Genomic DNA, 144,179 nt, shown 5'->3' with positions numbered 1-144,179 from the left:
TGGTGTAGTTTGACACTAGCCTAACGCAGTTCTTTTTAGAGCTGTCAATACTGGTGATTAGCTGCATCGAGGAGTGTATCAAGACTATGGTGGATCGAAGAGGATTCATCACTCCGGTAGAGAGAAGTTATCTCACGGCGCAATTCAGTATTGGCAATACATTAAAACTGTGGCTAAGTGGGATTGAGTTGTTGCTCTATCTAGTTATAATACGGGTCATTGGTCAGAAACTGAATACATAATATCGAGAGTAACCGAGGTTGACACTATTTCTATGCTTCGTCTCGTGAGATAACGTATGATGAAAGATCGAATTGTACGGTAACCATATCTGACAGGTAGCTATTGCTAAATCCAATCTATCGGTGGCATGATCCTTGCTAGGGGCCAATCTTGGTTGTGTATAGTGAGACGATTATTGGTGTTAATGCGATACTGTACACTGCCAGTATGATGAAGGCATGGGTCACACACTAAGAAGATAATTTAGATCCAAGAAGAAGGAAGGGGTTTTCGTCTTTTTAAGGTGAAAGAGTATTTGGTAATTCACAGTGAATTAATTGCTAAGGTCGTAGCCTTTATTAATTTATTAGAAAAATAAATAAGTGAAATTACGTTTAAATATGTGTTCGCATATATTTAATTAAATCATCATTATTGTTAAATGTTAATATATAGATAATATTTATTAATTGAGTTTAATTGAGATAATGATGAAATAAATAAAATATCTAATTGGGAGTGTTGGTAAATGGGGTGTTTGGGTTGGAGCAGGCACAATATGTTGGCGGCAACAATTCTATTTTTGGGCTGCTGTAGTTGTTGCAGCGATATTTGGCACAGTCAGTTGATTTTTTGTTTGACATGTTTAGTTGAGACTACGACATGTTGGTATATGTATTTGCTGTAAATTCAAATATATTATTTTTTAATCCACTACAGTAGCTGCTTTAGGTAAAACAGTGGAGTTGCCTGTGTAGATGTTGTTGTTTTCATGAATGAATACATAGAAAAACTTTCAGCCTTGCCATCCCTTTTTACAAATCACTCTCTTTTACTCTCATCCTCTCTCCAACTGAACCAACAATTGGTATTAGAGCCCCACTGATCTTAAGGGCCCGATAAACCACTCTTCTCACCCATTTTCTCAGCCCTATTCTGGCAAAACCTCATGTCAAACTCCCACCCGAATTCAATGGCACAACACAACCTTTCTCTCTTAACCTTTAACGGTGACCAATACCACATATGGGCTGTCAAATGAAACCTTTATGAGGGGACAAGGTTTTAAGCAGTTGGAAGAAAATGACAGCCACCAGCATTGGGCCAAACCCCAGTCTGAATTAGATTAGCTGCATGATGAGGAAGCACCAAGTCACCTAGAGCCTTGTCACTATCCATGCAGCAGTGACTAAAAAGTGTTTACAAGGATCATGGCATATGAGTAACCAAGGAAGATGGGATAATTAAACTCAAGGAGGGGTTTTGGTGGCAGTGATACCATAAAAAACATGCAGGTGTTGAACTTAAGAAGAGAGTTTGAAATGCTAAAGATGTAGGAGTCAAATCAGTGAGGAATATATAGATAGGTTGATGAATATGGTGAATAAATCAGGTTAATGGAGAGGAAATGACAGATAAAAAGGATAGTGGAGAAAGTCCTAGTTAGTCTACCGAGAGGTTGAATCCAAGATATCCTCACTTGAGGATTCTGAGGACTTATCACAAATCACTCTCACTGAATGGTGTATGCCTTGCAAGCTCAAGAGCAAAGGAGATTGTTTGAGGCAAGGGACTTGAGTGAGGGTGCAATGGTGGCAGGACTCAAAAGCAAACCTGGTCAGGGAGGAAGCAAAGGTCTGCTAGAGATAAGAAAGGGAAGGAGAAGATGGCCAACCAGTGGAGCAAACCAGTGGAATGAGAGAGTTTCCACCGTGTACTCACGCAAGAAGAAGGGTCATGCTGAAAAAGGTGCTGGTTCAAACCTAACATCCAATGTAGAGCATGCAACAATATTGACATATTGAAAAGGTGTGCAAGAACAAACCAAACCACTAACACAGCAAGCACAGATTGGTGAGGATCAACAGCCAAATTCAAGTTTGAGCAAATGTTGTGGCTTCATGCTGTGCAGTTCAAGCCTACAATGATGCATGGTTGATAGATAGTGGCTACACTAATCATATGACAACAAACCTGGGGACTTTGTCACTTGGAAAGTCATACCATTCCCAAGTTAAAGTTGGAATGGGGAGTTTGTGGCTGTCAAATGGAGAAAAGACATTGCGTGCAAACAAGTCAGGTATCAAACTAATCCTTAATGTTTTGTATGTGCCTAATATAAGCCATAATTTGCTTAGTGTAGACAAATGTTAGAAGAAAGTATGCCCTGCACTTCCAGGATCAGTTTTGCACAATCCTGGACAGTGAACGCAATGAGTTAATGAGGGTTAGAATGATGGGAAAAAGCTTCCCTATTAGTAAAAACCAGATCTTGTAGCTTGTGTTACTGATGTGAGTGAGTCAGAATTATGGCACAAAAGATTAGGCCATTTCAACTGTCATGGACTTAGGAAATTTAGACCAAAGAATTGGTCTTACCAGAATTTGTGGAAACCAAAGCTGTATATGCTACCTGTCTGTTAGTAAACGGTCCCGTATACGCAGCGGAAACGAAAAATAAAATAACAGATCGTTTAAAGACCAAGATCAAGGGTATGATTTTAACAATTTATATTAATAAATCTGCATAATTACAACATGAGTTAAGAGAAACAAACGCACGTTGAAGGCTCCTCCAAATTTGAAGTCGAACGTTTTGCTACCGACCAAGTGTAGGATCGAACGCGGTAGTTCACACGAAGACAATCTTAAAAGAACCAAAGAGGGATTTGCTAGATCCTCTTTGGCTTCAAGATTAAGATGAAAAAGAGAATCAATGAAATTGATTCCAAAACAAATCAATCTGCCGTGGGAGTGTATTCAAAAGGGGGCTGCTGTGTGTTTTGTGTTTTACAAGAAAAATCATTAATTAAAAATCACACACTTTTCCTTTTATCTTAAAAACAATTTGCCCTAATCCCATACGGAATAGGCTTGGGCTCCAACCCAAACGCCCCATGTTGCCAAACACTCATACTGATTTATTTTAATTTCCATCATTATCTCAATTAAATCAATTAATATATACATATAAAATTAACAATAATGATAGATATTTAAATAGTGTGAATACATATTTAAACGTAATTTCACTTATTTAATTTTTCTTTACAAATTAATAAAGGCTACGACCTCAGCAAATTTAATTGCACTGTGAAATTACCAAAATACCCTTTTGCCTTAAAAGACGAAAACGACCTTCTTTCTTCTTACATCCTAAATTGTCTTCTATGTGTGTGACCCTTAGGCTCCTCATCATATCGGCAGTGTACAGTATTGCGATAACACTAATTAATCGTCTCACTAATACACAGACCAAGATTGGCCCCTAGCAAGCTCCATGGCCACCCGATAGATTCGGATTCAGCAAGTAGCTACCTGTCACGATATGGTTACCGTGCACATCGATCTTCATCATACGTATCTCGACGAGACAAGGCATAGAAATAGTGTCAACCTTCGGTCTCTCGATATTATTTATTCAGTTTCTGACCAATGACCCGATTATAAACGATAGAGCAACAACTCAATCCCACTGTGGCCCGTTTTAGTGTCATTGCCAATATGAATTGCTCCGTGAGATAACTTTCTCCCGTACCCAGGAGTGATAAATCCTCTGTCAATCCACCATAGTTTGATACACCCTTGATGCAGCCAATCACCACCGTCATTGACAGCTCTGAAAAGAACTGCGTTAGGCTATGTCAAGACTACAACCAAGATATTCTGAGGGCACAAATCGAAATGTGCCATAGACTCCGCGAATAGAATATCAGGTGTCCCCGTTTCGCCTGTGCTGATCCCCTTCGTTGGTTGCGTTTTTTCTGCTCCCCTTTCACCAGTTCTTCTCCATATCGTCCTATTCACTCTAGCGCCTACCACCCATTTTTGCTCATCCTACCCGTAGAGGATTGTTCATAGACACTGGTGGTTACCATCATAGGAATCCTATGGTGGTCAGTCCAGTTGAACTGATGTGGTGTAACGCGCTACAACAAACCCATGTGTGCACAGGTTGTCATCAAACAATGACAGTGATGATTCAGTCATGCCTTGTACAGGGGCGTCACACTATGATAGCCTTACGTTATTGTGCCCTTAGTCGACATACTGGGGCTACGGACGTTTCTAGACATGGCACAATGTGCTCATAGGTTCCACTATCAAGATTTGAAACACTTGATACCTCGTCACGGTTTACATTCTAAGGACATATATCATACATATTGCAATAAAAGATTTCGCGATATAGAATAAATGCCTTTATGATCAATGAACATTTTACAAAGAGTCATTCACAATAATTGATTGGCTCTAGGGATCTACTCTCACATCGTCAACTTGGTAAGATGAGTAGATTCCATTCCCTGCAAACAAAGTCTGAAGAGCTGCTGAAAGCCCAGCTTATCCACACAGATGTGTGGACCTATGCAGACCCTCCCTAAATGGAAGCAAATACTTGTTTTATTCATTGATGACTGGTCGGATGTGTGGGTTTCCTTTTTAAAACAAAAAAAATGAAGTTGTAGCTATGTTTTAAAGGTTTAAGTGCAGGTTGACAAACAAACTGGACTTAGCATCAAAACTATAAGGAGTGATAAGGGAGTGAGTACACCTTAGTGAGTTTGAAACAATGCAGGAAGTTGGAAGGGCACCAATTAGCAATCCTACACTCCACAGCAGAATGAAGTTAGTAAGAGGAAGATAGACTGTTATGGAGATGACCAAGTGCATGTGCAAAAAGAAGTTGCCCAAGTCCTTTTGGGCAGAAGCTGTAAACCTAGGGGTCTATTTGCTTAATAGACTCCCTACTAAGGCCTAACTAATCAAAACACCTATGAGGCCTGGTATGGAGTGAAGCCTCAGTTAGAAACTGAAAATCTTTGGGAGTGTATGCTATGCACTCATTCTAGCAATTAAAGAAGCAAGCTAGATGAGAAGGCTATGAACAGGATTTATAGGATACAATGAGCAGTCTAAGGCCTATAGAGTCTATGTTCCAGCAAGTAAGAAAGATGTGAAGGTGATGAAAGAGGGTTCTGGAAATGAAGACGAATGAGGTTGAAGGAGACTCAAGAGGGTAGATACAGATATGTAGTAGGGAGATTTGATGATCCAAAGAGGCAGATCAATGTGATTTCCAGTTTAGGGTACCAAGGCCTCTGGTAGAGGTTTATGAGAGATGCAATGCAGCCTTGCTTGAATCTGCAAATTTCAAGGAGGTTGCTAAGTCAAAGGTCTAAAGGAATGCAATGGAGGAGGAGAAAAATGATTGAAAAGAATGGCACATGGGAATTAGTTAACAGACCAGCAACTAGGAGAGTAATTAAAGTTAAATGGATCTAAAAAAGAAGCTGAGCTGATGGATCAGTGTGTACAAACATAAAGCAAGATAGGTTGTCAAGGGGTTTGCTCAACAATTGGAATAGACTTCTCGGATACATTTGCACGTGGCTAGGCATGACACAATTAGGATTCTCTTGCCTTGGCAACCCAATTGAGTGGAGAATCTATCAATTAGATGTCAAAGCGCCTTCCTAAAGGTGGGCTCAATGGGAAATTTATGTGGGAGCAACCAAAAGGGTATGAAATGGAAGGGAGAGCAAAAAGTCATTTGCTGAGGAAGGCTCTATATGGCTTGAAACAGGCCCTAGACCTGGTATAGTAGAATCAATGAGCATTTGGTCAGCTTGGGATATGCAAGGAGCCCAATGAACATACACTATAGTGAGAAGGCTGGAAGGGGAAGGTGTGTGTGTGTGTGTGTGTGTGTGTGTGTGTGTGAACCCTAACCCGGCCCACAATAAAGAGGGTTCAACCCAGACCGCCAAATAGGCAAGCCGGGTTGATATATGGCAACCTGACAACCCGCGGGTTGCTATTTTGTTTTTTTTTAGATAGACCCGCCAACCCGTCGAGTTGACCCGCGGGTTAGCTTAAAAAAAAAAATTAATTTTTTTTTCAAATTTCCCTTTTACCCTTGAAATATAGCCGTTTTATAGTAGTTGGAGCGGTCTTTTTCGTCATTTTCTTTTCTCTTTTTTTTTTCTATAAATTGGCCATAAACTCTCATATTTTCTCACAACTCAAATTCTCTCATTCTCTCATTTTCTCTGATCTCTAATCTTTATTGAAGTCTCTCAATTATTCTCTTAATCTCTTATTCTCTTTGTTATCAATTTACTCTTATTTTAATTTTTATTAGTTTTTCAATTTTCAATTCATATTTTCAATTCTCCTTTTTTAATTTTTTATTTCTTCTATATCAATTTTTTATTTCAACTACAATGGATAGATATTTCTCTCCCATCAATTTCAATGATGAAGGAAACTACTATCCTAGTCCTAGTCCTGCTGAATTTACTAACATAAATGCAGGAGGAGATACAAATAGTATCGCTTTCCCAGTCTCAGAATCTGATACACCTCAAAATATGCCCCCGATTCCTCCCCATGCTGCTACACCTACAACTTCCGGTGGTTCTAGAAGTCGTCTTCGTAATCGTTATCCTCGTCCAACTTCATCTCAAGCTAAAGCGGGTTCATCAACTATTGTCAAAAGCGACGATAGACACACATCAGACGCTTGGATGCATTTTGATAAGTTTTACGAGGTAGAAAATGAAGTTCAAGTGAAGAAAGCAAGATGCAAGTATTGCGGAAATGTTTATAAAGCTGATTCAAGTAATGATACTAATACTTTAAAAAGGCATGCTAATAAACATATTGTTCAACATGGAAATAGAGAAACTAATCAAACTCAAATAACTATTATGGGTACTACTTAGCATTATAATTCTGATGTATATAGGGAACAATTAGCTTTATATATTATTATAACTGATCAACTTATTAATATGGCTGAAGATAAATATTTTGAAAGATTTATTAAAAATTTATTTTTTCCAGGATTTAAAAGTTATTCTAAAACTGCAACTAGAAATGATTTAATAAAATTGTTTGGGAAAATGAAATTAGAATTAAAAAATAAAATACATAGTTGTCATATTAGTGTGGCTCTAACTGCCGATATTTGGAGTGGTAGAGCTAAATAAGATTATATTTGTGTAACTAGTCATTATTTTGATAACGAATGTAAATTAAATAAATCTTTATTAAGATTTAGATTAATGGATGTGGATCATAGTGGTCAACAAATTTATAATAAAATTGTTGAAGTTTTAGAATATTATGATATTATTAATAAAGTGGTAAGTTTAACTTTAAATAATGCAAGTTCTAATAGTAAAGCTATAGATTTTTTTCAAATTAATTATCCTTTATATAACAATTTGAAGTTTTTTCACCAACGTTGTGCATGTCATGTTATTAATTTAATTATGAAAAGTGGTAAGAAAATAATTAAAGAAAATATTGATAAAATTAGAAAATCTTTAGCTTGGATTACTAGTAGTAATAAAAGAAATGCTGAATTTCAAGATGCTTGTATAAAATCAAATATGTCTCCTTGAACTTTTGCATTAGACATGCCTGTTAGATAGAATAGTACTTATTTAATGCTTGATTCATGTTTACCTTATGCAAATATAATTAGTTATTTTATAGCAAACAATAGAGGTCCTCATTATTTGGTAGAAAATGATTGGCATGTAGCTAAAATATTTCATTTTTTTCTTAAAATTTTTTACCAATCCACTTTACAATTTTCTGGTGTGTATTATCCTACTAGTCCATTGGTAATATGTACAATTATAAAAATTTAAGAGTTATTTATAAAAAAACAAAAATAATGAAATTTTAAAGGCACCAATAAAGGCAATGTATTTTTTTTTTTTTTTTTAAATATTGGGAACCACTTCCTTTTCTTTATTGTTTAGGTGCTATATTTGATCCTAGAATTAAATTAGCAAGTTTAGAAAATGGTTTTGACAATTTATGTGAAAATTTACAAACCGAAGCATATGCCAATCAAATAGGAGAGGTAAAAAATTCTCTTGCAGATGTATATTTCCAATATGAAAACAGGCATGGGAACTCGCAAAGAAGCGAAATATCCAGAGAAGTTGCATCAAAAGAAACAAATGAAGACTTCTACTCTTGGAATGCACTGAATAAGCCGAAAAGGACTCGAATCCGAAGCACAGCCTCCTCTTTAGAAGCACCATCACCAACAACAATAACTAATATACTGTCCTCCATGCAATCAGAGAGTAATGAGCTTCATCAATATTTGGCAACCCCCGAAATGTTACCAGCAGATCCACAACAGAGAGCCAACTTTGATGTCTTAGAATATTGGAAAGCCAGAAAATGTATTTTTCCGGTATTAACAAAACTTGCCTTGGATGTTTTCGCTGTTCCTATCTGAACCGTCTCATCTGAATAAACATTTAGTGCAAGTGGAAGAATTTTAAATGAAAGGAGGACTAAACTTTCTCAAAAAATGATTGAAGTCCTCACATGTCTTCGAGATTGGGAACGATCGCGTCATCAAGATCAATACGAGGTTGTCGACGATACTTTAATAGAATCATTTCAATTTTGTAATGTAGATGATACGAATGAGGGAGGTCCTAGTCAACCACCCCCAAATTAGTTATTTTGTAAATTGTAAATTGTAACTTGTAAATTAATTGTCAATATTGCACTCTTTTTTCTTTACTAAGTTTTTGTCCCATTGAGTTTTTCTTGGTGAGGTTTTTAACGAGGCAATAATTGTTGTAATTTCTTATTTTATTTTTTGATAAATGAATAAATCTATTTTTTCTTATATTACAATTTTATTGTATTAAAATTGAATTAATATTTGAAATGTTAACAAAAAAAAAAAATTAATTTAATTTAATTATTGATATTTGAAAAGTTAACTAAAAAGAATTACATTTATTCATTTATAAATTGTTAATTATTCATTTGAAAAGTTAACTAAACAAACAAAACAAAATTAAATAAAATAAAAAAAAGGGGCTAACCCCGATTAGGGTTGGCAGGCCGGGCTAGGCCAGCCAATCCCCAAGAAATGGCAGGCCTAACCCGACCTGCCTTTGTTGGCGGGCGGGTTAGGACCGACCCGCCAAATTCAGTAACCTGCCGCGGGTCGGGTCGGGTCACTTTTCCACCATTATGTGTGTGTGTGTGTGTGTTCTCCCTAGATTGTAATTCAGCTCACTGTACGAGACCTAACTATAACCATCTATCAATACAACCACAGTGGACGTAGGATTCACTTTTGAGCATCCAAACCACTTTAAAAACCGCTTCTTATTCATTCTCTCATTGCATATTTTCATATCATGTGTAATTTCTAAGTCCGCTTAGCACTTTGCATGTGTGAGTCATTGGTATCAAAATCAAGTATCAACAGTTTGGCGCTAGAAGGAGGACGCTGATTTAGTATTCGCTTTTCATCAGAAACCTTCGACCGATCGGTCATATCCATTAGCAAATGGCTCGCAGTTTCGAAATGAGTGAACTGACCTCGACAATGAGGAAATCCCCCCGGTACAGTATGACACTTCTCCTGAAGTGTCACCAGTCCAGCAAAGTACCATGGCGGATATTCCTTCAAGCTCATAACTCAACCTAGCCGTGATAAATTACCTAGAGAGGTTCAACAATACTTTCCAAACGGTTAGCCAAAGGTTGGACCGTTTGGATCGAGTCATATCACCAGAGTCCAACGAGGCGGTGCCACTGCCAAAGATGCCTACAAGTTGTGCAAAAGCACGAAAAAGGGCAAAAGCCCATACCATGTGCACTACAGCGCGTAAAAGTAAGGGAAAGCAAGTGGCGAGCAGTGGACCGAAGGGCTCCGAAGGACTAGCGAACATTGGTTGTGCAACGGGTAGAATATTTGTAATTGGGTTACAATTATGTATAACTGGGTTACAATTACAAAGTATCATCTAAATTAGTTTATTCTTACCGCCTACCGAAATGTTGAAATTTAGTTTTTTGCATGCTCTTTATCAATGCAGTGTGACTGCAGATTATCTATAATTGTTTTTTGGGGAAAGTTTCTATGTGACAGAGTAACGGGATCTTGCATTTTAGTTTAACCTTGTCAAGTGTTCTCTTGCGATTGCTGATTATACATGTAAGACTGTAACCCTGTGATGTGCTGAAGTTTTGATTTGGTTTTGTTTTTGGTGTTTTTTCAATGTAATTTTTTGTGAAGCAGTTGCTATATATGGTGTTATTGTTGCAATTATTTTACAAACAAAGTTAGAAAGTGTTCCAACTTCAAAAATATATGCACCAAAGTCACTTAGAGCTGGATACGCCATCTTTGCCTCTAGGATCATTGTTGGCTTTGCTAACCTTGTTTGCGGGTTTGTTCTCTTCATCTTTTGTCTTGCATCTTTCAGTGAAGTTCTCCTAGTAATTTTTCTTTCTGTTTCGTGAAACATAATGGTTTATGATGATTATTATTTTTCCAATAGGTTGTGTCTAGGAATAATTGGAAGCAGCTATGCATTGTCTGATGCTCAAAACTCCTCACTTTTTGTGAAGATTATAGTGATTGAGATCTTCGATAGTGCCCTTGGGTTGTTTGGAGTAATCGTGGGAATAATTATGTCAACTCAAGCATCATGGCCTTCAAAATGAGTCTAATTTCTTGTTTTGTTTGTATTGTGATAGTTGAACCATATGAGCATGCACTCCATTTTGTGTACTTTCAAACAAACTTTTATATGTTGTAGCTTTCTTGTTACTAGTAGAAATGGAAAAACCCATGTGGGAATGCTATGTTCTTTGTTTTCTTGGTTTGTGTTATATGAATATTACGTTTATAAATAAGAATTTCATACTTTGGCGAATCAAAAGTGGTACCCATCAGCTGCAACGAGCACTTTTACTATTTGATGATCTCATTAATTATATACATGAAGAGTATGAAGATGGAGTTTGTTAGGCTCTGAACTATATTCTTGTTAGAGTAGATGCCCGAGAGCCAATCAATTATTGTAGAATTGACTCTTTGTTATAATGTTTATTAATCAATAATAAAAGACATTTTATTCTATATCACATAAATCATATTATTGCAAATGTATGATATATGTCCTTAGAATGGTAGAACCATGACGAGGGTATCAAGTGTTTAAATCTTGATAGTAGAACCCTATGAGCACATATGGTAGCCATTCTAGAAATGTCAGTAGCCCAGTATTATCTGAATAAGGGCACAGATAATACGGTAAGGCTATCATAGTGTTGAACGACCCTGTCGAAAGGCAGTGACTGATCTCATTGTCAAGGTGTTTTTGGTGACACCTGGTGCAACAATGAGTGCTTGCTGTAGGCAAACACCGCAACAAGTTCACTGGACTGACCCACCAGAGGATTCCATATGGATGGTAACCCTAGTATCTGATAGACAATCATCTAACGAATGGTGGTGCGTGATCCTTAGACTTGAGATCACCGAGGACCTTGTGCACCGATTGGTGTAGTTTGACACTAGCCTAACGAGTGCTTTAGCAGCAGTCAATACGGTGGTGATTGGCTGCATCAAGGAGTGTATCAAGACTATGGTGGATTGACAGAGGATTTATCACTCCTGGGTACGGGAGAAAGTTATCTCACGGAGCAATTCAGTATATGGCAATGACACTAAAACTGTGGCCACAGTGGGATTGAGTTGTTGCTCTATCCAGTTTATAATACGGGTCATTGGTCCAGAAACTGAATAAATAATATCGAGAGTAACCGAAGGTTGACACTATTTCTATGCCTTCGTCTCGTCGAGATAACGTATGATGAAAGGATCGAATTGTACGGTAACCATATCATTGACAGGTAGCTACTTTGCTAAATCCGAATCTATCGGGTGGCCATGATGCCTTGCTAGGGGCCAATCTTGGTCTGTGTATAGTGAGACGATTAATTGGTGTTAATCGCGATACTGTACACTGCCAGTATGATGAAGAGCCTATGGGTCACACACATAAAAGATAATTTATGATCCAAGAAGAAGGAAGGGTGTTTTCGTCTTTTTAAGGTGAAAGGGTATTTTGGTAATTTCACAGTGCAATTACATTTGCTAAGGTCGTAGCCTTTATTTAATTTATTAGAAAAATTAAATAAGTGAAATTACGTTTAAATATGTGTTCGCATATATTTAATTAAATCATCATTATTGTTAAATGTTAATATATAGATTAAATATATATTAATTGAGTTTAATTGAGATAATGATGAAATAAATAAAATATCTAATTTGGGAGTGTTTGGTAATATGGGGTGTTTGGGTTGGAGCCCAGGCACAATATTTTGGCGGCAACAATTCTATTTTGATTGGGCTGCTGTAGTTGTTGCAGCAGATATTTGGCACAGTCAAGTTGATTTTTTGTTTGACATGTTTAGTTGAGACTACGACATGTTTTGGTATATGTATTTGCTTAAATTCAAATATATTATTTTTTAATCCACTACAGTAGGCTGCTTTAGGTAAAACAGTGGAGTTGCCTTGTGTAGATGTTTGTTGTTCAGTGAATGAAATACATAGAAAAACTTTCAGCCTTTGCCATCCCTTTCTTTTACAAATCACTCTCTCTTTACTCTCATCCTCTCTCCAACTGAACCAACAATTGGTATTAGAGCCCCACTGATCTTAAGGGCCCGATAAACTCACCTCTTCTCACCCATTTTCTCAGCCTCTATTCTGGCAAAACCTCATGTCAAACTCCACACAGTCTAATTCAATGGCACAACACACAACCTTTCTTACTCTTTCAACCTTTAACGGTGACCAATACCACATATGGGCTGTCAAAATGAAAACCTTTATGAGGGGACAAGGTTTATAGCAGTATGTTGAAGAAAATAGACAGCCACCAGCATTGGAGCCAAACCCCAGTCTGAATTAGATTAGGCTGCATGATGAGGAAGCCACCAAGTCACCTAGAGCCTTGTCACATATCCATGCAGCAGTGACTAAACAAGTGTTTACAAGGATCATGGCATATGAGATAACCAAGGAAGCATGGGATAATTAAACTCAAGGAGGGGTTTGGTGGCAGTGATACAATAAAAAACATGCAGGTGTTGAACTTAAGAAGAGAGTTTGAAATGCTAAAGATGTAGGAGTCAGAATCAGTGAAGGAATATATAGATAGGTTGATGAATATGGTGAATAAAATCAGGTTAATGGGAGAGGAAATGACAGATAAAAGGATAGTGGAGAAAGTCCTAGTTAGTCTACCCGAGAGGTTTGAATCCAAGATATCCTCACTTGAGGATTCTGAGGACTTATCACAAATCACTCTCACTGAATTGGTGTATGCCTTGCAAGCTCAAGAGCAAAGGAGATTGTTGAGGCAAGAGGACTTGAGTGAGGGTGCAATGGTGGCAGGACTCAAAAGCAAACCTGGTCAGGGAGGAAGCAAAAGGTCTGCTAGAGATAAGAAAGGGAAGGAGAAGATGGCCAACCAGTGGAGCAAACCAAGTGGAATGAGAGAGTTTCCACCGTGTACTCACTGCAAGAAGAAGGGTCATGCTGAAAAAAGGTGCTGGTTCAAACCTAACATCCAATGTAGAGCATGCAAACAATATTGACATATTGAAAAGGTGTGCAAGAACAAACCAAACCACTCAACACAGCAAGCACAGATTGTTGAGGATCAACAGCCAAATTCAGAGTTTGAGCAAATGTTTGTGGCTTCATGCTGTGCAGTTCAAGCCTACAATGATGCATGGTTGATAGATAGTGGCTACACTAATCATATGACAACAAACCTGGAGGACTTTGTCAACTTGGACAAGTCATACCATTCCCAAGTTAAAGTTGGAAATGGGGAGTTTGTGGCTGTCAAATGGAGAAAAGACATTGCTGTGCAAACAAGTTCAGGTATCAAACTAATCCTTAATGTTTTGTATGTGCCTAATATAAGCCATAATTTGCTTAGTGTAGGACAAATGTTAGAAAGAAAGTATGCCCTGCACTTCCAGGATCAGTTTTGCACAATCCTGGACAGTGAACNCTTCTCCACACATATTCGTAAGACTGCTGCATCTAATATTGACATGTTTGTGCTTCTCAGTCCATGAGGTGTTTTCCGGTGAGCAGCATTTGGTTTCTTTCATCACTTTCCCCAACTCCAGAGCCCAAACCTTCTCTGCCTCTTGGTGCTTATTTTTTATAATGTCATCTCTTACTTTCAAAGTGACTGAATTTCCCTGCAGACATTTTCCAATAAATAAACGTAAAAATCATTTGATTTAGCATACAAGACTCTTATTGTAATATGTATTACAGTCTACTTTATTTTCTCTGATCTTCTTAACTCAAAGGCTAACTCATTATATAAATCTGTGTTCTATTTACCAAATTCCAATTGTTCTTAGCATTCTATACCTGAAACTTTGGGGCACTAAAAGTAGGATTAATTTTAATCCCATGGCTATTATATAGAAAGTTAATCTGCACGGTATATGGATATGGAATAAGCAATTATCTTCAGATCAGGCTCAGGTTGATTGACATAGCAAATCCAATTAAGCCTTTTGTTGAGAAGCTCATAAAACCCACTCTGAGTTCCTGAACCCAGCTCAGAGTACAAGCATTTCCCAAGCTCAGGGTACACCCTCCGCATCTTTGGATGGTTTCAGAATTCTCATTCCCTGAGTAATCGAGAACCCCAAGCCATGCATAGTAACCTGAATACCTGTAGAAGAATGCAATCATGACACACTATGCCATTGCAGTAAGTTTACTTTTGGGTAAGGCAGTGGGACACCGATAAGAGATCTATTATCAATAACTTTAAGGGGAAAAAAAAAAAAGCTATCAATAAATTACAGACCTCAATTTAAGGTCTGGAAGAAAACTTTGGCGAATTAAAGAGCGATACCCATCTGCAGCAACAAGAAGATCAGCCTCTATCTCAATGATCTCATTGGTTTGAAAAACTTTAGCCTTAACAGTAACAAAGGTTTTATATTCAGAAATGTCCGGTTCAAAAAACCGGTTTCGGTTAACCGCTTTTTATTTTTTCTCGAACCGTTAACCGAACCGAAAATTCGGTTTTTTGAATTTTTCGAACCGTAACCGAACCGTTTTTTTGGTTAACCGGTTTTCCGGTTCGGTTATCGGTTCAGTTACCGGTTCGGTTCGGTTTTTGCATTTTTTTTAACACCCCTAGTATTCAGTTTCTGGACCAATGACCTGTATTATAATCCGGATAGAGCAACAACTCAATCCCACTATGGCCACAGTTTTAGTGTCATTGCCATTTACTGAATTGCGCCGTGAGATAACTTATCCCGTACCCAGGAGTGATCAATCCTCTGTCTATCCACCATAGTCTTGATACACTCCTTGATGCAGCCAATCACCACCGTATTGACAGCTCTGAATAGAACTGCGTTAGGCTAGTGTCAAACTGCACCAATCGGTGCACAAGGCGCTCCGGTGATCTTAAGTCTAAGGATCACATGCACCACCATTCGTTAGAGGATTTGTTCCATAGACACTAGGGTTACCATCCATATGGAATCCTCTGGTGGGTCAGTTCAGTGAACTTGCCGCGGTGTATCCGCCTATAGCAAGCACCCATGTGTTGCACCAGGTTGTCACCAAACAACCTTGACAAGTGAGATCAGTCACTGCCTTTCGACAGGGTCGTTCAACACTATGATAGCCTTACCGTATTATATGTGCCCTTACTTCAGAATAATACTAGGGCTACAGACGTTTCTAGAATGGCCACCATATGTACTCATAGGGTTCTCACTATCAAGATTTGAAACACTTGATACCCTCGTCATGGTTCTACCATTCTAAGGACATATATCAATACATATTGCAATAATAATGATTTATGCGATATAGAATAAAATGCCTTTTATTATTGATTAATGAACATTATTACAAAGAGTCAATTCTACAATAATTGATTGACTCTAGGGCATCTACTCTAACAGTGAGAACCCTATAAGCACATATGGTGGCCATTCTAGAAATATCCGTAGCCCCAGTATTATTCTGAAGTAAGGGCACAGATAATACGGTAAGGCTATCATAGTGTCGAACACCCCTGTCGAAAGTCAGTGAATGATCTCACTTGTCAAGATTGTTTGGTGGCAACTTGGTGCAACACATGGGTGTTTGCTATAGGCGATTACACCGCAGCAAGTCACTGGACTGACCCACTAGAGGATTCCATATGAATGGTAACCCCAGTGTCTATGGAACAAATCCTCTAACGAATGGTGGTGCATATGATACTTAGACTTGAGATCACTGGAGTGCCTTGTGCACCAATTGGTGTAGTTTGACACTAGCCTAACGCAGTTCTATTCAGAGCTGTCAATACGGTGGAGATTGGCCACATCAAGGAGTGTATCAAGACTATGGTGGATTGACAGAGGATTCATTACCCCCGGGTACAGGAGAAGTTATCTCACTGCGCAATTCAGTATATGGCAATGACATTAAAACGGTGGCCACAGTGGGATTGAGTTGTTGCTCTATCCATTTTATAATACAGGTCATTGGTCCAGAAATTGAATACATAATATCGAGAATAACCGAAGGTTGACACTATTTCTATGCCTTCGTCTCGTTGAGATAATTGATGATGAAAGGATCGAATTGCACGGTAACCATATCGTTGACAGGTATCTATTTTGCTGAATCTGAATCTATCGGGTGGCCATGATGCCTTGCTAGAGGCTAATCTTGGTTTGTGTTTAGTGAGACGATTAATTGGTGTTAATCATAATACTATACACTGTCGATATGATGAGGAGCCTATGGGTCACACACATAGAAGATAATTTAAGATCCAAGAAGAAAGAATGACGTTTTCATCTTTTTAAGGCGAAAGGGTATTTTGGTAATTTCATAGTGCAATTAAATTTGCTGAGGTCGTAGCCTTTATTTAATTTGTTGGAAAAAATTAAATAAGTGAAATTACGTTTAAATATGTGTTCACATATATTTAATTAAATCATCATTATTGTTAAATGTTAATATATAGATTAAATATATATTAATTGATTTTAATTGAGATAATGATGAAATAAAATAAAATAAAATATCTAATTGGGAGTGTTTGATAACATGGGGTGTTTGGGTTGGAGCCCAAGCCTATTCCATATGGGAATAGGTCAACTAAGATTTCTATATAAAAGAAAAGTTAAATGTAAAAGGGAATTAATTTCATTCGAGAATTTTCTCTTTGAAAAACACACACAGAGCAGCCCTTTTTTACTCTCCCACGGCAGAAACATTTTTTTGCCCAAATCAAATCAATTTGATTTACTTCTTCTTTAATCTTAAAGCCAAAAAGGATCTAGCAAATCCCTCTTTGGTTCTTTGTGATTGTCTTCATGTGGACTACGTCGGTTCGATCCTACGCTTGGGTCGGTAGCAAAACGTTCAAAGACAAACGCGGTGGAGCCTCCAAATGTGCATTTGGTTTCTAAACTCATGATTAACCTTTTGTGCAGATTTTACTTTAATATAAATTATAAAATTATACCCTTGATCTTGGATCATGTAAACGATCCTTATATTTTTTATTTTTGTTTCCGTTTCGTATATGGGACCGTTTACTAACATTCACATCACTAGAGATGTGAAGGTAGATGAAAGGGGATCTGAAACTAGAAGAAAAATGAAGTTGAAGAAGATACAAGAGAGCAGATTGTAGACACAACAACAGGCATATTTGATGATCTAGAAGAGGCAGATTTGGATGATGATTTTCCAGTCAGGGGTACGAGGTCTCTAGTAGAGGTTTATGAGAGATGCAACACAACCTTGTTTGATTGCTAATTTCAAGGAGGCTGCTAAGTCAGAGGTCTAGAGGAATGCAATAGAGGAGGAGATAAAAATGATTGAAAAGAATGGCACATGGGAATTAGTTGACAGACCAACAACTAGAAGAGTAATCCAAGTAAGGTGAATTTATAAAAAGAAGCTGAGGCTTGATGGATCAGTGTACAAACACAAAGCAAGATTAGTTGTCAAGGGGTTTGGTCAACAATTTGGAGTGGACTTCTCGGATACATTTGCACCCGTGGCTAGGCATGACACAATCAGACTTCTCCTTGCCTTGGCAGCCCAATTTGAGTGGAGAATATATCAATTAGATGTCAAATATGCCTTCCTAAATGGTTGGCTCAATGAGGAAATTTATGTGGAGCAACCGGAGGGATATGAAGTGGAAGGGCAGAAGCATAAGTTGTATTTGCTGGGAAAGGCTCTATATGACTGAAACAAGCCCCTAGAACCTGGTATAGTAGAATTAATGAGTATTTGATCAGCTTGGGATATGTAAGGAGTGCTAATGAACATACACTATATGTGAGAAGGCTGGAAAGTGAATTAACCATTGTGTCATTGTACGTTGATGCTTACTCATCATGGGAAGCAGCTCAACTCAACTTGAGGAGTTTAAAATGGCCATGCACAATGAATTTAAGATGACTGACCTTGGGGAAATATCCAATTTTCTTGGGATGGAGATCCACCAAAGTCACCATGGCATATTTGTTAATCAAAGGAGGTTTGCCAATGAAATTCTGCATAAGTTTAACATAGACAGATGCAAACCAGTGGACACTCCACTGGTTGTAAATTTAAAGCTGAGCAAGGATGATAGGGCTGAGAAGGTTGATGAGAAAATGTATAGAAGTATGATTGGTTGTCTACTGTACTTGACTGCCACCAGACTAGATTTAATGTTTGCAACCAGTGTTCTTTCTAGGTTCATGACCAGCCCAAGTGAAATCCATCTCAAGGTAGCCAAGAGGATGCTGAGGTATGTTAAGGGAAGTGCTGAGCTTGGAATATGGTTCAAGAAGACTGAAAACCTACAACTTATTGGGTACTTAGATAATGATTGCGTTGGATGCATTAATGATATGAGGAATACATCAGGTTATGTTTTCTTCTTAAATTCAAGAGATATATGCTGGCATTCCAAGAAGCAAGACACCACTGCTCAGTCCACGGCAGAAGCAGAATACATTTATGCTACTGCCACGGTGAACCAGGCTATATGGCTGAGGAAGATTATGCAGGATTTGAGGCAAATTCAAGAAGAACCAACTGTGATTTTTTGTGACAATCAATCAGCTGTTGCAATGGCAAAGAATCCAATCTTACATGGCATAACAAAGCACATCAAAATCAAATTCCATGCTGTGAGAGAAGCAGAGAGTAATGCTAAAGTGAAATTAGTCCACTACAAGGGTGAAGAACAAATTGCATATATTATGACCAAGGGTCTACCTAAAACCAAGTTTGAGAGTTTGAGACTTAGACCTGGTGTTTCCAGCAAGATTATCAAGGATGAGTGATGAAGTTGGTGATAACCTGCTAGAAATGGGACAAAATCCGACAGAAGGTTTAAGTTGCATTTTGGAGCCAAAGTTTCAGTTTTTGTTTTATTAGGCTGCAGTAGTTGTTGCAACAAATTTCAATGCAATCAAGTTCAGCTTATTTAACATGTTTTGTTGAGGTTAAGACTTGATTTGGTGTGTGCATTGGTTGAAATTCAAATGTAATATCTTTATTGCAAAGCAGTAGGTAAAACAGTAGAACTTTCTTGTATAAAAACTTTTGTTCAGTGAATGAAAATAGAGAGTGAAAACTTTCAATTGTTGCTGTCTCTCTCCATTTCAAATTCTCACATTTTACTCTAATTATCTTTTCATTTGAACTAACAATTACCTGGGACACCATTCTTTTCTTCGGTTCCAAGAATTGCAGCAACTTGCTCACTCCTCCAAGATTACTCAAAGATTCAAAGTTCTTCTCTTTCACCATGGTAGTGAGTATTTTCTAATCAATGTCGAGACAATTAACTCCAACGTCTACCGATAACAATGGCAACATAAGAGAGGGACCGCAAGATTTGTTTATCGCTATCTTTGACAAAGAAGCAAGAGCCGTAGTGAAGCGAATGACATCAAAATCCAATTGCCGCCTTCTTTTTTAGAGTTTTACTGAAGCCAAAAGACTATGTTCTTGGTCACATATTTCTGGTTCGTTTGGTTTTCAAAGCTTCAAAGACATGGTAATGGAGGGTTGAAAATGAATACCCTTGACCCAAAAAAAGAAAAAAAGAAAAAAACCGAAAAGCCAGGAAAATGCAAAACCAAGAACAAAGCAAGAAAGAAGATGAATTCAAGAAAAAAAGAAAGCGAGTAGCTTTCAACAGAAATAAATCAAATTTAATTAGTTGGCTAGAAGCCAACAGAGGGGAGAAATAACAATCAACACAAGAGGAATAGAGATTGCAATGATAAGCAGCCATGGGTAAGGGGAGACTGGGAGTCAGTGAGGTGGTAACCCGTTTGTGAAAAGTAATTTTTCTTGTTTTGTTTGATTTCTCTCGTACTTATAATTCTCAACTTTGATGGTATATAAACATTGTGAGGTGGTAAAGGGATGCTGATTATAGACATATTTATATTGATTATTATGCATAAGAGAAGTAACTAAAATATAGTTGAAATTAGTAAATCGTAAACATGTTATTAGAAGTTATATCTAAAGAGCACTGCTTCATTTTAACACTTAATTATTTTTTTCACATTTGGCCTATTCTATTTCTATACTTAAAACATGCTTCATTTTAGTTTAATTTTAGGTGTGAAAATCAGTATGTAGTTTCATGTCGAATTAATAATTTGTGCTATTGTGTTTTCTCGGCTTGCTATTTTGATCAAGTGACTTCTGTCTGAATTATATAGTATGTTTAATGGTTATCATCAATAGAATTGAATGAGATGGGAACTTCAACCTTTTCTAGCATAGAAAATTTGGTATATTATTAATTGCTAATGACAGGTTGGTGGTTTTTGGATAAGATAGATGTAAGACCCCATTTTCAATCCTAATATATATTACATATTCTTTCTGATTTTTGTTTTTATAGAAAGGCATTTCTGTTAGTTTTTAAAAGTTTTATTGGGAGTGAATTTGAAATAAATGGAAGCTGCTGGGTTTGCATGTAAAAAAGGGGCAAAATATAGAGTTTTTTAATGGAAAGTTGATGTGGCATGGGTTTAAGGAGATTATGTGTAATTTAGGGGCAAAAACATAATTCTAAAAAGATTAAAAATATAAAAAGGGACAAAAGATGGATTTTTTTTAATGGAAAGCTGATGTGGCATGGGTTTAACGAGATTATGTGTAATTTAGGGGTAGAAACATAATTCTAAACAGATTACAAATATAAAAAGGGGGAAAATTTCTTCAAATGAAGGGGAAGAGAAGAAACATAGAGAGGAAGAAGAGACAAAAGAAAAAGGGAGAAGAGAGTGTGAGGTCCGACCAAGAGGTAAAGTGAGAGTGATTTGGAATCAGTGGAGGAGAGCAAAAGCCGAGCAAGATTAACCCAGATCTAGGCTCGAGATTAGAGGAGAAAAGTGTTTGAAGCTTGCTTAAAGTTTGGCTGACCTGAATGGTTAGTGGATCTAAACTGTTTTCCTTAAAAACTTAAACTTATGCCTTTGCATGTTGATGTTTTTGACTACCATTCATTTGTTCTTGTAAAAAATCTTTACCATGCATGTTTGGGAAATATTGATTCTAGGTTGCCTTCGGCTAGGTGAGTTGAGATATGTTGGTTGTGTTGGTTGCTAAAATCTTACTGTAAATATGAAAGTTCGCTGGTTTGTGTTGCTACATTTGCTTCGGCTAAATGCATAATAAGGTTTTGGTTGAAAATAGTTTGCTAGAAATTGATTAGGTATGAAGCTTGCTGAAACTTTACCTTTTCATGTCTCGGTTGAGCCAATTTTTGAGTGAAACTGTCTCAGATCTGATTTCAACAAAGCTTATTTGTGTTGCATGTCACAAGATCTTTCCTAAAAACATAGTGTTGGGGATTGGTTAACACACTTCGGTGTTTAAGTACCCATTTTAATGTGTAACAGAATATTACCAAGTTGATTAAGAGATTTTCAGTTTTTAACCACAACAAACATAAGTGCAGAAAGTAAAGAACACAACCATATACATGGTTTGGCTAAATCCAAATTGAGCCTACATCCATGGGACTTTGTCTAGATTGAAGCAATCCACTAAGTCAAAAACACATTACAAGATATAGTTCAAAGTTGATCTAAGTTACAGTAAAAAGAACTCCCTATTTAACTTTACACTTAGCACCACACTCTGAATCCTTAACGTGTAGCAACTCCTTGGAGTTTATTCTCATCGGGAACACACCTAAGAACAGCTTCTAAACCACCAAGCTTCAAGCACCGACGGCACGCACCAACATCATCAAAGGAACCACTTTCCAATAGTCATCAAGTCTATCTTTGATATGGTGGGTTTTTGGCACAACAATGGAAAAGGAATCTTGAACCTTAAGAGAAAGAATACTCTAATAGTTTTAGAGTACAATGAAACAAAAGATCAAAAGGTTAGATTCATTTATGAAAGAAAGAGTATTATATAATGAAGGATTTCTTGCTCAACAACATAGTGCCACATCAGCCAACAAGGGGCTGACCCATGTCTGTCCAAACAAGGAAAGTATTCCTTCTTTTAGTTTAGACCACAGAACAAATCGGGACAGATAACTTTATTCCCTAGGAGCACTTAAGGATATGACACATGTAAAAGGTCCTAAATATCAAGAGACAAAGATAAACAATATCTTTTTCACTTTATCAAACATGCAACTTGTGTTAGATTGTGAAAAAATGTAGATATGAAGAGAATAATTGAGAAAGAAAGTGCAGAAAAACAGCGCAAAAACATGTGACTTTTGGAAAAATGAGAATCTGTTATTTTTTTCTAACTAACTAAACTAACAAAGAGAAGAAAGGCTGACTTTATATAGACAACCATCAATTAAAAAACGTAGTGTTTTATAACATTTGTATATAGAAACGTTGCGTATTAGTTATACTTAAAGCATTACAAGTATTAAACTAAACTTCTTATTAATTTGCATAAGCTGAGACCAAGTCCTACAATCTTCTTCTTCTTCTTTTATCAACATCTTCCTTTAATTCAAACCTCTTTAGTATTTCCATTCTTCTTAACGTCACCCCTTAAACTAAACACCTTTTGATTCTCCATTCTCCTTAACATCATCTCTTAAACTAAACACATTTTGATTCTCCATTCTTCTCAATATCACCCCGTGAGCTAGACTTCTGTTGTTGACTTTCATCCTTTATGCTGAGAATGATGTTTTTGCTCTGTCATCAAATGTAAATCGTTCAGGGAAGAGACTACATTTAGCTTGCTTCTAAGTAGCTCAAATTGTGACCCAAAAAAAGTCTTTGTAAGAACATCAGCAATATGATACTCATATGCCACATATTGTACACACAACTTTCTCTTAGCTTCTAGTTCTCGTATGTAATGAACATCTATCTCGATGTGTTTGGTTCTAGCATGGAAGACAGGGTTTGAAGATAGAGCTTCTGCACTCATATTGTCACACCAGAGTACAAAAGTTCTATTTATTTGTAAACCAAAGAGATTCTGAACCCACACCAACTCTGTAGCAGCCTGACTCAGAGCTCTATACTCTACTTTTGTGGAGGACAAGGCCACTACTCTTTGCTTCCTAGAGCTCCATTGCACTAGGTTACCACAAAAAATTCTATAACCAAAAGTTGATCTTCGGTCACGTATGTCACTTGCCGACTTAGCATCTACATATCCTTCTAACAGAAAATTTTGATTTTTCCAAAAGATCAATCCATGCTTACTTGTGCCTTTGATATACCTTAGAAACCTTTTGCATGCTGTCCAATGAGCCATGGTAGGATACTGTAAAAACTAACTCAATCTATTCACGACAAAAGCCAAGTCAGGTATTGAGTGAGTAAGGTACTACAAACCCTTACAATGCTCCTGTATAATGTTGGTTGATCAAACAAGGTGATGTCTTCTTTACTTAACTTGGTATTTAAGGACATCGGAGTCTGACATGGTTTACAATCTTCCATTCCAGCCTTGACTAACAAATCATGAGCATATTTTGACTAAGTAAGAAATAGACCTGAATGATCTCTTTGTACTTCAAAGCCAAGCAAGTAATTCAAGGCACCAAGAGTTTTTAAAGCGAACTTTTGGTTTAAATCTTCCACAATCTGAGTGATTAGTGAACAGTCTGTCCCCGTAATTAGTATATCATCTACATATACTAAAAGGTAGATGATTTGAGACCTTTGTTTCCAGTAAAATAAGCTCGTATCTGATATAGAGCTGACAAAACCCCATTCAAGTAAAAAGTGCTTCAGTTTGTCAAACCATTCCCCAGGGGCTTGTTTTAAACCATACAAAGCTTTGTTAAGCTTACAAACATAATGAGGAAACTTGCAATCAGTAAAGCCTATAAGCTGCTTCATAAAGACGGATTCTATCAATTCACCATTGAGAAAGGCATTAGTAATGTCAATATGTTGAATATTCCATTGATTATGCACCATAAGAGACAAAATAATCCTTACGGTGGCAGGCTTGATAACAGGGGAAAAAGTATCAAAATAGTCAAGCCTAGGAGTTTGTTAGAACCCTTTAGCCACTAATCTAGCCTTGTATTTTTGTAAGGTTCCATCAGGTTTCAATTTTGTCTTAAACACCCATTTACATCCTACTATATTCATATCTGGTGTATAAGGTACTAAAGACCATGTTTCATTTCTTATCAAAGCTTTGAACTCATCTTCCATTTCAACTTTCCATTCGGGTATAATCAGTGCTTTAGAAGTAGTTGTTGGCTCATTAAGGATATTTTGAGTGGCTATGAAGGCATGTCCTACACAGGTTAAGTGATAATCCGTGGATTATACTGTTTTTATTAGACTTTTTTGTCGGATTTTAGGTACTTTCTAGTTCATTTTGACCTGAATTGTTGCTTAATTCTTTACATTTCATGTTTCAGGTTAAAATGGACATTTTGAGTAAATAAAGACAGAATTAGAAATTCTGGACTCAGAAGTAAGCGGATCTCAGAAGTTGGGAGAGTTCTGAAGCAGGGTAAAGCACTATGAAGCGTGTTCCTAAGGGAAAGCACCGAAGATCGAAGAATCAAACGAAGATGCAAGCAAATGAGCAATTCTATAATTTCAGAATTTTTCAGGAAGCTTCGCCACAGCGAAGTGCGCCAGTCACGCACCAATTCTGCTTCTTTCTTCGCCGCGGCGAGATTTCTTCTTAGCCGCGGCGACGACTGTAATTTCCAGTTTTGTAAAACGTACAGTTTTAATTTTGCATTTTTTTCTTAGGAATTTGGGCGAGGTATAAATGAAACACTTGGCCTTTTTGCAAGAGAGTCGTGTGGGAGGAGTGTTAGCAGCTTTTACATTTTCTTAGATTGATTCTTGAGCGATTTCAAGATTAACAAGGGGGAAGATTCGATTTTGAACTAGAGGATTCATCATTTGGGGAGATTTCTTGTCTTTTCTCTTGTTTTCATTATGTTGAACTTTAGTATTTTCGTTTCTTTTGTTTGTAGTGTTGATTTAGCCATGAACTAACCCATTTTGGGTTAGGGTTTTGATTGTAATTCGGATTTTCATGGGTTAAATAATTGATTGTTTTATTTTTCATATGATTGTGCTTTGATTGTGTGTTTACTCTGATTTTACTGTTTATATCTGATGAACATGATGAGATTGAGAAATGAATCATGTTAGGCTTCTTGGGTAATCACCATTGTAGTATTGGATGCTAGAGATAGATTCAAGAATTAGTGAAATCATTATAGGATTCTGTGCTTAAAGAACTTAGATTTATTAACTTTCAATTTGTTGGGTGCGGAAGGTTAATAGAGAAGAGTAGGAAAATATAGCCTGAGAAGGTATGTTTGACACGTTAGAGAGTTTAATTTACAATCAATGCATGTGAATATGAAGTTAGTTTAATTCTTTAGGTTTAACCCATAGAGTCCGAATGAAGTTAAAACCCTACCCTTTTGTTTGAATTGATTGTTATCCGTGTTTTTCATTTCGCATTTATAGTTAAATTTTAGTTTAGTAAATTCGGATTTAGTTTTTATTTTAATTTGCTCCCATTAATCCAAAAGAAGTCGATTGCTCCAACTTGAGAACAGTGGGAAACTTAGTGCTTAGCTAACAATCCTCGTGGGAACGACACTCACTCATCACTCTATTACTTGAGCGACTAGTATACTTGCTACATATTGCATGTTGTAGGAAACACGCATCATTAAGTGTGAGCTTTTTGATCTTGTAATCATAAGGTGTTGGTTTAATATTGGTTGAGGTTGAGAGATAGGTAAGACTACCTCCAATTGTATATCAGGATAAGTTTTTGAATTATCAACCCCCTTAAGCTCTTTATATGGCACCGTAGTGTGACTAGTGCTCAGTGGAGTTAGAATAGTAATTTTTATACTAGCATCAGGTTCTTTGTTGGCTGTGCTATGTACAGTTGAGGCATCCCTAGATTGAACATGTAGATTATCACTAAGTACATGTACTAAGCTAGGAGGAGTTAGAGAACTCACATTAACAGGTTCATCAAGGACCTTATGAGCAGCTGGAGCTAGAACATTAGCATCTAGAGCTAGAACATTGGTATGTGTCCCCACTGTGTTTGTCATAAAATCTATACCAACAATCCCATCAAGATTCTTAGGAACAGAGTCTGACATCTGAACTTTATGTTGAACCTGTTTGGAGTGTAAATCATCATCTCTTAACACATTTCTAGAACTAGAGTCTGATGTGAAAGTATCACCAGGAATATAGCTGGTCTTATCCGAGCTGGGAATAATGCAGTGAGCAAGATTCCAAGACGTGGCAGTACATGCATTCTCTTTTGAGGTTGAATCTACAGTATCAGTATCTTTGAACAAGAAACATTTAAAACCTTCTTTGAAGGGAAACACAATCTCATTAAACTTAGCTTGTCTAACAATGTAAACTTTACCTAAGGAAGATAAACATTTCGAACCTTTATAAGAATTGCTATATCTTATGAAGACACATTTTTCAGTGTGAGAGGAGAACTTGTGCTTCTGGTATGGGCGAATGAAAGAATAACAACAACATCCAAAAACCTTTAACTCAACGTATAAACGTTCTTAGTGTAGTAATTTCTGGAATGGGGACATGTGTGCAAGAGGAGCTGACGGCAGCCTGTTAATCAAGGTTGCTGTTATGAAAGCTTGCCGCCAAGACAAAAGGGCATACCTGCAAGTGCTAACAAGGTTAAACCAAATTTTGTGATGGTTCTATGCCTTCTTTCTATTCTCCCATTTTGTTGATGTAGATAGGGGCATGGATGTCTAAAAACTATACCATGTGTCTGTAGATATTGAGTAAAAAGCCTGAATTCACCTCCCCAATTGGTTTGTAAGCACCTTAGTTTAGCACCTAATTGTTTCTCAATAAAGACATGGAACTGAGTAAAAATTTTAAGAGCTTCAGATTTAACTTTGAGAGGATAAATCCACATATAATAGCTATAGTCATCTACAAACAACATGTAATATCTAAATCCCTCAGATGAACATACTGGAGTAGGCCCCCACAGATCTGAATATACTAGTTCAAGACCAAAATGAATTTGAAAATCAGAAATAGGAAAAGTAGCTTGATGCATCTTTCCAAATTAACAGGCCTCACAAAATGTTTTATTAGCAATGGAGTCATTTACATGGACTTTATTCAATACAAATTGCAAGGTTTTCTCTTGTGGATGTCCTAGCCTAGCATGCCAAAGATTTGCAAGAGTTCTAGATTGAGTAGCATTGCTAATATTGGTGCTACTGAACCTGCTAAGATTTCTAGGTTGAACAGTGCTACTAACCTTACTATTGTAGGACATGCCAGAGCTAGGATTAATCTCTCCTACTGAACCATTATTAGAAACATCAAAGGACAACTTACTACTATTCGTGGAGTGATTATTACTACTAGTAGATTCAACAACATGATAGATTGTATGCGGCACTTTATTTCCAGATGTGAGAGTAGGTGACTTTGCAAATGGTAGAGAGGTTTGAAGCTAATAGAGCCCATCTTTCAGAGTTCCTTCTAGCACTATCTCCTTGGTAAATTTATCCTTAACAAGACACTTGTCATAATAGAACTCCACTATAACTCCATTATCCCTAGTTATTTGAGAGATACTCAATAAATTCTTGGCAATATGCGGCACACATAGCATGTTTTTAAGATACAAAACTCTATGTGAAGAGTTTGAAGTTAACAAGGACTTACTGGTATGTGTGATAGGGATATTCTGACCATTTCCTACTTTGACTGCTAAGCCTCCTAGATAGTTAGTCTTGAGGATCAGATTGCTTGGATCACAAGTGATGTGATTTGTGGCTCCTAAGTCCACATACCAAGTCTGATCAACAACTATTTGAGGAGTAGCAACGGGACCAGTTGAGACTACATGAGTTCCCTCTGCAGGTGTGCTGGCTAAAGGCATTCCAACTGTGCTGCATTGATTTTGATTAGTATTAAAAGCATATTGTTGATTACCACCATTAGAAGGAGAGCCACTAGAGTAAGTAGCTTGAGCAAATTGCTGTTGTGTAGGATTGACAATAAACCGTTGATTTCCACCACTAGGACCTGAGCCATTTGGGTTAGAGGAATGAATCCAACCAGGAGTAGTCTGCTACATAAATTGTCCTGGTATCATTTGAGCTGCCAGCATAGCCTGTGCTACTTCATTTGTCTGGTCAGGATTATGTGTTTGTGATGTAACAGAGGTAGAGGATCCTTGAGGAGAAAAATTAAAGCCATTAAAGCCTTGGAAACCTTGAACGTGGTCAAATCTATGATAGCAATTGACTGTAGAGTGTCCTCCTTTGCCACAAACTTGGCAAATCAGTTTACGCCTAAACTGACCCCGTCCTCTGCCTCGGCTATGCATCACATAAGGATTGAACATGTACATTCCAGGAGAGTTTTGAGCAGCAAATGAACCATGAGAGTTATTTGAAAAATATTGTGAATGATAGCCAAAAGGAAAAACTTGTCTAGAATTATTCCCAGAATTTACTAAACTACCAGTAGGCTGAGATAATTGAGGTATCAAATAACTCCCTAAAGAGTCCAAATTGCACCTAGCCTAACTCATTTGTTCTTGAGGCAGCATTAACATCTGTATAACTATGATCTGTAGTTTGTTTAGAAACCAGAAGAGCCAAAGTTAGTTGATCATGTAAGTGATTATAAGCACTATGTTGCCTCTCCAATCTTATTTCATGTTTGTGTAACAAGAATTGAGCCTCTTGTAGAGTGATAATGCTACTATTAGAGGTGAGATTTGCGTCAACATCATCATACTTCGGTCATAAACGATCTAATATATATAGCAACAGTTCCTCATCACTTAGACTTACACCACTAGCATTCAACTCATCTCCTAGTTATTTCATCTTAAGCACATATTCACTAATACTACATGAATCCTTCAGTGTAGTGTTCTAGCCTTAGAAACTGATTGGAAATGCAATTCTAAAACGTTCCAAATTTCATAGGCTGTACTAAACTTAGCAACATGTCTAAACATAGATTCAAAAACAGTTGAGAGAAGCCAGCTTACTAAAAACTTATCAACCTTTTTCCAATCAAAATAGTTAGGGTTTGGTTTCTTTACCTTCTCTCTTGATTCTTCAGATGTAACAATTAACATTGATGGACATACTTTCTCTCTAGTGATGAAGACATCCAATCCGTGTGAGCTCAAAGCTGGCAAGATCTGAGATTTCCAGAAAGTGTAGTTTCTTTCTTGAAGTTTCACGGAGATCGAAGGTAAGGTAGGCAATGTGATTGGACTTGTAACAGTAGCTAGTCCAGTTTCCATATTTTTCCTTCGTTTGAAGAGAAAAATTTGTAGAAAAATTTGAGCTGAGATCAACCTTAGACGTTAATCTAGGGCTCTGATACCATCAAAAGATGCAGATATGAAGAGCATAATCTAGAAGATAGTGCAGAAAAACAGAGCAAAAACATGTGAATTCTAGAAAAATGAGAATTTGTTATTTTTTTCTAACTAACTGAATAACAAAGAGAAGAAAGGCTGACTTTATATAGACAGCCATCAGTTATAAAATACAGCGTTTTATAACATTTGTATATAGAAACGCTGCATATTAGTTACACTTAAAGCATTACAAGTATTAAACTAAACTTCTTCTTAATTTGCATAAGCCGAGACCAAGTCCTACAGTCTTCTTCTTCTTCTTCTTCTTCTTCTTCTTCTTTTATCAACATCTTCCCTTAATTCAAACCTCTTTAGTATTTCCATTCTTCTCAATGTCACCCCTTAAACTAAACACCTTTTGATTCTCCATTCTCCTCAACAGGTTGCAAAATATCTGAAGCAAGAGTGTAAGCATAGATTGCTGTGCACACACACTCGAAACAAAACAAGCCAAGACACAAGTCTGGCAAATAGTGTGCATTGAGAACTGATGTGCACACACACAATAGATGAAACAAGCCAAATAAAAGGATTGGTAGCCAGTGTGCACATACACAGCTCATAAGTTTGACAAAAATGAATATTCTCTACACAGGACTCATGTTTGCATATTAATATCTTGTTGAGAGTCTTGTTATTCTGTGAATCTATTTAAAATTCTCCCTTTCATGCTTCGGCTAGGTTGTTACCAGTGTTGGTGTAAGTAAATAAATGGTAGTTGTGTTGCTGGATAATATACTTGGGTGTTTTTGGCTGGGCAGTAGACTTGATGGTACTGGAAGCATGCTTTAAATAACAAATAAATGGGTGTGCTATGGTTCTTATTTGTCTTATTTATATACATATAACTTGGCTGAATATTGCACTAGTTTTGGTCTGAAAATGTGAGACTTCATGCAGCATATTCTTTGGTATGAAAAGGGATGGTTTTGTGGAATTTTATAATGAAATATATGTGCTTACAATGAGATGGAAATGGCATTGTAAAGAGCAATTAAAATTTGGTTGGTTAACATGCTTGGAAAGGCTAAAATTTTGCTTTGGAATAGAATAAATTACAGATGTTTTTCTGCTTGTTCTCGGCTGTTACATGTAGCAATATGGGGAAGTTTTTAATTGTAAATGAAGTGCTGGAATTGAGGTGTTTGGCTTGGAGTAATATAGGTGATTAAAAGGCAGGTCAAGGGGAGTTATATAATGTCCAAGAAGATTTTATTTTGTTTAGAATTTCAAGTACTTTGTTTATTCATGCTTATTTCATTATAGTATGAAATATTCTTATATATTATTTTTTAGCTCTTTGGTTTAACTATAATTATAATGTGTTATATGAGTTTTGGCTTTTAAAAGTGATATTTGCTTATGATTAGTGTTGGACATTTGCTATGGTAATGTGACGTTGAAGTACTTTTTAATCTGGGTTAAACTATCAGATTTGAAACAGGTTCAATTTCACCAGTGAATGTGATTTTTGAATACTGTGTCATATATGCATGATTTATAAGCACATATGTGATATGTTCTTGACTTTTATGTTACTTGAGATTAACATGAGATGCATGATTAAATGAGAGTTTAGTGCTTTTGATAAATATACTAAATGGGAAACGAAAAAGGGTTGATTTTTCAGTTTGGAGACATGTTTATAAATCTTTATTGTCACCCCTGTGGCATAAAATATCATATTTTTCAAGCAAAATATACATTTTTCATGAAGAAAAATATGTTAGACTATGTATAAGAATAAAAGTGGTTTTCAAACCACCCTATGAAGTACTCGTCCCCTAATGATACAGATGTTGGCTCTGCGCATGCTGTGATATATTTTCACTGTTATACCTGGTGAGGGGTCCATCGGGTATAACAGTTTTAGATTTTGGCTCTACGCATGCGTGTGATAGATTTTTTCCTCTACCTGGGCATTGAGTTTTTTACCAGGTATGATAGTTTCAAAGGTTTTGCCCGTGCGATGATAGATCTTGTCGGGTATGACAAGTACATCCCTTGCTTTGCCTGTGTGCAGGATGCCCACCAGGTATGACAAATTTCCCCCAAGATACTAGCTGTGGTGAGAGTTTTCAGTCATTAGTATCACAATTAGTTTTAGAATGTTCGGAATCAAATTCAATTTATAGTATCAACTATGAGCGACAGTCTCAATATGAATTTTCAGAATATTAAGAGAGGTTTCAATATTAGCCACAGTTCTAAAATAAGATATCAGCTTATAGTTTTCTATATCAATAATAGCTATAGTATTTAGTTTAAAGTTTTGTTATCAACATAATGTTTATAGTGATCAAAAATTATTTTACAGTATTCAGAAATCAATTATTAGTGCATAATTTCAGAAAATCAGCTTTCAGTTTTATATCATCACAGTAGTTATTAATTCAGTTACCCGATGTTGATTTCAAATTTTGTAGCATAGTAAATATGAATTATTATCATTTTTTGTGAATCATAAGCATTAATTGAATGATGGTTTGGATGTTTGCAGCATGACTTGTAGAGTTATTATTTTCAGAATCATTAGCATTCTTGAGAGATGATATAGATGGCTACAACACAACGTTTTAGAAAACATTGTTTTCAGAAGCATAAGCATTTCTAGTTATATTTAAAGTTTCCAGAAAAGAGTTTTAAGCATTCAATGGATACGATTTAGAATTTGCTTTTAGCTTGAATGTTGAGATTACAATACTTAGAACACTTAGAAACGAGTTATACACGCATACATGAATGATTTAGTTGCTTCCATAACATGTTCATAGAATCATTTTGTTTTCAAGATTTCATAAGAACTATTGCATGTCATAACTATTGTTTGAAGAATGTTTTGCAAACTCTCCCTTTTCCCCCACTCACTGACTATTTCAGCTCACCCCTTTTTAGAAAATTTTCTCCCAGCTTCTAAGGAAAAATTGTGCCAAAGAATGATTCCTCTCGAGGTTGGGCCCACAAGTCATCAACTCATCATGTGTATAAAAGAAATATCATATTTTGTTTCTGCTGCAGAAAATATGTTTCATTTCCTATGTTTATCTCATGCTTGATTGAAAAATATATGAGAATCTAATACCTTACATTTTCGCTTTGTATAAAACATGCGATATGCTTTTCAGATTTTCAATTATGTATAGTGTTTATGTCTTTTATCATGATGAAACCAAGATATTGTTTTACGAAAACTATATTTAGAAAATACCACTCATGTTGCATCTATTCTTTGGATTATGAAAGGTGGTCAGAGGATGAAGAGTGAAGGGTGTTGAAACCGAAGGGTTTCAATCTAAATTGTTATCTTGTATTGCATGCCATGAAAGGGATAGTGTATTGGATATCTTTTATACATGGGGATCATAATTATATATGATGCAGCTTTTATTATACAACCTTTGGAAATTGCCTCAGAAAAGTTCCTAGGAATCATATAACTTCCATGCCAACCATACCAATTTCCGCCACCTCTGAATTTCAACTTGTTGGAGATGAATCAATCAGTTTGTCTCGTGAGTCCAGCTCCGATATTGAGTTAGATATATGGGTTCTGAAAGATTCAATTAAAAGCAATTGGATTAAGCAACATACTATCTCTTTTTTTTACCATGGTTGATAGTCGATGGCTGGTTTTGGAGAGTTGCAACAACAAACTTACATGCATGCATCCTCGTTAATTCCTTTTCTTAGCTCTACTGGTACACCGTTGGTAATCAGAAGTTAAGGCACATCAGATTTCGATTTTTCCCAATAGCAATTTCTGTCCTACATTAACCAAAGGAGAATAGCTAACTATATTAAAAGATGAGTAATATATATAACACATGTTAAGTTTAGTTCATTTAAAATTTATCATCTTAATAATATCATTAATTACCACGTAGAAAACTAAAGAAGACAATTGCAATTAGGATTAGTACTTCTTACACATATTTTGACCTTCTTTTTTATTACTTTGACTCGTTTTTATTTATTGTTTTCTTATTTGTTTGTATCTCTTTAGAAGAGAAATAAGAATATGAATTAATAGAAGTACTTGTCCTGCCTATAGTACTTACAAATATCTGTACTATATATATATTATCTTGTATTGCCGTGAAAGGGATATAGTATTGGATATCTTTTAGGGATGACGATTATTAATATGATGCAGGTTTTATTATACAACCTTTAGAATTGCCTCAGAAAAGTTCTCGGGAATTATACTACTTCCATGCTGATCGCCTTATAAATTGTTGGAGATGAAAGGATTACTTTGTCTCGTGAATCCAGGCTCAGCTGATTAGGGGTGTTCAGAAGCAATTAACCAAACTGTTTTTCAGTTTAGGAAAATTCCTAAACCAAAACCGAACCCGCTTGGGGGGAAAACAGGTTTTTTGGTTTACCAAAAAACTGGTTAACCGCTTTGAACAACTGGTTAACTGGTTTTGAACAGGTTTTCCCCTTTTTATTGGATAAAACTTTTTTTTTCCTAAATTAAATTGTAAACATGAACAATACATATCCAAATAAAAATTAAATATTCATACATATCCATTGATCACAATTAACAATACATTAAAAATTGATACAAATAAAAGTCTGAAATCAAACAAAAATAAAATTCTGTAATGAAACGTCCATACTAAAACAACAAAATAACTAAATAAGTTCCAGTGGAAAACAACAAAAGAAATTGTACAAATTTGGGGATTAAGATTATTATTATTATTATTTATTTAATATGTATATGTATATTAGAAAACCGGTTCAAAAAACATGTTTCGGTTAACCGGTTTTCTTTTTTACCCGAATCGAAAACCGAACCCAAAATCAGGTTTTTTTAATTCTTTGAACCGAAATCAAACCATTTTTTCGCTTAGCTGGTTTTTCAATTCGATTAACGGTTCAGTTCGGTTTTTGTATTTTTTTTAAACACCCCTATGCGGATATAATCTCTGTTTTGATCATGGTTGATAGCTAGACTGACTTCTTTGGGAAGTTTGTATTGGGATACGTTTACTCCATGCCTGGTTTTGGAGAGTTACAACAACAAATCTACATACATCCTCTTCAATTCATTATCTAAGTTATACTAGTACACCATTGATAATCAAAAGGTAAGGAAGATTGACTTTGGACATAGTTCTGTCACATTACCAGTTTCTGTATAAGATTAACCAAAGAAGACGAGTTAGGGTACGAATATGTACATTAGTTCAATTCAAATGTTAATTTTATATTTATAGGAATATACCTATTGATGCCAACTACATGTTAGGCTAGCTGTTATTGGAGTTAACGACTTATATTTATTGATGCACACTACAAGAAATTTAACATTTAGGGACAAAAATTTTCGTCATATAAAGTGCAAAATTCGTCCTTAAAAGTAATTTGAGACGACAGATCAAATCGTCCCCAAAGCCGCGTCGCCAAAGGGTAATGCCCACGGAAAAATATCTCGTCCCCAAAGCCATGCCATTGGGGACGAAATATGGTTTCGTCGTTAAAAATTATTTATTTTGTGACGAAATTTTTTGTCCACAAAAGAATAATTATTCATCTCAAATGAGACTGTTTCGTCCCCAAAAAAGCACAATTAGGGACAAAAAAATTTCGTCCCTAACTGGATCAATCATTGGGGACAAAAATTTTCGTCCTTAATTATGTGATGAATTGGGGACAAAATTTTCCATTCCCGATGTTGTGGTGAATTGGGGACGAAAAATTTCGTCCCTCATGGTGTGGTGAATTAGTGACGAAGAATTTCGTCCCTCATGGTGTGGTGAATTGGGGACAAAAAATTTTGTCCTTGATTGGGTTGATAATATGGTGATTAACCGTAATCCCAATTTATGAATCAACCCTACTAATTTTCCTTCATGATAAAACCCAGATTCATTTTCACTTCACTATATAAACAAACAAAACAACAAAAGCTGAGTTTCCCAAATCAAATTGCACTTCTTTATTAACAAAAACTGTCAACATTACAATTCCTACTTACCCACTACCACAGAATCTTCTAAGTAAGTTTCAGGATTCCAATCCCAAAAGAGTGAAACAAGAAACAAAATTGCAAACATCTTTGTTCTTTCCTATAGCCCAAAATCTTCAACACTGTCATAGTTTCTTATTTGCTTCCATCCCTACTACTTCGAGCTCAAGTTTATCCACCCTAAATGCAATCTCTTTGTCTTCAATAACATTTTGTTTACAATTCAGATTTTCTTGATTAGCTTCAAAGAATGATTTACCAGTTATTCCTCATAAAGTTGTTGTCGTTGCGACGTTAGTTGCTCTACTAATCTATCCAATGCTTCCTTCAACCACCCATATTAACTTTGACCAGCTTTTCTGGCTCCTGCCACACTCATCTGCACAAAAAAAGTGACATAATTATCAAAAAAATTTCTTTATAAGATATCTAACCAGAAACAGCTTTCTGAATGCCTTTGAAAAATAACATCATTCACAATAATTTTTCCTCCATTTTGCCGTCCGTTCAATTACCCACTGTTAACAGAGTGTTCTATATAAAATTTACCATGTATATTAGACACATTTATGTCAACGATGCCATTACTCAGACTGATCAACACAACCAAAACTCAGAAGAACACAGAAGAAGAGTTTTGATTGTAAAGGCAATAATTAATTGCAGTAGAGCCTGCCAATTTCAAGAATATACAGCAACAGAAATCAAAATAAATAATGGTCATTACTGCTTCCAATATATTGTCAAGCACATGAACAAGAAAAGTTTCCCAGAAAGTTGAAGAGGGATTACATACCTGAGATCAATGCCCATAAACTGAGGATTTAGCTGTATTCCAACCACCTAAAGAATTATATACAAGGTAAAAATATCAAGAATTTAAATATAGACTGTTAAAAATGACCAAACAGACAGAAAGAAAGTATTTGACAGACACTAACTTTTCCATTTTCAGTTACACAAATTGATAATTTAGCTCTTCAGTTATATAATTGTAATGCAATTACAAAAAAAGAGTTCGTATAGTAAATTATTAGTAGTTAAGAAGAGGACAGAGTTTGCGCTTACAGGAATGCTAATTCAGAAAGCATCCCAAGCTCTTTTGGAAGCTACCCAGATAATCTATTAACGCCAAACGCCGAAGTCCCTAACCAAAATGAGAACTAGTTGGCATAAAAAAAAAAAAAAAAAAAAAAGGAAAATAGTATGAGTTTCAAAATTAAAATTTTTTTTTCAACTGCTTACAGGTTTATTAATGCAGTTAGATTGCCGATAGATGGAGAAAGTGAACCTGACAAGCTGTTAAGATTCAACCTCCTATTAAAAACAGAACAACTAATAAGATTAATATTTAAGAACACAAAGTTCAAATCATTTTATGATGTTGATACTGTATGGTGTCAAGAGATTTAAGCATAATTCATTAAAATGAAGTAAAATATTTTAATAACCACCAACCTTCATCTAATGATCTAAAAATAATAATATATGAAATAGTAAACGACATGTTCCCACCCAAGGTTTAGCGTGGTAATTTTCCAGGTTTCATAAATTCCGCAGTCCCACCCATAAATTAACACCACTTCTTGTCTTTTAACATTTAAAGGCTAAAATGTTAATTTACTACATTTTAATATTTTCATTTTTGCAAAAACATTCTCTCACCCACTACCTAACTGATGCCAGCAGACCCTCTTGTTCATAACAAGCCAACAGTAGCGCCACCACTTAGCCACCACACCCTCCAGCCGAAGCTCCGACAAGTTAAGCTTACAATTACTACAATCGAAAATGAAATGCAACCCGAATGGCTACGAAACGGAGCTCACACTCATTTACCAACAATTCAATTTGGCTCTCGATCTCTTCCAGCAGCAAGCAAGCAAGCACCTGGACCTGCACCAACTTGAAACCCTCTAAAAGCGATGGCCACCGTTGCCGTCGCCACTACCATCCCAAAACTTATCCCAATTCTTCTCATAATCCTCCTCTCCTCCACCCTAACCTCTGCAAAATCCAATCACTTCATTACAATTATTTAAACATTTACAATCTACACATTGAGGTTGTGGCTCTATGGAGACACCTCAAATTCATAATTAAATGATTTGAGTCAGAATGCAAATTCAACCTTCAACAATGTCAATAAAATATAATGCTGTAAGTTATGATAAGTTAACTTGAAGAAAGATGCTGACACATAAGAGCATGCATGTACTCAAGAATGATGTTTACCAATTAAATGAATAAGTATTGAACAACCGCATACCAAACTTTCCAGGCACCAAAGAAGAAACTACATCACTTACAAGAAAACAAAACATTAAAGTTTCTGATAGCAGCTCAAGTTCACATAAATGTCAAATAACACACTAAACCTAATTTAATTAGAAAAAAGACAAAAATACACACCATCAAAAGTCAATTCGAATGAGGGTTGTCCAAACATTTCATATATACTTACAATTTGAACCTATAGTCTTAAGTTTATCACTTTGAAACTTTCATCATTTCACGCGACAATGCCTACTCTGAGTTTCAAAATACTCATGACATAGCATAAAACATTAAAAAATCTGCATTTCAAGCCAGATATACTACCTGAATGTTTATTCAACATCATACCATCCTATTTACAAATTATAACATAATAAAAGTCACAAAGCCCCAAGTAATTTTAGGAATTGAAGATGATTATATAATTACAAGCCAGTGGAAAAACACGGAGTAGCGAGTACTTATAGTAGGTGATATGAAATCCATCTGGGTACCAATTCCAAGTAGCGCAACCAACAATACAAGCATATAAAACAGTTAACCCATTTGAAACATTAAAAAAATACAAAATATAACACATCAAAATTCTAAAGAACTTGAGCAAATGAGTAAGCAAACAGCTAATTAAAACAAAACATTGCATCGATAATGAAGTCGAGTGCAAAGGCTCTATGGTGGAGTCGGAAGAAGTGGAAAGGTCAGAGAGGTCGGTTTGGTTGGATTGAGCGCAGAGAGATACGAGGCGAGACGATGGGCTGAGGGGAAGGAGGTGACGCTTATGGCGGGGGTGGAGATGGACGGTGGAGATGGATTTGTTTAGAGAGAGAAAGAGGGAGCTAGCCATCGGTTTTGGAGGAAATTTGAGTGAAGATTGCGAAAATCTTAATTGAGAGAAGAAGATGACATTTTGGGGCAAAAATTTCGGGTTAATGGATATTAGGTTTCTGGGGACGAAAACTTTGGGACATTTTGGGACGAAAATTTTGGGTTAATGGGTATTAGGTTTTTGGAGACAACAATTCGTCCCAGAAGAAAAAGGTTTTTAGCTACAAAATGTTTGTCCAAAAACAATACATTTCGTCCCTAAAAATGTATTTTTACAATCAAGAATAAAATCATATTTCATCTCTAATAAGTTTTCCAAATTTTGCACAATTACAGACAAAAAATTTCGTTCTAGAAAAAGAAGGTTTTTAGCTACAAAACTTTTCGTCCAAAAATAATAAATTTCGTCCCAGAATGATTTCCCTCCGTACTATTTCATCCTTCCCTCCAAATGGCATTGTTGGCGCGGGGCAAAAGTTTAGTGCTAATCATTTTGTGACGAAATTACAATTTCATCCCCTAAAATGACAATTCTGGGATAAAATTAAATCTGTCCCTAAATGTTAAATTTCTTATAGTGAGATGACCTTATGATAGGTCATATAAATTATTTACATCAATAAGTTTTATTTAACCTATAGCATATTTTGACATGAAACTCGGAAAGTAAAGTTTGAATTAATAAACTTTTCTTCCAACATATTGGAAAAACTAAGCCAAGTGGAAAAAGATATCAGCCTATTGTGTTTCAAAAACTCTACTACCTATGGTTTAAATGTGATTGCTTCATATATGCCACAATTTCATCAGAGTATCAGTAACTCTAAAATTTGAAGTTAAAAAAATAAACTTCATGGATTTTCAACTAGCATGATCCCCAGAGATACTGTCATATATCATTTACGTATGATTTGGAAAAATTATTCAAAATGACATATTAAACCATTGTGATTTTGGTGCCCGAGTAACAGGTTGACCTATTGCAAGGCTACTCTCTAAAAATATTCTCAGCTGTAGAGCATGATTCTATGTTAAGAGTTCAAAAGATCTCCATAAATTGCCCTCGTTGATAAACAACATTTTAACAACCTTGACTTAAGCCATTTGCCTGGTTTCAACTTCCATCAGCAACAAAAAGAGAACAAAGATAGAAATGTTTGCATTGCAGATGACAAATATCAATTGATTATATAAAGTTGCATCATATACTACTAAAAGCAACAATTTTCCAAAAAAAAAAAANTATATATATATATATATACACACATGACTATTATATTGGGATAATATCTTTCATAATTAGCATGCTAGAACATTTTCTTTATCTATGAAGCACCTTCTGTATCAAAGTATGTAGAGATTCTTCAAATTTGGTATTATCATATACATGATATTATAAGTTCTTCGCCTAAGCGTTAATCAAGTTGACGTTGAAATTAGATTTCGTGGACTATATTTCTATTAGTGAGTAGAAAATGTAACACCGTGAAATTTGAAGTTTTAAATTTGATTTAGGAGGTGATCTTAATTGTTTTATTATTATTATTATTTTTTTAAAGTGAATTGAATTTAAAGTTTAAAAACATTTTAAATGAATGTTTACTTAGTAAAATCTCGGTGCTTGAAAAGATAAAATCTAGTTGAATGAATGGACTATCATAGCTGTCGGTAGTGTTAGGAGATCACACAGCCAAAAACATACTTTCGAGATAAATAACATAGGAATAAAATCACATCAGACAAAGAAACACAATACTTATGTGGTTCGGCATAACCTGCCTATATCCACGGATGAGAGAAATCCACTATAGCTTCATGAACACGATATAGAAGAGTACACAATACCATAAACCCGATACATAAAACAGAGTAGAAACATTTTAGTTTCTAACCACCCTCAACCTAGTACTTAGAGTGGAAACAATCCTAGTTTCTAAGGCACTCTCCCTATGGTGTTTAATAACTCTTACATCAAATACCCTGTGTTTTCACATTCTCTTATAACCATGAATTGGTTCTCACCTCGATATTTATGGGTATTATATGAGATATTCTATTTTGAATAGGATTTATATTTCAATTTCTATTAGGACTCCTAAATTCTATTCCTATTTACAATTGTATTCTTTACTAAATTAGTTTTCCTAAAGACATACAATTTCATATAGGAATAAATAGGAAAACGAGCCACAATATCCCAACAATCTCCACCTTGACGAGTTTTCCATCACAACAATGAACGTGAGAGTTTTCCATCATAGCAATGAACATGATGAAGTTAACATTCACCATCACAACATCCAGGTCACAAAGTAACCATGTCAAATTCTGCTAGCATCTGGGTCGCACAGTAACCATGCCAAATTTTCCTGTCAAGATTTGACAACCACTCCACCTACAACTTAAACTTGTTCTAGTCCGTCTCTTATGTGCATCCACCATCTTGAAAGAACTCATCTCCTAGGTTGCAACTTGGAGCTCTAATACCACTTGTTAGGAGATCGCGTAGCGAAAAACATACTTTCGAGATAAATAACATAGGAATAAAATCACATCAGACAAAGAGACACAATATTTCTGTGGGTTGGCATAACCTACCTACATTCATGGATGAGAGAAATCCATTATAGTTTCATGAACACGATATACAAGAGTATACAACACCATAAACCTGAAACAAAGTGTGGTTAGAAACATTCTAGTTTCTAACCACACTTAACCTAGTACCTAGAGTGGAAACAATCTCAATTTCTAGGACACTCTCCCCGCGATGTTTAATAACCCTTACATCAAATACCCTATGTTCTTACATTCTTTCATAACCTTGAATTGGTTCTCACCCTTATATTTATAGGCAATATATGAGATATTCTATTTTGAATAGGATTCATATTTCAATTCCTATTAGGACTTCTAAATTCTATTCCTATTTACAATTGTATTTTTTACCAAATAGTTTTCCTAAAGACATATAATTTCACATGGGAACAAATAGGAAAGCAAGCCACAATATCCTAACAGGTAGCAGAAACATGGTGGATTGTAACAACCCAATTGCGTCCCAGATTACTAAGCTAAAGCTTGGTAATTGGGCTAAGCTTATAGAAAGTTGGGCATGTTTCCTTTCAAATCAAAGAATATACATAAAAGAAGCTTCAATAACTCACACTTCAAGTAAGCAAAAAATATTAATTTTTTATCTACCCTTTCCAATAATGTCATGGAGAAGTCCTTCATTTCAATTTCTTGGTGAAGCTTTAGCCCCTGTGCTTATTGAAGAGGAAGTAATTCAAAATAAATTTCCATTTCTCGGTGAAGATTCAGTACTGTGCTTGTTGAACAAGAAGTAGTTCAAAATCTATTATGTATATTTTTTTATTACTAGAGTTTGCCAGTCTTAGATTTTTTAACATTATGAAACAAAACTGGAATCTAAAGTAAAAGCCAATCCATGGAGTCTGGTTTCAGCAACATTTATTTTTGGAGTTTTATTCGTTGTACTTAACCTTGTTGAGGAGATGTAATGGCTAGTCTCTTCACATTCTTCATTTATATCTTCACTAACAAAGGTCATCACATCATCAAATGCCCATTCAGTCAAGTATCCAGGCTTAGAATTTACTGTACTTACTTCCATATCTCCATAAAGCATAGCAATCATGCAGGACATTGATGGCCTCGAGGAGGGCAATGTCTGAGTACACAAAAGAGCCACTCCTATTAGACCTTTTACATTTCCCTTACAGAAGTCAGACAATTTTGAGTCCACTAGTTCTAGTTGGCGGTTGTTCTTGTATAGATGCCAAGCCTGGGAATTAAGTAGGAAAGATAGAAGTTGTGATATGTGAGTGATTGGATCGGGAGAAGTAGAAAATAAAAGCAGAAATGGTATATAAATATAAATAAATAAATATATATATATATGTGTGTGTGTGTGTGTGTGTGTAGATCAAATTTGGGCTCGTTTGGTTCTTTCAAAATTGTTTATCAAGTACTATAAAATAGTAAAAGGAGAAAAAAATGGTACATCAATGTCATTACCCAATCAAGAAGATACATCTTCTCTTCTTCCAAGCTTGAATCCATGTTTGGCCTCCCACTAACAACCTCTAGAATCACAACGGCAAAGGCAAACACATCAGTCTTCTCTGTAAGATATCCATGCATGGCATACTCCAATATAAGATATCCACTAAATTAGCACAATAGAGAGAAAATTCATTTAAGTAATCTAATGAATGTAAAAACATAATATTTTAATAAATTTCAGGCATAAATTAAAAGTCTTACATTGTCCCTGCAACACGAGTGCTTATGTGAGTCTTCTTATCATCATAAAGTTTCGCCAAACCAAAATCTGATATTTTGGGGATGAGATCACCATCAAGTAGAATATTACTGGCTTTCATGTCTCTATGTATAACTCGAAGCCTCGATTCCTCATGAAGATAAGCTAGACCTCTTGCTACTCCCAAATATTATAATGCATTGACCAAGCAAGGTGAAACTTCCTTTTCCGCTTCGCAAAGTCCCAAAAATTTAAACTGTTATTGACATACATATATGCTAGACTCCTAAGAACTTAGTACAACATATATGCTATTCGCAACAAATAATGCTTTATCAAGACTGTTGTTTTCTAGATATTCATAAACAAGGATTTGTTGTGCTCTCTCAAAACAACATCCATGAAGTTTTACTAGGTTACAGTGCTGCACGGCATATATAGCAATTTCTCTGCAACAAGCTGCTCTTCCCGTGGTGAGATGCTACAGATAATTGCTTCACAGCAATTACTCTTCCATCACTAAGTATTCCCTATTGAGAAAAATGTTTAACTTGAAATGGTGAGAAAAATCATTAACAATTGACCAATTTTATATGCTTATTATTGACCAAATACCACATCCTGTCTTTATTTAATAGATGGCCCCTATTTACTGATATGAAGCCAAAAATATTATTTCAAGTCAATCTAGGACAAAAAGTAATGCTGAAACCTGTATTTAGTTCTTGAAAAATATTAATCTTAAGGCACCAATATGCCCACCGCTCATTTGGCACTTACTAGAACAATGACTTACCTTACAAACTGGTCCATATCCCTCCTCTCCAAGCTTATTTACAGAACTAAGTCTTCTGTAGCAGTCTTTAGTTCCATAACTGAAAGTGTATGGTCTACCATCCATGTCGAGAAGCTTTGAAATTCAACAACAAACTTAGCTTACTATCAGGAACTTGTTTGTCTAATCAAATACTTTAGTGGGTTTGTCAAGTCAAACATGTGAAATGCTAGAATAACAAATGCAATCGTCTAATCGTGGCATTGTACACCATTTTTGTGCCTGAAGGTAAGCAATTTGGTAAAAAACTAAAATGACCAGAGTTCCATATGTTTCAAAAAGATGGCATAGTTATGTTCCTTTTAATTAACCTAGAATCCAAGTTCTTATCTTGTAATGCACTAAGAAACTTACTAATGAACTCTGCTTTATGAATTGAATAAGCATTAATAAACACATTGTTCTTTTCTATGTACAATAGCTTTCTGTACATGAGCCCGAGTTTACTTGTAAATTATGTAACCATCCTTCTTATTCAAACATTTTAAAGGATTAAGTCAGCATATGGCTGAGATGCTAACAAAAATAAAGTAGAAACCAGATGTAAACTAACAACAGTATTTTCATAGCTAGTAAATATGAGAGATAGACGTCAGTGATAGCGAAGATCTTTTGATTTACCATCATCAATAATCTGTGGCCTTTTTCTTCTTCGGACACAGAAAATTGCAAGTAATAGAATTACAACCCCAAGAACAACACATCCCCACAATTAGGCTTGTTTTATTCTTCTCAGTGATTTGACTTGGTTCAAAATCCAATCAAAGCTCGGTAATTGATTCAATATCTTATATAATGCAAGAAAATCAGTTGAAAAGTGGAAAAAGGACAAAAAAGAAGTTGCTATTTATTGAACCTGGGGTAGCACTGATGGCCAAATGATGGTCCATATCTACCAATGTCAGAATCAACAAGTCCCCCCTTCCTAGCCCAAAACAGGGGATTTCCATATGTTTTCAACCAATATTCTCTTGAACTGCTCTTCCAAGGACTCCACCCGCTACCTTTGTTTGTCAAAGTCTTTTTCAACAAGATTTTCCTACAAAAAAAAATTTAAATGTTGAAACAAAACCATAAAAATTGAAAGGAAAGATATTGGAAACGTATTACTTTAGGTCATTCATCATGCTTTAACCTCAACATAAACCTATGTGATGGATAGGTGGAAGAATTTGGCTAAATTATCTAAATATTTAACCATACCTGAAGATATATATAAAAACACGCCTCCCCCATCCGGTAGTTAAATTAGCTAATTTTGCAAATTGGAGGTCACAATGTACTTTCCATTTTGAAGGCCCAAACCATAGTATCTAAAGATGAAGCCAAAGATTCGAGCACTTGGAAAGTCTCTACTCTTGAGTATTTGTGACTATAGACGCAGAATTAATCTTATACTGTAAATTATTGCTCCCAATAAGTATCCAACATTACTAACTCCCCATTTATTTGTGTCTATCAATAGTATTGTAGCAGGACCCAGAGTCTCAATGTCATTCTCATACAAATATCGTGAGATGTATTGTTTTGATCGACACATTATTGCAAAGCTCGAATCTGCATAAAATGTAACCTCTTATCAAGGTAAAAATTAAGAATATGTATGTCAAAAGTTTGAATTATATATCTAGCCACTTATTATTTTACTTTTATTTAATCAGTTGTGATTATATATTTTATATTATCATTTTTCTTTTTCACAATGAGAAAAAGGGTATTAGAAGGGTATATTAAGAAAAATATATCTTTTTAAGTGAATTAAAAATTTGAATGAGGGTGACTAAGGAAATATGAAGACAGGTAATTTATAGGAGGGTTTAATTGCAAAGAAAAATGAAAAATCTCGGTGTCTTATATCTTAGCCAAATAGATAGGAAAAGAAAAGAAAAGAAGATAATGTTAGAATTGAGAGGGTAAGAGGCAATTTGAAAAAAGCCGTAGTAGGCCCGAAGATATCTTTAGAAGAATTCAATTGTATTGTATTGAATTATTTTTGACTAGTGAATACATCACCTATTTATACAGAAGTTTAGCTGTTGAAACAGTCCCATATACGCAGCAGAAACAAACAAATATATTCAAGATCGTTTACATGAGCCAAGATCAGGGTATAATTTTTACATCATATTAAATAAAATCTGCAGAAAATAAATCTGAGTTTAAAGAAAACAAACGCACGTTGGAGGCTCCTCCAAATTTGCGACGAATGTTTTCTACCGATCCAAGTGTAGATTTGACCCACATAGTCTACACAAAGACAATCTCAAAGAACCAAAGAGGGATTTGCTAGATCCTCTTTGGCTTCAAGATTCGAAAAAAAAAATTCAAATAAAATTGATTTAGGCTAAAAAGTGTTACTCGCCGTGGGAGTGAAAAGAGAGGGCCTGTGTGTTTTTCAAAGAAAAATCTATCTCATTTAATTACACATTTTTTTCTTTATAGTTAATTAAGTTGCCCTAATCCCTATGGAATAGGCTTGGGCTCCAACCCAAATGCCCCATGTTGCTAAACACTCCCAATTTGATTTATTTTATTTTCCATCATTATCTCAATTAAAATCAATTAATATATATCATTATTTTTTTTTTAAATATATATTAACATTTAACAAAATGATATATTTAAATATGTGCAACACACATTTAACGTAATTTCACTTATTTAATTTTTCTAACAATTAAATAAGGCTACGACGTCGCCAATTTAATTGCACTGTGAAATTACCAAAATACCCTTTCGCTTTAAAAAGAAAAACGCCATTCTTTCTTCTTGGATCTTAAATTATCTTCTATGTGTGTGACCCATAGGCTCCTCATCAATCGGCATGTATAGTATCGTGATTAACACCAATTAATCGTCTCACTAATACACAGACCAAGATTGGCCCCTAGCAAGGTATTATGGCCACCCGATAGATTCGATTCAGCAAGTAGCTACCTGTCAACGATATGGTTACCGTGTAATTCGATCATTTCATTATACGTTATCTCGACGAGACAAAGGCATAGAAATAGTGTCAACCTTCGGTTACTCTCGATATTATTTTTTAGTTCTGGACCAATGACCCGTATTATAAACGGATAGAGCAACAACTCAATCCCACTGTCCACAGTTTTAGTGTCATTGCCATATACTGAATTGTGCGTGAGATAACTTTCTCTCCCATACCGTGAGTGATGAATCCTCTGTCAATCCATCCTAGTCTTGATACACTCCTTGATGCAGCCAATCACCACCGTATTGATAGCTCCGAAAAGAACTGCTTTAGGCTAGTGTAAACTAAACCAATCGATGCACAAGCGCCTCTGGTGATCTCAAGTCTAAGGATCACATGCACCACCATTCGTTAGGGATTTGTTCCGTAATACTAGGTTACATCCTATGGAATCCTCTGGTAGGTCAGTCCATGAACTTGCTGCGGTGTAATCGCCTAGCAAGCACCCATGTGTTGCACCAGTTTGTCACCAAACAACCTTGACAAGTGAGATTGTCACTGCCTTTCGACAGGGTCGTTCAACACTATGATAGCCTTACCGTATTATCTGTGCCCTTACTTCAGAATAATACTGGGGGCTACGAACGTTTCTAGAATGGCCACCATATGTGCTCATAGGGTTCTCACTATCAAGATTTGAAACACTTGATACCCTCGTCACGGTTCTACCATTCTAAGGACATATATCAATACATATTGCAATAATGATTTTTACGCGATATAAATAAAATGCATTTTATTGATTAATGAACATTATTACAAGTCAATTCTACAATAATTGATTGGCTCATGGGCATCTACTCTAACATTAGCTATACAATAAGGAAACAAAATTATGTAATTACACTCAATCAAGGATTGATTGATTGAGTGATTTTTGGGTGATTGTCATCACAATAATGTAATTTCATTATCAAGGAATTGATTGATTAATTGATTTATTTGGGGTGATTGGCATCATCTAAGTGATTAGCCACAATCATGGCATTCATATTTCATCATATAAGCTTTCCCTCGTTATTACAAAGAGTTAGCTATGAGTGAGAAGAAAATAAGGACAAGAAGAGAATGAGGAGAAGGAAAGAAAAAGAGAAATAGTAAAAAATTGGGGTTAAAATAGAGAGTCACACAAGAATTTACTAGAGCTGGAAAATATTTAATTGGCTGGATTTTGGATTGACAATTATATCAAAGTCGGTTCGCGATTCAACAATGTAGTGTGACGACCTCACGAGGATGTGAGGTCCATAAGGTAAAGAGTTTGTTAATCTCACATTGCTAGCAAATGAGTTTAGGATTCAATTTATAAGGCTTAGGTCCTTATAACTAAGTAGATGCATTTTGGGTGTTTGACGATTGTGTGAAGCCCGAAAGCAAACACATGCAAGCCTACATCCAAATGATTAAATCTAGAGGATAATATCTACTTAGTTGGACCCTATTCAAAGCCATGAGCATAGATATATTATGAAAATATATAATCCTTAATTTGAAGTTGTATGAATTGATGTATTTAATAAAATATTGGTGTGGCCAGAGATAACATGTTTGTTATGTATGTTGTCGGTTGATGAATGGCTATTAGAAGTGTTTTTAATAAAATATTTAAATCTGGGATGAGCGTTAAAATAGGCGTTCCTCTACCTAAATTTTAGCCCTAAACTCTCGAAATCATGAAATGGAGAAGTTGTACTTACAGATTCCAAAACCTCGATTGCAAGGAAAATTGCGTTGGAGACAGTTCAGCCCATACGGGAGAACACTAAAGGAAGGGGAAGAACAGAGAAATCATGTTAGACAGTGAAAACTAGCAACTAAAGAACCCATTTCCATAAGTTATCCATTATTATTCATTTTCTATATTGTTATAGAGAGTTAAAGCATTTTAACAAAACATAGAACAAGAGAATTACCTGCTGGAATTAGAACTTTCTAGGTTGAAGTTGTTGGCCACTAAGTTACTGCACATTGCACCAATAACATTTTGAATGTTAGTTTCATCATTGTGTAAATACTATACTGGAAAGTAAAAACTTATCTACTAAAGTGTGAAATGTATAGTAAAGATGTTAAAAAAATTACATGATTAAAAAAATTAAGGACATACAATGGTAAATTTTGTTGTTGAATCCAAGAAGGCAGGCTGCTAGATAGATTATTGTAAGATACATCTCTGCCAACATCAGGTGAGGAGAATGTTAACTACATAATGCAGCTGCTTGCGAGTATAAAATTTAGACATTATTGAAATAACACAATTTTTATTTTTTTTTTTATAAGCTTTTGAAACCATCTAAAATCTCAACTTCCCAATTTTTTTTTCCTAGGAACCCCACAAGTCTAAGTAATTTACTTTAATCCAAAAGAAGCTATGCACTTGAAAGTCTAGATTGAGAATGCAAGTTTAGCCGTTCGCTAGACTGACTTTGGCTACAAACTAGGGTTCTTGGAAAAACTTGACCTATAACTATACCTTTTCAGTCGGTACAGCTAGTTGAGCATTCTATTTTGGGAATGCTGTAAAGAGGTCAACACAAATATGTCAAAAGTACTTACATATTGAGAAGTCTTGGACCTTTCTCTGCAAGGAGGGTACCATTTAACTTATTATTTCCAAGAAACCTGAGTACAAAACTAGCAATTCATGCTTCACTATAATGAGTACATATGGATTATGGGAAGTAAAAGCTACAACAAATAAAAAATGATAGGTTACAGGTAAGCCAGCGAACTCAAATTGAAAAGTGAGATAGGAATCTGTCCACTTATATTGTTGAAGCTCAAATCTCTGAAGAAAAAATATTAGAATTTACAATTAAAAGATGAAGAAACTTGCTAACAACCAAAAAGAAATGGAGGTAAAAATAAAAGAGAGAAAGGGAATAAATAACTTACAGATGCTGCAAACTCTTGTAGTAAATAATGTTAGATGGAATTGAAACAGAACTTAGTACTCTATAGTATATGGAGCCAACAGTCTTGAACACATGATATTACAACTTTGACAATGTTGCCTTACAAGGTAGTTAAAGATTTCAGATTCCTTATAAATGCCAATGACGATGAGCTCCCACTTGATAAATCGCTTATTATCCTACATTTTTATTTTTCATGGGATGAAGATTGTTAGTTGATTATTTCAATAGTAAAACATGATCAATGAAATATTGTTGGTGAACACTAACAACTTGGAAACNGTGGCCATTCTAAAAATGTCCGTAGCCTCAGTATTGTTCTGAAGTAAGGGCACAAACAATATGGTAAGGCTATCATAGTGTTGAATGACCCTGTCGAAAGATAGTGACTGATCTCACTTGTCAAGATTATTTGGTAACAACCTGGTGCAACACATGGGTGCTTGTTGTAGGCAAGTTCACTGGACTGACCCACCAGAGGATTCCATATGGATGGTAACCCTAGTGTCTATAGAACAAATCCTCTAACGAATGGTGGTGCATGTGATCCTTAGACTTGAGATCACCGGAGTGCCTTGTGTACCGATTGGTGTAGTTTAACACTAGCCTAATGCAGTTCTATTTAGAGCTGTCAATACGATAGTGATTGGCTACATCAAGGAGTGTATCAAGACTATGGTGGATAGACAAAAGATTCATCCCGGGTACGGGAGAAGCTATCTCATGACGCAATTCAGTAAATGGAAATGACACTAAAATTGTGGTCATAGTGGGATTGAGTTGTTGCTCTATCCAGTTTATAATTCAGGTCATTGGTCTAGTAAATGAATACATAATATTGAGAGTAACCGAGGTTGACACTATTTATATGCATTGGTCTCATCGAGATAATGTTTGATGAAAGGATTTGATTGTACGGTAACCATATCGTTGACAGGTAGCTGCTTCGCTGAATCCGAATCTATCGAGTGGCCACGATGCCTTGCTAGAGGCAAATCTTGGTCTATGTGTAGTGAGACAATTAATTGGTGTTAATCACGATACTATACACTGCTGGTATGATAAGGAGCCTATGGATCACACACATGGAAGATAATTTAAGAACCAGCTCGTAAGAAGGGCATTTTCGTCTTTTTAGGCGAAAGGGTATTTTGGTAATTTCACATTGTAATTAAATTTGCTGAGGTCGTAGCCTTTATTTAATTTGTTAATTATATTAAATAAGTGAAATTATATTTAAACATGTGCTCACATATATTTAAATGAATTATTGTTATTGTTAAATGTTAATATATGAAATATATGAAATATATATTAATTGAATTTAATTGAAATAACAATAATAATTATAATTAAAATATCTTAAAGGGGTTGTTTGGATACAAGGGGTGTTTGGGTTGGAGCCCAAGCCTATTCCATGATGGAATAGGGCAAAGTGTGCACTATATAAGTGCAACACTTTGTGAATTATTTAATTAGTTCATTTTCAATCATTGAAAGCAAAATATTCCAACCCCTTTTTCTTCTCTCCCATGCCAGATTTCTTTTGCTTGAATCAAATATTTCATTTCATTTTTCATCTTGGTTCTTAAAGGCTAAAGAGGATCTAGCGAATCCCTTTTTAGTTCCTTGAGGTTGTCTTCGTATGGACTACATTGGTTTGATCTTACAACTGGGTCGGTAGCGAAACCCATTCTGAGACAAGTTGGAGGAGCCACCAAACGTGGGTATGGTTTCTTAACTTTAAACTGGTTTTCTGTAGATTTTGTTATAATGTATAAACTGTAATTTTTGTGCCTTGATCTTGGTTCTATGAAACGATCTCGAATGTAAATTATTTTGTTTTCTGCTGCCATAGATGATCGGTTCCTAATAGTAAACACCACCCTTTGAATCTTTAATGCTTCGTCTCTTCTAGGATCACTCCACACCAGGAACACTCGCGGATAATGCTTGAGCTCCACCCAAGCTTCACTCGTCGAAGAACACCTCTAGCTTCCACGGCTTGAACTCCTTTCAAGCTCTAGGCGTAGGAACCAAGTTCTAGCAACAACAAGCAATAAACAAAGATGAAAAAAAATGATTTAAGCATTAAACCATACATGGAACCTGTCAAGGAATAAACTCTCTAAAAATTTTAGAGCACAAACAAGGAAGAAGATGAACTTCCTTTTAGCTCACAGTAAAGGAACCATGTTCCAAGTAAACACTCATCAACAAGCTAAAATATGATCAGCAAAGAATGAACAAAACCCCATAAACAAAGAAGGGAACTTGATTGAAATGATCTTTAAAATTTCAGAGAATTAAACAATGAAAAACCAGGTTCAAAGATGCAAGGAAGAAGAAGATGGGTTTAAATAATCCTTGTTTGACCAATCTCTTTAAGGCAAGTGGCAGACAATCTCTTTTATCTTTTGTTGGGACCACCCAAAAAAGGTCACCAACTTTGTAGGACAAGAGGAGAGGTAGAACTCACACAAAAACCATGAAAGGGATAAAACTTGATGGGCAAGATAATGTAAGAAAGTTGCCACATGTGCCAAAAGAATCAGAGTACGAACAAGTTCAATATCAAAGGTTGGCTTTACAAATAAGCAAGAATGATAAAAGGCCAATTTCGTGTACTCCAATTCTAGCCAGGTCAACAGACAAACGCTAACATGTGTTGGTCCAAAAATAGAAATGTTTTTAGCTTTAGTTTAGGACCACAACCGAAAGGGGAAAAAAGCTGATTTTCCCTGGACCACTAAAGGATATTGGGACACTTGTAAGTGGTCCAAATGATAGTACCAAAGATGCAAAGAAAAAATCTTAGCTGTTAAGTAAAAAACACAACTTGTAAAAAATGAGTCAGACATGTGATGTTAGCAAAACAGAAATGTGTGCGTACACAAGAAGTAAAATGCGAAATGAAATGCAACATGCATATGTGTAACTTTACTGTGCACACACACACAGCAACTGTGCGCATAAACAACATAAGTTTGACAAAAATATTCAAGAATCTCCCCCTTTGTCAAACTTATGAGCAAAGAAACAAATTGATCATAAGATCAATGTAAACCTATCTCATAAAAACAACCAATCAAATAAACTGAGACAAGAAATAAACACAAACACAAAGGCGACCAATAAAAAAAAAATGTTAGCCAACACAATATGAATCAAGGCAAATATGAAATAGAAAACATCAAAGAAATTCAACAAGTAATCAAGCTAAAACAAACTCCCCCTCAGCAAAAGTTCATCAAAGTCAATCAGTTCTAAACATATAAAGAGAGTTAGGAAAAAAAAAAACTTAAAAATAACATATCCAACTTCCAACTCCACTCCCTTTCAATTCAATATCCTCTCCTCCTCTTTCTTCATAAGGTTTGAACCAAACCTCAATGGCAACTTGATCAACGAGTGGGAAGAATTCCTCAGCTTGCTTTCTTGACAGAGATGACTTCTGAAGATCCATGAAGCAAATGGAGAGATAATCCTAAAGAAACAAACAAGATTAGAGCAAAGAGTTGAAAAAAAATCAAGGGCGGCGCAAAAGGGTTTGATTGCAAACAAGAGGTGTGATAGCACAATAAAATCAAAAAACCTAAAAACAAGATTCACTTAAATAAGGACTCTACTCAACCATATGTGTGCACCATGTGATAGTGTGGGCACACAACAAGCAAACTTAGCAAAGCGTAAGAGCATTCAACATATGTGAGCACGCAAGGAGTAGTCATGAAGAAAACAAGTCTTTTAAACAAGTTGTAGGCACAACATCCCAATTTGACAACAAATTCCAAAAGCATCAGACTTTATTTATTCAAATTTAAAAAGATGAATCAATGAGAAGTTTCACTTGATTTTTAAGGATCAAGACATATCAATCTGTGCCAATCAACCTAAGTGTCTGATTCTCAATCTTGAAATGCACATAAGTCATAAGGAAGATACCAACATTAAGAACAATCTAGACAACCATTCCTTAATCACAAGCAAGAGAAGAATAGTCATAAGATTTCATCTAAGTGTGTGATAGTGTCCTCAAGGGGGGTAAAATGACACATTGGTCAAGAATATTTGCAAAAGAAACTCCCCCTTCCCTCATGCCCTATAAGATTTGCATTTTTTTCTTTTTCATCTTTTCAAGAAATTTAATTTGTCTTTTTCATTTTTCTATAATTTTTAGAAACNCCACAAGTCTAAGTAATTCACTTTAACCCATGAGAAGCTATAATAATCACATTCAGAAATATGGTAGGGATTGTTTTATAGTCATAGTGAATATATTTAACTAGATTTATATAGGAATTCCATAAAAGTTTCAATAGGGGCAAAATGGTCATTTCACATAGAATCATGTGTTCAAGTGAAAAGTGAGTATGATAAATATAATGTATTAAGTGTGCTAGCCATGAGAATATAGTGGTAGAAAGGTTATGGACAATACACATGATGTGATGCCAAGATAAATACGTGTTTGTGAAGTAATAGAAAGAAATTAAAGAATAAGGGTAAAATGGTCTTTTCACTCACAACTAGATGAAAAATGGGGAGTGAAGATGACCAAGAAAATGTGTTAAATCCATTGAAAGTGAGGGTATATCAGTAAATGCACGTATGACATAATTGGAATTATCATAAAAGTGCAAGGGCAAAATGGGAATATATATATAGTTAGTTATAAGGTTTCAATAAACTAAACCCTAGCCATTCCATCCCTTGTACATGCCACCCTCATCCAATTTCTCTCAAACTTCTTCACCAAATTTTAAAGAGAATTCATAAGAATTGGCTTCAAATTTTGTAGATTTTCAATCCTAAAGCATCCAAAGATAAGATTCTAGCACAAAAGTGTGTGATTAAACTTTAAAGTTTTAAATTCTTATGGTTTTATATGATCTAGGTCCAAGAGGATGAGAATTTTAGCAAAGGGAGGTTATATCATTAGTGTTGCACAAATTCAAGGTAAGTAAATCCAATTTTAGTTTTGATTCGAGCAATAATTGTGTAGATTGATTCTTGTATGTTTGTATGTGATTGTATGGTGAGAATTATTGGTTGTTTTAATGTTGAATGGTGTGTAAAATTCCAGCCATGAGAAGTAGTTCACGTGTATGTGGTGATTTGGTTGNCGCAAACAAGAGAGAACTTATACTAATGTGCTAGCACAGATAAATAGTCTTGACAAACAAAAAGAAAGGAAACTCCTTCATGCTTTATTCAACAAAACAAAAATAACTATTCAAGTTGAAGTAGTCCAATGGACTTCCTCAAAAAAACAAATGTATCATAGACAAGTGCTTTTGTGAATAAATCAGCCAATTGGGATTTTGTACTCACGTGTGCAAGAGCAATGACTTTTTCTTCAACTAACTCTCTCATGAAGTGATGTCTTGTTAGTTTACCTTGTTGGCATGGACCACACACATTGCCTTTGGGAGGTTCAAGTATTGTTAACCCTATAACATCTCTTTTTGAGAGCCTGACCAAATCCTTGAAATTCATATGATGAAGCTTCTCATGCTACAAGTCAATGCATTCTATCATAGAGCTGAAACATGAAACACAGCTAAAGAGCAAATAACAATTGTCGTTGGATCTTTTTCCTTCAATTATGGAGATGCCATCACCATTCAAGGTTTGACAACTGTTCTTTGAAAATTGAACTACAAAGTTCCTATCACAAATCTGACTAATACTAATCAGATTGGCCTTCAAACTTTCAACAAGAATAACATCATTTAACAAAGGAAAACCAAGTAGAACAATTGATCCATTTCCAAGAATCTTGCCTTTCTTACCATCACCATATGTAACATGTCCACATCAATGCGCTCAAGATTAGACAATAAAGATTTAATTCCTGTCATGTGTCTAGAACAACCACTATCTAGATACCAAAGGTCATTTTGAGATGTAAGTAATGAGGTATGAGACATAAAACAGTTCACATCAGACTTTGGTTTCCACACCCTTTTGGAAGAAATACCATTTTTAGCATGTCTGTTTGCATGAGAGAGCAAATCATGTTTTTCAATACATTTTCTTAAATAAGCAATGAACTTAAGGAATTTGGGTTTGATGTGTCCCTTTTTGTTATAGAAATGAAAAATGGGAAGAAATCTTTTTACCTTCACAACTTGTTCCCCTTCAGCAACCTCAGTAGGAATTTCAGTAGCTTTAACAAACGTGCATGCACCAGAAGTCGATGTACTAGCACTAAGATTGAAACCCAAACCAAACCTTTCTCCAAATGACTTACCTTGTTCAAGCACTTCATCAAGCTTGACTGTACCTACATTAAATTTCTCAACAATAGCCTTAGCCTCAATTAGTTCAATAGTTAATACCACAATTTTTTTGGACAAAATTTTCTTTTCCTTCACCAAGGTTTCATTTTTAATTCCAAGGGATTGAAACTTCTTAATAACCTTTAACCATTGATCATACATTTTGTCATATGCTTCTTGTTGTTCAGTATAGACATCATGGGAGTTGTCAGAAGACTCACTCTTCTCATCTTCTTGGTTCATAGTAAAGGCTAGAACATTTTCATAATCAATAGACTCATCTCCCTCACTTTCACTCTCATCTTTGTCACCCACACTCATAATGGCTTCCATTGCCTTACCGTTCTTCTTTTTCAGTGTGTTAGCACACTTAGATTGTATATGCCCAAAGCCTTCACATTCAAAACACTTGATACTTTTATTTTTCTTTTCTCAACCTTTTGAAAATCTTTTTGAAAAGGTACTAGGGTTTTAATGATCATTAGACTTTTTCACAAAAGGTTTTCAGCCATTTCCATTATCAATAGGCTTTTTCATGTTTTTTCTTAAGAAACTTAGCAAAGTCTTTTGCAAGTAAAGCATAATTTTCATCATCCAAGGAACTAAAATCACAATCATCAAAAGGATCAGAATCAACCTCATTTTTGAGAACCAAACCTTTGCTCGGTTTCTATTTATCCCAACGTTTTAGATTCAATTCATAGGTTTGGACAGAGCCAATTAGTTCATCAATTTCCATGGCATCCACATCGTGACATTGCTCAATAGTGGTCACCTTTGACATAAACCTTCGGGGTAAAAAGCAAAGAACCTTCCTAACAAGTTCAGCATTAGAATACGTTCTTCCCCAAGCAAAACATTCATTAGAAATATCACAGACTCTACCATAAAAATCAGTTATAGTCTCATCCTCTTTCATGTTCAGATTTTCAAAATTAGTGACAAGTCTTCTAAGCCTATTTCTTTTAACAGCACTAGTTCCCTCATTCTTGACTTTAAGCCTATCCCAAGCATCTTTAGCAAGTTCACAATTAGCTATGACTTTAAATTGCTTCATATTAACAGCATTAAAAAGAGCATGAATGGCTTTAGAGTTATAATTTGCAAGAGTTAACTCAACAGTTGTCCAATTAGCAACAGGTTTTGGTCTAGACACTTCATTTTTAACAATAACTGGGGCTGTCCAACCATTCACAACCATGGACCAGACTCTTTTATCGATAGACTTAAGAAAAGCACGCATCCTAGTTCTCCATGTGTAATAGTTAGGTCATTCTAACAAAGGTGGTCTATGAGTAGATCCTCCTTCAATGAAGAAACTCATGATGAAAAACAATCAGAAAAATGCTAACACAACAAACGGCAGTGCACACACAGAAAAGCAACAAATCTAAAATAAAATGCAAAACAGAATAGATTTTGGCCAAACATAAGACCACTCAGATGCACACAAAAACAAGCAAAATGGGTATGGATCTACTTAAACTTATTATAAATTGCTTTGATACCACTTGTTAGAGATGATGAACTCTATTCAATGTTAGATACCCCTTTTTTAAGTGTAGCGGAAGATTTTACCAAATTGATTAATGGTTATCAAGTAAAGCATGAATCAACAACCACAAGCGGTAAAGATAAAGCACACAAGCATATACATGGTTCGGCTAAAACCACTCTTAGCCTACATCCATGGGACCCTGTCCAGATCGAACCTAATCCACTATAACAACAAACATTACAAGATATCACTCAGAGTTGATTTTGGCTAGAGCAAAGAGAACTCCCTATTCTACGTTACACTTGTTAGAGTAGGTGCCCTAGAGCTAATCAATTATTGTAGAAATGACTCTTTGTAATAAAGTTTATTGATCAATAAAAGGCATTTTATTCTATATTACGTAAATCATCATTGTATGTATTGATATATGTCCTTAGAATGGTAGAACCGTGACGAGGGTATCAAGCATTTCAAATCTTGATAGTGAGAACCCTATGAGCACATATGGTGGCCATTCTAAAAATGTCCGTAGCCTCAGTATTGTTCTGAAGTAAGGGCACAAACAATATGGTAAGGCTATCATAGTGTTGAATGACCCTGTCGAAAGATAGTGACTGATCTCACTTGTCAAGATTATTTGGTAACAACCTGGTGCAACACGTGGGTGCTTGTTGTATACAAGTTCACTGGACTGACCCACCAGAGGATTCCATATGGATGGTAACCCCAATGTCTATAGAACAAATCCTCTAACGAATGGTGGTGCATGTGATCCTTAGACTTGAGATCACCGGAGTGCCTTGTGTACCGATTGGTGTAGTTTAACACTAGCCTAATGCAGTTCTATTTAGAGCTGTCAATACGATAGTGATTGGCTACATCAAGGAGTGTATCAAGACTATGGTGGATAGACAAAAGATTCATCCCGGGTACGGGAGAAGCTATCTCATGACGCAATTCAGTAAATGGAAATGACACTAAAATTGTGGTCATAGTGGGATTGAGTTGTTGCTCTATCCAGTTTATAATTCAGGTCATTGGTCTAGTAAATGAATACATAATATCGAGAGTAACCGAGGTTGACACTATTTATATGCATTGGTCTCATCGAGATAATGTTTGATGAAAGGATTTGATTGTACGGTAACCATATCGTTGATAGGTAGCTGCTTCGCTGAATCCGAATCTATCGAGTGGCCACGATGCCTTGCTAGAGGCAAATCTTGGTCTATGTGTAGTGAGACAATTAATTGGTGTTAATCACGATACTATACACTGCTGGTATGATAAGGAGCCTATGGATCACACACATGGAAGATAATTTAAGAACCAGCTCGTAAGAAGGGCATTTTCGTCTTTTTAGGCGAAAGGGTATTTTGGTAATTTCACATTGTAATTAAATTTGCTGAGGTCGTAGCCTTTATTTAATTTGTTAATTATATTAAATAAGTGAAATTATATTTAAACATGTGCTCACATATATTTAAATGAATTATTGTTATTGTTAAATGTTAATATATGAAATATATGAAATATATATTAATTGAATTTAATTGAAATAACAATAATAATTATAATTAAAATATCTTAAAGGGGTTGTTTGGATACAAGGGGTGTTTGGGTTGGAGCCCAAGCCTATTCCATGATGGAATAGGGCAAAGTGTGCACTATATAAGTGCAACACTTTGTGAATTATTTAATTAGTTCATTTTCAATCATTGAAAGCAAAATATTCCAACCCCTTTTTCTTCTCTCCCATGCCAGATTTCTTTTGCTTGAATCAAATATTTCATTTGATTTTTCATCTTGGTTCTTAAAGGCTAAAGAGGATCTAGCGAATCCCTTTTTAGTTCCTTGAGGTTGTCTTCGTATGGACTACATTGGTTTGATCTTACAACTGGGTCGGTAGCGAAACCCATTCTGAGACAAGTTGGAGGAGCCACCAAACGTGGGTATGGTTTCTTAACTTTAAACTGGTTTTCTGCAGATTCTGTTATAATGTATAAGCTGTAATTTTTGTGCCTTGATCTTGGTTCTAAGAAACGATCTCGAATGTAAATTATTTTGTTTTCTGCTGCCATAGATGATCGTTTCCTAATAGTAAACACCACCCTTTGAATCTTTAATGCTTCGTCTCTTCTAGGATCACTCCACCCAGGAACACTCGCGGACAATGCTTGAGCTCCACCCAAGCTTCACTCGTCGAAGAACACCTCTAGCTTCCACGGCTTGAACTCCTTTCAAGCTCTAGGCGTAGGAACCAAGTTCTAGCAACAACAAGCAATAAACAAAGATGAAAAAAAATGATTTAAGAATTAAACCATACATGGAACCTGTCAAGGAATAAACTCTCTAAAAATTTTAGAGCATAAACAAGGAAGAAGATGAACTTCCTTTTAGCTCACAGTAAAGGAACCATGTTCCAAATAAATACTCGTCAACAAGCTAAGATATGATCATCAAAGAATGAACAAAAACCCATAGACAAAGAAGGGAACCTGATCGAAATGATCTCTAAAATTTCAAAGAATTAAACAATGAAAAACCAGGTTCAAAGATGCAAGGAAGAAGAGGACGGGTTTAAATAATCCTTGCTTGACCAATCTCTTTAAGACAAGTGGCAGACAATCTCTTTCATCTTTTGTTGGGACCACCAACAAAAGCTCACCAACTTTGCAAGACCGCAAGAGGAGAGGCGAACACCTATAAAGAGAAAATTCACACAAAAACAATGAAAGAGATAAACTTGATGGGCAAGATAATATAAGAAAGACGCCACATGTACAAAAAGAATCAGAGTATAAACAAATACAATATCAAAGGTTGGCTTTTCAAATGAGCAAGAATGATAAAGGCCAATTTCGTGCACTTCAATTCTAGCCAGGTCAGTAGACAAAGGCAAACATGTGTTGGTAAAAAAATAGAAATGTTTTCAGCTTTAGTTATGGACCACAACCAAAAGGGGAAAAAGGCTAATTTTCCCTGGACCACTAAAGGATATTGGGACACTTGTAAGTGGTCCAAATGACAGTACAAAAGATGCAAAGAAAATATCTTAGCTATTAAGTAAAAAACGCAACTTGTGAAAAATGAGTTAGACATGCAATGTTAGCACAACAGAAATGTGTAGGCATACACAAAGTAAAATGCGAAATGAAATGCAACATGCATATGTCTGACTTTACTGTGCACACACACGCAGCAACTGTGTACATAGACTACATAAGTTTGACAAAAATATTCAATAGGAAAAATGTTTATGTACATTAGAAAATTTCCAATCAGCAGATTAACATAATCCAAAAGTCCTTACATTGTTTCAAGGTTCCTTAGATTAGCCAAACTTGAAGGAATCTTACCACTAACTTTGGTATTGTCAACATATCTGCCGAGGCAAATAATATTCATAAATTCCATCAAAATTAATAACCTGTCTCCAAAATAATACATTATCAAGAAACGAATTAATGAGACACATGATTGTGCAAAATATTTTAGAGTAGATAAGCAATTTTTTTTTTGCATTGCTAATGAAACAGAAAAGCCTATAACAACTTAAAATTTCTTTAATTTTGCCAAGTTACCAAGCTCAAATGGTAGAGGCCTAGAGAAGCCACTTGTTCCCATATACAGCTTCTCCAGTTTTGACAACTTACCAAGCTCAGGTGGTATAGGACCAAAAAAGGTATTTGGTCCAATACCACTACAACCCCAAGAATTTAGTTCTGCAGATATAATATTGCAATGCAGTTACACAACCGAGTTCATTTAGATAAATTCTTTTACAGTTAAGAAGGGAATAAACTTTAGACTTATAGATATACTAACTCAGGAAGCATGCCAATCTTTTTTGGAAACTGCCCAGATAATGTATTAGTGCCAATGTTCTTGATCAAAAGTAGAAAAATGAATTTTAAAATAAAGAAATTTAAAGCGGCTTATAGGTAGGTTATTGCAGTTAGATTGTTGATGGATGGAGACAATGAACCTGACAAGAGATTTACGATCACATCCCTGTTAGAAATAGAAGAAACAGGTAAGATTACTATTTAAGAACAAGAATTCCAAATCATTTTAGGTTGATATACTGTCGTATGGAAAGAGTTAAAAGGTCAGTAAATAAGAATAAAATAATTTTTTTTTTAATAATCATGCTTTCAAATAATACACAATTGAAATAAGCATATCCCAAACATAGAGAACCATACAGATTGTGTGAGGAAATTCAAACTCCATATCTCATTTGGGATTACACCATCTACTTCCAGTGCATAAACTCTCCTATAATTTAAGAAATTGTAAAAGTAAGCAACCATGAAATTAAAGAAGGCTCGAGTTCTCAAAATTCTGTCTTTTTCTACCTACATCTCGATAATGTGGCAAAGAGTTTTTTTGTTGTAGGAATAATCACATTTGATAAATGGGTTGTAGCCATCACTACAAGAAAAATAACTTTCAGCATCTAGCAAAATTAGACGTTGATAGTAAAATTTAGATGCTAAATGTCTTGCGCGTCTAAATTTCGCAGTCGCCATGTAGTTGTAGAATTGCTGCGGGCATCTAGAAAGTAGGTTAGATGTGGAAATTTTTTTTTGGTGACTAGCAAATTAATTACTAATTGTTGGTTGAAATAGTCCTTTGACTTAGACGCTAAATGTGTAAGTGTAACTTGGTAAAATTGTATCGCGACTAATCAATTAGTTGCAGAATGTACCTTTTAGTGACTAATAATTTGTTCCAATTGCCACGAAAATTAGACGTTGAAGGTGTAAGGGTAATTTCATGAAAGTTTTTTGAGACTATTCTATTAGTGGATGAATGTATCTTTTAGAGACAAAAAATTGGTGGTTAATTCCAATAATTTTAGATGCTAAATGTGGAATCCAAATATGGTAAATTACTTTCCACTACTATGAAATTAGTTGCAAAATGTGATTTTTTATAAGAAAATAATTAGTGGTAAAAATATTTCGTTTTTAGTTGGGTAATGTATATGCCAATTTGGTTTCTTATATTTTCTAACTAATGATTTAGTCATTAAAATTAATTTTTTTGATCTAAATAATATAGGAACTGATTATATATGAGTTTTGAAAACTAATTATTTTAGTCAGGTATTATTGATTAGTCTTGGGTGCTGTATTATTTCTGCAACTAATACTTTAGTAGCTAATTGGTTAACATTTGAGAGCATTATTTTTGCTTTTTGTAAATGACCTAGTTTATACATTCAACATCAACAAATAATTGTGACACAATATAAAAATTTGATCACTAACATCAACTATCATATATATATATATAGTCCATACATGGATTTTTATGCATGATGAGCAATAAAAATCCAAAAGGAACTATTATGTGTGCATAACAAAAAAGAAAGCTTGCACCCCACATTTTCATCAGTAGCTATCTATCTATGCATAACCCTAACAAAGAAAATGCCCACCCCATGTAAACCATCTAAGGATATATGCAAGCAATCCTAAAATGTAAAAAAGGATGGTCCTACCCCCATTTCAAAATATCTACTGCCCATACAACAAAAAACTAACCATCAATGTTAGCATATCAAGTGTCACTAGTTGAGGTTCTAGAAATAGCTATAGCAGATGAGGAAGAGTCTTCATCAGTTGGAGATGGAGATGGCAGTTGAGTTGGAGCTCTAGCAGGTTGGGCGTGTGTAGCTGCTATAGTGATCTGCTTCAGCATCTCCAACATTTGAATATGTTGTTCTTCAAGCATTTTGATTTTCTCTTTTTGTTGATCAAATAGGATGAGCTGCTCCTCCAATCTTTAATCTTAATTTCTTGTTGTTGCACTATGCGCCTTAACTCTACTTCTGTTGCAGTATCATGATGCTGAGTCTTTGAAAATGAAAATTTTCAGTTAAATTCGAAAGTTTTACCTAGCACTTCCTCACATATTTCTGCTTCTGTTTTTCGCTTTCCCCTACTTGTGTTTCATCTTGCAGCTCTATCATTTTCTCCTACCATCAATTCAATGCATAATAAATAAGTCAAGCAAGAAACTAAATAATTACAAATAAATTAAAATTATACTGGGGTATACAATATTTGACAAAAACTTATGAAATAGCAACATAAAAGAAAGACTACTCCTCAAAGTTCACAGAAATTAATTTTACAAAAAGAAAATGCAGTATAGAATGTATTGCAGCACCAAACAAAAATCAAATTGATGGAGTAGAAAAGCAAGTATCTCACAGATTATCAATCTAAACTTCAATTCCCTAGTTTAAGATTTTAAATTTAAATTTTTACATAAGTTTAAAAACAAGCTAACAAAATTTAGATAGTTAATGAACTTGAATTAAAGGCATCAACGATAATGGAGTTGTCAATGGCAGCTCCACTACATGGCTTTCCACTATATTCCATTGATTTTGATTTGCAGATATCCGCCATTTTTCAAAAGTTATATTCAATGCTGCCATTGTTATAGAAGAGAAGCAACTCAAAAAATGAGAAGAATGAAGTGAGTGACAGAGTCCGAATGTGAAGCATTTTTCAGAGGTAAAATAATAAAAAGAAGATAAATAAAATTTTACTTAGAAGCAGACCTTCACGAGGAGCTGTGGTAGATTGACCTTGAGTTTGAGCTACATCAAGTACAAGAAGGTGCAAGAAAATGCAACTCACATACAAGCAAACAATTGCTGAAACTGAAGCGGCTGATTTCATCAACATTATCATTACATGTATAAACCAATATTACTCTTGTTTAATATTGTTTCTTCAAGAATAATAATGTGTAATTATAACTTGATTAACTGCTCTAATGCTGTGTCGTTATTATAAGACTTGTTCTTGACTTGTTCTTAATTTGTTCCAATTGACTTCACTAGTCAACATAAAATAACATATAAACATTTTTACATAAAATGACAATTTAGATCTTTTTGATGTTATAAATGAAGTTTTATGTTCCCATTATTTTAAGGGAAAAATGCTCTAACCATACGATCAAGTTATAATAAGTGATACATAAATAAAGTTATAGACCTCTTATATAAGGTAAGCTTGTTATTAGCTTGTCTTTATCAAACACCTAATTATATTTTGGAAGAATATGTCTAACGTTGAATCACATGGTTATAGAATTAAATGTGTCTAAAAATGGAAATTGTGACCAAACTATCAAACTAATAAAGAAATATTTCATTTCAATACTCACAAAAGAAGTGGGCCAATTCATTAATAAATATTTGTTGCAATAAAAACCTTATAAATTTGGACTAATTTTCAAATCTTCTAAGTTTTTTATTATTCCATCACTTTCATTTCAGTCAAGCTTAGACTAATTCATTTTTCTTCTTTAATGTTTCTTGTGGAAATAAATTACATGGGAGGGTTTTAATTTTGAATTAAAATCTTGGATTTGAACGATCACATTCCATAAAATTATTGCCTTTGTTACTCTTTACTACCTCTGTGAGGTGGATGTATGATAGACATATTTCACAGTAAATTCAATCCAACGGTGATCATCGATAATCATCTGATAATTTTATTGCACGATGGTCAATTGAATGAAAATTGATTATCTAATAGCTTAATTAAAGTGATAAAATTATTGTTACGAGCTTATATAGTAGTGATTGCTCTTTGAATCATTAAAGATATAAGCATAAAAAAAATTCATGTCACCGTTAATATTATAATGGAAGCTTTTAGTAATTTTGAATAAGAATGTTTTAGGTAATTTAGTCAATGTGTTTGTTAAAACTTTTTAGATTTTAGATTTTAATTTAATTCATTAAATTTAAGTGTGTGTTCTTTTATGAATTTAAAGTAGAGGAAGACCTGTATGTCAGGTCTGTAACGAAACTGGACACATAGTTATCCAGTGCTACTATCGTTTCTATTCCAACTTCAATGGTGGTCTTACAATGCCTGGGAACCACAATTCATATGGTAGTTTCAATGGTTTTGTTCAAAATTATGGTGGCTTTCATGGTCCAAGTTATCAAGGGCATGATTCAGGTCCAAATACTTTTCATGTGCCTAGCTATCAAAGACTAAATATGTCCTTTGTACCTTAGAATTATAGAGGTTTTCCTCATCCTAATCAAGCATCCAATTCTGTTTTCTCATCATCATCAGCTCAAGTGTTTTCTCAGAATTATGGAGACCTCAATCAAGCACATTTTGCTAGTAGTCAAGCGCATTTTGCTGGTGATCTTAGTCAAGCTCACCTTGCTGCACAATCTATCCCATCTCAGTTTGCAACACAAGCTGTCCCATTCAGGAACACTGTGAACAATGCCAGTTCCTGTGTAAGAAACACTTTTTTTGGAGCTTCATCTCATCCAGCAAATGCAAGTTCAGAACCTAACATGACAATTCTGACAGCTTCCTCCTCTACTCCTCAAGATCCCATTTGGTACATGGACTCAGGGGCCACTGATCATGTGACCTCTTATCTGTCTCAACTGTATACAAGTCAAGATTACAATGGAGCTAGTCAACTTTAAGTGGGAAGTGGTGAGTTTTTGCATATAACTCATACTGGTTTTACTTTATTGCCTAGTTAATTACAGTCTAAGTGTCTTCAATTAAAAAAATTCCTTTGTGTTCCTAGAATAACTAAAAATCTCGTAAGCATATCCAAATTCACTTAAGATAATAATGTTGTAGTAGAATTTAATTTTGATTGTTGTGTTGTCAAGGACAAAGTCACTAGGGCAATTTTACTTCAAGGAGAGCTTAATGCAGGCTTATATCAACTACCTCTTCCATCTCAATTACCATCGTCTTCCTATTTTTTAAATCTGCCTACTTTCTCAAAGAAAAGATCATATAGTACTGCATCAACCTCTTCTAAAAATTCAATAAAACAGTCTCTTTGTACTCAAGACACTTCAGTTTCAAATGTAGCTTTTAAGAATAATGTGTCTACTGATTTTTACCCCTTCAAAATTCAGTTTGATGTATGCAGTGCTTGTGATAATTGTGCTACTTCTATTCCTGATTGCAATAAAACTAAATGTGTTGTTGCCAATGTTGTATCTACTGATCTTGTTTATTCTGTGTATGGTCCAGAATGTTTGTTGTCTTATATACCTGATCAAACTTTTTCGAAAGCTGCGTATCATACTTGTGATACATCCTCTGTTCACTTAACTAACCCTAATAATCGTTGCTTTATGATTTGGCACATGTGATTAGGTCACCCCCACTCTACTATTTTTCAAAAAATTACCGCAGTATGCTTGCGTCTGGTTCACCTTTAACCAAGCCTATCTCAGCAATTGACTTTTGTGATGCTTGTCACTTAGATAAAATGCATCAAACTAGCTTTCCTATTTCAATTTCTAGAGCCACAACACCTCTTGAACTAGTGCATAGTGATATGTAGGGACCTTCTTCTCTTGCATCCTCAAAAGGATTTAAATATTATGTCCAATTTCTTAATGATTTTAGTGGGTATACATGGTTATTTCCTCTTTGGACAAAGGCAGAGGCTAAATCTATTTTTATTAAGTTTCACCATCTGGTTGAATAGCAGTATAATTGTAAATTAAAATGTCTTCAATCTGATCAAGGGGGTGAATATAGGAGCCTTATACCTTAACTTACCATTGAAGGCATTCAATTTAGACATTCATGCTCCTATGTACACCAACAAAATGGTCATAGTGAAAGGAAGCATAGGCATATAGTTGAAACAAGCCTAACCCTTCTTGCTCATGCATCCACGCCCCTGCATTTTTGGTGGCTTGCATTTGAAACTACAGTGTTCTTAATCAATAGGATGCCTTCATTTGTTTTGAACTACTTTTCTCCTTATCAACTTCTACTTCATAGAAATCTAGTCAACTCTACACTAAAAGTGTTTGGTTGTGCATGTTATCCATTCTTAAGAGTCTTTAACAAACACAAGTTTGATTTTCATTCATCCAAGCGTGTGTTTGTAGGTTATAGTTTAGTTCACAAAGGGTATAAGTGTTTAACTTCTGCAGGGAAAATAGTTATTACACCAAGTGTCAAATTTAATGAAAATGTCTTCCCTTTTTCCACTGGTTTTCTTACATCCCATGTTTCCTTAGAATCATCTTTAGATACTTCATGTTCTATTCCTCAATCACATTTCCCTTTTATATCTTTGCCTAGTGATTGTTCACTTGCAGAGTCTTGTCCTAAGACCAAGTCTTTGACATCACTACCTCAATTTACTAATTCTCCTACATCACATTGTCACACATGAATGTCAAATCCTGATGCATCTTATTCCATTTCTCAGTTTAAATCATTGCCTTCATTGCCTAAATTTGATGCTTCTAGCACATCTCAGTGTCGTCTGCATCTGTCTAACTCTGATACATCTCCTTCTTCTGCTCCATCTCAAATATCACCACCTTGCTCCATTTGTCCTATCTTAACTCCCATACAAGAAAATGTCAATTGTCTAATCTCAACTCCCATATGCAAACACAATGTCTCTTCTTCTGTTCAGTCTCCCCAGTCTATATCTTTAGACCAAACATTTTCACCTTGTCCTCTTGAAGTTGTCTTGCTTCATTTCAAGTCTCCCATATCAACAAATGTCTCAACTCCCATATCCAAACACACAGTCTCTTCTTCTGTTCAGTCTCCCCAGTCTATATTTTTCAGATCAAGCATCTTCACCTTGTCCTCTTGAAGTTGATTTGCTCCATTTCAAGTCCTTTGTATCTCCTGAGCAATCAGTGATCTATCAAAATGTTCACCCTATGATCACTAGAGCAAAATCAGCAGCTCTTGTCAAAGATAAAATAGTCCACTCAATAGCTCTTGTCAATGATGAAGCAGTCCATTCAGCTTATAATACTTACTCAAATAGTACTAGTACTTCACCTGTTTCTGCAATCTGTTCAACTAGTACTTCTCCTATTCCTAAACCTCTTACAGTTTCTTAAGCATTAAATTCTCTAGAATGGAAATCTGCTATGCAGCTTGAGTTTGATGCCTTAATGGCTAATGTTACTTGGTCACTTGTTCCATTTAAATCATATATGCATGTAGTAGGAAATAAGAGGGTTTTTAGGACAAAGTTTCATGCTGATGGTACCGTGCAAAAGTATAAACCAAGGCTTGTTGCTAAGGGATTCCAACAAACTGCTGGGCTAGATTATTTTGAGTCTTTCAGCCCTGTCATCAAGCCTTCCACTATCTGAATTATTCTCACTCTAGCTGCCACCTACAATTGGGACATTCTGCAAATAGATGTCAATAATGCCTTCTTGAATAGTGATCTTCATGAAACAGTGTATATGATTCAACCTCCTGGCTTTATTGATTCTACCAAGTCCACTTATGTTTGTAAACTTCATAAGGCACTATATGCTCTAACGCAAGCCCCTATGGCCTAGTTTGATAAGCTGAAAGAAGCTTTAATTGGCAAAGGTTTCCATAATTCTATTTTAGACAATAGTTTGTTAATTCATAAACAAGGAGGTCAGGTTAAATATATTCTTATATATGTGGATGATATTTTGATTACTGGATTTGAAACTACATTTGTTCATCAATTAGTTAAAGACCTTAATGATCAATTTTCTCTTAAGACACTTGGGGCTGTGCATTATTTCCTTGGCTTAGAGGTGACTCGAAATTCAGCTGCCATTCATCTCAAGCAGTCCAAATGTACTATTGATTTGCTATCCAAGACTAATATGTATGAATCTCATCCTTGTACTACTCCAATAGCACTTGGTACCAAACTATTCCCTAAAGACAGCCTTCCCTTTGAGAATCCTGGTCTTTATCAGAGTACTATAGGAGCCTTGCAATACTTATCACTTACCAGACCTAATATAAGCTTTATAGTTAATAAACTTAGCCAATTTCTTCAAGCACTTACCACCCTACAATGGCAAGCTTGCAAAAGGATCTTGAGATACCTCAAAATAACACTTAATCATGGCTTATTATTCAAACCAGTAGCAGCTTTGCAGCTTGAATGTTATGCTGATGCAGATTGGGCCAATAACTCTAAAGACAGGAGATCCACTAGTGGGTATTGCATGTATCTTGGCCCTAATCTCATCCAATGAAGTCCTAAGAAGCAAAGAGTAGTGGCATTATCCTCCACTGAGGTAGAATATAGAGCATTAGCTCATACAACCACTGAAGTTGCCTGGCTGCAAAGTCTTTTTGCAAAATTAGGAATTACACTTGTAAAGTTCCCTATCATTTGGTGTGACAATGTCAGTGCTAGTGCATTGGCTTCAAATCCAATTTCTCATGCCCGCACTAAACATATTGAAATAGAAGTTCACTACATACGGGAACAAGTTCTAGCCAAGAAACTTACTGTGCAATATGTCCCTTCTAAGCTTCAAATTGCTGACATTTTTACCAAGGCACTGTCAGTAGCTCAATTTAGCATTTTGAAGCTTAAACTAAATGTGGTAGAAGTTAATGCAAAAGATGATAACACTGATCAGTTGTTCAAAGTAACCACTGTCTAATAATTCTTCTCTGCAGATGCTACTACTAATTGTTGGTTCTAATTTCTAGTTCATTGTGTTACTATCTGCTGGTTCTAGTTTGTTCAATAATTCTTCTTTGTAGATTCTGCTACTAATTATAGGTTCTGATTACTTGTGTTACTATCTACTGGTTCTAGTCTATTCTTTATTTGTTGCAACAAGCTTAATTGGATTCATGTTCCTTAATTGGAGTTTTGTTTCTTATTAGCCATTAAAGTCTTTGAAGTTTTGTTGTGTTTTTGCTCTTTATACGCTGTTGAAGCCTTTTGAAGTCGCTGATTGCAGTTTAGCTTGATTGGAGTTCTTAGTTTGATTAGAGTACTGCTCTTTATGTGCTGCTGCCACTGATTGCAACTTAGCTTGAGATCTTTAATTTGATCATGAAACTTAGCTTGATTGGAGCTTTGGGTTAAAAAAGATGAAATTTGGTCTAATCAATTGAAAGATGTGGTTTACTTAAGATTGATGCAGATGTTTGGTTATCTTGACTAGTAATAAAAGTTTTAGTTGAGTGATAAATCCACTTGATTAGTAACTTCACTTAAGAGAAAATTCTTGTGCTCAACTGATAGTTATTACTGGTAAAGAGGATCAATGCTCAAGAAGATGATCAAGCTGCGGGTGAAAACCAATGATTGTTTACCAAGCTACATATGAGTTTTTTATAAGCATTTCTCTGTAATTGTTCCTTTTTTATTTTTATTTTTTTTTTGTAAATAATGTCAAGCTAAGTCTGGTAACCTAGTTTAGCTTGAGGGGGAATGTTGGATATAAAGAATGGAAGTTGAGCCATCCAACAGTGCCGTTTTTAGAAAGAGAGTTAGTTAGAAGTCAAATGATGTCGTTCTGTTTCTTTATAATGAATTGCTTATAAAGGTTGTTCTTGTACTCTCAAAATTAATTAATCAGTTTGTAATACCCAAGATGTCAAAGGTATGTTCCTAACTCAAAATAGTCCTTTAGATGTTAAGCATAAAATCTAACTAAGGGCAAAATAGTTAATTCATTTGGAACGGTATAAATCAATTATCCATAGAAAGGTATTAGGGGAAAAATAGTCATTTTGCCTATGGATAAGCATTAAAAAAGTCAAGGATGAGTAGGCTTAATTGCATTTAATGGCATTAATTAAGTAATAATTATGTTTAGTGCGAAATGACCAAAATGCCCTTATATGAAGAATTAAGGACTTATGAGTTATACAATTAAAATAATTGGGCCAATAGNTGGGATTGTTTTAAGCGTTACATTTGTCATGGATACTAAGCATTAATTTAATTTATTTTTTTTATGCTTGTGTCTTTGGGATTGGATAGTTATTTTATGTTTTTGTTTTGTGGTGGATCTTTTTATTCAGAGAAAAAACAAAAACAAAATAGAAGTTCATTCATTATAAAATAATATGCCAACCAGAGTATTGTTTGCGAGGTAATTTATGGTCTAATTTCCTGCATTTTCGACATATCAAATTACTGTTCTTGTCAAAGGATCTTAAATAAATTATGATTCAGATCGAAGTTATTGTTTCTGCTTGTTCCAATTTTTAGAGAACGTATATGCTATTAGAATTAAGGTTTTGTAATATGATTTTGATCATAACATGAGCCATAGCTTTTATTAATGAGGTGATATACTGGGGAATTATATGTAGTTAATTCATCTTATGATATACTAGGGATTAATATATATATGATGAAACAGAAGACTTTTTTTTTATTTATTAGAATAAATTTTTTCTGTAGAGTTTAGGACTTATAAAATGTAATAATCCAATTTTGATTCCACGATCTCTTATTTCAATAGCTGCATGTGTAAATATGTTCATTTTTTTTTTTCTTTTTTTTTATCACAAGGTAATGAAGAAGCTGTGTGCAATACAAGGAAAATATATAGGGGTAGCAAAAATAATAGACTGGTCAGGATTCTCTAAAGGTATTCTTCATGAAATCTCAGAGAAATTATCTCTAAGTGATCGTGTTTCTTTTAGTGAAGTTTGTAAGTCATGGAAAACCATTACCATTGACTGGATTACCTTGGCTTGTGATGTCTCATCAAACTACAACCAATACGAGAAGTTGTTTTATAGTTTATTAGAAAACAAACTATGGCACATGGAGATGCCCAAGGCTTATGGAGGATACTTTTTTGGATCTTTTGATGATTGGCTGACTATGGTAAAACCTGTTAGTGTTACTACCCGATAATCTGAATACTACTTATATTTTTAAGAATTTAGATCTCTCTTTTGAATTCTTTCTCTGGAGTTGAGATTCTCCTTCCGCATATTAGCAATAACTATCATAAGTTGGTTCTCAGGACATCCTTGTGACAAGACCTCTACTCATTTGTAGTTAAGTTGGTCACCTGCTACATTGGCCTTATGGATTTCAAGATTAGTACATATGTGAGGTAGAGAAAGAAAGTAATCCCTTTGCAGATGTAATATACTTTAATGGTTTTTTTTATCTTTTAACCAAGAAGTATAACATTCGAGTAATTGGCGTTAAACGTGTTTCTTCCATAATCAAGAAAAAAGTTGTCCTGCTACTAAGATAAAAGCTCAGTTGATCAAAATTCATTCGGGTTTAGATTATCCAATTTTGGTTGAAACCACGGCCCAAACACACAATAATAAAAGTAGAAAAGTAAAAAAACACAATTAATTTACCCTGATTCATTCCAATAAAGAAATTATGTTCAGCATTCAAATAGAGTAATTTTATTGAGTATCACAAATCTACATCAATAAAATAATAGTGACGGGAATTCACTCTTACTCTCTATTTCTCACTCTAGGTTTTGTACTATTACAAAATACATATAATAGAAAATCAAACCCATTTGAGCTTACCCGATCTAAGCCCATTTGGGACCCCCGAAGGCATTGGTGTAAGCCGATAATCCGTCAAGGTCGTGCAAAGTATGAATCATATCCAACAATTTTAACCGTTCAATTGAAGTATTTGATCAAATTATTTGGTGAAAATTTACTTGTTTGTCTATCATTGGAATCTTGGAATCATGATTCTATAAATTTCAAGGTATTTAAGCTGGATATTGATAGATTGAGGCAGCAGCTTAAAACTTGTTCATTAGTTACAATTATAAATAAAGTTTGGTCTTTGATTGATTGAGAGGCAGCAGCTTAAAACTTGTTCATCTGCATCTGTCAATCGATTAGAAGAGGACATAGCTTAAGCTTTTGGCCCATGAATTTTTGAGCTTCATGAGCCTAGAGTTGTTCCATTTTTATCAGCTGATATTTGCATTATTTTAAGGCAAAAGTGCTCTAACCATACCATTAAAGTTATAATAAGTGATACATAAATAAAGTTATATAAGATAAGCTAGTTATTAGCTTGCCTTTATCAAATTTAGGAAGAATATGTCAAACGTTGAATCACATGGGTATAGAATTTTGACCCAACTTGTTATTTAATTCTAAAGAAGGGAAATTTTGGCCAAATGAATTAATAAAGAAATATTTTCTTTTCATTTCAATACCCAACACAACTACTATCTCTACTCACTTTCTATCCAATCCATGCATCCAAACTCTAATTTCTCGCATTCTTTCTAGAAATTTTGTACATATTAGAAAATAAAATAAGACGTTATTGACTAGACTTTCTAGAAGTTTATATATTTAATTCTATTATTTAAAACATAACACTTGTTAATCTAGGATTCAATGTCAGATTTAACAGAGATTGGGTTATGTATATAATAATAATAATAATACTTCACTTCCTAAATAAAATCTTTAGACAACACAATTTTATATAAGAGATTTGGGATATAGTTAAAAAAATCTAATATTATTGTTCATCTAATGGGAGAAACAAATAAAAACCCAAAAATATATATAATAATACTTCACTTGTTAAATAAAATCTTAAAACGACAGGTAATTTTGAAAAAGAAATTTGGGATATCATTAAAAAAATCTAATATAATTGTTAATCCAATGGCGAAACAAACAAAAACCCATAAATATCTATACATAATAATACTTTATTTCTTAAATAAAACCTTTAAACGACGGGTAACTTCGTAAAAGAAATTTGAGATATCATTTAAAAAATATGATAATATTATTCATCCAATCGGCAAAACAGAGAAGAAATGAAATATCCTACCTATTTGTGCTGATGCAACATAAATTGGGCAGCATGGTTTGTGTAGAGCAAATTCAATGCCACATGAGCTCATCAATGATCTTACAAAATCCAAGAACCCATGCTCACCAAAATTCAACGAGTCCATACCCTAAAGTAAAGGCCACCATCACCAAATTTATGAGGCGCATGACAAATGCAAAACCAATTTCAGCAAGCGAAGTGGGCCGATTTATAATTAAATATTTGAGATATCATTAAAAACCTTCTATGAAACGCAATAAATAAAAACAAATCTTTCCGTAGTGGGGGCTTGTAAAGTTGGACTAATTTTCAAATCTTCTAACTTCTATTATTCCATCGCTTTCATTTCAGTCAAGTAGACTAATTCTTTTTCTTCTTTTATGTTTCTTGTGGAAATAATTTAAATTTTGAACTAAAATCTTGGGTTTGAACTACCACATTCCATAAATAAATAAATAAATAAATAAAAAATAAAGAATATTTGATAAATCTAAATATATAATTATTTCTATATTTAGTTTGAAATTAATTAATTACGTGATTCAAAAAATGTCCCTAATAATTAATAAGAGGGGCACGCATTGATATAGCTATGGAAGTGGCGGCGCGTGGGGTTAGGAAGATGGTGGAATTCCAAGTCATGCTTATGTTGTGTCTTGTACGGTAAAGTAAACCGCAAAGACAAAGCGGTAGGTCGGTCGGTGGTCCCCATCCTTGTACCATTTGACCGTACGTTCTTTTTAAAAAGACAATTCCCCACCTTACTTCTTTCCCTCTTTTTGACCTGACAAACCCACCCTCCCCCCTCTTTCCCCTTTCACCGTTCTTTTTAAAAAGACAATTCCCCACCTTACTTCTTTCCCTCTTTTTGACCTGACACGACCCCCCCTCCTCCCTCTTCACCACCATCACTAGCTCTAGCTCTTCACTACCTTTGGTAGGTGGATGTATGATAGATAATATTTCAAAATAAATCAAGATTAAAGATTTCAATCCAACAATGATCATCGATAATCTTATTACACGATGGTCAATCGAATGATTATCGATGATCTAATAGCTTAACTAAAGTGATAAAATTATGAAATGAGTGTAATGTGTTTTCTTCATTTAAAAGTGTGAATGGTTTAGAGTTCAGAGTTTAGGGTTTAGGGCAAATAATGTTATTCTTAACTACTTTTTTGCTTTAAGTGGATATAAGCTTGATATTCTGACACTTAATAAAGATTTCAATGCAATAATATTACCAAAATGATAAGATCGATAAGATAAGATCATCTTAAACGAGAGAGTCGTATATAAGGTGAGTGTATCATATTTTCTATGTCTAAAACTTTCTCTTGATACTAATCAATATCATTAGATACATGTCATATCATTAAAGAAAAGTTCAAAATTTGAGAGATGTCCTCGCTAAACCCTACAATTTTATGATAGGCTCAAACAGCTCACGGATTCAATTAACTTTTTACGAGTATATTATCCTGTCTTTTAAATAAAAATCTTTTCATATTTAAACGAATGTGAGAGTCAATTTTTTGCAACTATGAATTTAGAATTGAGATTGGGGATTGATAAGAATAAAGTTTAATTGAGTCAAAGATAATTTTTATAATTAAAAGTTATGCCATTGATAAGGTTATCTTATGTGGATCATATAAAAATGGAGACTTCATAGTATAGTTGAGTTGTGGAGAATTTATATACGTGCAAATCTATCTCACTTTAGCAAAGAAAAATTAAAGTTGCAAAAAGAAGCTAACCCACATTTCATCACTAATAGTGTTTTTGCCTACCTAATTTTCATTCTAATCGTTTTTTAATACAAATTTGTGTTCTTTTTTTTTTATATATATACAAGAGATTTAATAATTAATATTTTTATGATTGTATCCATGAAATGATTTTTTTTTTTTTTTTTTTTTTTAAAAACAAGGTTTTCAGGTCAGTTTGTACGTACTTCGACTAATCTGATACCTACTTAAATCTTGAATCTTGGGAGCTAGGAGGATTCAAACTTGAGACAGTGTATCTTAACCACACATTCTAGCGTTTGTTCTACCACTTAAGCCACCCAAGGTTGGATTCCATGAATGATAATGCTAAACTCTTGCAGACAAAAAGGGGACCAGTTACGTAATCGTGTGGAAATTTTAATGAAATATTAATGTCATAGTCTATAAATCAACCTTATTGCAATTAAATTATATATTTTCTAAAGATATCACATTGGGCAGTAGTTTTTAATTGAGTTATATATATATATACACACACGTAAAGTAAATAAATTCTAGACGTAATTGAAATTTTAGTCCTTGGATGGACTTAGAGGCACTCAACATACAAAGCAAAAATATGGATTAAAATTAATTTTTTTTTATTTATATTTATATGTTCATCATCTTCATTGAGCAATGAGTCAAATTACCGTACATGTCTAGGCCAAAAGTTCTAATTAGATATGTGATATTCTTTCTAATTCTACCAAACCTTTTGAATGTTTACCTTAACTCGCATTTAATTAACCTAGGAATTATGGTTTCTACCAAGTCAAAACGCGGCTTTGAATAATTAAAACTCATGGGGGTAAAAAATAAAATAAAAAGAAAAAGAAAATTATATTTTGAAAATAACCTTAATTTGTATTTAATACGAAACACTTCCATTTAACCTTATTGTAATTCTAAATTATTGTATAGAATTAAAACAATATACGGCATTCTAAAAGCCAACCAATAGAATTCTTTCGAGTATAAATTTGACGATAAATCAAGCTTCTAGCAGTGACACTCGAGTTTCGAACTAAGTTTTCAAAGCAATAGCAAGGAATTTTCGGATTATAAAAAATAATAATTCATCCAAACTTTTTTTATATATTAATTAGAAAAAACAACCAAGAATGGGAAAAAGTAGAAATATTATTTTAAGAAAAAGAAAAAGACATTGTAGCTATATATTTGGAACATTATATTGTGATGACATGATTCTAAGCTGGCTTTACCTTTAATTAGATTAAATTAATTTTTAATTTAATTTAAATTAATTTATGGCTTGCAGGGAAGAAACTCATGTAGCTTTCATGAATAACCTAACCCTAAAATTTCATTAATTAAATTATTCATTCTTTCAGGGCAAGCAAGAGCAAGAGCAAGCAGCCTCTAGTTTCTTAAATGTGGGGTATATTAATTAACTTTATTAATTATTAATCCTATTAGAATCCAAAATTAGCAATTGAAATTGCATTAGACTGTAAACAAGTAATTGATAGTTGTTTGAAATTGTAGATGTAGAGTTACCAAACTTTTAAGCAAATTAATCAATGTTTAATTAGTCTAATTTGTATTAGTTCACATCAAGCTGTCAAGCATTAACTTCTTAAATAATCACCTACCTTTGCTCCTAATAACCAAAATTATATCCAACAATAATCGAAAATAATGCTAGGAACAAGAGTTGAAACAGCGAAGATTTTGTATGTGTAATATTATTTATATTTTATATAATTAATAAGATATTCTGTACTTTTAAATTTATGAAATATCAACGACAAAGTGGTCAACTAGATAAAAAGAAAAATAAACATATACTTAACATGATTTTATTCCATAAAAATACATATAATATGTTACGTCTGTCACAGCTAATACTATATATAGCCCACTTCTTGGACGTGATTTTATGCAATAAACATGGAAATAATGTTATATATATGTCTCACCTAAAACTTTGTCGTCAAAGAAGGTCCATTTTTGAAATAACGTAAACGATCACTCCATCTAAAACAGTAAAACACTATCGTTCCTATATCATAGTTTTACACAATAAACACATAAATCATGCGACACATCCATCCCATTGAAAACTTTAACAGAAAACATTTATCAATTTTAATGAGTTATACTCATGTCACGTTTTTCTGTCAATAAACATATTACAAAATCTGGTATGTTCATTTCATCTAAAACTTTATCGAAAACTATTGATTAGTTTGACAGCTAATTTGAAAAAATAGAAATCACGCATGCATGGTGGAGGAAAATAATACAGCTACGCAAACGCAGTGTTTACAAGGTGCAAAATGTGAAGGGATAAATCCAGATTGAAAATGACTTCTACAACATTATTGTTTCAAAACTTAAATTTTATTTCCCCCCTTATACATTACTTAATAACATTCACCCCCTTAGGCGTCTAAAACAGTAACTTATCCAATGTCATCCCTGCTCCGTTAGGGTTTTCGTCATCTGATTAACATATATCACCCTTGTTTCGTTAAACTAAACACCAACACCTTAATGGACTTCTGACCGATGATAGGGAGTAATTTGTTATTTTCTAAAACTATGGTTAATTATGTTCACATTGTATTAATAAAATAGATAATGAATCTGGAAAATATGGGTGAATTGAATAATGAAATAATGCAGGTTGCACAGTTGGATAGCTTCTGTTAACGTGCAACCGTACTATGTTGTTTGTTAAATTTAATTAATTAATTAATTAAATTCTCAATTTGGATAATCAGATCAATCATTTGTAGATCATATAATTTTATACTAATGTTCAATCATTTCATGTGGACTATATACATATATTATTATTATTACATAAATGTGATGTAAGGATGATGAGAATAAAAATTATCATNCAACACCTTATTGGACTTCTGACCGATGCCGTGATAGGGAGTAATTTGTTATTATCTAAAACTATGGTTAATTATGTTCACATTGTATTAATAAAATAGATAATGAATCTGGAAAATATGGGCGAATTGAATAATGAAATAATGCAGGTTGCACAGTTGGATAGCTTCTGTTAACGTGCCACCGTACAATGTTGTTTGTTAAATTTAATTAATTAATTAATTAAATTCTCAATTTGGATAATCAGATCAATCATTTGTAGATCATATAATTTTATACTAATGTTCAATCATTTCATGTGGACTATATACATATATTATTATTATTACATAAATGTGATGTAAGGATGATGAGAATAAAAATTATTATAAATAAACAAACTAAATTCCTTTTAAAAAAAATATTAAAGTTATTTAATGAAGCCTGCATTTGAAACAACAATGACATTTGTGGGAGAGATGGTTGGTCATTCTGCATTAGGCTACCCTGCCATTATTGTGGGCACAATAACTGGTGTATTAGAGGTGCAACCTTCTCAATCCTCTTGTACTAGGGAAAGATTCTCTTAATGCGATTCTCTTAATGCTCTAACACTCACATCGGATAGAGATCGAGCTGTCTCTCTATATAACTAATTATTATTTATTTATTTAATTGATGAGTAACAATAAGAAATTATGTATTTATTAATTTGGAATATTTACAATTAATGAATAATAAAAAATAATAAATCAAATTTTAAATATGTTAATTAAATTATCCTTCAATTATAATATGTTTCTAATATATATGATCACTTTAATTCAATAAGTTCAAACCCCAAATTTGGTTTTTTACATCATATTCAAAATTTTCTTTGTTGAACATTTTTTTTCCTTTTCTACTTAAAAAGAAAATTAATTGTATTACAAACCCATTGAATATTATTGACATAAACAAGCTTTGAATATGGTATGGTTAGATCCCATTCAAACTTTCCTTTAATATGATTACGAGAGGGTTCAATTTCGAATTCATTTTTGTAAAACTAGATCAATGTATATTGGGACCTAATTATAGGTATGTCGAATATAATTAATATAATATTGTATACAGTGGTGGATTTACTTAATGACAAATGGGGACCACGGTCCCCACTCAAACTTTAAAAAACTTCAGATTGTATAAATATTTATATTTAGTTGTATTTTACCCCTTATAAGACTTTTTTTTGCCCCCACAAATTTTTTTTGTTTATTTTTTGCCCCCATCGAGTGAAATTCCTAGATCCGCCACTGATTGTATATGACGTATCAAAAAACGACCCCATGATCCAATAATTATACATTAAATCAGTAGGGTTTTTCAAGATTATAGAAAAAGATTCATATTTTTTTAGGCACGTTAGAAATGATGCAAAAGCAGAAACTTTACACGAAACCAAAAATTAAAAAAAATAATAATAATAAATAGGCAAAAGCAAAAGCCAAATTTGTTGCCAAAAAAAAGTTGCAGAAAATGAGAAATGGCCTGGGCTTCGTTAAAACGACAAGTTGCAGTGAAAAGATTCTTGGATAATGTTATATTTATACCACTTTTTTACATTATTTTCATTACATTATGATATAGTATATATCACAATTATATAAATTTTTAATTATTTTTAATTTTTAATATTATAATAAAATTTATATAATTATGACATATATCACAACAACATGATATAATAAAAATAGTATAAAAGAGTTTTGTAAACTTAGCATTAGACCAGATGCCTTGCCTCAAAGACAAAAAGCTTTAAACAAATGAATTGTAACCTTTCTTTTCATCCGTCTTTCTGGAAAAGAATATACCGCTTCCCACCGTCTCTTCTGGAGCGTGACCCCGAATTCCGAGGAATGATGATTGTTAAATGGGCGCGTGTAGAAAGAGGGTGCGTGGAAGCCGTCGTGGGAAAGGCTTAAAGTGACACGTAGGTTAGAGAAGTCCAGTAACAAACAAAAGCGTTAAAGAAACATTCACAGTCACGGAATTGTACTGCAATGGGCTACGGAAAAAGTGACTCTTCCGTTAATTGCGGATTTGAAACGTTTATTTTATTCTATTCTATTTTATTTGTCCCTCCATTATTATATTTCAATAATAAAGACTATAAAATGTCTGATATTAAGACTTTGGATTTATTTTACAAAAAAGCCCTTTTATGGAATATGTACATGGTAATGTATATTAAGAGTCACATTATTTTACATATGTATCACGCATGCATTCATTTTTAGAACGATTAATCATAATTCCAAATAATAAGTGGAAGAGAAAACAAAAATACATGTGGCATATTTTTTTTGGAAGATTGTACAAATTATGTGGTTCAACTAAAGATTTTTTGAATTAATCAAGTAAATTTTATTCTAAAATACAAAGTTTTCATGATATTGTATAAATATAATTAGGAAAATAAAATATTTACTAATGTTAAAGCTACTTTTATAATGTGACATATAGTTATGAGATTGAAAACAAATAAATCTTATAATAATACCAAGTTGAGAAAATGTGGGTAAATATTACAAAAGGCAAATAGCATTTTGAGATTTCAATCACTTTAATAATTATATATTAATATAATTGATTCTAAGATACTACCCATAAAAGTAAATAAACAAATAATTTATTATAAACAAGATTTTAATTAAATGTGTAATTAGTAGACTAATTACACATTTAAAGTGTAATCTATTTTTTTATTAGCACATTTATTATCTTAATTTCATGGACTATTGAGTTTGTGGAAAGGTCATATACTCACATAGAAATGTAAACCAAAGCTTAGTGGAAAGGTTAGATTTCTCTTTATCTTTTTAAAAGTAAATATGATCTTCAACAATAGTGTAAAGTGATTGAAGATATTGTCTCCTCACTTTTCTTTTGTGATAAGGGTCAAGTATAACCATGTACAAAATTTAATTTTTATTCTTCTAAACATTATATTTTAATACCTCAAGTCTAATTTTATTTCTTTAATCTCTTTAGAGATTTATTCGATTCTATTCTTAGACATTCCGAATAGTATTCAAAACTGTAGAGCTTGCAACCTTTGTGCTTGTAAGCCCAGTCATGCAATACGTTAGTATACATTCCAATTCCAATGTCATTTTATATGATACTAACAGATGATATTAACTATTCTTGGTTAAGAGGTTTTAAGTTCGATTCCAATTTTAATATCAAAGGATTAGTCAAAATATACGCAAACTAGTTCGACACCTCTAATTAAAAAAAAAAATGATGTTCATCGACATAATTTACATGTATTGATCGAACGTACATATCTCATCTCATCAAATATTTTTTTAATTAATAAGTGTGAAATTAGTATTTATCATATAAATTGCCCCCCAACTATACCTTATGAGTCATGACCCAACTTCTACTCCTCGCTGACTCATACACAATGCACAAACAAATATTCAGTTCAAAAGAAAAAAAAAAAAAAAGTAAAATATAAAGACAGAGTAACACTTAATTAATTAGTTTTTTAATTTATTTTATTTTATTTATTTTCTCTCACTAATTGTACCTGCCAAGTACTCCTACCTGTAACTCTCTCTCATCATCACCTTTCTGTGTCTCTCTCTCCTCCCCCTTTATATATTCCTCTCCACTATCTCTTCTCGCCCAAATTCCTCTCACAAATTTGCCTTCGCTTTCTCGCGTTTTTTCTCGCCAGCCAAACACACCATTCCGACCTCAAAATTCACTTTCTTAACTTTCTCAACAACTTCTTCCAAATGAAGCAGCTCATCCGCCGTCTCTCTCGCGTCGCTGATTCCTCTCAGTACAGCCTACTCCGCTCCGACTCCCGCCGCCCTTGCCGACCGTTCCCCGCTGCTGCTATCACCAAATATTCGGCGCGCCGCTCCGCTAACTCCAAGCCTGTCCCCGAAGGTCACGTGCCGGTCTACGTCGGCGACGAGATGGAGCGTTTCGTCGTCAGCGCTGAGCTCCTGAACCACCCGGTCTTCATCGGTCTCCTCAACAAATCGGCTCAAGAGTACGGTTACGAACAAAAAGGAGTTCTTCATATTCCGTGTCACGTGCTCGTCTTTGAGCGAGTCATGGAAGCTCTTCGTCTTGGTCTTGAGTCACGTGACCTCCAGGATCTGATTGGCTCCTCCTTCTCCGATGAGTTTTTCTAGAGTTTTTTTTTTTTTTTTTTTTAATTTTAATTTTCTTTTTTAGTTAGATCTTGATACAAATATAAATCTATATATATGAATATATAAATATAGTGACAAAACGAGATCGTGTTGGGGGATTTTTCTTGTAAATATATCCTTTTTTGCCGTNGGTCTTGAGTCACGTGACCTCCAGGATCTGATTGGCTCCTCCTTCTCCGATGAGTTTTTCTAGAGTTTTTTTTTTTTTTTTTTTTAATTTTAATTTTCTTTTTTAGTTAGATCTTGATACAAATATAAATCTATATATATGAATATATAAATATAGTGACAAAACGAGATCGTGTTGGGGGATTTTTCTTGTAAATATATCCTTTTTTGCGGTCTTTTTGTGAAAATTTGTAGGGCTTGTAATGATGATGTGTCGTTGTTGTTGAAGGTGGTCTATGTAAAGCCGTAAAGGGAACTGAAGCTCAGCAACAACCAACAATTAATTGAGAAACTAAAATGCAAATCACTACTTGCCGATTTTGCCCTCTTTTATTTTGTTTCTTCTGAGTAATAACTGTGATTTTTTTGTGCTGCTACTAGCTCCAGATGCTGTTTGGCTGCTGAGAAAATTTTGTGTTAGGTGGTCGTAAAGAAGGGTAGAAAAGGAATATGATATAATATTTTATTTGAGTCGAGTTCTAATGATCAAATCTATATTAAATTACGTTAAATAAAAAAAATAAAAATAAAAACTCCTAAATTAAGTTCAGATTTTGGACGGAATGGTAATTAAGGGGAATCGGTGGTGTTTGTTTGGTAATGTAGAGAAGAGGTGAAGGGGTAAAATGGGAATGTTGAGAAAATAGGATACAAACATCATTTGGGATACTGTTGAAGGGTAAAAATGGAAATAAGAATTAAGTTGAGTGGGGAGTGGGGACCCATAATAATGGGATATACCATATGATGCCAATATGCAGAAGCTGACTGAGAGCATCTAAGAAAGTGCATGCGTTACCATTCCTCTTTTTTTTTTTTTTTTTTTTTTTTTAAATAATTACTAAATTTTCTTTTTTTGTTGTGATCGTAGTATTCAAGTCAGTTTACATATATCTTCAATAATTCTCTCGAACCCTAGTTAATGGATCAGGTAAACCCTCCAATGGTCTCCTCTATTAGTAATCGACAAAAATCAAACTCAAGACCTTTTGAATAATATACTCAAGAGTTCCTATTGTCTCATCAGGCCACACAGTTCTTATTTTTATTTATTTATTTAATTTTTTTTTTTCAATGAAAATCTTATAGAAAATGAGTATATATGTGTTCGTCTAATTAGTAGAAAACACACTAACAACTTAAGTTTGTTATGACCAGATATGTAAACCAACAAATGATAACTCTATTGACATAGAATATACATTTCATATCGATAGATTTTAGGAACCATTAATAAGCCAAATATATAATAAGAAAGTTTAGATCTATGAGTGTGATAGATTATAACAACTGTTTAGTAGATGTATATAAATAGATTTATACATCATTATCCAAACGACAGATTTCAGATTTTATATAGATAGATTCTATCAAATACAAGACAAGATAGTACATATTAATGCCGATGATAGATTCTAGAAGTCATTAAATAGGTATACAAACGATAAATGATAAATTTATTAACAAAGAAGATAGATAACAGATGTTAAAAAACTAGATTTTAAGACCCAAATATATGACAAGATAGTGCTTATAATGTGTAAGCTATAAATTTTAAGAGCCATTTAGATGATAAAACATATTACAAAGGTTTTGTAGATTATAAATCAAGTTATATAATGGGTGTTTGTCTGAGTTTAAGTTGGTCAAACTAGCTTATAAGCTCTAAAATTAAACTGACATGTTTGTTTATAACTTTTTTGAACTTATAAGCAAAAAAAAAAAAAATTATATATATATATATATATAAACACGTCGTTTATAAACTAATTTGACCAAGTATATTACCATATTATCCCTATTTAATTTTAAAATTTCATAATATATCCTTATTTTTATATTTCAAACAGGTCATGTTATTATAGTTCCCTTTTTAGTTATTTCAATAATAAAATGTACTTATAAGCCATATTTTACTAAACGCATCAACTACTTATCAGTCACTTATAAATACTTTAAGCAAATAGGTAATTGTTTAAATTTCAAATGCTTATAAACTCAAATTAACTTATAAATACTTGGTACTTATAAGCTAATTTTCATAAGTTTAGACAAACAGTGTCAATAAATCTAAATGTCCACCAATCAAGCAAAATTAACACAAAAGTATAGACAATGCAGCGGCCAAGTAAAGCGTACATGAATAATATGTTGGTCCTTGGGGTGATTGAAAGGGGGTTGGAATGGATTTCCCTTATCTTAAACAGTGCGGAAAATCCGGCAGTTAATCAGCCTAACACTAATGATTAATGAAAGAAACTAGATTACATGCTTAATTCAGCGTTTATTTCCACCTAATAATTCATTAATAATAATCTCTTAAACATCTGCCACCTAATTACATTAGGTAAGTTCTAGGTGCTTCTGTCTTTTATTATTTTTTTACCTTCTATTATGAATTTGGTGGAGGCAATTTTTAGATGATACAGTATATAACGTTATCAAGGTAAGAATTTTTGACTATAAATTTGTATTTTAGTATTTATTGCCGATGTAATAATTATGACTCAAATTTTATAAAATTGCATACGTGCGTAATAGAGAAGAACTCGATATATATATATTATAAAACCCGATACGAGCCACATTAAAGAAATTGAATTATCTTTTATGAAGCGCTGCCATATCGCTTTGCATAGATATGATACCATTTTTTTGTGGGGGACATATAAAATTTATTCTGATTTAGCATAATGAAGTAACTTTTGGGGGGAATTTAATTAAAATTGATTAAGATGATAAATGGTGATTAAGAATAACATTAACATTGTGAGTTGGTTAAGGTGTCACAAAATTACAAGTTTGGTTAGTGGAGTTAAGTAGTGGGAGAATCTTAATTTTTGGATTATTGCATGAAAATTGGATAATTAAAAGACCCCACAAGACACCAAATTTCATAATTTTTTTTATGGGATTTATTTAATTAATATGGATGGATTCATCACTAATCAAGAAATTAAGTTTAATTGTTGAATTAATTAAGGAATTTCCATCACCCTTTGAGATAGGGTGATTGAATTAGATTAGACAAATAGGAAGAGACAATTTTTGGTTTGGCTTTAGATAAGGAAGAAGCCACAAGCCTCACAGTGAAATCTTGTCGTGTCCCTATGGGTCAAATTTTTTGTTTTTTCAAGATGCTCTTAACCCTACTTAACTATTTTTTTTAATTAAATCAACCCTTTTGAATATTCTGATTAATTGATAATTTCGTTGAACAATATACATCTAGTTTCATTGATAATACATTATGATTGAAATTGTATTGCTTAATTATATCAACGATCGATAAAGTTGTCCGATGTAGGACATTTAGCTTCAAAAATACATAAGAAAAACAATACTAATCTAGTTTTGTCAATAATTATGTGATAAATCGACCACGGAAGACATATATATATATTTGTTTAATGATTTAGTCGCACTTCAAAAGTCATTAATAAAATTATAAAACAAGCGCTATTGATATAGTTTCATTGATAATACGTAATAATTTTTCATAAATGATTAAACTTTAGATTAATGATATAGTTTTATTTTAAAGAAAATAAACAAAAATGATGTAATGTGATAAATTTGTTTCACATAAGATAAGTTTTTCTATTTGATGATTTATTCGAACTTTAAAAGCAAATTATGTAGTCATAATCAACAGCATATTTGACTAGAATTTAATACTCTTTCAAGTGTGGAAAAAAAAAAAAAAAACAAATAAATACTAATAATTGAACAGTAGTTAAGTATGGACTGAAAATTCAACAAGTCAGCCAGAAACTCAACCGAAATTTGAGACTAAATAATTAAAGAACTTGACTAAATAGAAAATGCTAGTTATTGATCATGTTCTTCAGTTGACTAAAAGAATGAGGACGCGAATATATAAAAATAGGGTTTGTAAAAGGGACGTGAAAGAAAATTCTGAAAGTTATAAGAAGAAGAAGTCGTCTTAAGACGAATGACAGAGCGTTTGATTAACTAATCAAGTTGTAAATTAATTAATATTTTTTAACCATTTAATTTCCACAAAAGGGTTGGTGAATATTCAACTGACGTGCGTGAATGATTGAAAACAGGTCATTTATTCTTACAAATACATGATTTTAATGTTTAATTATCTACTTATTGTGACTTCTTCCTTCTACTAGCTTATACAATAATTAATTCAGCTTATATTAATTAATTTATGGGTCAAATTTTTTGGCTCTTGAAAGATTATAAAGAAGAAGATTAATTATATTAATTTGATTACATGCAAGATAATTAAATACCTAATCTCGATCTACAGTTTTTGGTTTTGTGATATGAAATCGTTTTAATCCTACAAAATCTGGGGAAAATCCTTTAATTAATTAACTACTAAAAAATTCTCAGAAAAATTAATTGAAAAGATATTAATAGTTTTCTCATCAAGAGAAGTCACCGAACAAATCAGAATTATTAGCACAAAAAATATGTTTCGAGTATTGACTTTTTGAAAATTCAGCACAATGTTACTTAAACATTAATATAAATATATAATTAATTAAAGTAGATTCTGAAATTGTTCTTGATTTCAAAAAGGAAGTTGGCAAGAAACAAATAAATTTTGACTAATACAAAGGAACCCACTTAGCACATTCTTTCTATTTTTTTATTTTTATTTTTTATTTCTATTATTTGACAAGAAAACGAGTTTGAGAGGTTACAGTATGAACTGAAACCAGCTATTTAATTATATATAGATACATAATTATGGATCATATTATTATAAAAGGGATCATATGATATGTTAGAAAAGTACACATAAAATAATAAAATTGATGCAGAAGAGAATATTTAAGCTAGCTGTTTACAGCATATAAATCATAAGCCAACTATAAAGCTAACTCAGCAAGCATATATTAATTTTCAGAGATTTTGTCAGAATTTTTTTTATAATTTTATCAATGTTACGCGGCTTCCATGATTGGCTTCCATGAAATTCTGGGATTCCAAGAATCAATTTAATTTTATTAATTAATTTATAAGAACTTAATCACAAGTGAAATGGGCAGTCATGAAGTTAGTTTAACTGATATTTAATTCACTTTAATTAATGTTCTAAGTACGCAGTTATGCTTCTATGTATATTAAAAATTAATAATGCATGTGGTTATACTGTTTATGGATTAATGCTAATTGAAATTCTTGGTGGCTAAGTAATTCATAATTCATTTGCAAACATATATTTAATTTCCGAAGTCGGTATTCAAATTTCAAAATATTCATTGCTCTTATTCGCATTCAAAAATTTATTCCTAACGCTCATTTCTTTAAGTACACGTATATAAAATTTCTTACCCGTAGTAACAAATTTGTAAAATAGATCTGTTTATCATAAAGAAATTTGTTGCTCTTTGACTTGTTTCACCTTAATTGTTGAGTGGTATTTCACCCCTAACTACAACTCATTTACTGATTTTTCAACATCATCGGTTCAGTCACATCTAGATAAATCGAAGTAGAGCAACGCGCAATGACATGAAATGTATGCTATAGAGGAAAAATATGAGTACGTGTATTTCTAGATAAACCAGTTACAGACTTACAGTAAGACCTACGAAAACTTGTATGAGTTTGCAGAAATGATCCTGACAATTGGAAATTCACTTTTAGTTCATATAATTTAATAAAATAATATATTAATACCTAATAATAGAATAGAAATACAATAAAAAAACTGATAAAATAAGTACTTATATTTATATCAAAATGGGTGTTAAAAACAAATAATTTGATGTATTAATTGATGAGATCTCTTATAATAGAGTGTGATGTATACAAGAAACAAATCTAAGTATTAAGAAAGTCATCTCTTGGAGAAATAAAATTAAAGAATGAAAGCTTTATTTAATTTAATTTTATTGAGAATAATGTAGTTGGAAGAATAATGTTGGACCGACTTTTTGACGCGTGCTTCAACAGTGTAATACGTGATAAATAAAATACAATTGCATGCCCTATAATTCCGGCATACCCACATGATTTTGCATGAAGATTCACGTTCATCCCATCCATCCATATTATAAAAAAAAAAAAAAAATTAATACCCAGCAACACTAATGGTAGGGGTAACAATAGCCCTATTCAAACCCTAAAATTTAACCTAAATAATGAGTGTTAATATTGCTATGATACCGTAAAATGACCCTTGATAAATTATAATGAGCTTTAATATTACTATGATATTGAATTATAGCCCTTGATAATACTGTACTAGTGTTACTTGAGTCGAATCTTCCGACTTCGATATATCACAACCGAAGAGTTAATATAATAAGATTGGCGGTAATATATAATTAGAATATTATGTTTAAGGATAATATTTTTTATATAGCATTTTTTTTTTTTTTTTTGTCGATTTAAAAAGAAAAAGGGGGGCTCGAAAATGACCATATTCTGTGTATATAACTTGTGTTTGAAGAAGGCGTATGTTTGTCTAATAATTTTGGAGAAACCAAGGTAGTTTTGCTGGTTTAATTAATTAAAAAAAAAAAGAAAAAGGGAAATTAATTAATTAAAGTGATGGAAGATCTGAAAGAAGCATGTGAATGTGGGATATGAGTCACATGCAAGCCATAGAGTTATAAATAAATAAATAAAGTGACATTCTGGAGATCTTAATTGTGAACATAACCCCAAGTTGATTATTAATTTAATTAAGTGGAATAATTTGTAAATATTTTAATTACAGGAAACAAAGTTTTGTAAGAAACCATGTTTGAGACACGTGCTACAAGAGACTCTGGAACCTGCTGCAATCAATCAAAAAACTGTATAATTTATTATCGATAATTTTGTTTCAATCTAATCATTGACTCTTATCCCATAATTGTAGCCCCCTCTTCTTCTTATATCATATACATTTATTCCACAAAAGTTTTTAAATGCGGCTCAATAAATATCAATTAAGTCCTATTATATTTAATAAAGTAAATTGCAAACCTTTCAATCCCATATTATGAAGCCAATTATATATATATATATACACATTTTAGGATATTTTTTAGATCAGATCCAATGTAAACAAGACGAAGCCTGTAACTTGGGAGGATTAGAACAAGTGGCTACAAACCGAGGGGTTTGATTCCCTCCTCGCGGCCTCGCCCACAACCGGCCGAAAAGGGAACCAAAGCCAACAGGACTTTGGTGTTGGTCTTTTGAAAAACTGAAATTAATTTAAAATTTAACTTAATTTTTTTTTAATTCTTTGTGGATTGTTCGTCTTTACTAATTCAGAGTCGATAAAGAGAAGTTAAACGTTATTTACATTTAATACTATTGAATTGATATAGGTATTTGAAGGTTACTACTAATGTATCCGATGATAAGTATACATTCACCTTAACTTCAAAACCATGATTCAACTCTTATCCATTGAACACCTTACAAGCTTAACAAGCTAAATAAATTACAAATGTAATAGATAACTATTTTATAAAACTCGAACACAACCTCTAAATAAACAACCCATATGATTAAAGTCTTGCCATTATAATAGTTTACAATCCTTTAATGTTACATCAGTCCCTAAATATTTCCCCACAAAATGGCTAGAATATTGGTCGATTTGATCATTTTCTCATCAATTAATTCCTGTTATTGAAATAATATCATATCATTGAAAATTATACGACTCATTGAATATGAAACATCAATTAACAACTACTGTCTTCAGCAAACAATCAAAAAAATTCAAAATTTTCTTGATACAAGAATATAAACGATCATCAAATTTTGTTTTTCTTGATTTTTGTTCTTCCTGCCTTCTTTTGCTTCTTATATTCTTCATATAAATTAAGGGATAATGTAACGCGATCTAACTCACCCCTTAATCTCTCGTTTTCTTTGATGTTGTGAAGAACTGTGAAATGCTTACTGAGTTTCTTGCTCACCTCATCTTCATTGATGGAATTTGATGTATCTGAAGTTGAGTCGATACCAGCCAATATGGAAGACTCATTTGCTCTTTTCCTCTTGTTATTTGACTTCCGGATGTCCCCCTTTGGGTTGAATGACTCCCTTTCAAGTGAAAATTCCATAAAAGCTTGTTGAGGAGAGAGCGTGTGATAAATTTGGTTCTGGGCAGTGTTCATGTTTGAAATGCCTGAAGCCATTGTCGATATAGCCGGATGGTAATGTTTTGACAGAAGGTTGAGCTCCCAGAGAACTGAAGCAAGTGCACCACTTAAATTTGGGTCAGTGGCGTAGGGCTGATATATCTGCACATAAGAAACACAAAGATGTTAAATCTGCAGTACATCAGCAGGAGCAGCATCCACAAGCATTACTTCTAAAAATGAAACAATGAACAGGTTAGGATGAGAGCTTACCGCAATAGAACCTGAAACTGAGCCACCACCGGCATCATTTTCCAATAGGTTCCGGCATTTAACATTCTTCTGAAGAAGATTCTTTAAAGTAACCAAGGCTGCAAGAGTTTCAAAAGTTACCAGAGAAAACAAAAGTGAAATCATAATGAAGTATCTCATAAATTAGTAAATATTGCAAATAAATAACATACCGGCCATGGATTCTGCTGAGCCAATGCTTAACGAGAACGTTGCCAATCGTTTTACAAATGCAGCAGCTTTTTGCATGTCATGCTGTCTATCATCACATAACATAATCTTCAAAGCTTCCACCAACACTTCGCCCTGATCTCTGATAAAACAAACACAATACAAAAGAAGTGGGAAAATTATTGAATAAAGAGCTACAATTTTTTTACCTTTGTCACCACAGCTAGGGAAAAAACACGAGTCACTAACAACATCAACAAAAACAACAATAATTGTTGAAGTGTCCCACAGCAATTTAATTTATGTAAGCAAAATAACTCTCAAACTGAATCTGTCCATTGTCTATTCACATTCATGCAAACCATTAGTAATAACTTGACCAAAACAGTTCACTTCATAACTATAATCATCCCTTGTCCATAAAGTTGGATTTTCATTGAAAACAATGATAATAGAGATAGTTCCAACAGGCCAGCTGAGTAAGAAGTTACTGCAATGGAAGAAGTAGAAGTAAACTTGCATAACTAGGAAACAATTAGAGGTGGATATGCACTTGAATCGGGAATGGATCACTTTTATCAAAACAACAACGAAATTTAAAATCGAAATACAATTACTTCATGATTGCAGAGTCAGGAATCCTGTACAACATGATAAAAGAATAGGTTCAAAAAGCCTATCTTTACCGTGCAAATGAACATGCATATATATTAATGGTTAGAACTAACCTTCCAGGTCTGTACTCAAGAACTAGATTGTAAAGCTGCACAAAGAAGTCTTGCAAATCAACATTTAGGGCATCGAGATTATTTCTCATTACTTTAAAAGCAACAATGCAGCATCGCAGGCGTTCAGATACAGTCAAATTTTCCGAGCATTTCTGGGAAGAATTGTCTTGGCTGCTACCTCCACCAGCAAGCTTTTTCAGATAGTTCATAAGATCACCAATATAGTCCAAATCAACTAGATGAGAGAACTTTCCTAATCCATTTAGACATGGAGCAAGCAGTGGGTGGGCCTCGGATGCACTGGCAGTTGAATTAGCATTTGATTCAGAACTGGGCAATAACAAAAGAGAATTAAGCAACCAGAAATACACAAAATTATGAATTTTATGAAAAAGTTAAGAATTCAAGTAAAACATGAAGCCTAAACTGTTCTGGCGATCATACAATTAACAGACTGGCTCAAATTCTTCTTCTATCATCTTAAGAATTCTTCTAGGCTTCATTGTAAACTCTCCAAACCTAAAGAAACATTATAATAATCCAGCCTTGCAAACCCCCGTTTTAAAGTCTTTTCTTATTATTCTGCTGCTACTTTAAAACGTCCTAGTTACCATCATCAAACTACTTCTTTCATATCGGGTAATATGCTTGATTTCATGTCTAAATCTTGCCCAGATTAATTTTCATTCACACACAAAGCAACGCTAAATTGTTAAACTATCCATAACAAGACTATTGGAAGAAGCCAACTGGAAAGCTTGTAAAGAACAACTCACACCAAACAATTAACTGCATCAAATATCAATGACAAGAAATGTCAGATGTAAAACCCATTAACAATGTCGAAGAAAACAAATTTTCAGACTCCTAAAGAAGAAGAATTTTAATCCTAGACGGTATGCTAGATATGCAGAAATACCAATTAATCCACAGAAAGAGTCCAAGGGAGATTCTGGAAACCATTCATGACAGACTATTAACTGAATAAATCAGGTTATTAAATGATGAAAAGAATAAGAAAAATTCATAAGAGCTACAAGCCAAGTGAATGCTTCTATTAACAAGAATCTGCCAACATCCCATCCACTCTTCACACCATAAAAGATGGCAGGTGCATCTTTGTAAGAACCTTTTGCTAAATATCATCAATCCGTTCATATCAATAGTACTCTTCATTTCCAGGTCTCCTGAATTGCTGAAATCCAGACTCACAAGTACAAACTTCACCATCCCTACTACCTAGATGTTGCTTTATTGTCTTCCAGTAAATCTTTGCCTAATATCCAGCCAGATAGCAAGATGGTGTATCTTTAAGTTAAAATTAGAGTCCCAAACACCCGTAACCCAACCCTGTTCTTCATTTTATATTTTAGAAACACACCTGGCTGCAGTGGAGATCATGGTGTGTTTCAAAATACGAAAATAAGTCTCAAACACAGCAGAAATTGTCTCAGATTGCATCTTTATCTTTTCCATAACATCCGGGGCAAGAGAAACAGACTTATAATCAGCAGAAACCTGTGAGGAGGATTAAGAACATTAATACCACAACTATAATGAAAAAAAAAAAAAAAGAGGCAACAATGAGCAATCAATTTCTCAAAAGAATTGTTACCTCCTCTCTAGTCTTTGCCATCAATTCTTTCTTACTTTTCTTTCTATCGTTTTCCTGTAACTTACTTGGTTCTTTAACATTCTTTATTTTATTTTTCTTGTGTTTAGCTTTATTATCCCTGTCTTGTACTTCAGCCCTCCGAAGATCTTCATCAAATGATAAAGACATAAGCACCTGAGAAAGAATGGACAAGGAAACAAGCAGATTAATGGAAGAGAGTGAAAGAGAAAGTTAACGGGGAATTTATTTATCCTTCCCAACAAAATTAGTTCTACATGTTACGCTTCCAATATTTAAAATTAATTGGACTAACACAAATCAGGAAATTATCCACATCAAATCAATACTGTATCAGGAAACTGCCCAAGAACGAAATGATGACATAAATATGGATCAACTTTGGCTAGTGTATTCTACAACAAAACTACCAAGTTATTAAACCAAACTGAGTGGAAAATTTGAATGCATTACACACAAATCAATAGAGGAAAAACACAAAAATCTCATACCTCAACAAAATCAGGATGCAATTGACAATTATTAGCTTTCACATGGTATGCAATCAGTCGAACAGCCTCCACAGTAGCTTCACCACCATGCTTTCCTTCATTCGTAAAAAGTGACTTGATTGTAGTATAACAAAGTTTCCTGAAAACAAGAAATAGAAAATTAAGTTTAAAACAAAAAAAAAGAATAAATTTGAAAAGCACTCACAGGAATTTTAAAGCCAACAACAAGTTACAGGCAACAACCATATATTGTGTTGGGGAAGCATCAGTAAAGCAAAACTAAGGACCAATTACTGCTGAGTGATCAAAGGCCAAGGTGGTTCAAGATAAAAGATGTTTTGACTGATGAGCAGAGGCCAATGCAGAATTATCAACAAGGACCGGTACTAGGCAAACTTTAGAATGCATGTGCCAATAAAAAAGATTGGAAATGATGATGAAAACAAATCATATCATTGTCAAAGAAATATCACAAGAGAAAGAAAACAATCTAGGTTTTTAAACCCATGATAACTTTATTTCAGCCATAAATAAATTATATTGATATTTTCAATTCCAAGTTCAAGACTGTTCTTTCATATCCAAAAATCGATTATTCGAAAAGACTTTGGCAACGTAGGAGCAAAGAGCATAAATGTAGCAGAACCTCACAACATCATCATGGGAGGCTAGGTTTCTGACAACAACCTCCAACAGGCTTTCACGGCAGTTAAAGTGTGGAACTGAATCAAGCAAATTGCAAATACAGCGAACAACTACTTGGTGAAACGCGAATTGCTTCTCTGATGCAATTAACTTCTGCAGATATCCCTGAAATGGGAACGCAAAGTGAGAAATTAATTCACACTTGACCATCTTGACCTTACAGTATATATCTACCAAAATGTTCATAGCAGCAAGAAAAAGAATAAGAAGTAGGGCAAACAATCTAATCTCATCATTGGAGGTGCTTATTTGATCAACTACGTTTAAGTCTGTTCACATGAGATAAGTATAACAAGCAGTAGAAGTTGGGACAAGTCTATCAATTTTCTCTAAGTAAGATATCTTTTGTCCCCCAAAATAAGAGAGCCAATTAAGGCTGCAATAAACTGATCCAGGGAGCATCAGAGAGGTCAACAAGTGAATTGTCAGTTTCAGATTAAAAAGCTAAGTGAAACAAGCTAAACCAGATTACAGGCCTCTACATTAATAGTATTTGTATGAATCACTTTTATCAAAAAATTAAATAAAATCCACATTGTGCATTAGCTTCCCACTCTCCTCCTCATATACTGTCGTTATACAATGCCCAGCATTTCCTTTCACTAACAAATTTAACTATATATGAGTATGTGCATGCCAAGGATCCAAAACAGTAGGTATTTAAATTTTTTTGCTCTTAAGAAGCTCCATAGAGAATGCTTGAACTTACACTAGACTTACAGTTCATTCAAGAGAACAATCTCATAGAACAGAATATGTACCACATATAAGTGGATCAGATGCAAGAAACAAATACGACATCAAGCATCAAAATCAGAAATGGCATTGAGACTCCAAAACAAACATAATAATTTTCACTATAAGCCACAACTAGTCAGACCTTGTATGTGGATAGTAGTGTTGATTCATGGAACCTCATCTTCTTAACATCCTTGGAAACCTTCATCTCTAGCTCCTTTTCAGTAGGAAGCCTAATCCGGTAGCTGTTGTACACATAAAGAAGAGTAAAAAACATTAACTACAGCAAACAGAAAAAAAAGATTGATCATACAAGCATCAAAGGAGCATTACAATATCAAACAGGAGTCCTACCCTGGAATAATGTCTTTAAAAACAGCCAACAATGAGAGAAATCCAAGTTTCGCAATAGAAGGATTATCATCTCTAGCAATTTGTAACATCTCTTTCAAGGATTTAATATTAGACTCTGGATCTGCAAGCAGAGCAATTCCAAGTTCTGCAAGTTTATGCTTCTTACTTTCAAAAGCTTCTTCAGCTGTGAGATCTTTTTTCACCTCAGCCTAAACAAACAACAAGGTTCCGTTATTATAAACACAGAACACAAGAACAAAAGATACCATGTCTTATCCACCACAATGAACATAGATTTGAGTTCAATATTCCCAAAAACGATATAAACAAAATAAGAATCTTCAGAAAAAAAATACACGTCCACATGTGAGGTAAGAGGAAATTGATACCAAATGATGAAGCAGACAGCTTCAAAAGGACAATTTTAAGGATAGAAGATATTAAAGGGATTGAAAAACTTATAATCATATGAGAAAGTGTCAAAATCACAAGAAAAAAATATAACTAAATAGTTATACACCCTCAATAAATTTAAATCAACATGAAAAATTTATAAAAAAGTGTGTTGAAAAGTAGTGATATAATATTATCCCTAGTTCTTATTAGGTCAATCTGTAAAGAAAATTAGTATAATTTCAAAGTACCAGCACAGCAGCTTGGGGGGCTTGTTCTGCTTCTTTAGTTTCAGTCAACTCCTTCCCTTGTTTCTTTGCCTCTTTCTTAATTTTTTTAAGCTTAGCTCTCCTTTCCGGTTTTGTCAGCTTAACTATTCCTTTATCTGCACCGTCATCCTTCTCATCCTCCCCAGCTTTATTTTCATCTTCACCATTCACTTTCTTAGGTACTGCATCACATCATCAATCACAAACCATTCATTATTGCCGAAATCAAAACACTTCATCAAACTCTGAAAACAGCCAACCATGCAAAACAAAGCAATAAAAAGTTCAATACATGCTCGATAGTAGAGTTTTCCATCCAAAGTCTTGACAGGAAGGGCATCAACAGGATCAAGTTTAACCCCACTTTCCTCATTTTCTTTCACCACTGACTTCTTTTGTAAACGCTTCTCATATATAGCCTCCAAAGCACCTTCCTTCACATCCGCAACACGAGTCACATGCCTAATCACACATAAACAACATTATAACTCTTAAAAAAAAAAAAAAAAAAAAAAATTCCTACCATTACATCCCACTTCAACAACTTATAACAAACCAAGCATCATACTGTAATCACCACACTTGTATAAAAGAAAAGCTATTTGCTTAAAATCATATTTAATAACACCTAATGCATATAACAATATCATGTTAGTAACATTCAAAATCAATTAGAAACAAATATTCATACTAATTTATTAGGATAAATCTACTAATACCATCAATTAACATAAACAATATCAACAAATCACAAAAACCAATTCAATATTAAACATTTCAATACTAGACAGTAAGCATTAAATAAAAAGTCAAAAACGACAAACTTTAATGTTATTAATGAACTCTAAAGAAGTGAAGAATGGAAGAAGTAAGTACTTGGTGATGGACTGAGTGTCTAAGCGCGAAACAAAGCCGGCGTAGTCACGATTTTCTTTGACAAATTCTAGGTCTTCATCCGAAATCTCAATTTCGTCCTCCGATATTTCGGGCGGGAGGTCTGGTGGAAGTACAACCTTCTGCTTCTTCTTCCCCATCAGACTCGTCCGCGTTCAGTTCAGAGCGGGAGCTTGATTTCTAGGGTTTAGGGTTTAAAGATCAAAATGGATTTGGGAGATTTTGTTTGGGCCGCCTGGATTACGCACCTTTGGGCTAAACGGAGGCCTAGTAGCCCCACTGAGTGTAATTAGCATATCTTTCAAAATGGACCACTTTCATCAACGCATCTTTTATAGGATATGATAGGGATAGAAAAACAAACACAACCTAATTAGCAATCCTTATTATATTGAGAAAAAGTCTATTTTACCTTTATTACTTCAATGTTCGTATTTGTTATGCCTAAAAAATCAGGGTTGACGTTAGCTTACGTCAACAAGCACCAATTAGAATTCAGAAAGACTTTGTGTCGTCCAAGAGCTGTCACGTTGTTCGATGACAGAAAGAATATGGTTGTCATCAACTTAGCAAATTTAGATTTTGTCTATGAGTGACTGAAGGTCACATATTTGTCCAAACCCTAAATAATTTAAGGATATTTTCTAAGCTATCAGTCAATAAGAGGCAAGGAATGACTTGCACGGTACCTACTCATTTGTAAATTTATAATCATTACTTTGAATTCATCTACTATAAATAAAGGATTCTCCCTCTCATTTTCGGGATTATGATTTCGAACCCTCATTCTAATTGTAATCTTTATTTTTAGAACAAAGATAACATATAAGAAAGAGACTGACTTGATATTTTCTCTGAATATTCAGTTATTGTATCGTTGTTCGCTATACACGACCTCTTGTAATCTCTCATATATAAAAGAAACAGTGGACATAAGATTCGGTTTAAGCATCCGAACTACTTTAAAAATCATATCTCTCAATTATTATCCAGTCTTTGTATTTGATTATAATAGTTCACTTGTAATTTTTAAAAACATTTTAACATTTTGCACGTGTCAGTTGTTAGTGTCAAAATCAACGTATCAACAATATTATTTGTTCATTAATTATTGGTAACAATATTATTTGTTCATTAATTATTGGTGTTGTTCAAAGACTTGATTTCCTACCCATTAAAAGAATTCACCTAATGAAAACCGAGCTTATAATAAATTCTTTAGGTAAATTAGTCCGCTTTTATATTGAGTACTTATACAATACGTGTGTCATCAAATCGATATACTCAACGTGCTATTGTTCGATTAGAATAGGTTCACATACTATCACATATACTTTATTTTTTCTTTTCATAAGCAACCTATCATGTTCCCACGATAATCACTATTATATTACAGTGGCGAAAAGAGAAAAATTATATTTAGGGGGCAAATTTCTTTTTTTTTTTTTTTAATAAAAGGTAGGATGTTTGAACCAACTTGCATGCACCTCGATAATCCCTCTCAGTGGCTAGAAGAGTGTCCCACTATCATGATCTCATACTTAAATCTAAAAAGTTAAGAGATTTGATGAGATCATACACCTTGACCACACATTCTATCGCTCGTCCTATCACTTAAACTACCCAAATAACAAAGATAGTGTTTGTCTAAACTTATAAGTTGGTCAAACTAGCTTATAAGTTCTAAAATTAAGCTGACTTGTTTGTTTATAACTTTTTTGAGCTTATAAGCTAAAAAAATAATTTGAGCAAGATACTTTTTTTTTTTTTTTTTTTTTTTACTTATAAGCTAGTTTAACTAAGTATATTACCACATTATCCTTATTTAATTTTAAAATTCTATAGCATACCCTATTTAATGTAGTACCATTTTTAGTCATTTTATAATAAAATGTACTTATAAGCCACATTTTACCAAACACATCAACTACTTATCAATCACTTATAAATACTTTAACCAAACAAGTAATTGCTTAAAATTTCAAATGTTTATAAGCTAATTTTCATAAGCTCCGACAAATACCTTTGAAGTAAAAGTTTAACAAATAAGTGGGCAAAAAAGTAAAAACAACTTTTAATTAATTCCCATGAGCTTCATTTCAACAATCTCGTTAAACTTCACGGTCAAAGATCAATAAATTAATTAATCAACAGAAGAGCAATAATAGCATCCACATATTTGAAAGTCCAATAATTTAAATGAAAATAAAATCTAATAAAATTAATTGCCTCGTACGTGATCTTCTGNAAACCAAGCATCATACTGTAATCACCACACTTGTATAAAAGAAAAGCTATTTGCTTAAAATCATATTTAATAACACCTAATGCATATAACAATATCATGTTAGTAACATTCAAAATCAATTAGAAACAAATATTCATACTAATTTATTAGGATAAATCTACTAATACCATCAATTAACATAAACAATATCAACAAATCACAAAAACCAATTCAATATTAAACATTTCAATACTAGACAGTAAGCATTAAATAAAAAGTCAAAAACGACAAACTTTAATGTTATTAATGAACTCTAAAGAAGTGAAGAATGGAAGAAGTAAGTACTTGGTGATGGACTGAGTGTCTAAGCGCGAAACAAAGCCGGCGTAGTCACGATTTTCTTTGACAAATTCTAGGTCTTCATCCGAAATCTCAATTTCGTCCTCCGATATTTCGGGCGGGAGGTCTGGTGGAAGTACAACCTTCTGCTTCTTCTTCCCCATCAGACTCGTCCGCGTTCAGTTCAGAGCGGGAGCTTGATTTCTAGGGTTTAGGGTTTAAAGATCAAAATGGATTTGGGAGATTTTGTTTGGGCCGCCTGGATAACGCACCTTTGGGCTAAACGGAGGCCTAAATAAAAATAACTTAATTTGAAATGATTTAAGTAGCCCCGCTGAGTGTAGGTAGCCCCGCTGAGTGTAAGTAGCATATCTTTCAAAATGGACCATTTTCATCACCGCATCTTTTAATAGGATAGGATAGGAATAGAAAAACAAACACAACCTAAATAGCAATCTTTATTATATTGAGAAAAAGTCTATTTTACCCTTATTACTTCAATGTTCGTATTTTTTATGCCTAAAAAATTAAGACTGACGTTAGCTTACGTCAACAAGCACCAATCAGAATTCAAGAAGGTTTTGCGCCGTACAAGAGCTGCCACGTTGCTCCATGACAGAAAGAATATAGTTGTCACCAATTTAGCAGATTTAGGTTTTGTCTATGAGTGACTGAGGGTCGCACACCTATCCAGGCCCCAAATAATTTGAAGATTTTTCCTAAGTTATCAGCCAATAGGAGGCAAGGAAGGACTTGCACGGCACCTACCCACTTGTAAATTTGTAATCATTACCTTGAATTCATCTACTATAAATAAAGGACTCCCCCTCTCATTTTCGAGATTATGATTTTGAACCCTCATTCTAAATGTAATTTTTATTTTCAGAGCAAAGATAACATATAGAAAAGAGACTGACTTAATATTTTCTCTGAATACTAAGTTATTATACCTATGTTCATTGTTCGCTATACACGACATCTTGTAATATCTCATATATAAAAGAAACAATGGACGTAGGATTTGTTTTAAGCATCCGAACCATTTTAAAAATCATATCTCTCAATTATTATTCAGTCTTTGTATCTGATTATAATAGTTCACTTGTAATTTCTAAAAATAGCTTAGCATTTTACACGTGCGAGTCGTTAGTATCAAAATCACGCATCAACAATATTATTTGTTCATTAATTATTGGTGTTGTTCAAAGACTTGATTTCCTACCCATTGAAAGAATTCACCTAATGGAAACCGAGCTTATAATAAATTCTTTAGGTAAATTAGTCCGCTTTTATATTTAGTACTTATACAATACGTGTGTCATCAAATCAATATACTCAACGTGCTATTGTTCGATTAGAATAGGTTCACATATTATCACATATACGTTATTTTTTCTTTTCATAAGCAACCTATCATGGTCTAACAATAATCACTATTATATTAGACAGTGGCGAAACGAGAAAAATTATATTTAGGGGGCAAATTTTTTTTTTTTTTTTAAATTTTTGTAAAGGGTAGGATGTCTGAGCTAGCTTGCATGTACCTCGATAATCTCTCTTGGTGGCTAGAAGAGCATTCGACCGTCGTGATCTCATGTTTAAATCTTAGGAGTTAAGGGATTTGATGAGACCATACATCTTAACCACACATTTTATCGTTCGTCCTACCACTTGAATCAGCTAAGAGTGACAAAGTAAAAGTTTAACAAATAAGTGGGCAAAAATGTAAAAATAACTTTTAATTAAACCTACTGTAATTCATTCCCATGAGCATCATTTCAACAATCTCGTTAAATTTCATGTCAAAGATCAATAGATTAATTAATCAACAGAAGAGCAATAATAGCATCCACATATTTGAAAGTCCAATAATTTAAATGAAAATAAAATCTAATAAAATTAATTGCCTCGTACGTGATCTTTTGTCATTAAACTATATCGAGCATTAATAATATTTAAAATGTAATGTTATTAATTTATTAGGTGTGAAGTATTAAATAAAAATAAAAATTTTCTGTTACGTGAATTAATACATACCTATCAATGAACTAATTAATTAATGAATTTGCCCCTCTCTTACCAACACAAAAGCCGCCCAACCTAACCCTAATTTCTAACCATTGTCACATAATTAATATGTGGGCACTCTTATAATAATTAACTTACTTAATTACTTGACCCCCTAATTAACAATAAAATTAATTGAAAACCCACAAAATTAACTTCCCCTAAACCTTTTATAATCACATTAGCAATCCCTTTCATAATTCTTAAAATATTCATTCATTTATTAATTAATATCTATTTAATATATATAAATATACATATATATTCTCTCATTTATATTTGGACAGAATGTGAGCAAATATATAGTGAATCTCAAATGCGGACATCTTCAAATCTTTAACGTGCAGATTAAGTCATTAACTTCACAAACCCTAAGAGAAAAGCTAACAACTAAACACATTAAAAATTTCAGAATTTTTCCACATTTAGGTTCGGCGGGTGATGAGTTGCAATGGAAGCCGATAAAGCTGGCTAGGTATTATTAATTAATACCCACAAAATACACATGAGATTGAGAGATATTTATGTTAATATAGATGGCTAAAGTGTGATGAATGTTGAAAAAGCTATAGTTGAATAGATGCATGCATGGATATAATTTAATGCAATGTTTAGACATTCAACTTCTAAATAGTACAGTTGATTGTGATTGAATTGAATCTACGTAGGGTTGAAGATGAAGATATAGTTTTTATGCGGCATTAATGGTAGAGGTTTCTTGTAGTTCAACTAATTTTGATGGTAATGATGGTGACCAGTCAAACTGCTCTTAGTTTTCGTTAGGCCCCTGATTTTGAATTTCCCCCACAACAACTCAACTGCCTCGCATCCATCTCTATTATTATATCTTTCTTTATATAAAAGAAAATTCTTGTCCATAGATGTCTGCATTTTTATAAAACTCAGGCTCTCATTAGATGGTCATTCAGAAATTCTCTGGCTTTACTTTGAGGAATGGGATCCCGTAAGGAAACTCGAATCGAAATCTTTTGCTGTTTGACCGTTCGGCTAATCTCTCGTGGGTGTCTCTAAAAATATTAAAGAACAAAATTTTACAGTTTTTAATATGAGAAGGTTTGACGGTAATGTTTATAAATCATCAATGGGTGTCATCTAATAAAAGTCTATACAGATACCTGCAGGAGGAATACACTGGTTTTATAAATTGCATAAGTTAAAGATAAAATATAATAGTTTGTCCTTGATCTCATTAATTTAGTGAAATGATCAGAGGAATAATTAATCTGAAACTTTGACAGTCGAACTTATTATAGATTTCAAAGTTTTGACTCCTGGTGCAGCTTCTTTTATTTTTCATGCCCTTTCACACGTGATCTTCCTTATTGCACTCGAATAAATGACATGGTTGATTCTTGAATATAGTATCCCATATTCCTATGTATAAATTTAGTGATACGCGTACTCCTTGGACCATAATTCAAAGATTAATTTATTTAAATGATAATATTCCAAAATAACATTATTGAATGTACTTGGTAATTATCATAAATTAAATTAAAGATTTACTATATAGTTTTATTATATATATGTACTGAAGATTATAAATTCAAGTCAGCCACCTCGATATCTTCTCTTCACCTACTCATTGAAGAAATTCAACAAATAATTTTTGAAAGTCGTAGTTATGACCAAATTAACGCATAGAATAGAATACACCAAATCTTTTAAGGAATCCCATTTTCAAACCATTCATTAAACTATATATTATAATTTAATGTATGTATGGACTATGAATAGGAAAATATATAGTTTTAAACTTAATTAAGACACTTGGTTTACCCCATTACATGATAGATTCATCTAATAAGAATTAATATAATAACTAATATAACTTTTAAAGGAAAAATTAAAATATAATTAGTCTCGTAAACACAATGTTTTCTTAATTAAGTAATAATTAAAGCAATTAATAAGTAATTTATGGGAAAAATAAAAAAGGAAATTCAAACACATGATGCTGATTGATATATGAAGTTAAAATACAACCATGGTAGGTAGGCAACTTTAAAGACAAAAATAATAGAAATTAAATTCGCATTAATGATCGTTAGGTACTCAAATTTAATACCACTTTAAATGTGCTGATAAGCTATATGAATTAGCAACGGATAAACATCTGCTTCGACAAAGTTTAGGTAACTGCTATTTTCATTCATTGAAGAACACAACTCAACTATAATTTAATACATAATATCTTCATCTTTCTATATTCATTTAATAGCCAACATAAATACATTACTTCAACAATTTTATTTATCATATAGTTTAATCACAATGTATTAGATCATCCTATATTAATAAATAACACCATTTGAAGATATCTAACTCAATGCCATCAAAGTTTAAGTTTACGGTTTCCAAGATATTAGATTACAGTTAATACCATCACATTTTAAGTGTATGTGTCGCATAATGTCTACATTCTAATGCTGCTCGTGTCGGGATATGATTGTTGGTGTCAAAGTCCTACATCGATTATGAAACAAGGGTTTTGGTCGCTTATATAACACAAAGATACTCTCATCACTCAGACACACTTTTTCAAGATAAAATTATACGGGCATCAGGGCTCAAAGCAGACAATACCTCTGAAATTTATCTATTATGTGTTTGGATCCAACAATGTACATCAACCATGACCATTATTATTCCAATGACTATAGCTTCCGTGAGAATATCTTGTGGATGAAAAAAAAAATTCCGATGGCACACCAGATGCAAGACAACCTTGATAAGTTTATTAGTATTCTATTTTCAAAGTTAATTATATCTTAGTTAAGAATCTAAGTTACTCGTAGATTCGACGTGCTATTGTAGATTTAAGTTACTTATGATTTCTAATTGATTGAACACATTTCCGATGAAACTCCACACACACCAACACCCCTGACAGTTTCATTTTCCTTTATTGAAATCTCTTTTTTTAAATACCAATTGGGAATTTTACTTTTTCTTTTCAAGAAAAAGAAATTAAAGTTATTTAATGAAGAAAAGTGACAATAAGAAATTAATTAAAGGGTGAGCCTCAATGATCATAACTCCATAACTGGTTGATGTAGATATAACTCCACCATTAATGTTCCAAAATCTAGCTGGGAATTTTGTACAGAAAACAATTGCGACCTTCTTTGTTAATTTTTTTTTTCAATTTGTTTTTTTTTTCTGCCATGATCAGTCAGCTATTAAGAGCTGAGGTAGTTCCACATATAGATACTCTTAATTAATGATAAGGATTTTCATTTATTTATTTATTTTCTCTCTTCAAATTACATAGTGATCAGTTGGTGGACCATGCAAATATTTAATTAATTAATTAACCTTTTTTTAAGAAACTTATGAAACTCAAAACTTTTATTGTTTATAAATTAAAGTCACAGAAAACATTGAAGTATAGTTCAAAATATAAGTACCCTTTTGGAAGCACTTCAAAATTAAGTTGAATAAATGCTTTTTGGAGATGGGAGTGCTTTTTATATTTGGAGACAAAAGCACTTCTTGGTAAGAATTAGTGAATGAAAATTATTGTTTAGGGTTTACAAGGGGGAGAGAGAGAGAGAGATTGAATACCAAAATAAAATAAAAATAAGTTGATGCATTAATGTCTTTTGAATATTCTTATGGAGTCAATAATATTGTTAATTCAATTTAATGTACAAATGAAAGGCAATTGTTGATTATTAATGCATAGAGAGAGACAATTAACAATTTTCACAATATCTAATTTTGACCATTAAAAAGTCCATGAATGTTAAAGAAGAAGAAAAACGAAGATTGATTAAATGCTTGGTCCCAACCCTCAATCCTCTTTGATAAATATGCCTCACCTACCTAATTAATGAAGATAATTAAAGAAAGAAGAAGAAGAGTTGTGTATTATTAGTCATGTTTAGCAAGCTAATTAATGAATCCAATTTGCTATATTGAGGACAGACTGATATAATATTGAATTGGGGGTTAATTTGGAAAACTCAAAACCCAATGTGTGAAGGAAAGGTAGTTGAGAAGCTTTAAATTAAGACCATGATAAAATTAAATTCTCATTTACTAAGAGTTAGATATATTAATTAATGAATTTTGGCATATTAATTAGCTTCATGCAGAGACCATAAAGCTCTTTTATTTGACAAAGTGTAGGTGAATGCAGTTTTCAAACATTTATAGTATACAACCATATTTTTGTTCATCGCTCTCTCTTTTAAGAGCAATTTGGGGAGGTTAAATTTTACAAGAACACAAGTACTTAAAAGCTTTAACTATGAAAGATGGCTAAATTGTTGAGCAATTTAATGTTCATGGATACATGTCACATTCTCAGATTTATGACTTTACTTCATTAGCATTTCCCACTTTCTGTTCCGATATTTCGGAATCTGTAATTATAATTCTAGCAATAGCAATGAACTCAGTCTCTCTCAGCTCTTAGAATTCTACCCTACTTAATCTTAATTCGATAAAATCGTAAATAGATAGGTGTATCACGTTATTTGTACAAAAAGTAACTATTTTTATTGGATTTATAACAAATAATATATCTATCTCATGTAAGTTTTTCTCTCAACTTACCCTTTGATCCCAAGTCAAGAAAATTGTAAATTATACAAACATATAAAGTTATTCATATGTAAAGTAACATATTTTTTGCTAAACTGATATATAAATAACTTAATATATTTAGTCTTAACATGATACTTCATTGGTACATAGAGTAATCTATCTTCGTTGAACTACATAAAAGTAACATGATTTATCTTTCTAGTTAAGATTTTAATTTATTGAACTTCAAAGAAGTATTAAACTAAGTTTGACTTAAGTTCTACAATGTTTGTTGTATATTTTAGAATCTGTAACAAACGCTCACTCTATCTATAATTTATACGTCCTTAATTTTAAATTAGATAAATGTATCATATGATTTATACTTATAATAACGTGTTTTTGACTGAAATGTTGTATTATAATAAAATACAAAACCAGTATGACATGCCAACATTTGGTGATTTTTGACAAGTTCTTTTTAGCTACTACCAACAACCAAATACCAACTAACATTATTTGTTATTGAGTACACAAAATGTATGTTGAAATAGAGCCTCAATACACAATTAAAAATAGTAAACTTAACTAGCTCTCACATTATCTAAACTTCAAGAAATTGCAGAATTGTCAATCAATGAACAAGCTAGCTTCAACATTCATAAAAACAGCATTCAATGCAGAAATTGAATTGAAGAGGAAAAGATTAAAAAACAATAATAATAATAATAAAATAAAACCATTTTCGTTTTCTTTTTTGATCATTCAATTTACACATACTTAAATTCTCTTTGGCTAATATATATATATATATATATTTAATTAAACTGCAAATTAATTATTTAATGTATCTATCATTTACAAAATCATAAACATTAATTGAATAATTTCAAACCTTTCTTCAACCTCTCTCACATGGATATATTGAGATCAATTCGAGGCTTCTTCATTGCAGGCAATGGAACAATTGAATTGCATCTAGGGCATTTAGGATTGTTCTTCATTATCAACACGTAACATAGGCATCCGGGGCACCCGGCTGCTACCGGGGAAGAAATCGAACAAGATAAAAACTTATTTTCTTCAATTATATCCTCTTCTTTGTCTTTCGAATCTCTGATAGATGAAGACGACGACGAATATGAAGGCGATAAGGGCAAAGGTGAATTCCACATCGATGATAATCGCTTCTTATGAGGCTCCTTCTTCGCTCTTTCTAGCGCGGATTTTACTTTGTCTAGTGTGCACACGCTCTGGCAAACATTGGTTGGTGGTGAGGATTGTGAGGAAGATGACACCAATTTCAACTCCAATGAAGATTCATCGAAGAGATTTAATAAGGGTTTTGACGACGGCGACGGCGGGAAATTTAAATCTTGAAGCTTTGGCACTGTTTCATTGGATTGTTCATGCTTGTAATCTGATGATGAAGGTGCATTTGGTGAATTGCATTTTTGTAAATACACCTTTCCTGACTGCAGCAAGAACACAAAATTCAAACATTAAATTAATAATTCAGTGTAAAATAAAAACAATAGAATTTCGATGAGATTAAACATCTGAATCCTTAATTCTGAATGCTAATTCATGAAGATTACACATGATAAGATAATGAATTTATCAGAATTTCATAACCAATTTTCCCCTAGATTCTTACCGACCAAACAGAAAATTCAGAAACAAATTAAGCAGCGAATTCAAAAGCATACATAGTTAAAAAAAAAAAATAATAATAATAAATTAAAATAATCCCTTTAAAGAGAAGTTGACTATTAAACGAATAACTTTTGAGTTTCTTCAAATGGAACATATTTTCTTTTCATTTCCTATGAAATTTCTCGAGAAACAAACAACACCAGATGAGAAAATGAAATCACCTTCAAGTCTAAACGCTTCTCCCAGCCACTGGGGACTTGCAAGTCCAGGTCCAATTCTGGAAACTCATTCTTTATAGATTGATCACTTGCAGCGCCACCACCAAGCAAGTCCTGGGTGATCAGAGAGGACGTCGTCGACTTTGAATCATTTCCAGCCGTCCGATCATCCTTGTACCGGTTTAGTACTCGAACCAGAGAACTAACATCAGCAGCCATAACAAAAAAGCTTCTTCTTCTTCTTCTTCTTCGCTGAGAGAGAGAGAGAGAGAGAAAGCGAGACAAAGAGTTGATTGTATGATAAATAGAGTGATATAAATATATAGTCCGTTACAAAATGAAAAGATTTATATTACTATTATTAATTTAATTTGTTTGGTAAAGTAAATTGATTATAATTAATTTTTTATTTTCTAATTTGGATTTGATTAATGGTTTCATTTATTGTTGGTTATTTATTAATGGTATGTGGAATAGTTGAGAGAAGAATTTAAGGAAAGGGAATGGTGGCATTAATTGCTTGGAAATACAAGTAGACTTCTTTGCCTTTTTTTTTTTTTTTTTTTTTAAATTTACATTTTATGTCTCTTACTTGAAATGATTTTAAATAAATAAAAAATAGTGAAATAAATATATCACCGTCATCTAAAAATACTACAAGATACTTTTCCGACGGGGGTTTCATGCTCCACTAACGCCAACGGCCAAACTAGGCGTCCAAATACAATGCCTCTCTAGACGTAATTTAATCGTAGCAATCCTTTGTTCGTTTTCTTGATGAAGTTGATGTCATCAAACATTCTTGCAACAATCCTTTATCTTTCGGTGATTTGCGATTATGTGATATGTTTGTTACACTAGAAACTTTCCCTTAGCTACTCATAGCAGTATCAGTTAGTTTTAAAATGTGTACATAGAGATTTGTTTTTACCTCTTGGTTGGATAACTAATATTTCAAAAGTGTGATTAAAATAATTAAGAAGCTAATGATAAAGGATTAGTGCTGTTTAAAAAACGAGTAAACAACTTTTTCTTACCAAAATAATGGTTAAATGATAATTTTTCACTTATAGACTTTTAAAATATCATTTTATTATCTAAATTTATATTTCGTTTCCAATTTCAACATCGTTACGACTCCATACCACCACTATTCTCTTCCTCGATCATCACTTATCAAAACCCCTTAAACCTTACTTGCTCTGACCCCACCATTCGCTATCAATCGAGCGATTAGGATTTGCGCAACTACCAATTCTAAGTCAAACTCTGATCAATCCCAACTACCAAAATCCAACCTTCCATCATCAAAAGACTAATCAGTCTTCCCTTTTCAAAACTCTAACAGTTTAGACTGAATTTATTTTCTGTTCGTCATCGAAATATAAATTTGAGTAATAAAATAATATTTTAAAAGTCTAAGCCATTATTTAAATGGAAAAAAAGTTAGTTAACTCTTAAAAAACCCATTAAATGTGTGAGCTATTATTTGTACATGTATAAGGCTATATGCTAGTGCTTTTTTCCTATTTAATTTCAATGAATTACGAAGTAGAAGCACATTCATGTTTAATATACTATAAAGCCAAAAGGCCGAACGACTTGTGCATACCCAAGATTTACTGTAATAATAAGTTGGTACCCAAAAGATTTTGAAACGATAAATAAGTATCTTCCGTCATGTTCTGTTACTGATTTCTGTTTATTAATAGTGAAAAGACTAAAATGCCCTTCAAAGTTTCAATTTTAGTTTTTTATAAATTTAAAAATTTCTAAAAAACCCTCTAAGTTTGCTAATTTAATTAAACACCCCCATATATAAAAAGTTTGTTAAATAACAAAAACACCCCCAGTGCCAAGTTCGCCACATCGCCGAATCTGGCCGGAAAACTACATTACGACACAGACCCGTCGGGTCTGTTCTGTGTCGTGCCGATCTGGCCTTTTCCGGTCAGATCCGCCACGGATCTGGCCGGAAAAGGCAAGATCTGGCCGTCGAAGCACATCCAGATCTGGCCTTTTCCGGCCAATCCGTGGCTATCTGGCCGGAAAGGGCCAGATCTACTGCCAGATTCGGCCGTCGACGCCGCAGATGGAGTTTTGCGGCGTCGACGGCCGATCTAGCCGTAGATCTGGCCTTTTCCGGCCAGATCAGCCACGGATCTGGCCGAAAAGGCCAGATCGACCGCGTTACGACACAGATCCACGGTCTGTGTCGTACGCAACTTTCCGCCAGATTCCGGCGGTGGTGGCCGGAATCTGGCACTGCAGGTGCGGGGTGTTTTTTTTATTATAAAATTTTATACATTGGGGTATTTAGTTAAATTATAAACTTAAGGGTTTTTTAGAATTTTTAAATTTATAAAAACTAAAATTCAAACTTTTAAGGGCATTTTAGTCTTTTCACTATTAATAACTAATACAGAATCACTAACGAATATGACGGAAGGTATCTATTTGTCGTTTCAAAACCTTTGGATATCAACTTATCGTTACGACAAACCTTGGGTACGTGTAAGTCGTTTCTCCCAGCCAAAAATCACCAAATAAGTACAAGTAGACTGACTCCTGGTATTTCCACTGAATCTTCTGCACTTGATGAACTTTTACTTCACCCTGTGAAACGCATTATCTATTAGTTAAAATAGTTTTTTTTTTTTTTTTTTATTGGCTTTATAACAATAACTCCCACGGTTTATTCAAACAGTAATCCCTTTGTACTGTATACAATCTTCTTAACGTAACGTTAAGTCTTTTGTGTTAAAATAAATAATAGGATTCATTAACTAATTTTATTATATATTTAACGCACACAATCATAAGAGAATTTGTGTATTTCTGAAGAGTTTCATTTTTTAATAAACCTTAGGGGATTGTCATCAAAACCCATTTTATTTAATGAAACGTCTTTTTTTTTTTTTTTAAGTTTTAAATAAAAATCTAAAATTGTTATGATGTTTATGGTAAGCTACAAAAAGATAAGATTGGAAGATGAAATGTTAGGAGTAAATTAAGGCTATAAATATAATTAATTAATAAATTTGGATGCATTAATTTACTATAAGAATAATTAACTTTTTGTCTATATAATATCATTACACTTTTCTCAAAGGAAGTTGAAGCATTAAGATGGGTCTGAAGCTTTGAATACTACATTTAATAAGGTGAAATCTCTAAAGATGACGACCATGATGATATTAATTATATTATTAATTTTTTTTTAAGGATGACTTAATAAATCACTACCTAATTAATTATTTTCTAATATAAATATATTGATATGCAAATTTAATGCCTTCCTTATTGTCTTTGGTGGGCATTTAATATCAAAATTGAATGCCATTTCTCCTATATTCATTTCATTTAATTATGAAGAAATTAAATTTTATTTATTTACTTCCTTCCTAGGCCAAAGGGAGGTGTAAGTATTTATGTTCACAATAAAGTTTTGCATGCAACATTTAATGCTATTTATTATTTAATCCCTTAACAGATAAAAGTCAATACACCTACATCATCTTTAAATTTAATTGATTTTTCTTTATTTTTTTAATAATTAATTAATTCTTTTTATAATTCAAAAACAATTAATATTGCCCACTAGTTTTACTTCTCAAAATAGACAAACATGTACAGCCAATTAATTAATTAGTACACATTTGTTGAATTTTAATTCATTTTAGGGATTACCTTAAATGTAATCTTCAATCTTTATCATTATCATTTATTTATTTATGGTTCGATTTTTTTGACGGTTTCATCGAATGAATGAAAATTGTTATTTATCTAAGCATTCAAGAGTATGGAACATTCATATTACTAATAAATGAATTTATATAATGTATAATTTATTTCTCTCAACTTATTGATTGGGTTATAATGTTTAATCTTGTAAGATTTGGTTTTAAAAATAATTCAAGTTATAGTTTATATAATAATTTTGAGTTAATTATAATATTTTTAAGGGGAACAAAAAAATAAAATAAATTGCCCTCTCAAGTCATTGGACTAAATAAAGCCCAACAAAAGACCTTTTGGGCTTGTGGGAAAAATGAAGCCCCACATACAAGTGTAAAGCCATAGTTTTAGGCTAATTTGAAGGCAAAAATTAATTGATAAATTTTATTTTGGCAAATTAATGTTTGTATTATATGGTTATAGTATCGCAAAAATTATATAATATAATTAGATATAAAAAAATTTGAGTCTAAAATGACATAATTCACACCTTAACATCTCCATGTACACCCCATATATAGGCCCAATTGTTATGGGCTAAAATGAGAATGAAAATTCCTTGAACAAAGGAATATTTTCCCTATCTCCATCTCCTTCCCACATTAAATTAAAATTATATATATATAATTGAATACTAATCTATCATTGGTAAATATATCAAATTGAAAATTAATCTATCAATTAGACCAAGGTGTGTGTAAATTATAACCCCTCTTAGAACATAGACATTCGTATTTCTTTGAGGTGTATATTTTTGTTTCCCAAACTCATGTATAACCATTACGAGATTCATTAAGATTAATAATATATGAAAATAAATTGCATATCAAACATAGAGACATAATTTTTTAACATTATTGGAAATTTCACCTACATTCATACATGGGAGTGCACACATGTAAATAATACAATCCCTAACTCGGACAAGTAACATTAACACAAATAAAAACCTAAAATTGGTTCGTATTCCTAATCATATACATATACTTGAACTATGTAATCCAATAGCTAACTAAGACGAGTAACATTAATACAAATAAAACCTTATAATAAAATCTTTATTAATATGAGTCTTATTTATTTTATGTATATATAGAGGTGTTGTATTTGTATATTCTGGAACACAAATCAAACAATCTAAAGGGAATAATGAAGGGCCCATATTGAAGGCCATAGATTCCTCCAACAATTCAACCTTATGTTATTCTCTTTTTCTTTGTATCTTTCAGTCACTCTAAGCCAATAAACCTGCAATACCACAATTCTATTAAATATCAACTCTTGTCAATCAATTTTGGTTCTTCACGCTTAGCTTCCCCTCTCTGCTCTCTCTATCTCGTCTTAGGTAATCCAACATGCAGATCTTTGTCAAGACTTTGACAGGGAAGACCATCACTCTCGAGGTTGAGAGTAGCGATACCATCGATAATGTCAAGGCCAAGATTCAGGTTTTTATTTGTTTTTTTTTTCATCTGGGTTTTTTTGTTTTCGTGTAAAGATTGGGTTTTTTTTTTTATGTTAAAAAGTTGTTGGCTTTTTCATCTGGGGTCTTGTTTTTTAGGGATTTTGAATCAGATGGTTAGGGTTTGTGATGGAATTTTAGTTTGGGAATTAGAGTTTTGTTTTTTATTTGGTTTGTGTTGGGGAGTTTTCATGATTTTTTATTTTTCAATTTGTTTTACTGTTTTTTATGATTGATATTTGCTTCTTTTTTGGTTGATGGGAAGCTTTGTTGTTTGTAGTGGAACAAATTGGTTTTTAATCCTATGTTATTGATTTGAATCTTTTTGAATTTTGTCTACTAATTGATTTGTGTAATCTGAGTAATGAGAAGTATAATAGAGTATCGGGAGTGTTTTTATAAAGCAGAAGCCTTATTTTAAAAGCACTTGAAAATACTTCTCTGGAAAGCACTTCATGGTGCTTTGAATTTGCTTTCTCTATTTTAAGAGAACGCTGCAAATTAGATATAGAAGCGTTTTTGGTTGTTTGAAAGCGCTTCTGAAGACATTCATAAGTATATAGTTAGTTTTACTTCTATATTTATTTTCATGCGTTGGGCCCGATCATACATGGAACTTTATGCCGTCGCACCAACATCAAGGATTCTGATGTGCTTGACATTAGGAACGTGGGAGTGATTGCGAAGGAGAATAACAGAGTAACACTCATCAGCTGAACTGATTGGATATAGTCGAGCCCTAGACAAACCACATTCTTTAGAACCTCTAATGACTGCATTAAAATACGATGTTATCTGATGTGTGAAAATGAAGAGTGATAGGAACATAATAAAATTGCTATTCATTACTTCTCTCTCTCTCTCTTTTCTTGTTCATGTGTTGTGAGCTGCTATATTGTTGTTTAACCAAGGATGATTTTATCTTTTCCAGGACAAGGAAGGCATCCCTCCTGATCAGCAGAGATTGATTTTTGCTGGTAAACAATTGGAAGATGGCCGAACTCTTGCTGATTACAACATCCAAAAAGAGTCGACTCTTCACTTGGTCCTGAGGCTTAGGGGAGGCACTATGATCAAGGTGAAGACTCTCACTGGAAAAGAAATTGAAATCGATATTGAGCCAACTGATACTATTGAACGGATCAAGGAAAGGGTTGAGGAAAAAGAAGGAATTCCTCCTGTGCAGCAAAGGTATTTATTTTGTCTCTTTATTCTTGCGAGCTTCAGTAATAAGTCTGTTTTACCTCTGTCTAATTAACTACTTCTATACTGGTAATTGTGGCAGGCTATGACTTTTCACTCTTAATCTATTCTATATTTCTGAGCACAATCTCTCTTTGTTGTCATGTCTAATAGTTTTGATGGGGTAGTAAACTGTTAGCTTAAGAATTTAAATGTTTAATAGGCCTTAGTTGATTATTGTTCCTGTAGTGCGTTTTCATGTGCAGATGCCATTTGTTGGATTTTTTTTCACGTAGATTTCTATCGTCTTTTCTAAATAATCTTGTTTAAGGATTGACAACTTCACTTCATATGATCGTGGGACCATTCATTTCTTTATGAAGTTTTAAACCTATTCTTCACAGTGTATTGGAGTCTTTTCATTAAAAAAAAATTCCAGTGGATTCTTGAAGTTCTGCAGTACACCAACCAATTTTCATTCTCTTTTTGTTGATACCTATATGCTATACCCACCAGAAAAACACTTTAATTTTGTGATTTGTCCATTTTATTGGAGTTCAGATCCGTAAAATAGACTTGGCTTGAAATCCATATTATGCTGGACTTTAATGAATTACCCTCATGGTTTAAACATTGTAATCTCATATGCTTTGCCTCTGGTTGCAGGCTTATTTACGCCGGGAAGCAGCTCGCTGATGACAAGACGGCTCGTGACTACAATATTGAGGGTGGCTCTGTGCTTCATCTTGTTCTTGCACTGAGGGGTGGAAGCAGTCTTTAGACATTGCTTTATCTTATGATATTAAAGAAAAAATCACTATGTTCAGGCTTTTTTGTGGTAGTGGTACTTGATGAATCTGAAATGAGTTTGGGTGTGGTGTGGCATAATTTGACATCACAGTAAACATAAATTCTGATTACTTTCTCTAGAGACATAAACTTGTTGCTTTTTTCACCTAATATTCTCATCTTGTTACCTTTATTAGTGTTTATTTAATGTGCTTTCTGGAGCTTATTTTTGGGTCATTTTCCATCTCTTTATATTATATATATTGCACTTATTTGCTTGTCGCATTGTTTTGCCAATTTTTACTTCATAAAATGAGAAAGGATAAGCTTGTTTGATTGGGGTTGTTATTTCAAAGTCATCAAAAGAAAAATAGTACCAAGAATAGGAAATTTTATTTTGTTATGCAAAATTAGTAGTTTGAGAAAAAGAAAAAACTTGCAAGTGTTATAATCTTAGTGGTGTAATTGCAAGTATGGAAAGTCACATAACCTATAACACAAAGTTGATATAGAGTATTTTAGGCACCATATTTGCATATAATATTGTATGCCATTTTCTGAAGGTTTTCAAATTTTGGGATGACAAAATACCTAATTAGTTTGAGTTCCCAATTCCCTTAATTCTTCTGGGTTGGATAGTAACTCAAACAATAAAGAATTGGGTTGGTATTGAGTAAATCAACTGGGTTTGGATACAATCCAACAATAAAGAATTGGGTTGGTATTTAGTAAATCAATTGGGTTTGGATTACCACCCTTGCCGCCATCAATGAAACCGTTTTTTGTATACAAAAACCATGTGCTTCGATCTCTATCAAATAATACAGCGTTTGGCCACAGGAGGCAATTGACCACCTCTTTCTTTCCGATGATTTGACAAAGTTTGGCTGCAAGAGCCAATCGACTTCCTCTCACCACCAATTGGAGTTGGAACAACGCTTACATAGATTGGCATATTGTGATCATTTTAATTTTAATATCACTGGGTTGTGGTCATTTCAATTAATGGACTTCAAAAGCCTTTTGCATTTCTAAAGTTCAGCCCATTAGGCCTGCTTCACTGTTAGGTCCAAGCCCATTTTTTTCATCTGGGGTCTTGTTTTTTAGGGATTTTGAATCAGATGGTTAGGGTTTGTGATGGAATTTTAGTTTGGGAATTAGAGTTTTGTTTTTTATTTGGTTTGTGTTGGGGAGTTTTCATGATTTTTTATTTTTCAATTTGTTTTACTGTTTTTTATGATTGATATTTGCTTCTTTTTTGGTTGATGGGAAGCTTTGTTGTTTGTAGTGGAACAAATTGGTTTTTAATCCTATGTTATTGATTTGAATCTTTTTGAATTTTGTCTACTGATTGATTTGTGTAATCTGAGTAATGAGAAGTATAATAGAGTCTCGGGAGTGTTTTTATAAAGCAGAAGCCTTATTTTAAAAGCACTTGAAAATACTTCTCTGGAAAGCACTTCATGGTGCTTTGAAGTTGCTTTCTCTATTTTAAGTGAACGCTGCAAATTAGATATAGAAGCGTTTTTGGTTGTTTGAAAGCGCTTCTGAAGACATTCATAAGTATATAGTTAGTTTTACTTCTATATTTATTTTCATGCGTTGGGCCCGATCATACATGGAACTTTATGCCGTCGCACCAACATCAAGGATTCTGATGTGCTTGACATTAGGAACGTGGGAGTGATTGCGAAGGAGAATAACAGAGTAACACTCATCAGCTGAACTGATTGGATATAGTCGAGCCCTAGACAAACCACATTCTTTAGAACCTCTAATGACTGCATTAAAATACGATGTTATCTGATGTGTGAAAATGAAGAGTGATAGGAACATAATAAAATTGCTATTCATTACTTCTCTCTCTCTCTCTTTTCTTGTTCATGTGTTGTGAGCTGCTATATTGTTGTTTAACCAAGGATGATTTTATCTTTTCCAGGACAAGGAAGGCATCCCTCCTGATCAGCAGCGATTGATTTTTGCTGGTAAACAATTGGAAGATGGCCGAACTCTTGCTGATTACAACATCCAAAAAGAGTCAACTCTTCACTTGGTCCTGAGGCTTAGGGGAGGCACGATGATCAAGGTGAAGACTCTCACTGGAAAAGAAATTGAAATCGATATTGAGCCAACTGATACTATTGAACGGATCAAGGAAAGGGTTGAGGAAAAAGAAGGAATTCCTCCTGTGCAGCAAAGGTATTCATTTTGTCTCTTTATTCTTGCGAGCTTCAGTAATAAGTCTGTTTTACCTCTGTCTAATTAACTACTTCTATATTGGTAATTGTAACAGGCTTTGACTTTTCACTCTTAATCTATTCTATATTTCTGAGCACAATCTCTCTTTGTTGTCATGTCTAATAGTTTTGATGGGGTAGTAAACTGTTAGCTTAAGAATTTAAATGTTTAATATGCCTTAGTTGATTATTGTTCCTGTGGTGCGTTTTCATGTGCAGATGCCATTTGTTGGATTTTTTATTTTTTTTTATATATATATCACGTAGATAACTATCGCCTTTTCTAAATAATCTTATTTAAGGATTGACAACTTCACTTCATATGATCATGGGACCATTCATTTCTTTATGAAGTTTTAAACCTATTCTTCACAGTGTATTGGAGTCTTTTCATTAAAAAAAAATTCCAGTGGATTCTTGAAGTTCTGCAATACACCAACTAATTTTCATTCTCTTTTTGTTGATACCTTTATGCTATACCCACCAGAAAAACACTTTAATTTTGTGATTTGTCCATTTTATTGGAGTTCAGATCCGTAAAATAGACTTGGCTTGAAATCCATATTATGCTGGACTTTAATGAATTACCCTCATGGTTTAAACATTGTAATCTCATATGCTTTGCCTCTGGTTGCAGGCTTATTTACGCCGGGAAGCAGCTCGCTGATGACAAGACGGCTCGTGACTACAATATTGAGGGTGGCTCTGTGCTTCATCTTGTTCTTGCACTGAGGGGTGGAAGCAGTCTTTAGACATTGCTTTATCTTATGATATTAAAGAAAAAATCACTATGTTCAGGCTTTTTTGTGGTAGTGGTACTTGATGAATCTGAAATGAGTTTGGGTGTGGTGTGGCATAATTTGACATCACAGTAAACATAAATTCTGATTACTTTCTCTAGAGACATAAACTTGTTGCTTTTTTCACCTAATATTCTCATCTTGTTACCTTTATTAGTGTTTATTTAATGTGCTTTCTGGAGCTTATTTTTGGGTCATTTTCCATCTCTTTATATTATATATATTGTACTTATTTGCTTGTCACATTGTTTTGCCAATTTTTACTTCATAAAATGAGAAAGGATAAGCTTGTTTGATTGGGGTTGTTATTTCAAAGTCATCAAAAGAAAAATAGTACCAAGAATAGGAAATTTTATTTTGTTATGCAAAATTAGTAGTTTGAGAAAAAGAAAAAACTTGCAAGTGTTATAATCTTAGTGGTGTAATTGCAAGTATGGAAAGTCACATAACCTATAACACAAAGTTGATATAGAGTATTTTAGGCACCATATTGGCATATAATATTGTATGCCATTTTCTGAAGGTTTTCAAATTTTGGGATGACAAAATACCTAATTAGTTTGAGTTCCCAATTCCCTTAATTCTTCTGGGTTGGATAGTAACTCAAACAATAAAGAATTGGGTTGGTATTGAGTAAATCAACTGGGTTTGGATACTATCCAACAACAAAGAATTGGGTTGGTATTTAGTAAATCAATTGGGTTTGGATAACCACCCTTGCCGCCATCAATGAAACCGTTTTTTGTATACAAAACCATGTGCTTCGATCTCTATCAAATAATACAGCGTTTGGCCACCTCTTGCTTTCCGATGATTTGACAAAGTTTGGCAATCGACTTCCTCTCACCACCAATTGGAGTTGGAACAACGCTTACATAGATAGGCATATTGTGATCATTTCAATATCACTGGGCTGTGGTCATTTCAATTAATGGACTTCAAAAGGCTTTTGTATTTCTCAAGTTCAGCCCATTAGGCCTGCTTCACTGTTAGGTCCAAGCCCATTCTTAGATGTTTTAATATACCAAAAAAAAGGAAAAAAAGTTTTTTTTTTTTTTTATATTCTCGATCGTTTACCTTTAGTCATATTATATAAAAGATCGACTTTACGAGAGAAATAATGCGAGACACTATCATACATAAAATAGTTAAGATTAATAACAATAATTATAAGTGGACTGGAACTAATAAAAAACTATTTTACTTTGCATTGAAAGTACTTCTCAATGACAGATTTCGATATCAAGAAAGCTTAAGTTAATAGATAATAACTAATAATAATCTTTTAACTTATCTGCCATAGAATTAACAAGCAATAAACATAGTCCTCTAAGTGGGGGAGTGAAGAATTAACTTGGGTAAGCATCAAAAACATAAAATTAAATTAATGGCAGTGGCAATGTAATGAATTAAAGTGTTGCCATTCTCATGCAACAAACAAGAGAGTTGAAAACAGTGAAGGTAGCTAGCCATGCATCATGCTGTTGAAGTGATGATGACGATACGCAACATGTGAAAATATGAATTTAGAATGTTTGAGATTCGACGTGGTAGTAAACATGTGGCCAATGGAGAATTCTATCGGTTAAGTTAAATCATTTGTTAAAGGTCTAATCCTTACCAACAACAGGCTAAGACATGTCACATTTATACTAATCAATGTCATTTCCATTGAGTTTGGAAAATGAAAGGCTTTAGCAGGCATGGATTTTGTCTACATTTTGGACTAATCACTCCATACAAATGCATGCACCCACAAAATAACTTTCCAATTAATCTTTTTATACTGATAATATATAAATTAAACCCAAATGCATCTATTATGTTATTCAAATAAAAATTGACAAATTTAATTGGATAAACACATGAACTGCGAAGCTCAATTACATTAGTAGAAGCATTGTGTACCGATGTTGAAGGAAGTCTTTTCAGTACAGAGCAACTTTTTGTGGAGATAGTAGTAATATATTACGAGTATTGTGTTATATATATATAATAACATCGTCGAATGTTAAATCAAAACTCATCAACATTTCAAAGAATATATAGTATTGGTCACATTTCATTGCAATTTCTTGTTACAAGAACATGGTTACCGATACAAGTAGGGCCGGCTCAAGGGTAGGCACCTGCCTAGGGCCCAATTTTTTTTATAAATTTTTATGAATATATTACAAACATGAAAATTGTGTATAATTTCTTATCCAGGTCGGCTCAATGTCGCCGCCCCCTCCCCCCTCCCCTACAAAAAAAAGCCAAAAAGACTCAAATTTATTGTAAACTTTTTACATATATTCCCACCCAAAGTTTAACGAAATAGCAAGTTTGTACTTCTAGTTTCATATATTCCAATTTACACCCTTAAATTAACACGTTTAATTTCTTTTAACAATGAAAGGCTAAAATAGTCATTTACATGTCTCAAATTACTCACCCCCAGTTCAATCCCAAAATTCGACATTCACATAAATCATCTCCACCCCTCTTTCGCCATTGGCCATTTGGAGTTGATTCCGGTCAATTTTGGTGAGAAAATCGACTAGAATCATCACTTTATCATTTCTCAAGTGTTTTCCCAGCCTTGATAGCCCTCGATTTGGCCAATTTTTGACGAATCTTGCAACCCAACTCCATCGCACGCAATAGCCATTTCCGACATGTACTCAATGTTGTTGGCCTTCCCCGACACCACTATCTTCCTCCCCTCAGCCCTCTCACCAAAACCCCTATCATACCTCATCTGTTTACTCCGCCAATCGCCGATACCTTTTGGGCCACGAATTCTCAAGCCTTTTTAGGTCAATCCTGGCATTGAAAATCACTCATTTCACCACCCATCGCTTCTTCAGCATCTACTCTCCAGAACCCCCCACCAACCTGACCCTGTTAGCTCACCGGTCGTCGTCCACCTCTTCTAGTGATTTTGCATCTTAAAAGGCAAGAAAAATAAATTTGAAATAATTTTTTTAATATATGCTTATATTATTAGAAGACTCCTATAGTAACTCTTGCCTAGGGTCACAAATGTTCTTGAGACGGCCTTGGCTACAGGTGCAACAAAGAATAAGTAATTTATATATTTACACATTTTCCATCCCAATTAAAAAAACAATGTGAACAAACCCTAAAGTAAATATCTACGTGAAATGATTTCATAAATCTTGTCAAACTTGAACTCTTATAAGAAAGAAAAAATAAACAAGCACTCGTGTGCTAGGAAAATCTGTACCTAGCCTCGAGTTTCAAGCAATGTACAGTTCAAATAGTCGACTTTTTTAGCCAACCCAATTTCCAAATGGCTCCATGCAAAGCTATACACAACACATAACATAATACACTCGTCATGCATATGTTATCTTAAGCTTATGCACTCTCTTAATTAATTTAATTAATCTCTGTTTAGTTTGGTAGTCAAACAAAAGTCATTCATGGAAAGGGACTCACTACTAACCCAAAAGATTTTGTCAAGATTAGGTACCAAATGGTAAAAGCTTTATTATGTTAGTTTCCCTAACATAGAACTTAAAGGCATATTAATTTAATTTATAATCCAATTCTTTTGCTGTGTCTTTATCAAATGTGGTTAGACTTGTTAGATTGCATGGGGCAGGGTTTGGCATAATTTTAACCTATAAAAGTGCATTTGTTTATGTCTATTCTTATTTTCAAAGCCAAACTTACTTGAGCTGGTCACCTAAATCATAAGACTAGCTCAATGTGATTTATTAATTATTTGGTTTAATTTCTGATCTTAATTCAATTAATTCATGGTGGAGTTTTGATCATGCACGCCATGAATCTCACAACATTCCACTTATTGCTTTATTTATAGCTAGATTTAATTAATAAAACCAAGAACAATGGGTTTTCATTTGCTACTGGTTAGGAAGTATGTTTGTGGTCTATATTTGACCTAATTTGAATCTAATTAAGGGTTTATTACAATGTCACCCTTAAGGTTTGGCACGAAAAATGTTGCTACCCTCGAATGATATTTCTTTCAGGTAAATGTTAATGGTTCACAAGAGAGAAAATATATTTTGAATAAATTGTTAATTGTTTTGGTCAAACGGTTAACAGTTTTAGACAAACGATTGAAAGTTTTGTCAAATGGTTGGTTGTTTTGGTACCGTTACAATTCTCAAATGTAAAAATGGTTAGTCATTTGATCAAAACAGTTTGTCAACTGATTATTCAAAATGTCATTTTTACTATTTCATTGTTTTTTTTTTTTTTTTAATTAACTTATACTATTTTGAGGGTATTAACGTTAGTTTTGCAAAATTTAAAGAGAAGATTCAGGGGGTGACATAACTAACTCTCTCTTAGTCAGCTTCATATTACATTAGGTTTAATCTTCTATATATATTATATGATATTAATACGAGGTCATTATTATTGGCCGATCAGAGTGCAGATTTTCAAAGTTTTAGATATAATTTGAAAGAATGGTTGAATGGTAAAGGATGTGTGCACGGATGAGGTTTTTACTTTTAGTTCAACTAACACGAGACTAGAAATACTTAAAAAATAATAATCATATACATTTAGTCAAGTGATTATCATTAATCGTAAACCTAAAACATTGATTAGATTAGTAAACAATAACACAAGTGGTTGACATGATATGTTCTTTGAGGCACAATTAAGCTAATTAATTAATTAGCAGCTAATTAATTAAACAACGTTAGCATCGTAATTACAACACATACTCTTTATAATTAATAGCTGCAATGCTTTAAACATTTTACTTGTTTTTTAAAAGAGTAGAAATATTTACATATAATTCCACTTGTTTACATTACACCACATATTTTTTGATGAGCCGACAAGTAGTTCACATTTAACCCTTAAATTTTCAACAACAAAACTAATTTGACTTCCTTTTTTTTCTCAATCAAAATGTGTGTTTTAAGGTTATCAAAATGTTTAATATTATGTAAAAGGAAACATTTCACACTTACAAACTATTTCGAATATTTTGGTTCGATTTGGTGAAGAATGATTGATTATATATATATATATATAAAATAAAATTAACAAGTGCTTGATTTAAGAAGATTTTTATATTATATATTATTACTTCAAATAATTACTTAACATGGTATCAAAATAGAGGTGTATAAAGAGATTTGAATCCGTTGTAAGAAAACTAAATGAATTAAATTCAATTTTAATAAGATTTTCAACAATTGGCAACAATATTCATCTCAATTCAACACTCAGTGTGAAAAAAGAAGATTTCATTTTCCAATGTGAAAATTTGTTTGAAAGACTCCCATTTGTAGACTACAGTCTTTGTTATATTGGTGAGACATCAAGCTTTGAATCTAATGGATTACTAATAATTTCATTTTAGACTGTCTCTCATCGTTGATATAACATCTGAAACTAAACCCATTTCATCAGAAATTGGAGTCAAGACTTTAGTGATTACTAAGAATGAGTCAAACTATAATATTAGTCTAACCTACATTGGAAAAATTTGATTATCTCAAACCTCCCCTTGAGGATATCTTTAATCAATTAATTACTTAAATCCAAAATTGTCAAACATCCACACTCGACAAAATGGTGACACATTAAATTGTTTCACTTACTCTAAAAAAAAAAAAAATAAATAAATAAATTCAGTTTGGTGGCCTATTCTTTTAGAGGTGTATATATCTCTATCTTATAAATATAAACAATTTAAAATCATATTATATATTTGGAAACTACCCTTATTAATTTTTTATTATGGGGGATAATGATACATTGATACTAACCCAATTTTTAATAAATTGTGATAAAATTTACAACACATTAATTCTCCTTGGCTTGAATTGGCAACAAACCCTGCTGTGGTTGTTGCCAAATTTGCAAGATAGACTAAATGAAATTGAAAGGATGCATTTAATCTTAAATGGCAAGATACAACTAAAACATGTTATATATGTAATTATATTTGATATTGTATTATAATTAGACAGTTTTATTACATCAACCAAAAAATAAAAAAATAAAAAAAATGAGATGACGACACCGTCTCATGTAAGTATTCTCAAAGCTTATGTAAGATCGATCTTGTCATCTCATTTGTAAAACCATTCAATAAATACATATCATGTACTTTTAAACTTTAATTTCTGTTAATAATTACCATCGTAATAGGTAATTAATAAAACTCACAGATTTAACTATATATGACATTGTTTAATTAGACGATTTTACTACGTCAGCAAAAAATATGAGATGATGAGACTGTTTCATGTAAGTATTTCTCGAAACATTAAATAATGTTTTGAGAAGTTAAAATATATGATATTTCTACGTTATAAAGATGACATATTTCAATGAATATATGGCTAGGAATTATGAAACTGAATAATGCATTAAATCTTGACTGGCAAGATACAAACAAAAACTTAAAAAAAGTATCCATCACTCTTACTAACATATTGTAAACATTGAACCAAAAAGGTTTATGTGGGAATGAACTCATCGTCTCATATGTGATATTGTCAATGAAAAAATGTCACATACTTTTAAATTTTATTTTGTGTTAATTAATAATCACTATTACGGTTGACGGTTTTAAAAATATTCGACGTGTTACCACGGGAGTGAAAATATGAGATGATGAGATTGTTCACGTATCAATATTATGACATCATAAAACCAACACAGTTTGTGAATAAAAGGATAGAAATTCAACCCCTATTGACTAACATAGCATACTTTCTGTATAAACTAATGTCTTCAAAACAAGGAAAAAAAAAAATATATAAATTTAAAATATAAAGAGAAATAAAGAAAACTGGTAACTTAAAGTGGAGAAACTCTATGAATTTGAGAAGACTAATCCAACTACATGACAATGAATAAATAAAATAATTAATTAATGGAATTAATTTGTAACATAAATAGTAATCTTTAAAGATTTTTTTTTTTTTCCTATTTATTGCCTCACAGGCTTAATTTGCTTATTCATGGCATGACTCTTGTGGCCTACAAGTACAACTAGTTTTTGTCTCTATTGCTCTCTCTTTCTCTTTCTCAAACTCTCTCTATATATATAGAGAGAAAGGTAGAGGGTGATATGGGGTGAGTCCAATATTATGTGTTAAAATTCTTGCTTCTTTGAGTTGAGAGTAAACAACTTTTGATCATCATCATCATCTTCATCATGGGGAAAGGAAGATCACCATGTTGTGATAAGAGTCAAGTTAAGAGAGGTCCTTGGAGTCCTGCAGAGGACTTGAGACTCATCACTTTTATTCAGAAACATGGCCATGATAATTGGAGGGCTCTCCCTAAACAAGCTGGTTAGTTTGTTTCATTAACTTCAGTTTTTCTGCATTTCCACACATCTGGGTTTCATTTTTCAGGTTTGGTTCATTTGTTGGTACTGTTTCATTGCTTGTTCACAGTATGCAGAAGCTCACCAAATATCACCAAGAAGACAAAAGTTATAAACTTTTTACCTAAAAAATTGATTCTGAAATCTCGTTTAGTTTGTGTAATGCATATTTGGTATAAATAGGACGGTCCAAAAGTGGTAATTACAGTGACACAATACAATTTACAGTGTCTTACATCCCTTTCTTTAGTGGTCTTAAACGTCGTAATTATCGGACAATTTAAAGAGAGAATTATACCTTTTGAATATATGTCATGTGACATATATGGAAAAAAAAAAAAAAAAAAAAAAAATTCACTTTCCAAGTCTTTTGATGGAAAACATCGGTTAAACAACATACCAGTCACTAATTCGCTATATCATTACGTAACCGACTTTACTACCAAATGGTTTGTAATTGAACAGTGCAGACAGATTGAATTCTATTTTCTACCTAAATTTTGTGGCAATTAATTTCTTAAATGGTGGTCACATCACAATGCCATGAGCCCTGTTCTGCTGGCTAATATACAGAGCTTTATCTTCATACTAAAATGGAAGTTATGCAAGAGGAGAGAATATTGTGTAAATGATTGAGTTATGGGAAATTTTCAAAGCTATTAGAGTACTAAAATTTCGTATAAAACAATACACAAGTTAAAGGTAGAAAATGTGGACTTCAATGAAAAGGACTGCATAATGGATTTATTTTTTGTGCTTTGACAAAGTAAGATTCAAGTTCTCATTGTTTTTCTTTGATCGTCTTGTAGGACTGTTGCGTTGCGGTAAAAGTTGCCGTCTGCGATGGATTAATTACCTCAGACCTGATGTGAAGAGAGGGAACTTTTCTGAAGAGGAAGAGGAGACTATAATGAAGTTACATCAAACTCTGGGGAACAAGTAAGTGCGCAGCAGAAACTTGTTTTAAGTTCAAATTAATTTTGCTGTTAGTGAATTGTCTTGCCCTGACAAGTTGTAGCAAATTAATTTTCCAGGTGGTCAAAAATTGCATCTTATATGCCAGGAAGAACAGATAATGAGATTAAGAATGTGTGGAACACTCATTTGAAGAAAAAATTGGCTGTTAAAGATGCTAATACAGATCAGGAATCCAAGGAATCCTCATTGACTTCATGTTCCTCTTCTTCATCTAGCACGTTTAAGTCACCTGGCAAAAGGAGTGCAGATAGTAACCTTGATAAGCATCAATGGGACGAGGGTCACGCGCCCAAAAGGCCTCGCGAAGCAGGTGATAACATGGCAGCAGTGGAGAAAGTATTGGAAAATTTAGAAACAGAAGAATTAACACAAAACAGCTCCACCAAGGAGATGCAAAAACAAGTACCAACTTCTTCTTGTTCTTCCCATAACTCCAGTTTCTCAAATTCTAGCCAAGTGGATGCTGCAAGGCCTAATGACAATGACATGACAGATTCATTACTCTTCGAGTTCAGTGAACCGTCTGAGTTTAATATAAACACATTAGAAGAGGTGAATAAACCAGACATTCCGAATAGTGTGCTTGAAATTCCACTGGAGTCAGATTTAGATTTTTGGAACATGTTAGATGGCTTAGAGCCATTCCAATCTAATGAAGAACCTCAATTAGTACATGAAGTGGAGGCAAGCCAAAGCTCAAGCACCCGAGATGCACATAACAACAATGAAGTCGATAGCAGGGAATGGTTTCGTTACTTAGAATCCGAACTTGGTTTGGAGACTACAGAAGATCAAAACCAAGAAAATTCAGCAAAGAATGAAGCTGAAACTCAACCACTAATCCGAGAAACTTATGAGACACTGCTGAAACCAGAAGTTGACCCCGGCATAAGTTACTTTCAACTATGGATTTCATCACCACACAGTTCAGTTTTCTGAATAAATTTTTTTACAGTGTTACAAGTCAGTCGTTCTTGGATCAGATCAGCTTGTTAAAATTGACCAGTTTCATATATACATTAGAAAGTGTTTTTTTCTTTTTTTCTTTTCTAACTTAATACTTAAATTAGGCCTATATGATGTATGATGGATTTGATACACATTCATCGTACATGTATTTTAAAATGCAGTGTAAATCATAGAAAAAGCAAACTATTCATCATTCAAACATGAAATTTTCAAAGATTTCTGAGTGGGTTGGTGATGCTTTTCCTCTTAATATATGATATGTTTAGGTCTCTACACCTTGAAAATATGAATGTTAAGATTGTTGAAATGTGAATTGTATAAGTTATGTAATCAATTTGACTTGGTTTACATGCCGTAAAACTAAATATACGGTTCAGGTGATTGCTGCTATTCACAGGAGTTGAAAAACTCTTTATCCATTTTCCTTATGTTTACTCAATGTAGAGGAAGTTTGTGATTGAAATTTTCCAAAAACATTAATTTGGCAAATTAAATATAAGTTATGCCAAAAACGTAGAGGAATTGTATAAGTTATGTAGTCAATTTGACTTGGTTTGCATGCCATAAAACAAAATATAAGGTTCAGGTGGTTGTTGCTATTCACAGGAGTTGAAAAACTCTTTACCTATTTTCCTTATGTTTACTCAACCTGGAGGAAGTTTGTGATTGAAATTTGCCAAAAACATTAATTTATATTAGGTGCAACTCAAGTGGCTTGTCATTTTCCTCTTCATTATTTTTGAGTTGGACGTTTCCATATTACTTGATCATCTTTAAGTGAATTAAATTGTATGGCTCCTCTGGATTTCAATATCAATTTCATAATTTTGACAAAGGGGTATGTGAAACAAGTGCCATCGTGTTTATTTCATATACCTAAAATGAGATCCATTAATATTAAACATACCAACAATTATAAAAAAAATATGTAAAACCTTTACTAATCATAGGAGATATACAATACTTTCTGATAAACATCGACACATTTAATAATATTAATCGACAAGTTATATGAAATAAACCCTTTCTGAGTATTAAACTTTGTATTGCTTCAAGGATGTTCTAAAAACATTGCTATGCAAATTAATGATTGAAAGAATTGATGTTTGTAATGTTATTGAAATTAAAAAGAATCTAAACTTAGTCAACATGCACTATTTGGTTCAAAGAGTGGTCTAAATAATTATAGCCATGTGTAAATCCATCACGATTTATGGACACAAATTAGCATTATTCAACCATCTCTTTCAAGCCCTCAAAGCCAGAAAAATTAAACCCAAATATGAAAAATAAAAAAAAAAAAAATCTAAGAGTTTAAGAAAATTGTAACAATCAATGATCAAATCATTCAATTATCTCTTTGACAACTGTCACAGTTCTCTCAATTTTGCCATCTAATAATAATAATAATTATTATTATAATAATAAAAACCTCTTAACTTGTGGTTGGATGACAAGACTCTAGGTAACTTAGAGATCTTGGCTCCGTTTGGTTGCCAATTGGGAATACTATTATTAGTATTCCCAAAAAAGTTAAACAGTAAAATGCAAAAAAACTCACAATATTATCCAATATTATTTAATTTTTTTAAACCCCCTAAATTTGTTAATTTAATTAAATACCCCTAAATAATTTTTTCAAAATTACAAAAACACCCCTAAACCCACATTATACCAGATTCCTGCCACCATTGTCGGAAGTTGGTCGGAATCTGATATAATGGTGCACTACCGGCTGAATCTAGTCGGTAGTGCGCCAGAAAAGGCCAGATCTTTGGTCGTAACCATACGTCAACGATGGCCATATCTTTGACCGTTGTTGACGAGCAAATACGACCAGATCTGGCCATTGTAGATCTGGCCTTTGTCAGCCAGATCAGCGCATAACCGGCAAGATCCAGCCGGTCATTCGCCGATACTAGGACTCCGACCACCCTTCGGTGGTGGTGGCCGGCTGTGATTATTCAATAGGTGGGTTGGGGGTATTTTTGTTAACTTTCAAAGTTTTATTATAGGGGTGTTTAGTAAATAAACAAACATAGGTGGTATTTTTATTAATTTTCAAATCCTACATCGTAATACCCGCCCAATTTAACTTTTTTTAACTTTTTTTAGAAAACTTTTCTAAAAACTGCAAAAAAGTGAACCAAACGGAGCCCTTGTGTTCAAGTCATACAAAGTAGTCATCTACCACATTTGTTACTTACTTGACCCATTAGACTTATAACATGTTCAATAAACTCTAGGGATTAGTTGAGGTGTAAGCTGGCTTGAACACCTTGATTACCAACAATAATAATAATAATAATAATAATAATAATAATTCATCAAACTTAGTAAGTTGAACAATATATGTCAAGATCAAAATCAACTTCCTTTTCACTTGTCTACATTGTAGTTGGTACTCCTAACTTGATATTAACATATTTGCCTCTTTTTTTAGGTGGGATATGATTTAATTAATTAATTATCCTAAAATTGAGAAAAAAAAAAACAATTTTAAATTGAGCAAAAACAAACAAAATATGAACTATTCATAGTATGACTAATCAAGCATAGCTAGTGGGTTGGTGATATTCTCCACTAACAGCTATCAAAATTTTATTTCTTATAAATTACTTTTTCTGGGTCCCTACACTTTGAATATTTGAAGCAGAAAAGCTTGAAGTACAAACCCATTTGGATACTCTTACAAGAAATTATTTTGTAAAAAAGAAAATGATTTTTTACTAACTCTTGATTTGGCCTAAAGCAACAAAGAAGTGGTTCAAGTGAATGGATGAAACAAGAAAAGGTCGCTATTGGGATCTAAAATTATTGTCCTATTATGTACTTGTGGGACAGTCACGTAACAACCAATTTTGTTTGCATGAATTAGCGTTTAATAAAATCTAATCTTGTCCCAAATGGGTTTCCTTTTGTACATGCAATTTCCAAATTCACTATCTTATAATAGGATGTTGTTATGTTGTTTATTTTACCCGTTTTCGAGGGATTGATTTGGAAAACTATTAAATACTCTTTATCAGATAGGCTTTTGATAATCTTATAGAGTTTTCATCCAAAATTATTAAGACTTTTGAGACTTATTCATCTTTCTGGGGTAATTGAAATTTGCCCCTTTTTAAATATTTTTTATGAAGTAAAAAGTCAAATTTGTTTTAGGATGATTAACCTAATCATACTTAGTTGAAAGAGTATAGATTGATTTTTTCTTGATAATTAGATGCAATTTTGTGCTTGTTCTTAGGTCATCACAAGGGGTGAATATTGAGTCGAGTTGCTCATGAGCTACTCGAACTCGACTCGAAATTAGTCAAGTCGAGTTCAAGTTCGAGTACTTAATCGAGTCGAGTTTGATTACAATAGAACTCGACTTGATATGTTCGGGAGTATTTCCAAGCTCGATGGTTAAGTTGATAATTTTTAAAGTAATAGGGGTCATATGTAATTTAAAAGTTATAAAATTTATAAATCCACCCCTGTTAGATGAGCTCGAAATCGAGTTCAAACTCAAACTCGATTAAAACACAAACAAAACTCGACTGAAACTCGATGAAAACTAGAAAAAAACTTGATTATATGAACTTGAATTCGAATTTGATTTCCAATTTCAAGTACCGAGTTCGAGTTCGATCTCGATTTCTTAGACTTGAACTCAAATTTGGTACTGTAGCAATCGAGTCGAGTTCGATTTACCAAATACTCGAGTTTGATTTACCAAATACTTGACTCGATTACACGCCTAAACTCATCACTAGTCATAACACATAAAATAAAATCATATTAATTCATACACTCTCAATCTTTGTAGATCTTACAATTTAATAAAACATGGAGAGTGCCATCTTAACTATATTCATTCAGTAAGAACTAAACCAACATGAGGAATTTAGTATTTGATAATTTCATAGATAGGTTATCCATATTTCTAAGTTATAGGTAAAGAAATTCTATTTCATTATGACTTAATCCAATTCTTTGAACATTAAAATTTTAAACCAATTCTATTTAAGGCAAATTTTAAAATATTTTGTCTTAAAATTGAATAATTCCAAAGTGGTTGCCACCCATTTCCCAATTTTTTTGACTTAGCAAAAGACTTCGGCAAGGATCGGTCCCAACCGGGTTCGGGTTTGGGCTCAATTGGGACCGGTCCCATTTGGGACCAGTCACTCATGTCCCAGGCCCATGAAAAATTTAAGGGCTCGGACCGGTCCTATGAGCCTAGAAAATTTATTCCCCCCTCCCCAACTTTTTTTATATTTGGGCCAAAAAATTTATATAGGGGGTTATGTAATTTTTAGGGGGAGATTAGTAAAATTTTAATTAATTTAAAAATAAATAAATAAATAAATATCAACGGTCATGTGCTATGTGTAATTATTATTATTTTTTTAATTTTGTAAAATATCAATTTATCACTCAATACTTTGGTCAATTTTAAAATTTATGTGGGGTTTTTGGATATTATCTAGGAGGCTTTTGGAAAAAAAGGCAAAGGGGTTTGAGCTAGGACCGGTCCTTGTGAGGACTGGTCTTAGGACCGGTTTTTTGGGCCCGGTCCCAAATGCCTAGGTCTACTTAGCAAATTCACAGATGTGAGAATGAAGTTGGATGTAGTTATTCATTTTTTTTTTTGTTATCTTAGCAACTCGTATACCGTATATTGTAATGGTTTGATGGCAGAAAATTAGTGTAAAAGTTTAAGTAAAAAAATTAAGTTGATAAAGCGTAACGATTTATTAAAAAGCTTTAAATTTATGTTTGAGTGAAGGTAACATGATAATAAAAATAAAAGATATAAAATACAAATGAGATTGCTAAATAAATGGATAGGGTGTATGTGTGGTATAATTTATTCTCAAAACTCTTTCTGACATCCTTGAACATTTTATTAATGGACTGAAATGAATCGGCCCATTTTACTTATTCGAACTCTTTTTAGGTCATCTTAAAACTGGGCCAAGTTAGAAAAAATCCAAATTAAGTGGGTGTGGTTTGAGCACTAGAATTAAATTCAGAAAATGCCCTTATTTTGTTAGCCCATATTCCGAACCATTAGTTACAAAGGTCTACTGGACTTATAGCCCAAACGATTTTTAAAATAGGATTGAAGAACCCCTTATAATGTTAACTTGAAATCTTGAATTAAATTAAATCCTACGATACTAAAAATATGCACAATCATTAGGTGAGTCCAACAAGCATGCTTCTGTTTGGTTTTGACTAGCTTAAGTTTAATTTAGTTATAAAAAGAGTTAATTACAAAAATTTCATGATATTATTCAATACGTATATTCATCTTTCGAGTAAATTAAGGATCACATTCTTTTAAAAGAAGATAAATGTATAGTTATTATCAAATTTATATTTTACTTTATTATTATATATTCAAGGTTGAGCTGATTTATAATATTATCTAGTCGATACTAAATAATAAGTATCATATTTTCCTCATTTTGTGAGGCATGGGATTGGGATGGGACTCTCCCCCTCTTGTTCTTGCATATATTTTGAAAGTATAAGGATCTAAAATAAACGCGAAAAATTAGGGGGTTCATTATGTAATCAAAAGAATATTTAAACCTAGCTTTCTGTGTAATGACTATCTTCTCCCATTTTCTACGACTCGTCAATTTCGCGCTTCCTTTCTCTCTGTTCTTCCTTTCTTCTCATGGAACCACAACAAGAAGAAGGTTCCAATAATCTGACTGTCGGTTTCACCGATGAAGACGCACAAACAAGCCACGTGTTCTCTCAGCTACAAGCCTACTGCTTAGACCTCCTTGAAATTTCCAAGAACTCTAGCAAACGCTCTTCTTCACTCTCTTCACTCCTTCAACTCCTTCAAATCGCACCGTCTCATTCTCTCCAGCCCTTCTTCGAGTAAAGCCATTTATATTTTTCTTCAATCTATGGGGGTTCTTTTAAAGTTTTAGTTTTTAATTTTGTTGTTTCCTGTTATGTTAATTTGATTTTAACTGTGTTTGTTTCAGCTACACCTTGTTCCCTTTGCTGCTTCTATTGGATGCTGCGGTTGAAAATAGAAGCTCTGTGAAGGAAAGTGTAATGAATAAAGTGAGCGATAGAGTAGCCGAAGATGTGCTTAAATGTTTAGAGGAGCTTCTCAGCAAGTGTCAGTTAGGTTCTGTTGATCAGGTTCGTTCTTATGTTGCTATATTTTTAGGTAAATTTATGTCACATTGTGGTTGTTTGGTCGGCTTTTGATGTGATTTCGGTTCGGAAGGGTAGAGCTTGTTAATTTAGACTTGATGTCCCTTACATTGGGTTGTTTTAGAGAGCTTGTATAGGCTGGGGTGGTTTGTTATGTGACATTTTGTTTTGGTGCAATCTCAAATGGAACTTATAGTTTATGTTGGGTTGTTTGCTCATGAATTTATGTCAAACTGTGTTATTTGATCGGCTATTGACTATTGTTACAATTTGAGAAGTGGTAAGTGTTTTGCGCTTTGTTTTTTTGGCCTAATAGAATTTAAGTAGTTTGTTTCGTTGAGATTTTATGCCCCTTATATGGGGTTGTTGAAGAAAGCTCTTGTATGTATAGTGGTGTACGTTCATGTTGCTAAGTTGGTTAAGGTGGAACTTATAAGTTGGGGTGCTTATGTTATGTGACAATGTGTTTTAACATGAGTGTGGGTGTGTGCATGTGCTTCGGCAGATGGTTGTGGTGCTGAAGAAACTGACATATGCAGCTTTGCTGTCTCCATCCGAGGCTTCAGAAGAGTTTCGTGAAGGAGTGATCAAATCTTTCAGGGCTATGCTTTTGAGTTTANTTATTATCAAATTTATATTTTACTTTATTATTATATATTCAAGGTTGAGCCGATTTATAATATTATCTAGTCGATACTAAATAATAAGTATCATATTTTCCTCATTTTGTGAGGCATGGGATTGGGATGGGACTCTCCCCCTCTTGTTCTTGCATATATTTTGAAAGTATAAGGATCTAAAATAAACGCGAAAAATTAGGGGGTTCATTATGTAATCAAAAGAATATTTAAACCTAGCTTTCTGTGTAATGACTATCTTCTCCCATTTTCTACGACTCGTCAATTTCGCGCTTCCTTTCTCTCTGTTCTTCCTTTCTTCTCATGGAACCACAACAAGAAGAAGGTTCCAATAATCTGACTGTCGGTTTCACCGATGAAGACGCACAAACAAGCCACGTGTTCTCTCAGCTACAAGCCTACTGCTTAGACCTCCTTGAAATTTCCAAGAACTCTAGCAAACGCTCTTCTTCACTCTCTTCACTCCTTCAACTCCTTCAAATCGCACCGTCTCATTCTCTCCAGCCCTTCTTCGAGTAAAGCCATTTATATTTTTCTTCAATCTATGGGGGTTCTTTTAAAGTTTTAGTTTTTAATTTTGTTGTTTCCTGTTATGTTAATTTGATTTTAACTGTGTTTGTTTCAGCTACACCTTGTTCCCTTTGCTGCTTCTATTGGATGCTGCGGTTGAAAATAGAAGCTCTGTGAAGGAAAGTGTAATGAATAAAGTGAGCGATAGAGTAGCCGAAGATGTGCTTAAATGTTTAGAGGAGCTTCTCAGCAAGTGTCAGTTAGGTTCTGTTGATCAGGTTCGTTCTTATGTTGCTATATTTTTAGGTAAATTTATGTCACATTGTGGTTGTTTGGTCGGCTTTTGATGTGATTTCGGTTCGGAAGGGTAGAGCTTGTTAATTTAGACTTGATGTCCCTTACATTGGGTTGTTTTAGAGAGCTTGTATAGGCTGGGGTGGTTTGTTATGTGACATTTTGTTTTGGTGCAATCTCAAATGGAACTTATAGTTTATGTTGGGTTGTTTGCTCATGAATTTATGTCAAAATGTGTTATTTGATCGGCTATTGACTATTGTTACAATTTGAGAAGTGGTAAGTGTTTTGCGCTTTGTTTTTTTGGCCTAATAGAATTTAAGTAGTTTGTTTCGTTGAGAATTTATGCCCCTTATATGTGGTTGTTGAAGAAAGCTCTTGTATGTATGGTGGTATACGTTCATGTTGCTAAGTTGGTTAAGGTGGAACTTATAAGTTGGGGTGCTTATGTTATGTGACAATGTGTTTTAACATGAGTGTGGGTGTGTGCATGTGCTTCGGCAGATGGTTGTGGTGCTGAAGAAACTGACATATGCAGCTTTGCTGTCTCCATCCGAGGCTTCAGAAGAGTTTCGTGAAGGAGTGATCAAATCTTTCAGGGCTATGCTTTTGAGTTTACATCCGTGCTTTGATAGCTCCTGCTTCTGTAAACAAGTTTTGGGTTTGCCTGAGCTGTTAGAGCACAGAAACTTGCGAACACCAGTTACTGGAGCTTCAGTATCAGGAGAATGCTTAGTTACATTTTTGCAGTCACAAAAGGCTTCAGCTGCTGTTGGACAGTGGCTATCACTTCTTCTCAAAGTACACTATTGTCTTCTTTCATATGACAATTGATTTATTTAGAATCCTTCATGCAATTATCTGTTTCTTTCTATAAAATTAATGATGGGGTTTATGCAAAGGCTGCAGATACTGAGGCTGCACGTGGACATCGGGGAAGTGGAAAACTCCGTATTGAAGCCTTTCTGACCCTACGCGTACTTGTCGCTAAGGTAATTCTGCAGTATTTAGCAAACACTAATGGTGAGGGATTTTAGTGTATGACTTATTTAGCAAACACTAGCGGTGAGGAGTTTTAATGTATGACTTATTGTTGTCTTTGTTTTTCTATCACTAAATGTTCTTCAGAATTTTCCCTTCAACTCAATTTGCCCACCATGTAGAACATTAAATACTTCACTTTAATTAGATTATCCTTCTTTTTTAAGAAGAAAAATTTGCATTCTTTGTGGGATTAGTATGTTAAATTTTCCTTTGGCATCCTATTGTTGAGATAATTTGAGATCATCATTTATAAAACTATTTCACAAATTCAGTTGAGTTACTGGCCTTATTAATTCTGTAAAAACATAAACTTTCTTGTCGTATAATGTGGTGGTTAGATAAAAAATATATTAGCTTATGTTTTATAGCAAAGAAATTACTGCTGTAGCTTTTCATGAAAAGTTTTTTTTTTTTTTTTTTTCCTTTCTTATATATATATATATTGAGTTGATTTTGGTGGTCGCTTTGCAGGTAGGTACTGCAGACGCATTGGCTTTCTTTTTACCTGGTGTAGTTAGTCAATTTGCCAAAGTTTTGCATGTATCAAAAACGATGATAAGTGGGGCTGGTGGAAGTGTTGAAGCTATTGATCAAGCAATCAGGGGATTAGCTGAATATCTTATGATAGTCCTTGAGGATGATGCTAATTTATCTGGCCTTAATATGTCCAAAAATGTCATATCTGGTATTGATTTGAAGAATTATGAATCAGTGCATTCGATTATGGAGGAGCTCCGTCAGTTGCCTATTAAAGCTCAAGGTCAGAGTAAAACTGTTGAAGAAGATACAAGTGGTCAACTAATAAAAACGGTTACTCCCAAATCTGAGTTCAAGGAGCAGAGGAGCACTGATTCTGTGAAGGGAATGGGATCCTTGCATGTGGATCGCTCTAAAGATTGGATTGAGAAAACCTCCGGACATGTGAACAAACTATTGTGTGCAACTTTTCCTCATGTATGTTCTTAGTTCATACATCTGATTTTGTATTATTTTTTCTTGAGGTTGCAGTACTGCCATCTGCACTCACTAAGTTTTTGGTAACCCCTTTCAATTTTTTCCATGGAATAATTTTTAACTTGATTCGCAGATTTGTGCTCATCCAGCTAGGAAGGTACGAGGAGGACTTCTTGCTGCAATACGAGGTCTGTTATCAAAGTGCAGTTACACGCTGAAGGACAGCAGATTGATGCTTTTGGTAAGCTGGGAGCTAGAATTAATTCACTGAACTTTGGGCTGTGTGTGCTAGCTCTAAGTGATTATGTTATATGGTGTGTTTCTGCTGGCACAGCACGAATATGAATGCCCTCATTTTAGGAATGAGTTGGAGACTGAGAGATTTGAAAAAGGAATACCATGATTGTCTGTGAAGAAGTGTCATAACTTTTGTCTGCCCAAGATCATTAAATATTTTGCAATGTATACTGTCATAAATTTCTAACTATCTGTAACTGTTGCTGTTTTGGTTGCCCTCAGCCGATGCTTGAAACGCTATGTTTAATCAACTTGTCTGTTTGGCCTGTATCATTTATTATGTTTTAGTTCCGAGTATGAGAAGGCTTTGCCTTGTAATCGCATTTCCAACATTTCATGCAGTTCAATGAATACTTTTACTCTTTTTGATTGCCTGTGTATTTGTATTTGATTGTTTTATGCTGCTATCTGTGCAGGAGTGCTTATGTGTTTTGGTTGTTGATGACTATGAAGATATTTCTGCTGCTGCCCAGGAGTTTCTTGAATATTTATTCTCACCAAAGGGGAAACATCACATGAAGCTAGATATTTTGGATGTTTTTAACAGGTTTTTACTTTTATCTGATCGGACTTTCTGTTTCAAGAACACTTCTTACGTAGAAGGGGTTTTTCTATAAATTCTAAGTTTTGTTGTCTCAAATAGGCTCATTGAAAAGCTTCCAAAGGTGGTGCTGGGAAATGAGGATTCACTTGCGCTTTCACATGCACAGCAATTACTTGTAGTTATATATTATTCTGGTCCTCAATTTATGTTGGATCAACTTCAATCTCCTGTATGTGCTTACATCCCTAATATTTACAATATATAGGGTTATTTATCTTCTAACTCAAGTGATCTTTGTCTTCTAAGATATATTGATATTTTATAAGTGTAATAATTAACTAATGTCTCTTGCACTTTGAATACTCTGAAAATGCAATACCTAAAATTGGAGGAAAAATTTAAACTACCATCTTCTTGATTATTTAGTCAAAAGTATGAGCATTATTGTACCTTTCTCTGCTATGTTGTAGCTTCTATTTTAATATCAGTTTCAAATTGTTCAGATTTTTTTAGCACAAGTGTGATTTTAATTGTTTATAGCACATTTGTAATATGTTCTTGTATGGAGTGTAGGTGACAGCCGCAAGGTTCTTGGATGTTTTTGCTCTTTGTCTTAATCAAAATTCGGCATTTGCTGGTTCTCTTAACAAGCTTATGTTAGCAAGATCATCTTCAAAGGGATTTATTCACTCTGTTGCGGAGCTCAAAGCTGGCGCTCATTTTACCAATCTCGGGCAGACCTTCACAGGTTCTGTTCCATCTGGTGTCTCAAGGTTAACAGATGTTCAGGAAAAAGATAGTCAGTACCCACCAGAGACTGAGCAGAAAGTATATGAACTTCCACGAATGCCACCTTGGTTTGTTTCTGTTGGCAATGGGAAACTATATCAGGCGCTTGCAGGAACTCTTAGACTTGTAGGTTTATCTTTAATGCCAGGTTATTTCGACTCTTGAGTTCTTATATCGTTTTTTTTTTTTTTTTTATTGAACTTCTCTTCCATTTGTGTTGTACTGACACCGAGTACCTCTGCTGTTGCTTGTTGCTAGACATAAAAAGTGAAGGGCACTTATCGATTATTACTGATATTCCACTGGGTTACATGCGTAAATTGGTTGCTGAGGTTCGTGTGAGGGAGTACAATAAAGAGAGCTGGCAGTCTTGGTATAATCGAACTGGTTCAGGTCAGTTATTACATCAGGCCAGCACTGCAGCATGTATCATAAATGAGATGATATTTGGTGTATCAGATCAAGCAGTCGATACTTTCACTAGAATGTTTCAAAAGTTCAGGGCAAGAAGAGAAGAGGTTCAGGAATTGGACACAGAACTGACTGATATTCAGCCGTCCAATCTTGATGAACCTATTTGGAAGATTAAACAGCAAAAGAGTGACAAAAGTCACTTGATTGAATGCATTGGTAAAATCATACACGAGTATCTCTCTCCTGAAGTATGGGATCTTCCATTGGATCATAAGTCTTTGCTTTTACAATCTGATGGAGAAGTTGAAGATATTACTATGCACTTTTTTCATGACACTGCTATGCTACACCAGGAAACTGCACTTTCCCCTACCAGTTGTGCAAATTTTTTTATTAAATTTTCATCTGCTTGTCAGTGCTGAGCATAAGTATGAAGAATTGATTTTCCCTTTGATTCTCTCAAACAGGTCATTATCGACGGAATTGGTATCTTTGCTCTGTGCCTTGGAAAAGATTTTGCTTCTAGTGGATTTCTTCATTCATCTCTTTATCTGTTGATGGAGAATCTTATATGTTCCAACTTCCAAGTTAGGAGCGCCTCTGATGCTGTTTTACATGTTCTTGCTTCCGTATCAGGCTATACAACGGTGAGCTTTTATGAATAATCTCCTTTTCAACTCAATATGATGGTTCGTAACTGTTAGTATATTACTACTTTGCAGGTTGGAAACTTGGTTTTAGCAAATGCAGACTATGTAATTGATTCTATATGTCGACAATTACGTCATTTAGATCTTAACCCACATGTGCCCAATGTGCTTGCTGCGATGCTTTCCTACATTGGAATAGCTAACAAAATATTACCTTTACTGGAAGAACCGGTATGACCTACCCTCACTAGATTTTGATGCCTTTTCAGGTTCATTCATATTTTTTTAATGCATAGTGAATTTTGTTTTCTGTTTCTTTTTCCAGGTTATTTTTATTGGTTACTCTCTCTCTCTCACACACACACACACACTCTCTCTCTCTCTCTTCTGTTTCCTTTTTTTTTTTTTTTTTTTAATTTCACCTTAGATCATAGGTTTTCTAACTTTTGTTTTTATTTTTTATGTTCATCCATTTCTATAGAATTCTTTGTTTTCTTAGAAATTATTTATCTCAGTCTTCTAATTTAAAGGAGTAGCTATTTTCTTTTTACCTTTTTATATTGTTAAAGAATTATCTTCGACTCTTCTATAGACCGTTATACTTGATGATTAATTTCTGTAATCGTTCAATTGTGCAGATGCGCTCTGTTTCACAGGAACTTGAGATCCTTGGCAGGTATCAGCATCCTGATTTAACTGTCTCCTTCTTAAAGGTCATATCTCTTTTGCCATACATATTCTGTTGTACTGCATCATTAATTCTCCCCAGTAAGAAGGGGCAAGCAAAGATGGTCTAAATTCTACAATATTTTGCTTTTAGGCTGTAGCAGAAATCATCAAGGCATCAAAGCTTGAGGCAAGTTCATTGCCAATTAAAGCTGAATCCTATCTTACATGTGTCAAGTCCAAAATAACTGACAGGGAAGATAAAGAGAAAGCAGGATCATGTTATGACAATGACATTAGTATATCTGACATAGAATCAGGTAATTATGGATTCAAGGATTACCTTCTACAAATATCATTTTGTTTCTCCTTCATCATGTCATCTACTTTTTGTTTGAAATTAGCGAATTACATTGTATGTTGTGAAAGCTCATGCTGACTAACATAAGCTGCACTGGTACTTATCTTGGTGATGAACTTATGCTTGTAGAAGAATGGGAGAGTGTTTTGTTCAACTTGAATGATTCGAAAAGATATAGACAAACAGTTGGGTCTATTGCTGGTTTGTGTTTAACTACTGCAACTCCACTTATAGCTTCAATGAAACAAGCAGCTTGCTTGGTAGCATTGGATATAGTTGAGGTAATTTCCAGCTGTATTTATGGTGGACAAAACTTGAACTCTCTCTTATAATTAACCAAGATTATACTCTAATAAGAAATACTAAACAAAAAGTGCTTAAATTGTATGCATTTATATGATAAACATTCTTTTCAGGATGGCATTGTTACACTGGCGAAAGTGGAAGAAGCTTATAAGCATGAAAAGGAAACTAAAGTAGAAATTGAAGAAGTGCTTCGTTCAAGAGCATTGTATCATCTTCTAGATAACATGGAAGCTGTTGAAGAAGGGCCTGACGAGAACAGATTGCTACCAGCAATGAACAAAATATGGCCTCTTTTGGTTGTTTGTGTCCAAAGTAAAAACCCAGTGGTGAGTTCTCATTCTTTAACAATTCCTTTTTTCATACACAAAAAATTTTCTATACTGATAATGAGATTCTTTTAACCCTATAACAACAGACCGTCCGGAGATGTCTAAGTGTAGTAAGCAATGTGGTGCAAATCTGTGGAGGGGATTTCTTTTCACGCCGCTTCCAGACTGATGGCCCCCACTTCTGGAGACTTCTATCCGCATCTCCATTTGTGCAAAACCCCAAATTGAAAGATAAAAAAGTGCCTTTGCAACTTCCCTATCGAACCACATCCATTTCTGCTGAAGACTCTGTGGCTGAAGCCTCCAACTTGAAAGTTCAAGTTGCAATGCTCAATATGATTGCCGATTTGTCTCGAAACAAAAGGAGTGCTTCAGCATTGGAGGTTGTCCTCAAGAAGGTCAGTGGTCTAGTCGTGGGAATAGCTTATAGCGGCATGGTGGGGTTGAGGGATGCATCGATAAATGCCTTGTATGGACTTGCATCCATAGACCCTGATCTTATTTGGCTTCTTTTAGCTGATGTTTACCATTCTTTGAAAAGGAGAGACGTCCCTTCACCACCAACCTCAGAGTTACCTGAAATTTCTCAAATTTTGCCCCTACCTTCGTCTCCTAAAGATTACTTGTATGTGCAGTATGGAGGGCAGAGCTATGGTTTTGATGTTGACTTTTCGTCTGTAGATACTATTTTCACAAAACTGCATTCCCTAGTTTTTACTAACCAACTGTACAGTTAATTTGTTTTTTTGAGTGCAGAGTTAAATTCTTTCTTTCAATTTTTGTGTAATCTGACATTAAAAGAAGAAGATGAGTGAGGGAGGTTACATTTGTCTGTCACAGAGAAAAAATTGAAAAGTGTTACATTGTCTGTCACAGAGAAAAAAATGAAAAAGCTGAGAGAATCTGAAAAATTGAACCATGGCAGCCAGTTGTTGAGCTCTTAATGGCTGAATATGAAGGAAGTGTTTTACTCCAGGAAACCAAATTGGAGCTGCAACTTTTACTATGCCTTGGAATACATCAAAGTTCAAACTCCAAACTCTAATGGATCATTCTTTTTACTACAAGAAAACTTTTCATTTCGTAATACAAATTATCAGTTATCACTAGAAAAATCATTTTTTTTTCTCTGATAAAATGTCGGAATAAAATAATTTTTCAATAATACTATATTTACAAAGAAATTTTACGAAGATTTCTATAAAAAGTAAGGTGACAAAAAATGAATGAAAGAGTGAAATAAAAAGTCAAACTTATTAAATTCACTCTTTCATTCATTTTTTGACACATCACTTTATATGGAGGTTTTTGTAAAATTTCTTTA

The 144,179-nt window shown here is 33.6% G+C and overlaps 7 protein-coding genes, 2 long non-coding RNA genes and 1 pseudogene across 11 annotated transcripts; 4 read left to right on the top strand and 6 right to left on the bottom strand.

The window, feature by feature from the left end:
* Nucleotides 1–14,114: 14,114 nt before the first annotated feature.
* LOC116114270 lies at nucleotides 14,115–15,071 on the bottom strand. Its single transcript, XR_004125526.1, has 3 exons — nucleotides 14,931–15,071; nucleotides 14,483–14,792; nucleotides 14,115–14,304 (listed from the first exon to the last, which is right to left on the bottom strand). It is a non-coding gene; the product is annotated as an uncharacterized LOC116114270 (long non-coding RNA).
* Nucleotides 15,072–28,093: 13,022 nt separating this feature from the next.
* LOC116114259 lies at nucleotides 28,094–29,911 on the bottom strand. Its single transcript, XM_031400418.1, has 3 exons — nucleotides 29,705–29,911; nucleotides 28,922–29,119; nucleotides 28,094–28,714 (listed from the first exon to the last, which is right to left on the bottom strand). Exons 1-3 carry the CDS (start codon nucleotides 29,909–29,911, stop codon nucleotides 28,094–28,096), a joined length of 1,026 nt encoding a protein of 341 aa, XP_031256278.1.
* A 7,236-nt stretch (nucleotides 29,912–37,147) lies between these two features.
* LOC116114257 lies at nucleotides 37,148–37,879 on the bottom strand. Its single transcript, XR_004125524.1, has 3 exons — nucleotides 37,841–37,879; nucleotides 37,257–37,328; nucleotides 37,148–37,158 (listed from the first exon to the last, which is right to left on the bottom strand). It is a non-coding gene; the product is annotated as an uncharacterized LOC116114257 (long non-coding RNA).
* A 4,646-nt stretch (nucleotides 37,880–42,525) lies between these two features.
* On the bottom strand, nucleotides 42,526–56,763 carry LOC116114258 (probable LRR receptor-like serine/threonine-protein kinase At1g56140). The gene is given in 9 exon segments (XM_031400417.1): nucleotides 42,526–42,921; nucleotides 43,155–43,305; nucleotides 43,404–43,590; nucleotides 43,593–43,632; nucleotides 43,724–43,855; nucleotides 43,857–43,931; nucleotides 44,198–44,311; nucleotides 53,535–53,633; nucleotides 56,272–56,763. Coding segments are annotated over 9 exon segments (1,686 nt in total).
* Nucleotides 56,764–82,865: 26,102 nt separating this feature from the next.
* LOC116114263 (auxin-responsive protein SAUR72) lies at nucleotides 82,866–83,846 on the top strand. Its single transcript, XM_031400424.1, has 2 exons — nucleotides 82,866–83,351; nucleotides 83,566–83,846. Exons 1-2 carry the CDS (start codon nucleotides 82,983–82,985, stop codon nucleotides 83,602–83,604), a joined length of 408 nt encoding a protein of 135 aa, XP_031256284.1. The 5' UTR covers nucleotides 82,866–82,982; the 3' UTR covers nucleotides 83,605–83,846.
* Nucleotides 83,847–91,090: 7,244 nt separating this feature from the next.
* On the bottom strand, nucleotides 91,091–101,133 carry LOC116114262 (nucleolar complex protein 3 homolog). 3 transcript variants are annotated; one of them, XM_031400423.1, is made up of 14 exons: nucleotides 100,897–101,133; nucleotides 98,637–98,653; nucleotides 97,723–97,860; nucleotides 97,413–97,612; nucleotides 96,769–96,977; nucleotides 96,557–96,659; nucleotides 95,618–95,781; nucleotides 94,972–95,110; nucleotides 94,463–94,636; nucleotides 94,229–94,365; nucleotides 92,848–93,177; nucleotides 92,122–92,261; nucleotides 91,931–92,028; nucleotides 91,091–91,819 (listed from the first exon to the last, which is right to left on the bottom strand). In XM_031400423.1, the coding sequence occupies exons 1-14, from the start codon at nucleotides 101,052–101,054 to the stop codon at nucleotides 91,328–91,330; spliced, it is 2,499 nt and encodes an 832-aa protein (XP_031256283.1). In that variant the 5' UTR covers nucleotides 101,055–101,133; the 3' UTR covers nucleotides 91,091–91,327. The 3 variants fall into 3 exon arrangements, with proteins under 3 accessions (XP_031256283.1, XP_031256282.1, XP_031256281.1); XM_031400422.1 differs by lacking the exons at nucleotides 98,637–98,653; nucleotides 100,897–101,133 and adding an exon at nucleotides 98,307–98,544 and having other exon boundaries at nucleotides 92,848–93,147; nucleotides 97,723–97,892; XM_031400421.1 differs by lacking the exons at nucleotides 98,637–98,653; nucleotides 100,897–101,133 and adding an exon at nucleotides 98,307–98,544 and having other exon boundaries at nucleotides 91,093–91,819; nucleotides 97,723–97,892.
* Nucleotides 101,134–108,322: 7,189 nt separating this feature from the next.
* On the bottom strand, nucleotides 108,323–109,660 carry LOC116114268. Its single transcript, XM_031400428.1, has 2 exons — nucleotides 109,389–109,660; nucleotides 108,323–108,986 (listed from the first exon to the last, which is right to left on the bottom strand). The coding sequence occupies exons 1-2, from the start codon at nucleotides 109,602–109,604 to the stop codon at nucleotides 108,423–108,425; spliced, it is 780 nt and encodes a 259-aa protein (XP_031256288.1). The 5' UTR covers nucleotides 109,605–109,660; the 3' UTR covers nucleotides 108,323–108,422.
* Nucleotides 109,661–114,244: 4,584 nt separating this feature from the next.
* Nucleotides 114,245–119,774, top strand: LOC116114266 (annotated as a pseudogene).
* Nucleotides 119,775–126,581: 6,807 nt separating this feature from the next.
* Nucleotides 126,582–128,950, top strand: LOC116114264 (transcription factor MYB63). The gene is made up of 3 exons (XM_031400425.1): nucleotides 126,582–126,900; nucleotides 127,745–127,874; nucleotides 127,970–128,950. Exons 1-3 carry the CDS (start codon nucleotides 126,762–126,764, stop codon nucleotides 128,850–128,852), a joined length of 1,152 nt encoding a protein of 383 aa, XP_031256285.1. The 5' UTR covers nucleotides 126,582–126,761; the 3' UTR covers nucleotides 128,853–128,950.
* Nucleotides 128,951–134,499: 5,549 nt separating this feature from the next.
* Nucleotides 134,500–143,773, top strand: LOC116114265. The gene is made up of 17 exons (XM_031400426.1): nucleotides 134,500–134,771; nucleotides 134,882–135,044; nucleotides 137,006–137,302; nucleotides 137,404–137,493; nucleotides 138,017–138,499; nucleotides 138,633–138,740; nucleotides 139,213–139,343; nucleotides 139,440–139,569; nucleotides 139,914–140,277; nucleotides 140,388–140,896; nucleotides 141,011–141,190; nucleotides 141,266–141,424; nucleotides 141,832–141,906; nucleotides 142,014–142,179; nucleotides 142,350–142,501; nucleotides 142,637–142,852; nucleotides 142,942–143,773. The coding sequence occupies exons 1-17, from the start codon at nucleotides 134,560–134,562 to the stop codon at nucleotides 143,590–143,592; spliced, it is 4,086 nt and encodes a 1,361-aa protein (XP_031256286.1). The 5' UTR covers nucleotides 134,500–134,559; the 3' UTR covers nucleotides 143,593–143,773.
* The last annotated feature ends 406 nt before the right edge of the window (nucleotides 143,774–144,179 follow it).

The sequence above is a fragment of the Pistacia vera genome, unplaced genomic scaffold (genome assembly GCF_008641045.1).
Source record: "Pistacia vera cultivar Batoury unplaced genomic scaffold, PisVer_v2 Contig705, whole genome shotgun sequence".
In the NCBI taxonomy this organism is placed as follows: domain Eukaryota; kingdom Viridiplantae; phylum Streptophyta; class Magnoliopsida; order Sapindales; family Anacardiaceae; genus Pistacia; species Pistacia vera.
This window is presented reverse-complemented; position numbering and strand designations above follow the sequence as displayed.

What these genes read in the sequence shown, in the direction of transcription:
- LOC116114259 (XM_031400418.1), bottom strand. Translation starts at nt 29,911, where the DNA reads ATGGAAACTGGACTAGCTACTGTTACAAGTCCAATCACATTGCCTACC. An exon ending in CTGAAGAATCAAGAGAGAAG is followed by an intron (nt 29,120 to 29,704) that starts GTAAAGAAACCA and finishes CAATTATCTCAG; the next exon opens with CCTACTGGTAGTTTAGTAAA. An exon ending in GGCGTAAACTGATTTGCCAA is followed by an intron (nt 28,715 to 28,921) that starts GTTTGTGGCAAA and finishes TTTATGTAGCAG; the next exon opens with ACTACTCCTGGTTGGATTCA.
- LOC116114263 (XM_031400424.1), top strand. Translation starts at nt 82,983, where the DNA reads ATGAAGCAGCTCATCCGCCGTCTCTCTCGCGTCGCTGATTCCTCTCAG. An exon ending in TTGAGTCACGTGACCTCCAG is followed by an intron (nt 83,352 to 83,565) that starts GATCTGATTGGC and finishes CGTGACCTCCAG; the next exon opens with GATCTGATTGGCTCCTCCTT.
- LOC116114262 (XM_031400421.1), bottom strand. Translation starts at nt 98,464, where the DNA reads ATGGGGAAGAAGAAGCAGAAGGTTGTACTTCCACCAGACCTCCCGCCC. An exon ending in AAAACTCTACTATCGAGCAT is followed by an intron (nt 97,613 to 97,722) that starts GTATTGAACTTT and finishes GATGTGATGCAG; the next exon opens with TACCTAAGAAAGTGAATGGT. An exon ending in CAGTTTCAGGTTCTATTGCG is followed by an intron (nt 91,820 to 91,930) that starts GTAAGCTCTCAT and finishes TCTTATGTGCAG; the next exon opens with ATATATCAGCCCTACGCCAC.
- LOC116114268 (XM_031400428.1), bottom strand. Translation starts at nt 109,604, where the DNA reads ATGGCTGCTGATGTTAGTTCTCTGGTTCGAGTACTAAACCGGTACAAG. An exon ending in AGAAGCGTTTAGACTTGAAG is followed by an intron (nt 108,987 to 109,388) that starts GTGATTTCATTT and finishes TTCTTGCTGCAG; the next exon opens with TCAGGAAAGGTGTATTTACA.
- LOC116114264 (XM_031400425.1), top strand. Translation starts at nt 126,762, where the DNA reads ATGGGGAAAGGAAGATCACCATGTTGTGATAAGAGTCAAGTTAAGAGA. An exon ending in GGCTCTCCCTAAACAAGCTG is followed by an intron (nt 126,901 to 127,744) that starts GTTAGTTTGTTT and finishes ATCGTCTTGTAG; the next exon opens with GACTGTTGCGTTGCGGTAAA. An exon ending in CATCAAACTCTGGGGAACAA is followed by an intron (nt 127,875 to 127,969) that starts GTAAGTGCGCAG and finishes TTAATTTTCCAG; the next exon opens with GTGGTCAAAAATTGCATCTT.
- LOC116114265 (XM_031400426.1), top strand. Translation starts at nt 134,560, where the DNA reads ATGGAACCACAACAAGAAGAAGGTTCCAATAATCTGACTGTCGGTTTC. An exon ending in AGTTAGGTTCTGTTGATCAG is followed by an intron (nt 135,045 to 137,005) that starts GTTCGTTCTTAT and finishes GTGCTTCGGCAG; the next exon opens with ATGGTTGTGGTGCTGAAGAA. An exon ending in TCCAAAGTAAAAACCCAGTG is followed by an intron (nt 142,853 to 142,941) that starts GTGAGTTCTCAT and finishes CTATAACAACAG; the next exon opens with ACCGTCCGGAGATGTCTAAG.